The sequence below is a fragment of the Molothrus aeneus genome, chromosome 4 (assembly GCF_037042795.1).
Source record: "Molothrus aeneus isolate 106 chromosome 4, BPBGC_Maene_1.0, whole genome shotgun sequence".
In the NCBI taxonomy this organism is placed as follows: domain Eukaryota; kingdom Metazoa; phylum Chordata; class Aves; order Passeriformes; family Icteridae; genus Molothrus; species Molothrus aeneus.
Genome location: NC_089649.1, coordinates 43834520 through 43978698, shown reverse-complemented (window position 1 = coordinate 43978698; position 144179 = coordinate 43834520). Strand labels below are relative to the sequence as shown.

The window sequence follows — 144179 nt, the reverse complement described above, 5'->3', positions numbered from 1 at the left end:
TCGTCCTTATAGCCTAACATGGCCTTGAACAACATTTGACAAGATGGTAATCCAATATTGAAAGGTTAAGGCTAAGTACTTCAGAATATTAATTTCCACAAGAAAGTTTACATATTTTTAAAACCAAACTATAGCTTTTTTTTCAGCTATTGTTTCTTTCTACAGAGAAAAGTATTATTAAACACTATTTTTTTATTGATTAAAAACCATACATCCCATTTTATAGAATATGTGCCCTCATAGGAATATAATCCTATTTATAAATCCCCTGGAAAGACAGTGACAATTTTAGCCTTCAATATTTGTAATTTTGTCTACAAAATTAAAGCCAGGGAAAACAGAGATATTTGAATGCAGAAATGCCACTTCAATTAGACTATTCTTACATCCTGAGAAGTTTTCAATTATACTAAGGAAATAGTCTTAATTCATTTTACAGAAAAAAAAAAGTCACATTTCAGCCTAAGAACGAAGTAAAAAGAAGAGAAAAGTTGGCTTCTGGTTAATTGTACCCTGACCACGATTTCTAGCTTTATCTCTAAATATATGATTTGAAAATGTTTCTGATTAGACCCGTGGGCAAAAGCATATTTCTTTAATCTCTTGCACAGCCACATGAACGTCATTCTGCATTTTGCAACCTTCAGGTGATACACTTTGTTCTTCTAGGCTAAAAGGCTCAAAAATATCCAGAAAGATGTGAATCAATCTCTGTACCTTGCCCTATAGGAGAAAGTCTTTGTAAGAAAAGCTACATTCACATGCTCAATACAGAGAAGAAACAACATATGCTGACCACTTTGTTTCTTTCATTTATTTTACTATCAAACTGGGTTTTTTATTTGCATACAATCTTCTGGACTAAACATTCACCTTATTTGCTTCTTCAACTTTTATGACCATTCACTTTTCTATCAGAAGCAGCTTACAAGAAAGGAAATACTACTGCAATGCTAATAATTTGGCTAAGCCCTAATGTTTTGCACCCCCTTCATTTGAAGAGAAATACATGTAAATCTGCTGAAGACTTAGAGTTGTCAGTGAAAGAGTTTTGAGGTTAATAAGTTTTTTTGTAACCCTATCAACTTGCAATTTGCCTCCATTTCACATGTTGGCAGGTAAATTTTGTGCAGCTCAACAATTTTGCACTGCCAAGGCTTTAGCTTAAGCTCCTGTACTGTCTAAGTGGTTAACCATCCTTCTTTGATTTCTGTGAGGCCCTGTCAGGTGGAAGTTTTCTTAAATCCTCAAGCATATTTGGGCACCGTTTGGCTTTACAGCAGCTTCACCAGTAAGAATACACATGCATCCTCTTTCTTCACAGAAATACTTGCAGAGTTAAAGGTACAAGTAGAAAAACCTCTAGCTTACCTCTCCTATGTGATGTAACACTTGCCATAAAGAAAATGCTAATTCTTCTTGCAAAAATATAAAAATTGCCTTCACTCACAAACACTCAAGGAAATAGCATCACTTTTATTATTGTAGCAATAACACAAAGAAAGAAGTCTAGCTTTATTTATTTTTCTAAGCTCCTTAGACAGACTACCAGAGAAAGCAACGATTCTGATTTGGAGACTTTTCGGGTCAGGATCTCTTACTCTTTTTTGTGCAATAATTTTGGAAATGCAAGACAGCACTAAAGAGTTTATGTACTAATTCTAGGATTACAGTTTGCAATCTATTGTATTTCTACTGTATTATTGCCAGTGGAAACTTTTTAAACTTCAAAAAGTTGTAGGAGATTTTCTCATTCTCTTTGTTTTCTGGAGGTACTTTTTACACACACTACTATCACATGGATAAATACTTCTGGCTAGCTCTCAGCAGTATATTTCTGCTTATGTGCTTTCATTTTGTTGTGTGAATGTGCTCTTATGTTTTCTCACTTTTCCATTATCATTTTCCAAGTTTTCACAATTCGTTGAATAACAATAAGAAATAACAGATCCCTACAGGACAGAAAAGAGATAGTAGTGTTATCTCCAATTCATGTGTTGATGCTTTTCCACGTTTCTGCCTTTAAAAGATATGGCCACAGTAATCAAACCAGAGGAATTATTTAATTTGCTTTCCTCTCTAAAACTGACCACTAACAGGTGCTTAACAACAATATAAAGGTGTGGATACTTATAGAATAACTTGTGCAGAGAAAATCTCCACACCAGGTTCACAAATATGTATTAAAATCCACCTGGAGGAGTTTCTGGATCACAAATTACAGAATATTTCAGATTTACAGTAACAAACAAACCTTTTTCCAGCACCTCAGAGATTTGCCTTCATTTAAAACAATGGTTCTGTTGCTAAACTCAAATATAAAATACGATTACTGTCTGACACATAATTTGTGATCTGCCAAGATACATGAGTATCTAATTAAGCCAAAATCACCTGTTACTTCAAATTCTACCTTTCATTCTCAATTTCCACCCCACAAATACAAAAGCAGTTATGGATTTTAAATAATTCTACAGTGATAAATGAACAATCCAAGTATTTTTCCTCTCATTCAAAAGAACATGCCTATGAGAAGAATTTAGTGGTTCCTTAGCAACTCTTTAATTATGCAAGATAATATTTATGTAGAAAATTGAGCCATTCTATGGTTGAATTTTCCATGAGACTTGGCTGAGGAGTGTGCTGGTTCTGGCTAGGATGAAGTTCATTTTCTTCACAGTAGTCCATATGGTGCTGTGTTTGTACTGATTATTGCCTACTGCACAGGCTGTGCTCTAATCACCCTGATCTCTATCAGAGTTTGCAGGCTGAGGTTTATGAAACAGAATTTACAATGAAGGCATAATCATGGGAGTAGTTACAAATATACTTCTACAATGATGCAGTGTTCATCATTGAGCAGAATCCAAATAACTGATTCTGACTTCTGATTTAGATGCTGCAGAAAAGGTGATGGAAGGAAATGCTGCTGACCTTGTGAGCCTGAGCTTTAATACATTGGCAAAGAATATTGGCATATGGTCAAAAGTGCTAAAAATTGAAACATTTATGCTGCAATAAAAAGAAAAGCTGCCTTTCTTTTAGCAGCTAATGGTATTTCTATGGATTTTACACTAAAACTTTGTTTTCCCATCCCAGAGAAACATTCATGAACATAAACATACCACAAGCTACAAAGTTAATTGTTTACAATCATAGATGAAATCTAAATCTCTTTCAAACAAATTTATTCTGCATTTTCCCTGTTCCTAAATGTTATGGTAATTTTTACAAATGTTCTCTGCCTAGCTCTGCTCAAAACACTGGTTTGTATGTGTGCTATTTAACTTCCCTTTCGTTTCCTTTGGCTTGCTAATTTGTACATACAATTTTTTTAAACCCTGCCTCACTATTTCTCTGACTACAATCCATGGGAGCTTTTGCAGAAAAAGAAAGTGAAGGTTAATTGGTATGATTCCATTTCCTGGGCAGCTCTTTCATTTCGCCAGGAAATGACTAGGGCTTATACAACAAAAGCCAGGTAAGAACTATTATTCGTTTCAAAAGGAATGTGATTTGTACACCATGAATCAAGTCAAAAGATTTACATTCATTTTCTTTGTTAGTAAAACAATTCATGCTACTCTATTATTCTACCGGTATTCAGATACCATTTTCACACCCTTAAATGACCATCATCTCTCTAATCACTGCAGATTAGGAGCTGTTCTGCAAACTAAGGAAAGGAGCTCCCTGCACTTGCCCAGCTATAGAGGAGGCCAGTCAGGGAGCTTGAGGCCAACAGCGGTGCCAGGAACCCAGGAGGAAGGGGAGCAAGCTCCATCCCTGCCCCCAGCTGCCCTTCCCATTGCTCCAGAGGAGCTGGAGCCGGCTCAAGGGCACAGTGCCAGCGGCTGCTGCCTCCAGGACAAGGAGCTGGGGCCCACCATGGCACCTGGCTGGCTGGGCAGTTCCTGGCCAGACACCCAGACAGGAGGAGCAGGGCAGCTGGAAGTACCCCAGCCATGGGCATTGTCACCTCCAGTGCCCAGCCAGACCCACTCCAGCCACAGGCATGGTCACCTCCAGGGGCCAGCCAGACTCACCCCAGCCATGGGCATTGGTCATCTCCAGTGCCCAGCCAGACCCACCCCAGCCATGGGCATTGGTCACCTCCAGTGCCCAGCCAGACCCACCCCAGCCATGGGCATGGTCACCTCCAGTGCCCAGCCAGACCCACCCCAGCCATGGGCATGGTCACCTCCAGTGCCCAGCCAGAGCCACTCCAGCCATGGGCATTGGTCATCTCCTGTGCCCAGCCAGAGCCACCCCAGCCATGGGCATGGTCACCTCCAGTGCCCAGCCAGACCCACCCCAGCCATGGGCATGGTCACCTCCAGTGCCCAGCCAGAGCCACCCCAGCCATGGGCATTGGTCATCTCCTGTGCCCAGCCAGAGCCACCCCAGCCATGGGCATTGGTCACCTCCAGTGCCCAGCCAGAGCCACCCCAGCCATGGGCATTGGTCACCTCCTGTGCCCAGCCAGACCCACCCCAGCCATGGGCATGGTCACCTCCAGTGCCCAGCCAGACCCACCCCAGCCATGGGCATGGTCACCTCCCGGGGCCAGCCAGAGCCACCCCAGCCAGGCCCTGCTGGGATGTTGGACCACAGGTGGGATCCACCCATCAGGAGCCATGGCTGGGCAGGTCCACCCATCAGGAGCCATGCTGGAGAGAGGGCACTGGCAAAGCACAGAGGTTGATGAGTTTCTTCACTGAATATCTAAGTGCCAGAGGAAATTTTCTGCAAATCACAGGATGCAATCCCCAGAGGAGAAGCAGGATAGCCCAGGCCATGGATACACACACACTGCTTCTAAGTCCTCAGTATGAGGATTACCTCTACACCCAAACCATGGGGGAGTCAGTATAGCACCTGTGTGTCATTCAGCTGCCTAGTGAAGTCAATTTTTACACTTTTCATTTAACATGGATTTATTACTCTGTTAATCATTTTTTCAGATTTTGAACTGTGTTATGATCTCATCACATTTTTCCATGCCTATTACTTAGTTTGGGAATACTTACATTGAAGAGATCTCAGACACATCATTTTATTCAATAGTTGATGAAGGTCAGCAAGTAGCATTAAATCAGGAACATACCATTCAGTTTTAAAAATGGAAAATGTTTAAACTTAGAAAATATTGGTTTTGTCAGAACAATAAAATAGACTTATATGTTTTTTTCTCTTCAATCAAGCATCTGTGTCTATCTCATGACGTAAGTTTCACCCAGTTTCATTTCATCAGAGGCTGAGCAGAATCCTCAAAATCTCTTTTTTGTTTTAGAGAAGAGTTTTGTGGCTGTAGTTAGTATTTTTATTAAAGAAATAGGTAAATAAATATATATATATAAATATAGAGTTTAGTCAATACAAATATATTAATATTCAAGAGAAATTCTAGAATTTGCTGAGATATTTTCCACAAGGTGTTTGTTACTTCATTAAAAAGCATTTAATGAAATATGTCCTCCAGGTATAGCATTTCCACAGTTCATGAACAATATCTAGCTCTTACCACTGATAACTCTATTCAAAAAACAACATACAGTTTTAACTTGCATCCAAATAGTCTCAATGACTTCAAAATCTTTGTATAGGATTTGTATCAAGATGGAATCTGGCCTTATATCTATTAAAAAACTACTAATTTCAGGGCATTTTACTAAATCCTGTCCAGGGTCTTTTTATAATATCACAAAAAATTGTCTATCAAAGCACATTCATGGAATTTATACTTCTCTTGTGAGTATATTGCTGGTTCTTAATTTTTGAAAGTAATACTACAGTACTTTTACTAGTAATTTATTTAATTCCAGTTTACAAATATGTAGCATACCTTGAGATCTGCAAAATTTTTCCTGATGTTTCCAGTTTTCATCATACAATGTCTTGTGAGTAAGAGGAATGAAATACCCTAGCTTTAAAGGGAGAGGAAATGTAATTGACAAGAATGGGAAGAGAATAGGAAAGAGAGAGACATAACTTTAAATGAGCAAGTGACTGTAGCTTTCCCTAAACATAAAACTGTGTCTTTCCTTAATAATTTCCTGTGACTTCTGGGATAAAGGTGGAAATACAGAAATTAACTAAGAGACCTTTTATCTTTTTATCCACACAGTCTCGAATTAGGACTTTTTGCTGTTTTTTTTACATTAACTCTGTAGACATTTTACCTCCTTTCCCTTTGGGTCTGTTCTGTGAATGGTTGACAAAGAAAACAAGTCAGCCAAAGTTTCTATTCTTTTAACTTGAAAAATGGCCCTGTGCAGAACTCTTGAGAGCAGAAAGTAGAGACATCTGTGAAAAGAAAAGGGGTGGATTTTAGACAATTTTATTTTATTAAGAAAAGAGAGGGCAAGTTAAGAGTTAGAAAGACATTCCTCATCAAAGAAAAGCAAGTTCCCTAACTAGATACAGGCAGTTCTACAGCTTAACCATAAAATAGCAGGGAACCAAAGGAGTATTTCCAGGCTCCTAATAGTATTATTGATTCTTGGTGGTTGTTATTTCCTATTTTCTTGGCAGCAGTTTTTGTGATATATAATAAACAAGCAATCAGCTCAAGGGAACTGAAGCTGAGAGTTGCTACATAAAATAGAGTTCTGATAACTCATCAAAATAAAAAGCCAAAACACATGATAACTGGAGCAAAGACCTGTCTGGGTTGGGAATGTATCGAGCACTGAGGGAAGCTAAATTTCAGAACAAGCACACAGATCCACATTCTTCTTCCAGGCTGAATGTTACTTACATGCTGAGGCATGCTTTCATTTCTCCTGGAGCTGTTTCTCCAAATGTCCAGGTCAGGCACAGTTCAGAGTATTCTGCAGCTCCTGTTTAGGAGCATAATTCTGGTTTTATTAATGAAATTCAGAAGGTAGTGTGGTGTATCATCTGAAGTTAAGGTGTGAATACCTTTCACAAAAAAAATAAAAAAATAAAATATACTGCACTGAGTTCTCAAAATTTACAACAGATTTTTTCTAGAAGAAGAGACTTCACAACCGTAGCTCTAACATATAATGAATCCTTTCATTTCCTGTTTCTCAGAATTGTGCCTGAAAACAAAACAAAAAAAAAAATCCATTATGTTCCCCAGTTTTCAATTCCCTTTATAGCACAAAATGCAAATAATATTACTGAAGGAGGGTGTGTAAAAAATATTAATTTAATTAATATATTTTCTTTTTTTATCCAAAAGAAGTAAATTGTTATGTTATTTTAGGAGCATTCACACCAGATATTACAACATATATAGAAGTTCTAGTCAACCAATCTTACTTTGATTTTAGTGGCCATTTATTCTCATAACACAAATATTTATGCTTTCAATGAATTAATTTCAGACCTGAAAAGTAGCACTGGCTTGAATATACTATGATAATGAAAATATCAAGTGGCATATGATAGAAATAAATAATAACAGTTACTAGGTCAAGAAAGCAGTTACATGATGGCTCTGAAAGGTAATGGTGTCTGAACAGATTTGTCATAGTCTAACTAGAACACCAAAACCATTTTTACTTAAGCTGATATAACTTCTGTTTAGAGACAGGGTTTAATATTTTTCCTTAATGGTTTCAGGCTTAATAACCTGTCTTTTTCTTAATGACCTCAGAAAAGCCAGCCAAGAACCAGCAGTTCCACATTACAACATCTCTGGTTTACTTAAAGCCTGAACACTGTGCAGACAGCTTCAGTAATGGCTATCTCAACTGACCCAGCACTAACCCCTGTTTTGACCTCTAGGAATCACCCTTTCTCTAGAGGGCAAGAATTTATTTCATTTATGGGGCTTACTGATTCTTCTGTTTCAGTGGAAAAGTTTTGGGTTGGAAACATTTCTGAGGCTTTCCTGGCTTTTTTACATGCTTGTTTTCTCTGAAGTTTTCATTATGACACTACAAACAAGGCTGATTATCCTTCCCTCAGGAAAAAACTGCAAAAATAATGTACCAATTCAAGTTCTCAAATTTGAAAATTGATTTTTTCAATTGTCAAAAGTAGAAGGGAAAACAACTGCAACATTTGCCATACTTGCCCACAGAGCCCTACTAGTTGACCAGCTCAGGAAATCCTTTATCCTGCCATTTGCGCTGCTGTTTGCAGTATTGGTTGTCACCATACGTTAAAGGCCATGTAAATGTCTTCTTACAAAAGGCAGTAGACTCCTTACTGTTTCAAGAACATGCCCATTCCCTGCAGTGTCTTTTTAATCAAAACAAATTGACAGTCAACCAAGATCAACAATGTTATTAAGGTAAATATAGCATATAAATATATCTTAACAGGTAAAGGTTAAGTATGGTAATAACCAAATTGGTATACCAATAACCTTATTGGTAATAACCAAAAAGTTATTACATCATTTACCCTTACTGTTGCCAAAGACAGTTATAGTCCTAAGTACATTCATGTATCTGACACAATTCCTTTTCCAGAATGATGACACTGCCACTATAGAAGGAGCTTTTATACAATTTCCATTTCTTTACTAATGAATATGTTTAAAGAATGTGACATTAAACAGGGTACATAGAGAATCAAACAAAAATTATTATTTTCAGATTAGAATTTCTTTCTTCTAGATGAATTTTGTCAATAAGGTTGCTGTGTTGAGGGATGGGAAGAAGGTGTCAAATACAAATTGGAATTTATTGTACAGGTATGAGGAAAAAATATGGGAAAATTATTATTGCTTATCCAACTCAGAGTAGAGTCCAATTTTTCCTGTGGCTTTCTCTTTTTCCTTAAACATTAAGTAAATACATGCAATAATGTATTTTATAGTCTCTTACAAAATTTCTTTTATGATGTGTGACATATCCTCTATATCAAGGTTAAGGCATTTTTACATTTAATCACCAGCGTATAATGTTTTTACACCCTATTATTTAGCAGCTCTGAGTGTCTACCTATTCACAGTGAGAGCAATACCAGAGATAATCTCTGATCTTTATGGAATTATTCTGGTTTTATAACTGATAAAACCTGAGGTTTCAGACTCTTGGCTGGGTGTGCTCTCTTTAGTATACTTGAGGAGGCGCCAGGAGGCAGAAATAAGGGTGCTGCACAGGAGGGAAGGTGAGGCAGGGGCTCTAAATCTGCACTTTCTTGCACCAGTTCTGTGCCTGTGCCACAACAGCTGCATTTTAGAGCACCCTTGGACTCTGATGAGTTTCAGCACCAAGCCCAAGTTATGCTTATGCTTCTTTGCTAAGGTACTGCATACTCATCCTTCAAAATAATACTTCGTTTACTCTTAAGCACAGTGGCATTTCCTACTCATGTAGCAAACACTTTCAAATTCTGACAAAGACTGCTCATTCCATTAAACTCCTGCTTCTACTAAGTATTCCTGTGAGCCAGACTATTACCTAACATGTACTTTTGACAATAATTCCTCTATTTCTAAGATAATGCCTTTCAAAAACATGCTGAGTGAGAAAAAGGACAATTAGTTGACCTCTTCCTTACCACAGAAATGAAGAACTAGCCTAATGCCAGATGAAGGGCTTGTTTTTTCTGTAGCAAACCGAGCACATATTCTTGATTTTATTAATAGAAGCTGACATGATAAAACTTTTTTCTTTTGATTTCTCCATAATAATTATTTATTCTAATACAGAAGGTATTTTATACATGAGTACAGCAGGTATAACTTTTAGTTATAAATCAAGTCTGAGATTCACTTTTTCTCCTTTTCTAGTATCAAAGGTATTTAGGGTGCTTTTTTATTGCTTCAAATGGAGTAGACCATCACTAAAGCAACTGTGACTCATGTCCTTCTTGCCCTTACCTTGACTCATTATTCGTGTGATGAAATTCCCCATAGTTCCCACTATGTGGCATCACTTTTATTTTTAGTGCCCCAAACAATATGTGTAATAAACCATTTTGGAAAGAATTTAATAGAAAAACATTTTAGGACAATCAAATCCTTAAACCTGTCTTTTCTTCCTCAAATTTCCACAGAACCTAGGAAATGGGAGACTACAGGAAATTTCAAATTGTCTTTAGGGAGTATGATTTTATGTTCATTTGCTCTCAATTCAGCAGTGACAGCATGGTTTCCTTCTGTCTCCAGGAAATTTTCTTGGAAATTTTATTCCTTTGGTATCTGTGCTTCAGGTCCTGTGTTCAGCTGGGACAAGAGTGTAGACCTAAGCTTATGTTCTGTTTTGTAGGAGGTGTTTGTCTACCACTGCCACATTGCTCTATCAAGCCAACAAGAAATTGGTCCCAGGTTATTAAGGCCCAGTATCCCACTGCAATTCACATCAATACTCATAAAATTCACAGGTAGCATTTGATTACTTTCCTTAAAGAAGAGGACTTTCACCATGACAAGTGATATATCACAAAACATGAAATTATTCAGGTGTCTTCTTACCTCTGCATTCTACAGAAAAAAAAAAATTTAAAAGTAGCTTGCCGAGTAAAACAAATTATTGCTTTAAGAAATACCATCATTTATGTGGCTTAATTTTTTCTAACATTAAAGTTTTGTATTTAATCTCTCTTCTAACAATTCAACAGCCATAGCAGATTAATTGGCCTTACTTAGATAACAATTCTTTTGCTAATAAAACATGTCCTACCATTTGTGATTTGAATAGAAAATCAAAGCCAGTACACATGGTATTTCATCCAGTAAACATGACATTCCAGAATGTGAATGGGAACAATATGGGCAAATTCCTGCTTTGAAGTCAGCAGTAATCTCCAATAGACCTAGGCAGGCCACATTTCACTTGATGAGTTCTACAATCTGTCTCTAAATATGGCTGTAAAATCTGAAAGTAAATAATTGACAAGCCAGGTTAAGATGGAATGACTTGACAAGTGTGAAAAGCATTAGAAATTCGTATATCTGTCTCAATGTTTCCCATGAATTTGTGTTTCATGATTGATAGACATTTAAAATGAATTAAAATAAATGTGAGCTCAACCATTATGAGAAAACAGACAAGTCACATGGAGAGAGTATATCCCACTTCATGGTCTGAAAAAAGTATATTCATTCATATTAAATGGTAGGGAATCCAGTCCTCAGTCAAAATTACTGGATTTTTTTGGTGTTTAATAAGTTAATTCTCAAGAAAACAAGATGTTCAGAGCCTCTCTTATTTTTCATTCTCTTCCTAATCTTCTGCCTCCCTCCTCAACTCTGTCCCTCATTTCCCCTTCCAATGTGACTTTTTTAACAACTTGGAACATTATAGATTACATTTTCTTTTTCTGTAGGAGGTGAATTATTATAGCCTCTCCATCTTCTGCCTGCTTTCATGAAAATTCATAGATCTTTTATACCTCTAACCCGGATTCAAAATTACATGAAATATTAGGGTCTTTCAGTAAATTCAATGGAATTTACTCACAAATGCATACCTATATTAAGTTTGCAATCATTTATGTAGCAATGAAGGCTATCAAACATATTTGAGGATTTTTTTTATTATATCATTTTCTGTGGATATATAAATCTCATTGAAGTAATCAGATTTATAATGAGCCACAAAGTAATAGCAAGGATTTTCATCATGTATTACAAAATGACTGCCAAGAATAATTTGAAGTGATCAACCATGAAAACCACTAGTTGGAAACAACATAAAGTTAAATACATTAAGCCTCTACTTTCAGAATTTACATTATAAAAATATGGATGTTTACTCTGTGTGAGCTGAAAAAGTAAAAATGAAAACTTACTGTATTGGGTCCTATGTATCTCACTGATTCATGATACCCAAATGAGTGTCTGTTTCCCACTTCTCATAGATTTTTTTCTCTGTATTTTCCTTCCTTTACATGTTTTACATGTTTGATGTTTGAGTGTTTATAATCTACCAGCAGAGATTCTTCAGAAAATTAAAAGCTTTGAGGGTTACTAATAAAACTTAAAGCCGGATACGGAGGCCTGTAGCACAGAAATAAACAGAAAAATATCAGTTTCATTTGGGTCAAAACTTTACCTACTGTAGAGGAATTTGCATATTTAAGGATATAAAGAGTGTCTATTGGACTCAAATACACCAAAAAGTTTAAAAGGTGTAAGAACCACAAACTTTCATTATTCTGATAAGCATAAATAAAAAAAATAGATTTCAAACTTCTCTGAATTCTGTCATCTTGGCTGCTTTGGAAGTTTATTTAAAAGTTTAGGACAAAGTGAAATACAAATTCTATAGATCTGGTGTCTATTTAGCTGCTTGCTGGAGTCTTGTTTTAGGGCAAATACACTCCAGGTGCTTCTGTTCTGCTCTCTGTCTCCTCTCTGTTCCCAGAAAGTGACTGAAGTGAGCAGCAGCATTTAAAGTCTTTAACCTTTAGACAGTCCTAAAAGCATTCCACATCCTCCTGCACATCACATAAGCCAATGTGGTGTTACATGCACTGGACCTACAGCCACATCTGATTCCCAACATGAAAACCCTTACTTGGAGGCTTTGATAGACTGTTAGAAATTACAAGAAAAACAATATAAATGCTGCACATAGATTATCAGATCATTATTAGCCCTTTCCACACTAAAAGCTGAAACCTCCTTGATCCTAGACTATAAAAAGCCTTCTGAAGCATTTTGAGTTTCTCTTTGATTCTTGGCCCAAGCTTTAATTTTCTCACAGCGCTGCAGCTCTGGGTTTCATTAGGGATATCATCTCAAATTCCTTTGTGCCTCTACTTGTTTGGAAGTGTTACTTACACCCTCATCTTGGCATGCTTCCCTACTTATATAAAAAGTCAACTGATGACATCAAAATGGTTTAAACCATGCCTTCAAATGAGCATTGTTTGCCTTCCAATGAACATTGTTTATCTTTTGCATCTAATTTGGTCTTATCACTAACCTGTAATATAATAAAAAAGCTAATCAGCTATCTCAAAACAATGGATTTGTTATCATGTTCTTCTCAATTTCTTTATAAATGTTTATATTTTTGCTGCATTTTCAGGTAGTCTCTTTATGGAAGTTTATTTTCACCTTTTCAACATTTTCAACAAAAATGTTAATTTTTATTTATTTTGAATGTGAACTCTTTCAGCACATTTAAACCAGGAAGACTTATGCCTTGTAAATGTGCACCAATCACTCCAAAATACAATCCAGTAGCACCTGTAAATCAATGTGAATACATGAACAGAAAGCCTCACTTGCAAACTATTATTTAGCAATTTCTAATACCCACATGGTAAGCATATAATAACACTACTGTATATTGAGGGGTCAACAGAGGCCAAAACCTAGATATCTTTCCAGGTTCTAGAAAGACTCAGAAGGGGAAGAAAGAAAAATACAAGAACACCAGAGTCAATAGCAACAGCAATGAGATGGAGATTTTTTTCTGATGTTAAATTGGATTTTGAACATGAAATCCTGACAGAACAGAAAAAATTATAATGATCAGAACAATGGGATTAGAAAAAAAGTTCATGGTAATGATAATAATAATGAGATTTCTGTTTGTTTGACATAACAGCATTATGGATGCAGGACATTGTGTCAATGAAATATAGCTCTAGAAACATTTTTTTACTTTATTCTAAAAAAATTTCTAGAATTCTTTGACTGTGAAGTTCCATAAGTCATTAAAATGCACCAGCTGCTATAGACTGAGCATATGTAATGGAAAAAAAGGTTATTTTTATAGTCTACTAGTCTCATAAAACTGTCATTGTTCACTCTTATGTTTTGAGCTGAAGCTACTCTATATCTCTTGTCAGACTTCATTTGTCTTTCTTAGGATGAACTGTTTGGGGAAGCTTTCAGCTGCAACAGCCCAGCCTTTTCTGAGAACAATATTTTGGCTCTTAAAAAAATCTTCCACTGAAAATTTCCATGCTTTTATCATCAAGAGTAGAAATCCAGAAGCTGTCTTGGCAGTGTCCATGATGTGACCTGCACTATTTTCCGTCTCTGAAAAATTCTCTTTATTGTGGCTGAATTATAAGCCTTTCAAAGACTGCTGTTTACACCTGGGCAGTCAAGATTTCCACAATTCCTCCTGCCCTGAGCACACTGGTGCCAAGAGATGCAAGGCTGCAACAGGAACCTCTTTATAATTGCTCCAGCTAATAGCTAAATTCTGTGACACAAAACCCTGGAGCTGAAAGCAAAATGTGCATTTCTCCCATCCTCAGGTACCTCTCAGCTGGCTCCCACACAATGCAAGAGAAGACAACACTGCCTATCTTATAAGCAGAAGAGTAGCAAGTGGGAAGATGCAGCTTGCAAGTCAGCAGAAAAGTGAGGAAGGAGCTGCAGAGTTAGGGAAATATGGGAGCCATAAACAAGGCTCCAGAAAACACAAATATCTGGAGTTCAGAAAAATACCAAAAAGCCAGGATGCTGGGAAAGACACATACAGAGGAGGAACATGAAGAAAACCTAATTTCTTGCATCAAAAAGTATGAATTAAAAGAGAAAATATTTCAGGAAATCAAAGAGTACTAATTAAGTTGAATTCACTCAGGTTTTACACGATGCAGTTAGATACCCAATGAAAAATCCCAATGAGTCATCTAGTATTTGTAATGGGTTGCAAACAAAGTTAGTGAGCACTGCAATTATGTACATATTGCTTTCAAAAACTCAGATATTCTTAGAAGAATCATTCCTCATTTCTCATTTTTGGCACAGAAAAATGGACATGGTAAATATGGCTTTAATCTCTTTGTGCTTCAGTTCCATAGCTGCAAAAATGGGACACTGTTAATACATTTTCAAAGGGAAAATAAAGATAGGGTTAGAAGCAGCCATGAAGCAATTAGCTGATGTGATAAGAGAACCAAAGAAATTCCCAGGAAAAGAAATTAATAATTCTGCAGTCAAGATTTTGGATGATCTAGCATAAATAAGGCCTGAGGCTAAACCACATAGTGAACAAGATAAAAAGAAATGTTGGATAACTATTACTCACTCTGTAAGACAGAGGTCTCCTGGGAGAAAAGCTGTGTGCAACTGTGTAATTAAAGATTATATCATAACCCATATGCACAAGGGGATTAAGTAATAAGGTTGAGCGAGAAATGTTCATTCCTGTCTGTCCTTCTTTCCTGTCCTTCTTTCCTTTTAAAATTTTATATCTACTATTTCAAATGCCATGTTAGAATAAAGAAGCATTTGCAAATTTTTTATAAGGCTAGCAAAGGGAATTTTTTCTAAGTATTGAAATTAACATTAGCACTGTAAGCAAGAACTGTTTAGTTATGCATTTTAAAAGATAAAATAATATTATTTCAAAAAAAGAAAAAAAACTGGTTCAGACCAATCATGTATAGCTGAAGTTGCCTGCTACTGCTTCAATATCACATTGAAATTACGTTACATGTATTTCCCTTCTCCATGATGTTTGATGAAGGAATTGCAAAACACATCAGACCATAAGCCACTGAGAAACCTGCTGCTCACTAGCATACTAGCATTCTTGAAATTCTATCAAATCCTCTTTACCCTCTGTGTTTTCTTACCATTTGCTCTTTGATCTTCTCAGTCCAATGGAATCCAGATAAACTTTCTGAGAATTTTCTTGGCTTTCAAATACTTTGCCACTGTCATCTTTATAATGAATATCAGAATACACACAGGAAAATCTGCAGAAAACTCTTCCAATCCATCTGTGACCCTTGATTACTGTCATTGAAGTTGCTCTTGGACCAAGACAAATACAATATAAATCACAAACTGAAAATCCAAGCACATTTATTTGAATGATATCAAGACAACACCTTGCTCTGCAAAAACTTAATTATTTCCCTACATTCTTCAAAATTCATCAAAATTGGATTCCCTCTGAATATAAAGTTAAACTTCATTCATGTTGAAAATAGGAAAAAAACAGAATATCCATTCCCTAATGAGAATTAGCTTTCTTGTGTCAATAACATGAGTGATGTACTACTACTTATAAACTCTTCATCTCAAAAATAATCACCAAATTATAGAATAGCCTGGGTTGGAAGGACCTTGAAGATCATTTATTTCCAATCCACTGCTGTGGGCAGGGACTCTTTTCACTGGACTCGGTTGTTCAGAGCTCCATCCAACATTGTCTTCCAGGGATTCACAATTTCTCTGGGCAACCTGGTCCAGTGCCTCACCACTCTCACAGTGAAGAAATTTTGCCAATGAGAGTTATCCTTCTTTTTTCTGAGGCATCTATTGATACAGACAACCCAACAGCTGTTTCATGTTGGAGTGCAGTGAAAATGTGAGCCCAGGTTTAGGATACCATCAACTGAACCAGAAATGTCGCTACCCTGTGACACAGAAGGTAGAAACATTTAAGTTCCTTCTCTCAGACTGATTCCTTAGAAAGTGTGAATGGGTGTATTTCTCCTAAGAGATGTTATTCTGGACCAGGTATCATGTGCCTGTGTGCTTCTAACTATTAGTCAGGTTGGATATTTGTTACGTCACAGCAATGTCAAATATATAAAGCCTAAGCTGTGGCCAATTTGACAAAATGGAATAATATTTCTACACCTGAACCAAGTAAAACTTGGCTTAAGTAGGTGATTAAATATGTTACAGATTTGATTTCAATGAACACAAAACAAGTACCTTCTCAGGAGGGCAGAAAATTCATTCTCATCCTTGGCTTTGGGAAAACCAGGTACATTCTTCCTTTAGCAAGCTGGATCAATAACTTCTGCTGGATCAATAAGTTCTTTGAAGGAATTTTAAAACAAATCCTGTTCACTGTTTTCTCTTTATTAAACCTTTAGTTACTACGTAGCTTTACTCTAACTCTTAATTTCTTTCCTTCTTTTAATAAATTAACACCTCTTGTATGATTGGTAGCCATAAATAATACCTCACCTGTAGTGGCTTGATGCTGGCTGGATGCCGGGCACCCACCAAAGCCAATCACTCACTTCCTCAGCTGGACAGGGAAGAGAAAATATGAAGGTTTCATGAGTTCAGATAAGGAGAAGGAAAAGTCAGTTACCAAATACCACCATGGGCAAAAAGGGCTAGAATCAGAGATATTAATTCAATTTAATGCTAACAAAATAAGAGAAGGATAATGAGAATTAAAATAGAACCTTCAAAACACCTTACGCCGACCCCTTCCTCCTTCCCAGGTCCACCTCCTCCCCTAGCAGTGCAGGGAGAAAGGAATGAGGGTTGTGGTCAGTTCCTCACACATTGTTTCTCCTGCTGCTAAGGGAGAGAAGTCCTTCCTCTGCTCCAGCATGGGGTCCATCCATGAACTTCTCCAATGTGAGTCCATCCCATGGGCTACAGTTCTCCCCAAACTGCTGCAGCATGGGTCACCTCTCCATGGAGTGCAGTCCTTCATGGACAGGCTGATCCTGAGTGGGGTCCTCTCTCCTCAGGTCTCCCATGGGGTCACAGCCTCCTCTCAGGCATTGACCCACTCCAGCATGGATCTCTGCTTCCCCATGGACCTCCATGGGCTGCAGGGGCAGCTGCCTCACCATGGTCTCCTCCAGGGGCTGCAGGGGAATCTCAGCTATGGCACCAGGAGCACCTCCTGCCACTCCTTCTCCACTGACCTCAGGGTCTGCAGAGCTGTTCCTCTCACTTATTCTCATCTGCTTCTCTTTAATATTTTCTCTTCAGCACTTGTGATATGAATATATATGACTTGTGAATAAAGTTGTTTTAGAGTTTATGACTGATTTTAGGGTATTGCTGGGAGAAGTGGGAAGGAAGAAGATAGATTCTTAGGGTATGATAACCATACATTTGAATATTTCTTAAAGCCTTCCTAAGTGAAAAGTTTCTCATTCTTTGATATTTGCTTTTTGAAGAAATAATGTTTAAAAATTATTATTGTTGTACCTTATATTTTTCTTCCTATTTGGATAAGCAAAGATTGAATTAGTAATTATCAGACCACTTTAAAACTACACAAGTTTTACTTTCTGCTATTTTTCAATCCAGAATTTCCTATTATTTTCAAATACTGAATTTTCTCCAGTCTTTGAATCCACTGTCTCTTTCTTCTTAGCTGTTTCTCAACTTCAGCAATTCAGAAAGTATTCCTAAATGTTCAGGATCAAAAATAATCCACATATTTTTAGAAGTTTTTTTACCAGATTAACAAGACTAATAAAATAGAAATATTTATGTATGTCAACACAAAAACTGGGTCTATTCTAACAATAAAGAGTACACCCCTTTCAGCACCTGAACTCTATCTTAATTTTTTTTTCTAGTGCACTTTACTGAAAGTTAATGAAGTCGTTCTGTGTCAGTCATGTTCAGACATGAAAGTGATTCAAAACACAACATTTGCAACTTTCAGTTTAGGTTTCACAGGGCAATAAACGAGTTTGCTAATATAGAACAATTGCTCAACTTGCCTGGTTTTCTGAGGAGAGGGATGATTCCCAAATGGACTCCTGTATCAGACATTAAACTGGCAGCTGGTTATCATTACCGAAATGAATAATGAAGTAGCACTGACATCTGGATGGGTTCTAGGCAGGCACTGATGTATCAAGAGGGTTTCTCTGTTTTAAAGACTGATTCTTTCAGTGTCACTGATATGATGAAATGCATCTTCACTGAAGCGGTGAAGTGTTTTATGGAAACACAGAATTACAGTTACTGCTAAAAAGATTTAAGGGAACTGAATCATAAATAAAATTTCCTCTCTCCATGTCCAAGCCAAGTATTGGCATGATGAGATAATGCAGTAGACATCCCAATAAAATGACAGAAAGTCAAGTTTAACCCGTCTAAGTGCTTTGAGCTTATGACACAGCTGATAAAATCTTCCACATACAAAGTAACTTCTGGTGTGATGATTTGTCAAGACTACATAATTGATTTTCAAGAAGCAAATGCATTGCTTTATAGATTGCCAGTAAGATACATGACACAGTTTCCAATTTGGTTCAATGATACAGGGAGGAAATTATAGAATATGACCTCACATAAGAATATTTTCCTGTGTTTTGCACTAACAGTGTAGAAACACGCTGATACCACTAATTTCTTGTCTATTATTGTTAAATGCATCAGTGCATTATCTTTGCATACATTTGAAACAGCATTTGATGAGTAAAAAAAAGGCAAAGCCAATTGTATGAACTAGTTCCCAAAACTTTGCTCTTTATTACTACAAGCATTATTTGGGATTAAGAAGGGGAATGTATCTGGGTGTTTACAAATAGAATAAATGGCAGCACAGTATGACTCTTTTCTTCTTGCTCCTAAAATATATGTGTGTTTCTGTAATACAATTTTATATATCTCTACATATATACATTACATATAGATAGGTGTAATTACTGCTTAACATTTTGAAAGGTTTTGATGGATATCTGAGGTCAAATTTAATCAGCTATCTGGAAATTACTCAGAAAAAGAGGACACCATAATTTTCACAGAGGCAGATTGATATCTTTAGTCCTAGTGTCTGAGAAAAAATGAACCAGTTCCCCACTTTTCATACTGCTGTATCATCCAGGAATACAAGGATTCTGTCCTGAAAAACACTTCCACATCAAGCCAGTGACTGTAGTACAAATTGGAAAGTTTTTGTAGAACTCAGTTTGGGAACAAGGGTTGTACTTTCTTTCTAACAATTTTAATTATCAGACTAGTTCAAGCAATTTCAGGAAATCCCCAAGGGAAAGTAAACATGTCCTACAGTTACTCTAGGTTTCTATTCTGAATGGTCTCCATGCAAAACAAAGTCAGTCATGAACAAAAACTGCATGAGAAATCAGCTATTCAAAATTAGTTTCACACTCTTAAGATGAAGGGACTAAACCTGTTGCTGATTAAGTTTTATAATTATACAGAAGGCTTTATTATACTTTGTTCACCACTTTACAGAAGTTAGAGCAGGGGTAGCTTTTGTATGTCTTAAGAGTTGCTTGGATGGGAAAAGAAATTACTGTGTAGATTCTATTGATATTTAAGGCACTTAAATCTGCATATGAAGACATATAAAAAGTCTTTTGCATATGTAATGGATTTTAAAGTTACATGAGCTTCTTACATCTTTCATTATTTATTCTTTAACATCACACACAGAATTCAATTAGAAATTAATTTTTATCATAAATACAAAATGTTTTTCATTTTGCCAGCATATCTATCAGATTTATAAACTAAGATATACAAAGCAGGAATTAAATGAATGCATTTTTAGACACATTTTTCTGCTTACTTATCAGTAATTGCAGATTTTATTAATTGTCAGCTTGCTGTTCTTTACCTGTTAGTGTTGCTGTTGTATAGGAGATGATATACAATAACATAAAGTTAAAAAACTCCTCCACTTCTTAGATTGAGAGACATAGATGTGCTAGTCTTTTTAAACTTAAGAGCAGTGAGAAATAAATTCTGTTTTATCCTACTCAGCCAAAACAACAAAGCAATGGGGGGTTTTCCTACAGATTTCATGTAAAAGTCCCGAGATGACAAACACAGAAGCCTAGATATCAAACAGGTTGAAAATGCTGATGTTTAACACCTGCACTGTGTGACGGCCAAGAAGTAAGCTAAAGCCTTTGCTAACCAACACACCTGCTTGATAGTTTTTAACCCTTTCATCTTCATTCTCAAATGCCTTGCTTATAATAGGAGAGGATTGTAATAGAATGATGCAACCAAAGAGATTTAAAACACAGTTTTAAAACAGAAGCTACATTCTACCTTCTTGTCAAAATGTATCAAATACTATTTTATTTGTATTGAAGGGCTATCTAGCCTGAAAGGTTTTTTAGTAACACTGGAAAGCATTATTTATGGCTACAGACTTATGGGGAAAAAAATCATACAGGCTGTGTGGAACTGTTTTCTGTGTCTAGCATGTTTGTATTATCACATGGTTAAAACTGACCAGGCACATGCTGCAAAAAGCCATGAGTGGTCTAATCATTCTCCCTGCCTTTCAGAGGCTGCAATGATAAAATTAAAGACCATCCAGCCAAAGCTGAGTCCAGGTAAGGTCCCAGATCTACTGGGTCTGCTTTGGCAGTCCATAAGCACTGAGTGCACATGCTGATGTGCAGAGGGCTTATGCTTAATGTCGCAAATGAATGAACAAGGGCTCATATTGCAGAATTTCTTACATTTAAATGTTCCCCAGTCCTTCAAAAAGAAGAACATTTGACAGTTTTTGTTCTGTTGTAATTAACATTAAAGATGAGGGCCATAATATTAGGCCCTCAGTCACCTTTAAGATAATCCACACAGGATAATTGCCATTGTCAATAAAAGCCGTTCGCCTAACTGAAAAATTGTGCAGCAAGTGCAGCTAATATGTCAGTTTAAGTTGATGCCACTTTCTGCTTCCTTCACTATTCCTTGTAAAAAACATTTCTAGTGTCTTCCATTACTGCTTGGAAAGTTCCAAATGAATTCAAAACCTATCTGGAATAACATGGGATATTGCATATGGGAGGTAGTTCTACTTCTTGCAGCAGTAAGAAGGGTTGAAGTGGAAAGGGTGGACTCAACTAAGTACAACTCTAGCTGTGCAAACTATGCATTTTGCCCACACCTAAATTATACTAAAGAATGATCACATCAAAGAAGCAGCAGCAGGACCCGTGATATTGTTGGAAGCATTGGTAGAAATTCTCCATGTTTAAAAATAGGTGATCCCATGGAACACCAGGAACTCTACTGGGTTTGAATGTGAAGCTTATTTGTATTATTTTTCATCTTTGCCTCTATGTAAAAAAAAATCATCTGCAGAACTACTCAGCAAGAGCTCTTCAACTCTTCTTGATTCAAATGACACTTCAATTAGATGAAGAGCTGGCCATCATTTAAGGTAACATAATTTTCAAGTCAGAACCCCAGAAGGGAATAAATTAAGAAATTAGTACCCTGAGGGTGAATTTTCATCATTTCATATGGGTCAGGAAGCACTTCACAGAAAGTCCTCATACAGAGGGTTTCTCAATAGCAATTTGAGAAAGTCTGACTGTTCCATAAAAGAACATCTGAATGAAGAGCAGAGGACAACAGTCTCTAAACAGGACTTCAGAAGTGTCCAAAGGTAATGAGGAATCTGAGGCTGAGCACTCATGTGGTTGTTATTACATCATCTGGGTTTGTGTATTCTTGTGCTAGGTACTGTAAAACAGCCAACTCCAGCTTCGTGTCTTTTCTCCATAAAATCACAGTCTGCACAATACTGGGCATATGGAACAATATTGGGCATTGAGGAACTAAGTGTCCAGAGTTAAAACCCACTGAAAGGTAACTCCAGAGCATGGACTCTGACACTTCAAGACACAAAGCAGGAATCCTAACTAGAGTCCCCCTCAAAAGAGATGAGTTTACCAGAGCACTAGAATCCATTAGAAAGCAAAACATGGGCAAACATGGAGTTTAAGGAATCTGACAGACTGCTATTAAGATGGAGAATTCACCCCTTCTTTCTTCCTGAGTGTATTTTGTATTTATTTGATAGAAACTCCTGAAATGTTCTCAACATTGATATAGCAAAAGTGTTTTTTATGCTTCAACATCACAGAGGCAAGGACATTCAGCATTTTAATATTTATTACCTCACCAAAGATATTTTGGTAAGCTTCACAAGATTATTCATTTCTCTCTTGCTATAAAAATTATATCCAAAAGTTTGACAATATGTGTGTGGAAACAAAGAAAAGCCAACCCAAAATTTCTTTTGACTTGCCACCTCCTTTAGCCCATCCTTTTAACCTCCATTTGAACTTTGTCAGTAATTAAATTGTAGACTGATGCTTTAAATAGAGCTTAAAAGTGCTGACACTGTTGGAATAAAGGTTTGAACACACTAATAGGTTTTAGTGTCTGAAACTTTTGATAATCTGGCCCTGAGTGTCATGGGTCTCTGAGTGGATTCCATCTGTCCCATAAACTCATGTACTGAAACGTAATGCAGCCTTTTGATCTTCCTTGTGTGAGGATCTTCATGTTCCATAAACTCAACAAGATGCTCTCATTCACTGAAAAGCCAGATCACAGACTTGGTGATTGGTGAGACTATACTACTTGCTAGTGTATGTGCCTTTCTCCCTTTGTCAAATTTCAGCTGCAGGATGACCTCACAAACACTGCTGAAATATCAAGTGCCTTTACTATTATGACATAGTTATGTTAGAATAAAATATCATGCTATATGACCATGTTATGACCTGGTCATGTTAGCAAAATATCAACTGGGACTATAAAATAAATACTAATGGTTGCACTCTGCAGTAAAACAACCATAGTTAATTAACTGACACTTAGAAATGTTATTTATTTGTCTATAATGAAGTGTTTTGATGTCTCCAGGGTTTTTTTTAAACAAACATGGCACCTAACAAGGTTGCTTCCAATTAGCATTGCCATAGTTGAGATTGGAGCAAGAAAAGGATTATTTTTAACTGAGTCCATAATTAGAAATTACAGTGAGGCTGAAAGCCCCCTTGCCCTAAGTGCCCAGCACAGTGCAGAGCAGACTCATGCACAGTCTCTCCATGCTGAGACACTCAGCCCTACACCCAGAGCTGCTTAGACGCCTTCCAAGACACCCAGAATGACCAAACAGGGCTGGATCCCAGCTGGCCTCCAACAGTCCCAGAAAATGAAGCACTATGAGCCCTCAGGGGGATCCCCTTGTCCTGCTTCAGCATCCACACAGCAGTGCTGCTGTGCTTGAATACTTTTATGTAGACAGATGTGGGGCAGGATTTTCCCTCAGTGACTGCTCAAGTGTATTCAAGGACTACACTGCACATCTGCAAACAGAGCCCAGGAGACTCTACCCCTGCATCTTCATCCCAAAAATTCATTCAGGACCTTAGGTGAACTAGCTGGCAAAACCAACTTCTGGCACTGTAAATACTGTGTTTAGAATTCTATATCACCCAGAAAATAAATCTATTATAACATGTGAAAGGAAGTTTGGGGTTAATTAACCCCACTTAATTTGGGGTTTTTATTTCCGATCTTCATAGGAAACCTTATTCATTCTCTTTATTTAGTTCAAAGTTTTATTAAAATGTCATCTATATGATGAGGGTTTTTTCCAGATGCTTGAAGTATAATCAGTTTGTTCTAATTTTTAATATAATTATTAATATTATTAATTATTAACATGAATAACCATTATTATTTTTATATTAATAAATAACTAACTTATAAAGGTACAATTTTCTTATTATTAAAATGCTATTTATAATCAAGTTATATCTTGTTTTATATCTCCAAAAACAGGTGACAAAACCATGAAATGCTTTCATGTAATTTACAGTTATTTCATTAGATGGCAGTGTTACATTCAAAAACAAGTGTTTTATTCTTTTATTCATATTTTTTTATATTCACCGAGAAAAGCAGTTGATCTTACTTTCCATGATAAACTATACCTGTGTATATACACGTTGGAGTGTTCAAGTCTTACATCTGGAAGCGTATCTTAAATGCTAAGTGGTGCTAACTGAATCAAGATATTATTCTACTTGCCAAAAAGTTATAGCTTTAATAAATAAAATATTATTTATCATCATCTTTAACTCCTAGGATCTATTCAAAACCTGTATTCCAGAAATCAGTATAATCTGAGGAATTATGATTTTAAACAATCTTTATGTTTTCTTGATCCTTAGAACAGCTAAAAATCAAGTCAGCTCCAAACAAAAGTTTGAAACTGCTTTAATAAATTCCTATAAAGAGCCTTTACAATGTCAAGAACGGTAAGTTATTTCTCTTGTATCATGGATATCTATGCTGACCCTTTGACACACTAAAATCTGAATCCATAGGACGAAAACTTGCTATCTTACTTTTGAGAAAATCTTTTTTTTAATAGAACTGAAACCATATCTGAGATTTTCATTTCTTTCCTAATTTTTTTATACTCCTTTCCTCCCTTGATATATCTATCAAGGAGGAAGAAGGTATATTAAAATAGGGGGGGAAACAGGAATTTTGTGTTAAGGGACACGAAATCTAAGATAACAACATAATATTTGCTATGACTGATAGTGAACTAAAGCACTTTTTGTTGGGTTTGGTTGGTCGGTTGGTTTTATTTGATGAGTTTTGTTGGTTTTGTTTTGTTTTGTCTGGGAATAAATTCTACCAGCAAAACATACAAACTCAATTTCCACCTATGAAGTCTGTTCAGCATTTCAGTCATTCCATCCATGCAGATCTATACCTTTATACTTTCTGTCAAGAGGCTTTCGGTCTTGCTGGAGGAAAATTATAGTAAAGAACTACACTAGTTCTTCTTCAGCATTTCTTTATCATCAGTTGTTCTGATAGCAGCAGCACTTTAACTGGGAAAAAATAATTCCCAGTTTATTTCTCTCTCTCTTTGCAGCATACATGATGCCAGCATGGTTACTGATGTTCTGTTCCTTTGGATTGTACTTTTCAAGGTTACAGGGCTAATACTGCAGGTGCCTGATAAGAGACAGTGCCCTCCTTAATGCTGTGCTGTCCTTCCATGTACAGAACACTCAGGCAGTGGGCTAAAGTGAACCGCTTTCGTCTCACAATATTCCTTAAGGGATTTCTATTTTTCAAATAATGGCGATGAGACAAGCGTTTTAAGAATCTCTGGTTCTTTAGAATTCCATCTATTCCTCTGGAAAGGCATGTTATCAAAATGCCATGTCCTTTACTGGCATTTACCCTGAAGGCTGGGAAAGCATTTCTGTGAAAAGTGGAGTTCTAAGTAGTACAGAATTACAGCAGATGTGCTACAAAGCCCTACCTCAGGCTACTTGTTATTTTTGCACCCTATCTGAGCTGATTGGTTTTTCCCACCTGTGTGAAATTAACGTTTCCCTTTTTTTTAATTACTAGTGTTGTGCACCAGTACATCATAGATTTAGCCACAAGTTTGTGTCTCTTTTGTGAGACACAAAATATCTCTTTTGTGCCCTCTTGGTCTTTTCTCTATTTAAAATGGCATGATTTTTTGCCCACTACTTTTCTTTTCAAACTTCATTAAAATATAGGATTCTCTTAATTTAATTTTCTGCTTCACTTTATTGGCAAGATACTCAATTCCAGGAAATTAGAAAGCAGCAAATTGACACTATTATTGGCCATTTGAGAGCACTAAGACTCTACATAATGTGATGAGATTATGTAAGTGCACTAAAATAGAAAGAAAGCACACAGGTAAAGGAAGAAAACAGTTATCTTAGTAATTATAGTATAGAATTTTTTTTTTCTGATCTTTTCCTGTTTTATTTCTGATCTACATGGCTAGGAACTCTACTTTTTCTACCATGACATCTTTAACCTGTCTAGCAAAAATAAAACTTTTAAACTGAGGTCTTTAAAAAGCTGAAAGCCAGAACGATGATGATGATGATTAAAGGAAAAAGACATTGCAGATCATGTTTTGTGAATTTGCAATGATGCATCAGAGGTGGCTAAAGTTTCTGGTGAAGCTGAAACTCTTGCTAATGGCTCTGCAGTGTGTCCTTTCATGCCTTCCTAGTGAAATACCTTCTGCCAAAATTTCTCTTCTCATTGGGCGCAATGAGATAATAACTCAGACTTGAAACAGAGTATTCTCACATTTGTGTTTACTAATATATTCATGCTTCAAAATAAAATAATAATTTATTGAAAATTTTGGTTTTAATATTAGAAAAACTTTAATATTCTACAGAGCCATCAAAGGTATTTAGGAAATTTTAAAATGTAAATTGTAGGCATGAAAAGTATAGACATTAATAATTCTGATAATTTGTTTTACCTATGAATGAATGTGCCAGACCAGAAGTGAATAGTCCAAAGTCTTTAGGTTTTTGTATAATCAGACATTGATGACAAAAGAACCCTATTACTATAAAGTTATAGTTTGATCAGCATTCCTTATCAAATAAACTTGTTCCCCATATAGTTTGTAGGGTGTGAGAAAAACACTATTATGTTTGCCAATCACCTTTTTCTATTTAGCTGGCAAATAAAAACAGCACTATGGAAACCAGCACCACAAAGAGGCCTCAGGTGCTGTAGCTCAGAGAATATGGAAAGTGAACATTCTACTGAATGCTCTTCAAAGGAAAAAATTAATCTGCCTTTTAAGGATAGACAGCCAATGAGATCTGTGTCAGATCTCTAAAACCAGACAGTTTCTGATCCTGCTTCCCAGCTCTATGACCAAGGGCTAAACACAAGGACAGCAGTTTTATCTGCGGCTGCCTTTGCCTCCCTCCCTGCACGCACGGCTTTGCTGCCCTCACCCCTCAGCACAGGGCTTGTGCTCAGGCACTCCTCGTGTCCCTGCCCTGCTCCTGCACCTGCCTCAGCTGCACCTCCTTGCACAGGAGCAGCGTTGGTGCTGCAGGTGAAGGTGCCACCCTGGGTGAGGGATTTGGCATGCCTAGGGAGGCAAGGTGATGCCTTGCCTTGGAGTAGGAAGATGTAAAAGCAGGAATGCAGCTGTTCAAAATCCAGAGCTGCCTCTGACAGTAAACACTAAACAATGCAAGCAACAGGAGCATAACCTTCATCAGAAGAGTCCAGGTCTCTCCAATGAAACAGGAGATGCTGCTTGAACAAGGAATTAAGGCTATAGTTTCTTAAAAAGTGTAAAAATGCGTAATTAGGAAGACCTGATTTGCTCACAGAGGTGAATGTGCCTACAAAAGGAAAGAGGAGGTTATGTATACAGACTAAAAATTGATGACTAACTGATCAACATTTGGAGAGGTTCAATTGCTAGGAGAGCATAATTTCTGTGAATAGTGGGGCTATGGGACTGGTAATAGTTCACAATATGTTAACCCCACCCTGTCACTCTTAGTGCTTTAAAACACTGTCTATTTGTCTCTTAGGAAAAGAGAAGTAGAAATGTTAGCCAACTATGATTTGATTAGATGAGTATTCCCATATATTTCCAACAGACTTAAAAGAGATTCATTTCCTGAAAAACTGTATATATCTACTTTCTAATAGCATGAAAAAATAAATCTTATACCTCATAAGTCAGTAGCAAAATACATTAATTTTAACATCATTAAACAGTTATGAATTTTGTATAGAAAAGCAGAACATCAGCTGATTTCCTTCACCACTTTCCAGCCATGTGAAGGAAAACCTGAACAAAAAAAAAAAAGAAGTTCAAATGAGCCCAGTGACCAAAAATACATTTTTCTTGGTTATTTTTATCTTACTATCAGATTTCTTCTGCTGATTTGAATAAGTTACCTAGGAGAAACAATGTATAAAAGTCTGTCTTCAGATCTCTGATAGGAAATCCCCACTACAGCAATAAATATTGTATCTGTGGCAGGCAATTGGCAAGCTACTTTAATGGTGATAGTCCCTGGCTGACAATCACACAAAAGTGAGACCAGAAAGTACATCTTAAATGTTTCAGCACTTGGATTTTCCTAACTACTCCTTTCAAGTTCTTTATGAACAGCTTGTATATAGATCAAAACATGCTAATTTCATCATCACTGGCCAGCTTCATAAAAGAATCATACAAAAACATGTGGGCACACTCACCAACTTTTTAAGAAACCAAAACTTTCATGGAGTTATTGAAGTTTCTTCATGAGATAAAAGCATTTTGCTGGTTTGAAACAATAGTACCTTTTTTTTAATGTGAAAACATATGAGAGTGCTGTGTGTCATTCATCATCTGTCAACTTTTCATTTCAAACACTGTCAAGGGGCTGCCTAAATATGCAAAGGTAGCAAGGGCTACTACCCTGCACAGCCAAGAAAGGTCTGGGGGTGATCCTGAATGCACTAATAGCCAAAGGCAGCAAGGAAAAATATTTAAAATACATACAAAATACCTGGATATGAGAGGCACTTTATTTTTGCTCACTTGAGGCAGTCTGGAAAAGCATTGCTGAGCTGCAAGAGATCTTTCTCAGAGATAGGAAATGCATCCTAAAGGGTGACTTAAAGAAGGTGAGAGCAAATAGAATACATTAAGGCAATCAATGCTAATAACCTAGAATTAAATAACTTGAGCTTTTCAAGGTGTATATGCCATGAAGAAAAACTACATTAATGTCTACATATTCCTTATTGTAATTGTTTGCCCAGCACCATCACAGAATGGAGAACACTTTACATAGTTAAGATTAGCAGATGCATTTCTAGATAAAAGAATTTACCTCCTCATTACATCAGCTGGAGAAGTTAACTGAGGTTATAAGCCATAAACCACAACCACTATGCAAATGTGAGTATCTTGAGCACAATTTTTCATAATAAATCAAATGTAATGTGGTGCTTGCAATGGTACTTGACTACAGCCATGAGAAATGTCTATCAGATGAGAATTTCATAGCATTTGAGACAACTTCATACTGCTCCTTACAGTGTCCAGCATTCACAAGCACAACATTCACCTCAGGAGGCTTTATGATTTTGGAAAAGATACCCATGGCACCATGACCTAAAAGAAAAATTGTGAGTGACTAGGTACTGTGCCACACAGAGTTCAGTGTTTGCGGTTTCTATTTTATTCATAAATATAATAGCATAGAATTAAGAGTGTTTTCTGATCATTTGGTGACTGTCAAGTACTGGATTCTGGATCACGGAGGAAAGTTTAGACAAAGCAAATTTCTCACAGCAAAAATCTACTGTTTGTTTGTACAAAGAGGTATATCATTCTAGCAAGAGTGGGGATTCCTTTGGATTAACTGTAGAGAGATCAATAAGAAAAATTAGAATAAAATAAGAAAAAACACAGATATCCAGATCACTACACTAAATCACAGTGGGTAAGAACTATGGTTGTGAAAGTTTGACTGGAGTGCCAGAAAGACAGCATAGCTTTGTACAACCATGACAAGGAGTTTCCTGAGCAGGAAAAACTACCAGCTGACATTTTAAAAATCAAAATCTGCTCTAAATAAAAGCTGGAATACATTAGATTACAATCATGCACTCATCTTTGTGTTGAAAGTTACCAAAAGTATAGATAATTTTAACAGGCCCATTCTGGAACAGGTTAAAATTCTTGACAAATGATACAGTTATATGTCTTATAAGACTTCAGCATTTGTTTAGTTAGACATTTTGTCACCTGATAGGTGTGAAATTAAAATATAAAGACTTAAATAGGCAGGCCCAAGTTTGAATAGCTAAAGGAAAAGGCAGTACAAAGAGGAGAAGGAAGCTATGAGTTTTCATGCTGTCATTGGCTTATGTTAGTTTTCAGGAAGAGTAGATGGCCAAAGTAGCACTAAATCTCAGAGATGAAGACACAGTCTTTGTCCAGCTAAAAGAAAAAGAGGTTTTTTTTGGAGTTCAAACCTTGACAACCCACCTGATCAGAGAAGTAAGATAATAATTGTGAAGATCATCTCAGAATTTGCAAAAAAGTCTTGAGAATATTCTCCTTTCATCATTTCACCTTCATCATATTTATACCAAGCTTCCATCCATATCTCTACTAAAAAAGGAAATTATATTTTCTGGCTTCAGCAAACTAGAAAACATAAAACCAGCATAAGCAGAACATTGATGACTTGTAGCTAATACTACTTAATTTTTTGTTCCAGAAGCTTCAGCACAATAGGTGTCAACTGGTAAAAACTCCTCAGTGTAAGCATAGTTGCCTATCACCACCTTCTGATACCTCAGCCACCTAGATGAAATCACCCTAAGGCAAACCTACTTGTCTTGAGACCCACGTTCATGTCTATTGCACTTTATACTCACTGGAATTGGATGTGGATGGATGATCTTACAGGAACAATAAACAAACCCACTCATTTCACCCACTCTACCAGCCACTGAGACTGTCATTGTCAGGAACAACAGAAACACTTGAAACTAATTTGAAAAGTTCATAAATATATGCTAGAGATATATTATATATCTATATAGACTATAGATATATCTATATATCTATATAGACTATAGATAAAGATATTTAGAAGTTTACATTTGGGAGTCCAAAGTGACTAATGTGATTTACATGGGCTCTATTTGTAAATCAGATACCACTCCTGACTCAAAGATACCCATGAAAGTAACACATGGTTTGTGATATTTTAAGTGAAATAAAACAATTCAATTTTGCTGTAATTAGACAAAATACATCAACCAGGACATTACCACAGGAAGACTTTTACTAAGCTCACTGTCAAAAGACTGCCTTTCTAACACCTTTACTCCTTTCCCCATAAACTGCCTGTACAAGAGACTTGCTATAATAAGAGAACAACAGCAACAGCATTTTTGGATATGTTCAAAATACAGAGAGCTACTGTCACTAGTGTTTTAATTCAGAATTTTCTCTTTTTCCTGCACTTTCAGAATGATTCTAGTGACTGATCATGTTGCAGATTAAACAGCTATTTTGGCAAGCTGCCAACAAATTTCTGTTTGAAACTTAATCTCTCTCCAACCGGCAATAGAAGTAACTGTTTGACCTCTTCCCTGTTTGGATAATTTTTTTTTTCCTATTTGTGCACAACTTATTGATAAAGATGTCATCATTAAGTATGCCCCACCTGAGCAACTTTTACAACTTTCTGGTTTTCTGCCCTTGAATCTCTGAATGTTAAGAAATCACAATGGATTGTCAAAACTTAGGCAAGACTCTGTATCAAAAACTGAGTTAAAACTAATGCCATAAACCAAGCTTCCCAGATTACCATTTAATGGCATATAACAACTTCAGAATGTTCTCCTTCCCTCTCTAGCAATATATTTATTGCCATGTACTGTGACAAGCACTGACACTAGGTACAGTAACAGTGACAATTCCACCACAACTGCTGAACACACAACTGCAAAGGACATTGTTTTAAGGGAAATGTCTGATAAAGTGTACATTTATGCAATCATCCAGAAAGTGAAGAATTCTACTACCATATTTTTCAACATTCTGGAATGTTTGTTTCTCTTTTCTTCCTCATAAAAGAAAATAGCCTAGAGGAGAATTGATAGAGAAGAACCCCTAGAATCTATGTCTGTCTTACTCTCCTTCCAGTGAAATACTCTCTCCCAAGGTGGTAGTGCATAACAACCTCATGCAGCTGTTGTTATTTTCATGTATTGTTTGAGTCTTCAAATGGATCTACTATTAAAAAAAAGCTACCACATAATTGCAGATATTAGAACGGTAGTGAAGTCCATAGTTTTTCTCACATTTAAGGTGAGTAGAGAAAATGCAGTAAAAATCTTCAAAAGTTCTCCTTACCAATAGCATCTCCATGCAGTATGGAGCAATAGGAGCAAAACTTAAGTATCCTACCACCATGTTTTCAGTATCTGACACAGGCTTGGTCAAGTACATTAAGGCAATAGTAAAGATGCATTTATGGTGTATAAAATTGCCTTACCTCTGTTTAGTTCTTTGCTGCATAGAAAAAGTAGTATGGTAAACCTAATTTGCAATGGTGTAACTAGAGCTGTAGCACAGTGGCACTAATAAGATTACATAAGCAGCAGAAAACAACTAAATTACACCCATTGCTCTTATAGCTGCTGATAAAGGCCTATGTTTAGGTAAACTTCACAAGATACTGAAGCTAGATTAGATGCCTATGAAAAAAAGAGTAAACAAAACACATCAAGAAATGAAGGTAGCTGGAAATGAAAGCTATGATGAAAGTGTACTTGTTAAATGACTCTCACATGTCAGAAAGTAAATTCTGCCCAACCCTGAAGTGCTCCCATGGTGCATGGCCATACCAGGGATTTCAATTTTCAGATAGTGAAGCTGGCTGTCACACCTGAGTATGAAAGATAACATCAATAAGCTTATGATAGCAACCTGAAGATATGGACAGGATCAAACTGCTCCATGCAAAAACAAATGGCTCACACCAATGAAAGGACTGTGTACCTTATAGACTAGCTGCTCCCTTTTTCTGATTATATCAGCCTGTCTATTTAAAAAATACCCATTTCCAGAGGAATTTGCATTTTCCTATATCTGGTAACTATTATGGCTGTAAAATTTCCACAGAAGACTGTTAGGAATTCTATTTTCTGCATTCTGATTAAGTGCACAAAGATTAATAGAAGTCAAACTTTCACTTCAAATATGTTCAGAAGGTTCCTCCTGGGTTTCAGAAAATATTTTGTATAACCAGTGTGTTATTTCTGATGCAACTTGGGAAACAGAGTAGCAAAACCCAAAATATATGGAGAAATATTGAACTGGCATGGAGCACTCCATTTCAAGCCAGCTCTGAGATCAAAGGGCCAAAGTTTACACTTTTAGGAGAATCCATGGGAAGCAGAAAGTGGAGCTGCAACTGCTGCACAAACTGCATTAATTGCCTTGAATGATTCTTCTTCCCTGGGAAAAAAAATAAATGAGGAAAGGCAAAAATAGAGCAGTCAATTACACAGGAATTTATTTCAAGACGTGGCATTTTCTCTGCCTTCAGAGGTTTCCTCTGAACCTTGAACATTGTCACCTCCTTCAGATTACTCCCTTCATATTATCAGAGCCCACATCTTTCAGATTAATATAGTTATTAAAATACAATGAGAGTTAAACTAGATCATTTATTCTACTGGTTAAACAGAACAAACTACTCCCTCTGTGTTGTTGGGCTTTTTGGAGTGGGAGTGAAAATCACACACAAAAAAACCCCCAACCTCTGACAATTAAAGCTGTTCCTTTAATAATATATAAAAATTGCCCTTTTGAGGTGTAACTTTTGTATCCACCATTCTCAAACTAGAAAAACATGAACTGCATCTGAAGATCATGATGGACAGGATGTAACTGAGAGCAAATAAATGCTGCAAGCAAAATGAAATAAGGAACCTCGGTGTATTTCTTCAATGGCAATACATCAGAACTAAAAGAGAGGCTGTGACAGCATTTCAGTGCTCTGGAGGTTTTGTACAGTCATTCATCACCACTGTACCTGCTCCATTATATTTTTTTCAATGTTTATTTGCATATATCTAAAATGGAAATGAGGCAAGAACATATCACTCTTCTTCTTCTTCTTCTTCTTCACTTAGATACTGGATATGTGTTTGGATCCAGAAGTTTCAGATAATTATTTACTATTTGGAGGTATCCTCAGTTACTGTTAGAGTCTGTATCATATCTGTGAAAAAAAGATGCACAATGATAATAACAAGGTTGATTACAGCCCTTGACATCTCCAATGTACTTTTGAAGATCAACGGTAAACTGGTAATCCAAAGAGGGAGAATTCTTCCTGCTATGGTTTAAACACTGAGTGAATTTGTAAGAAATGCCTGGGAATTATATCCTAAGCAGGATATAATAAGCAACAGCAGCAGCAGCTACTTCTTTTTGGCACAATTTATATGGAATAAACTACTTTTTAAGACACAGAGGAAGAATTTTTTCTATTTAAAGCATACGCTTTTGTCTTCAGCATTATCTATTACTAATGGGACTCAATGTCCCCCATAAAATCCTTATTTTATGGTAAACTGGAGTATGTTACAATGTTATTTTACTAAGACGTCTTCAGTGTACTTTAGATCTTCCACCTCCCATTTTTCAGAAAATTTAAATGAAAGCTTTTATCTCAGTAAATTACACATTGCTAGGCACAAAGTGCTGAAACATGCTTTTGGGTGTATCTGCATTTTATTTCTATTTGACAGAAAGTAAAATGATTTTGTCAAAAATCCATCAGTAACCTATGCTCATCTACCTCTCACTATAGAGCAGAAGCAGCTCTGGCACAGCAAAGGTTCTAGCAAGTGTGCTACATACTGAAAAATGCTTTCCATTGATACTTTGATTGTATATAAATTATGCATGTGCAGTACTTGAACCATATACAATTGCATAAAACTGAATGCAAATGAGTTACCTTGAGCAGGAGCCCACTGGGAACATTGGCAGATGAAACATGAGACCACCTCTGGTGCCCTCTCCTGAACTGCCTTCCCTGCAGTTTTCCTGAGCCAGCCTTGTCCATGCAGGTGGCAATCATGTGACAGGTTCAGCAGGTTTAGGTCTAAATCATAAATCTGTCATTACCCTTTGTATTCTTGCAGAGCAGACTTCCCCATCAGTTAATATTCAGATGAGTTTGTGCTTCATATCTGACAGTTCTGAATTAAATTAGTATGATCTGCCTGTTTTATAGCTGTAAGTAGCACAGACACAGCTCATCTTTGTTCTGACAGCTTTCACAGAACATCTTATGCTGAAAATATAGTCTAGATGAGGAATTAGGGTAAGGAAGTTGCCTTCTTAGCTTCTCTGTACTCAGCAGATAAACAGCTCTCACTCAGAAGCTTTTCATACAGCAGTAACTGAAACGTTGCCCTCTGAACTTGTTTCCCCTTAACTATATTGATAGAAACAATAAATAATGAGAATACTACATGAAGATTTTACAGAGAATAGCTAATTGTGTGTGTGTAAAGATAGTAGGAATCCTTTAGCCAAAAACCATCAAGCATGTTGTGATTTGAACCAAGATTTCAAGAGTTAATATTAGTTTTTCTTTCAAGGTAACTGCAATACACACTTCACAATTGTTGCAGGTGTGAAATGTTGTACATCGTGTGCTAAGATATTCGCAGTTTAAAAATAACAGTAAACCAGAGAAAGTGAAGTAACTTTTAATGCCATTTTTAAATGTGCATTTGAATTTAATACAATCTGTAAGGCACTCTCATAAGTAAAAAAAAAATAAACATTCTTTTCCAAATAAGGACAGTTACAAGGCAATGGTATGCACATAAAATATAAAATTATCTGTAACTGATAAACAATGAAACAAATGTTCAGGTTTTGGATGCATTGCAATGTAATGTCATTTCTGTATCAGGACACTATACAGAGTAAAAATTGGCACTGTAAATGACTTCTCATTGGGGTTAGGAACTTGTATTCTCTTCATATCCCAGTAAAAAATAAACTCTTCAATAAATAAATATATAAAATAAATATATGCTATCTGGAGATGTATAAATAGGTCCATCCTGAAGTTCCAGTTTTGACTGCTATGTATTGACATCTAACGTCCATCACTAAAGTGGAGCCTGTAAAACTTCACACACAGTTCCCAGGATTTATCACTATTTTATAGTCCATTTCTTTCTACTTCTTCCAGCATTGTCGCATCATATGATGTAGATGGTTCCTTGCTAATTTACAGACAACAGGTAATCCAGACAGAATTGCCAGGAGTTGGTTATGTTTTAGGAAGTTCCTCTTCCCCCTGGTGACTGGCTACCAAACCATTCAGGAAAACTTGAGGAGTCTGGTCCACACTCATCTTTGAGGCTTTGTCTCCCAAATCCAGTGGTTGGAGAACAGAGGCCTGCCTTTCACCAAGTGGGTTCTTCACATCCAGTATCCTCGACCGCTGCAGGTTCCTCATGCTGGCATTGTCATGAAAGCATGGGCAACAGCTCCAGTTGGTGTATTTGCCAAAGCTGCCTCTTTGCTCAGCTGTATCCTAACACATCTTTGTACAGTTCTGGAACTCTTTCGGGATCCACAGGCCGGGGCAAGAAATGTGTGAATTTCTGATGTCTTTTGGATCTTGCCCCATCTCTGGGAGTACCATCTTTATTAAGTGCTACAAAGTACCTCCGCCCTGAATCCCCATGTTTGTAGACATTGGATGAGTAAGTGTTGTACCAGTTTTCCTCAAATTGTTCCCTGAAGATGCACTCAGAAGTTAGTTTCTCCTACAGAAAGAAAGAGAAAAGAAAAATAATTTAAGCTGCCACTAGATATTTGAAGACATGAAAAAAGATATTATAAAAATAAACAAAATGCTTTAGGCTTTGTGTAGCCCTACTGCTCATTTAAATGTCCACAAACCAAACCCAAGAAGAGTATGTAGACCTGACAATGAGTTTGGAAACTTGGACCTGTACACCTACAATTTTAGATTTAAAAAGTGAATTAGTTAACATTTACTGTAAGAAAATATTACTTATTTATTATTTACTTTAAAATCATCTTGGAATGAATTGTATTATGCAGAGTTCTATCTTGGACTAGCTGCTGTTCTACAAATGAGATTTGGTAGAGGGACTCAAATGCAATGTAACAGAGCAGGGAGTATTTACATATTTCTTTGTGGTGTGCATCACTTCTCACATTTTAAACTGGAATGACCACAACCAAAGGAAGTGGAGAAACAGAATATTTTATGTATGAATATAAGATGTATGAGCTGATATGAAAGTGGTACTTACAGAGCCATAGAGTTCTCCCTTCTCATTCATTCCAAGGTAAAGGCCACTGTCCACGCCTCTAATACTGACCAGTCCCACTGCCACACTGATGAATTCAAGGATACCTGGAAAAAAAAATTGCTTTACTTAATTTTGTAACCATAAAACACACAGCATCCAAAAACTCAGTTGGAAACAAGTAGAAAATGCACATATGATAGTAAATGTGGCCTAGTTTCTCTGAAATTTCAAATACTATGTGAAAATATACACAATGATCTCAGGAAAGCAGTCTGAGAAGCCTCATCTAGGAACATGAATCCTTCACCATTTAAGAAGCTTTTTCAAAACGTTGAATATGAAAGGATTTTATTCAGCGCTGAGACTTAAGCCATTACTACCATGCTGTTGGAGTCTTTAATGATTGTACACTATTTGCTAAACTGCCTACTCAAATATTGGAAGATTGGTTTGAATTACCTGAAAATATACTTTACTACTTCTACAGAGTTATCTTAAAAAAACACATCCATTATTAGGTCATTTGAATGGAAATCAAAGTACAGATCGGAATTTTCTATAACAGAATCTACCCACAGAAAAAGAAAAGTATTTGCCAGACATCTTATCTAGCATATGGGCCCACACCTCTTGACACAACTTGCTGTCTTTAGTGCAGGCTTTTAAAGTACATAAAATATGCTGCTTTTTTTGCTACTGTTTGGACTATAACGTTATTTATATTACATTTGCCCAAAAATGTAATATATATTAATAAAATATTTGAGACATGAGGTACTATTTGAAGCCTGAATTTGGCAAAGGTAAGTCAACATACTTAACCAATTGATATGCACAGATTACAGCACATCCAAAACATGAAAGAAAAGGAATGTGTGAACTGGCTTTTTGGAAGTTGTTAACAACATAAACAAAGCCTCAAAAAGAAGTGCCAGAATCATATCTCAGATACTGCTGTTCAGCAGCAAAACCACAAAATGTTTAAAAAATCCCTGAATCTAAGGTAAGTAGTTTTAAATAGTGCAGCTGATTATGACTTTTTGTCTGTTTACTATTTATGATTCAGGACAATTTTCAGTCTCAGACAGATGGACTATCTGGACTAACCAATAATTTAAAATGTTTTCAATTTTAGTTGAGCTTCAGCAGGTTTCTTAGTTGTATTAAAAACAGCAAAGAAAATAAATCCTTTACAAAGAGTAAGCATTAAAAACTGTATCACACATAAATCGTCCTCGTTTTCCAGTTCACAAAGCACAGAGTCCCATAAAAGGTTTGGAGGCATTTTGTCTTTCTGATATCATTTTCAAAGCCACTCTTTTCCGAAAGCATAATAAGCAGGTGATACAACCCACAAAGAAACCACATCAGACAAACCTGCCAAGAGTAGTGGTAGAATAAAGGTAGTACAATTCTAAAAAGCCCAGTAAATGCTAGCTCTATAGCTAACTTGATTTTCCCTTTAAAGCAAACATTTTTTCATGTTTACACGCTGTAGGAAATCTTCCTTCTGAGAAGAACTGTCTGTTTCACTACTGCTCTTCTACTTCTTAAAACATCCATGTGTTATAAAAGCAATTAAGAGCCATTCCAGCAGACTGTTTTGACTATGGGGAGGATGATAGGAAGCTCTTTAATCACCTTTTTACGACTGCTAAACCAATACATACCAAAACTCACATGTAGTTGACAACAGCAGGTTTGTTCAGATGTCCAGCCTCTACAACTACTATTTAATATTTACTCTCATATCACAGGTTGCCTTCACCTCCTTTGGGTTTACTGACAGAGAAAGCTGGCTGGGAAGGATTTTAAGCACTTAATCAAAGAGGCATTTTAGGCTCTTCTGCTTCAGCTTTATGCCCTCCTGTGAAGCAAAGCAGTCTAATGCAGCCTCAGAACAGCATGCCCAAGTCTGTGACCTATACCGTCTTACAGAGGCCCAAGAAGCTCCGATACCAATAGCGAGTGCAAAAAGGATCGGTCTGACTCCCGACCATTCCCATAAACCTACGGCATATGCCTGTGCTCACAGACCCCCAGCGCAGGCTGAGCAGCGCCTCTCTCCTGACTCTCCTGGGATGCACAGCCCTCCCTCACTACCCTGCTCTGGTGCAGACCCCATGGCCAAACGCCGGAGGGTGAAGCCTTTCTGTTCCGAGGACTCATCCACCTGCCTCGGCATCACCAGCATCACATCTCCCTCCCAAGAGCAGGACTGCTGCCGCCCAGGCACACACAGAGGCGCTCACACACACCCACACCCCGCACACGCATACGGGGCCGCGCCGCAGCCGCCTACCGAAGAGGCTGTGGTCCTGGCGGGTGCCCCGCACGCTGCCGTCGGGCAGGATCTGCAGGTGGAAGCCGGTGCGGCAGTAGAGCTGCCGCCGCCGCAGGATGCCCTGCAAGTGTGCCAGCTCCGCCGCCGCTGCCGCGGCCGGGGCGCGGCGCTCCCCCCGCTCGGCCGGGGCGCGGCGGTCCCCGAGCAGCGCCGGGCGCTCCCCGGCGGGCGGCAGCAAGAAGTGGGCACCCACCGGCTGCCCCAGGCCGTCCAGGCCGCCCAGGAAGCCGCCCACCTCGGCCAGCGGAGCCATGCGGGCGCGGGGCGAGCGGGCTAGGGCGCGGCGGCGGCGGAGAGCGGCTGCCGGCCTCTCCCGGCGGGCATGTGGGGGTGCGCGGCGGAGCCCCAAGCATGGGGAGCCGGCAGGGCCGAGCGGAGCGGACCGGGGCCGAGCCGTGCTGATCCGAGGCGGTGCGAGCCGGGCGGCGGGTGCTGCTCATCAGCCTGGCGCGTGTGTATATATATACGGCGGTCCCCTGACATATGTTAATGAAGCCGCTGCGGGGAGGCCGCGTTTGAAATTGTAAACCGGCTCCCCCTCCGCTCGCACCTTCCTCTGATCTGCGGTGCGGCGGGGAGGGGGCTCCGGGCGCGCCCCCCGCGCGCTGCCGGGCGCGCACACGCGCGGCGGGGGCGGGGGCGCGGGCGCGGCCCCTGCGCGGAGCGGAGCGGAGCGGAGCGAGCAGCGGGGGCCGGGCGGGAGCTGCCGGAGCATTACGTGGACAGGTGCAAGGAGAGGCAGGAGGGAAGAAGGAGAAAGGGCGTTACCTGAGGGTTAGACCTGCCCAGACACACATGAAAGAAAAAACCCGAAGATCTGACAGCTTTACTCCCTGTTTCTAAAACGCTAATAAAATGTACATGCATTACGCTTCCCTTTTATCGCTTCAACTACAAGGAGGGGAATTTCTAAAGAAATTGGCATAGTCAGGGAGGTGCTTTCCCCTCTGCAAATTCTCCCTCGCATTTATCATTAATGTGACACTAAACTGATCTATCGTATTGACAGGAGGTGTTAAAAACATAAAGGGGCAGCCCCATAGTTTGGGATAAATATTTTCAAATCTTTTGCAGAGAAGAAGAAAGATTGTGGCTCACTTCTTTGGGGTTTTTTATTGGGCCCGTAGCCAAGGTCTGTGAGCATCATAAATTAGCAATATTATGTATGAAAGATCCCTGTTGTAGTTCTACAATATTTTGAATCGGTTTGGGATTTTGTTGTCCTGTTCCAGAGGAGCATATGCACTTTTTTCATCCCCAGAGTAGAATGGTTCACACAGGAAAATATATTTTGGTGGAAAACATATTCACCAATGCTAAAACAACACTGCATTAAATCTAAGAGTTTGACTTTTGCAATCTTTCCTGCCTTTTCTGTAAAGTCTAATGAATTTTAGGGCTTAAATGACATGACCTATCTCAGCATCTAAGATATGCAGTTCTTTGCCAATGTTAAAACATGGTTTTAAAGTATAAAATGTAAAGATCTTTCATAGGTAATTCTTTCAAAAGTTCAAGAGAATCGCTTGGTGGTTTAAGGTTTCATTTAAACAAAAAAGTTGCAGAGAATCATGAGAGATTAGTTCTCCCGTCTTGCTTCATGGTCTTTTCAGTCGCAGTCTAAATCTGAGAGATCAAATGGATTTGACTGCTTACCTTTATTTGCTATGGAGAGTACAGGGCTAATTAATTGGCAGGTGCTTTAAAGCAGGTAATGTGACACCTTTTCATCATTGCAGTCCTAAGTACTGCCCCTGTGTGCACCTGAATTGTAAAAAGGCTGCTTTAAAGCAAGTGATTTACTGTGGAGGGATTTAAAACTGAAAAAATTAATGCTAAATACAATGATCAGATAAATCACCTCAGAGGAGAGCACAGGCAGACCTGTTCTGAAGGCAGCTACAGTTGGATGTTATATTATTTTACCTTTCAGATAACAGGAGCCTGTCATGTGGTGGGACCAAAAATCCACCATAATCGAGATTTCAAAGCACATCTGTGTAAACATTATCACATCAGTGTAAAACATCAACCAATGAGCTTTCTCTTTGAAGCAAATCTACTTAATTGTAGTGCTAAATCAAAGAAATAGATCAAAGTTGAATAATCTATATGGCACCTATTTCTCAAATAGCCTGTTCACTGATTACTCAAGTATACCAAAAACGTTTGAAACAAACATCAAGTATTTTTATTGACATGACTGACAGGTCAAGATCAAACTGTTCATCACAGCTGTTGAGTTGCAGGACATGCAGCAGGATGGTACAGTTAAATGGAGGAGGTATCTCGTTCTAAGCCCAAAGATGCTCTCATACAGATACTGTTCCTGGGTCCAAGCAGTACCCTTGACTCCTATAAACAGTAGAGGGGTCTACGGTTCAGATAACATTCACTGTCTCCAGTAGAGAAGGGTTGGGGTTATTTTGAGCAAAAAAAAGTCTTCAGCAATCACACACTGAAAGACCCTTATGGCTAAATCTTTCCTGTTATATAATGGAAACATTTAAAGTAGAGCGGAATACATAACACTGATCTCTTCTGAGTGGAGTCTTTAATGTCTGGGAACTAAACCGGTTATGCTGTTTTATAAAGTACCAGAAAAGAAACAAAAAGATAAGATTTTGTGTGTGCGTGTGTTTGCACTAGCCATGTGACAGGAAAAGATAACGCTAAAGATTTTTTTTTGCACCTTCTGAAACTATACCATGGGAAGTTAAATAATTTTGAAGAGTTTTTTTACAAGAGTACATAATTCACCTTAAAGTATACAGTACAATCTAATCAACTCTACGAATACTTCCTAGAGACGGCACTCTCGGTGTCATTGAACAAATATATATGTGGTCAAGTTTTTATTTCCATAGCAAGTAGTCAGGACTTCTAGAGACAATACAATTACTGTATATTGCCTAAGAATAGCATGTTGTCATAAGCAAAACCTAGTGGCTACCAAAGGAGTGGAGAATGTAATGACTGAAATTTTTCATAGATAGTCTGTACATATATGGAGAGACAGATCGATCTGCATATCTAAAAAACTCCTGTAAGCTATTAAACTTTAGGTCCTACAATTTATTGCACCTTTGTTAATTTTAGAACTCCTTCACAACAGTTCTGTGCCAGCCATAAATTTTTACTGATATAATAAAATATTGGGAAGGGAGGGTTCATGAATACATAAGAAAGCAAACATTTGGTGGAACAAAACCCACAGAGTAGCACCAAGGGGATATGTCCAGCTGGAGATACCTATGTATCATGGCCAGTCTCAGATTCTTCCCTGATTTGGACACAAAAATATGGTTCTCTGCTTTCAGGAAGGTGAGCAGAACATGCACAAGTTACAATGAGTGCCTTTCTAAGCACTGTAAGTCTGAGTGAAAAAGGTGTATTTTTGTGCAGAATTCATTGTGAAGAATAGAACCTTTCCAAGGCTCCAAGTACAAATTAGGGCATAATCTGATGACCTTTAAAATGAAATACATGCAGATTTTAAAAACATTGAAAGCTTTCTCTTCTGAACAGATACAGTAGAAGGTATGTATACATACATGTATATTTATATTTAACTATTTAAGAAACGCAGATGAGGAAAAAGCAACAAGGATTTTTTTTTCCGGTGGGAAGGAAGTTCTTACACCTTCATGCTTTGTTTTATTTCTTTAATTGAAGACAAAAATTCATAGAGCTTTTTAAGATTCATGATCTCACCGTCCATGCTTTTGTGGACACACATGAATAACCCCTATATATGCAGAATGGAACAGAGAAACTATTGCAATGAGCACATATTTACATGGCTACATCCAGTGAGAATACAGTGTTTCCATATATCAATATTCAAATACCTCATTTGACAGCTTTTTTATTAATCCTGTAAGTGAATCATTGGATTAAAACAACATTAATTTATTTAAATGACATGCTTTCTGAATCTCTGCATACGAGATGTTCAGACAGTGCATGTTTTTAGACTTGCTGCACAAATAAATTTTTCTCTTGTTCCTAAGCAAACACTTCACCAGGGGAGTTCTGCCTAAAATTACCTGGGTGTAAGTAGTTGCAGATGTGAATTGAATTTTTGAAGTGAAAGAAATTTTAGCCTAAAGGTGTTATTGAAAAGTCAGTAAAATGTGGGTAATTAATTTCAGGGAAATAGTGTGAACAGGGAGATAACTCATGGTTCATGACTACAGTTTAGGTGACTGATGAGCTCTTGACAGGTTTAGTTTGGGACACCACACTGACCAAAAGTGATTTCTTTTCCAGTCAAACAAAAAAGGTAGACTATTTGAAAAAGCTAATAGTATTGGCGAATGAGGTCTCCTAATGAGGCAGCTAGAACTGATAAGATCCAAGAGCCACATTCTACAAAAGTTTCCAGACTGGATGTTTAGTCATGTACTTGCAAGAAAAGTACTTGTGTTCCAGTCATGCTAAGCATCAGAAATTATTATTGCCTTGACTCATAAATGCTGGTCTCCATATTGGCCTTTAGTCATTGAGTACAGAGATGTAACTCAGACTTGCAGACAAGGATTTTGCTTGGGAGTCATACATATAAAGTAAAAAATAAAGCAGTAGATTATTAAAAAAAAAACAAACTCCAAAAATAGTTTTTGACAGTTGGGAATAATGAGGTCAAGGGAATTACTTGATGAATGAATTGGCTTGCAGTATTCTTAAATTTTGAAAGAAATGCAGTAAATCCATCATTCACCCCAGATACCTGCCTTTCCAGCCATAGCTGTGAGGTAATTCAACCTTGACCATGTTTACAGTTGCATGATCTGACTGACTGTCAGTTGACAAAGATGCCCACACTTACTCCTTGACACATATCATAACCACTCAATGAAACTGAAAATGCATGAGCATGGCTTAAAAGGTATCAAGATATCATTTGTGTATTTTCCAAAATCTTGTTCATAATAATAGAAAAAGTCATTTGAGATTTTGGGGGGGGGGCGTGGGGGGGGGAGAAAAAGGATAAGTGGCTGAAACTTGGGTAAAATGTACTTACGTAAAGAAGAAAAAGATTAAGACTGAACCATTGCAAAAAAGAAAAATGCCATAAGGTGTGCTGTGTCTTGAAATGTTTGTGTGCAGTTTATAAAGTTTCAAGTTAATGTAGATTGTGATGCAGGTTGTACCATGGAAGAATGCCCTAACATGAAATGCCTGACAAGATCAATACCAAGCAGGGACAAAGGACCATGCTCAACTTTCACAACTGGTCTTCAACGAGCTCTTGGTTATGCTAAGGAAGCTACCTGTCGCCAAAAATATTTATCAGAGGAGAGGTTGACATGGCAAGGACACATCGCGGCACGGTGCGGCACGCTGCCCCGGGAGCAAGGCCGTGGAGTAACGCGGCGAGGCTCTGGGCACGATGCGGAGCACACTTGGCCCCGGTGTGCGGGCAGAAGGCAGCGAGGGGCACGCACGGCTCTGCCGCGCTCACGGCAGTTCCCCCGCATCACCCTGGCCGGCACTTGTGCTCAAACTGCGCGGATCCAGCTCCGTGCCGGATCCCCGCGTTGGGTCTGCCCGCCTCGTATCTCCGCTAGCTTGGCCGCGCCCCGCCTCTGGCGCAGCCCGTCCCGCCGCCTGCCGCCGCCTGTCCGGGAGCGCGGAGCAGCGCGGAGCATCGCCCGCGGGCGGCCCGGCAGCGGCGCGGGGCGGGGCGGGGACTGCGGGGCCCGCTCGGTTCCCCACCCCCTTCCCCGCTTCTCGCGAGGCTTCTGCCGGCACCGGGGGCTCGGTGCGCCGGGCGCTGGGGCGGAGCGGGGCTATGGCCGCCCTGCGCTCCCTGCTGCGCTGGCGCCGCCGCCTGGGGCCCGCGCCCGGCGCTACGCCGGCCCGGCGGCTCTGGGGCGGCGGCGGCGGGGCCGGGGCGGCGGGGCCGCGGCGGTGGCGGCGGGAGCTGGGCTGGGCGGCTGCGGGGGCGGCTCTCGCCGGGTTCGCGGGGTACCGGCTGTCCGAGCGGCGGCGGGAGCCATCCCGGGAGCCGGCAGCCGCCGAGCCGGGCGGGGCCCGGGCGCTGCTCCCCATCCCCGTGGCGGCCGCTGCCAAGGAGACGGTGACGGTAGGTGTGTGCGCGCCCCTTCGCGGGGAGCCGGCTCTGCCGGGGCCGCTCTCCGGGAGGGCGCTCCCCGGGCTGTGGCGCAGAGGTGACCCTGCGTGGAGCCAGCCCCGGGCCGGGAGGCGAGGCAGGGCCCCGGCAGGAGCTGTCAGCCATCGGGAGAGCTGACCGGGCTGTCACCGGAGCGCGGCCGCGGGCACTTGGCTGCGCCTCGCAGCGTGAGCCCTGCGATTCGCCTCCGGTGCTGTCCTAGTCGAGCCTTTCTTTAATAGAAAACGCTGGTTTGCAAATGGAACAGCTCCTGGCAGCGCAAACCCTGAGTTTCGATTTGTGCTTAGGACAGTTACCTTTCTAATACAAAATTTCCTGTAGAGTGAAAGGTTGACACTGAACTTCCTAAGAAGTGACAGCGTTGTGACAAATAACGGTTCAGTTCGACCAAGTCAGCGAAAAGACCGGTTGAGTAACCAGGGGTAACGAGAAACAGTTGATGTTCACCTGGAAAATGAAGTTTCCTCTGATAAGGATGAACTCCTGCACCGCAGCCGATGTAATATATGGTAATCGTAGGGTTGGGGTTTTTTTAATTTAAAATGTCAAGAGCTGTGATTAGGCAGTTTGTCAGAGTGGCATCTGCTAACACTGGAAGTCAGTGGTGCAAATGGCCTGCTTTCTCTATACCGAGTTTATTTCATACTGCTTTGAGAACAGGATCTACCTTTTTGCAGTGGAGGTCTTGTGCCTAGGTATGAGTGTTGTTCACCCTTTTGCCCTGCATTGTTAGCTCAAAGGCAGATTCTGTTGGTGGCATCCCCTATGACGGGAAGTTGAATCTGATATTTTTGGTTATTCATGGTGCTGTGTCTGGAGTGTGTTACTGTGGCACAGAGTACTGTTTCAGTTTTTCATAGTGTTTTGATTTGACAAAACTTTACATTGTTTTACTTAGCCAGTCTTAATGGTCAGTTTTCTTTAAAAGGAAGTACTGCTGCTATACCTTTGAAAGTCAGTGAATTTACTGGGACGTATGGTTAGGAATTTTCATACACATCACTATAAAAGCATTGAGGTTGAAAATTAAGATCTAAGTTTGTATTTTGATTAATGTAAAGCTAAAAAATAGTTAGAAAATGTTATACCTATGTATACCTATTCTTTTAAAAAATAGGCATAGATAGGTGTAGGCAGTAACTGTCTTGAAACACCTTGCTCCTGTATGGCAAAGGGCTCTTAATTAGTTTGGTTTTCTATTTGCATAGCAGAAAATTTGAAAGATTAACTTGAAATTATGTCCATTCAGATTGTGTGGACTAAGTCCGGGCTGACATCTGAGAATATTAGTTTTATGTTTCTGGCTTTTATTTTTGAATCATTGGTTGAATTGATTTCCAATTTCATGCCTATGTACTCAGGATTCCTGAAAAAATACCTTTCAATTAAAGCCCTCTAAAAATGAGGATCAAATAGCTGTGAAATTTTTGGCCTGAGGTCGTGGGTTCCTGTGCTTTTTTTATTATTGACTCTTGTTCCACAGAATGGCTTGTGGGGAAAGACCATGGTTTGAAAGCAAATCTAGGCAGGGAACTACCACGAGTAGTTTAACCATGAGCTCTATCTGTTAGCCATTTATAATTGCCCTCTAGACCTGTGATGAGCACCAATTCTCTCACTACAGATTTCTAAAACATCTCCAGAGATGGAAAAATGGATGCAGATATTGTGTTCAAATTGTGTTGAATGGTCTTCATGGTATTCTGCAATGGTATTGTATTGTTACCTCCTTTGTTAGAAGGCTGAATTAGTGTTGCCTGAGGGGCAGTAATGTTTTAATTCCTGATTTTGAGTGCTGAGCTTTCAACTTGAATAGTGTGTAAGAGTTTGAAAAGTCTGATAACTTTGAAAGTAGAAAATTCTGTCAAGAAAAGTCATAAAGGTGTCAGTCTTACTAGGATTAAGGTTGGAGCTCTTGGATCTACTCTCAAGTGTGTTAAGAGCAATCATTGGAGAATTATAACCTGCAGCTTCTGTATAGATGAGTTTAATGGAGCTGTGATGCATGTTTTGCTAGGATATTTTTACAGTTTTATCAGGTACTGACCCACAAAGAATGGTGAGGCTCAAGTATCTTGGAATCCTCTCCAGTTGCTTTTGGTCCTTATTCCTGATACATCTGGCATTGCTGTTTGGGGTTTTCTAGTTTCTAAAATTTCCCTATTCCCAATTTCATTTCCAATCTCAGGCTGTTTTTCTTTCCACCAAAGCAAATCATGCAATAGTTTTTCTTTTTCCTCCCTCCATCCAAGCCACACTCTTCTACTTCATCCTAATATTTTCATTTGCACGTTTCTTCCTTAATCATTCCTCTAGCAGCATGCTCTTCCCAAATGCTATTTACTTAGATAAGCAGGAAGTGGTGTCTCTGCTGTCAGTGTCTTGTTATAGAGATCTACAGCAGCTGGTCGAAGCAATTACACCAAATGTTTCTTACATCACCCCTGGGGTTCAGAATAACCACTAAAAGAGTCCCCAGTACTGATAGTAAAGGGACCAGCCCTTGCAAAACCTGGAATTCTTTCCTTTAAGACAGCTGTAATATATGGATTTGTATAAACTCTCTCGACTGAGAGTCTTAAAATTTTTGTAAATGTTCTGGGGAGAAAATCGATGTCCTGCTATAGATTTTCTGTTAATTATTTTTAAAAAATCCATTCTGAAACATTAATTGATAGTGGATAATTTCATTTTTAAAGGTTAACAGAGTTATAAACTGAAGTCAGTATCACAGTGTGAAGTATTCAGGTACCCAGGGTAGTTACAGCTGTCTCACCTCTAGTGTTGTGGTTAACCTTGGCCAGCAGGCACCACAATGTACCACACAGCCACTCCCTCATCTTCTAGCAGTGGCATGGGAAAGAGACTTGCAAGTGTAAAAGTGAGAAAATTTGTGGGTTGAGATAGAGACAGTTAACAAGCAGAGTAAAGTCCACACAAGCAAAGGAAAATAAGCCATGCAAATAAAGCCAAACAAGGAATTGATTCACTGCTTCCCATGGGCAGGCAGGTGTTCAGCCATCCCCTGGCAAACAGGGCTCCATTACAGGTAATGGGGACCTGGGAAGACAAATGCACTGAATGTGTGTGTCCATTTCCTCTGTCTTCCCCAAAGCTTTTGTTAGCAAGCACAATTATTGTATGGTATGAAATCTCCCTTTGGTAAGTTGGGGTCAGCTGTCCCATCTGTGTCCCCTCCCAGCTTCTTGTGCACCTCCAGATGACTCAGTGGTGGGACAATGTCAGAAGCAGGATGAGCCATGGCACTGTGCCAGCACTGCTCAGCAACAGCTTAAACATCTCTGTGTTATCCACACTTTTGGTCACAAACCCAGAACATAGCACCCTACCAACTGCTGTAAAGGAAGTTAACTATCCCAGCCAAAATCAGTACAATGCCTGGTATTGAACTCTCATATGTCTTTTTTACTTCCTCAGAGGAATTTTTGTAAAAGTGTAATAAGTGAAGTGGCCTTCTTGTTTCATCCAGACAGCTCCAGTGGACAGCAGAATAGTTTTCTGATACTCCCAAACAGTAAAAAACAGGGGTTAATTTAATTTACATATTGACTCTCAAAGAACAACTGTCTTTTCTGCCAGGCCACCTGCTTCCACATAATGTTCATATGGCCTGTGAAAGTATTTTGAGAGTTGTGCTAGTCCCAGTTACTATCCCTACAGCTGACTTTTCAGATTCTGTCACTGAGTTGAAATAGTGCTTGACAGTAGTGACAGAATATTTAAGTGTATAAAGGTATAAGATGTATCTTGATAGTTGGTTGCTTTATCCTACTACTGTTTCTAAGATTTACGACTCAGGAAATTTTAAAAGGGGTTTTAGATTCCAGGACTAATAGTGATGATTATACAGATGTTGATGTGAAACCTTTTTAACCAGTTCAAAAATGAGGCACATCATTTGAAACTAACTGGAAAAAAATGTATTTGAGACTTGTATAGAAACAATGTCAAAAGTGTCAAAACGGTCTGCCTATCTGTGTTCTATAAAATTGCTGAAGTATGAAACCTGATAAGCAACAGATTTGTGAGTTTATGTACAGATAAGTAAGAAAATGCTGTTTGCCAAAAGTCAAGTAAGCTCTGAAATATGTCACCAGCGTGGGGTCTGTGGTGTGGCAGACTATTTGATCAGACAAAGATCATGGGATCAGTGCAGAAGTATGTTTTCCTGACCAAGTATAACACTTGAGGTGTTCTGGTGGAAAGTAAGATTTGTTGCAGAAGCAGCATGAAGCTAAGTTCCCTACAGGATTACCTTTCCCAGATGCTTTCTGAGAATAACTCTGGACCTGAGGGCTTTATATATGATTACTTGGAGTGAAGTCTTGGACACTATAATAAACTGGCAGTTTTAATTCCAGGGGTTTTGCCACAGAACATTTCAGAACTAAAGTAAAATTCTGCACTCAGAGCTCCTAGTTTTGTGTCTGAAGGTTTTGGTGAAGACTGGGAGAGCTCTGCTAGCAGACAGCTCCTTTAAAGTTTAGGAGATGGTTATGAAGAGCAAGAATCTGTTTGAAAGAACTGTTGTTTTGACAGAGTTCCTCATAGGAGTTAATATTTGTCTTCCAGTTCCTTACTTCCAGAAGTTCAGTGTCATTAGCAAAACTTGCTAAAATTGTCTTGGAAATACGAATGATGCATCTTTGTCCTCCTAAGAGCCTTCTATGTAATCATGTTGTCATTATGTGAAGGTAGTGAACTCCAGGCCTCTCTTTAGTTTTTGGGGATATGGTCTGTGAATCACTTCCTTCCGAGATGATTTTGGAATGTAAAGCAGGGCAAGGAGAGGTGGACACAGGCTGTGTACTTCACATTTCTTGAAGGCACATTAATTTCCAGGAGAAGAAAGCTATATAGCTTGGGTGTTTCCAAAGGGGTTTTCCCTAGTAACTCAGCAGTACTGTCAAACGCCCACTTTGTGAAAATAATCAAAGGGTCAAGTGTTTTCGTAGCAGCACATTTCTAAGTGTATCATGTATTTCCATCTCTGTGAAAAGAAGAACAAAACTTTACCTCCAAAAAGTAAGGGAAGCTCCCCTAGGGAGGAGGCTCTCCTGCCTGCTCAAAGAGGATGCTGTTCCAAAAGATGCATAAGCATCACTTTTCCAAAAGCCACTTGCAGCAAATGCTATTTCATAAGTATTGTGCATTTCATGCCATAGGGCAGTTCCCAAATGCATGAAGATGATTTGCTCTTTGGCTGATCCCATCTGAAGTTCCTGATCAGCATAATCTTGAGAAGGATACTGCTTGCCAGCTGTGATGAGAGCCATGCTGAAGGACAAGGAAGGTTTACCTTTTACTTTATTTCTGTGTTCCTCATGATGTTAAAAATGGATAGTGCATGTTTGAGATGGACAGATCCAGCTACTAGTGTGTTTTGGTGTTGCGTGCAGTGAAGCATATGAACATATGGGGCTGGAGGTACATGCTGACTAAGGCTTCTTGAAGCACTGCCATAGGTGAAATGGGTCCCTGTGAAACTAATGCAAGAAGGACTGCTATATCAGTTACTCTGTTACCCCAAGGATTTCCTGTGCCAGAGTTATATCTGAACATGGCCTTTTTGCAGCATTTTAAACACATTCCAGCTTCCTATGCTTGTAAATACTTTAATATAATAAATTCCTTATCTGAGTGAAGCAGGATCAACTAACAGAATTGTTGGCTGTACTACATCTAAGTAGTCTGCTAGAAATACAACTTCAGTAAGCATCAAAACAATTTTGTCTGCTTTGGGATTTTCCCACACTGGGAACCTGACGGTTAACCTTTTGGCCACCCAGCATGAAAACAGAATTGTGCTACTTTTATCTACATGGGAGCATATTAAATAAGCCTGAAGTCAAATATAAACGAAGGAAGTTAGAAACAGCATTGCTTTGAAAACCTTTTTATTTTAATAATTTTCACAGATTCTCATTGATGGAAGACAGATTACTTTGCAAACAAAAAATTCAAAGAAAGCTACTCACTTGAAATAAATTAAACTACTGTAGCAAACATATTTTTGACTGCAAGCAAAATGTATCTTTAGTAGTAAACGTTGGCTTCTTTAGCTAAAATAGACTCTCCTTTATCTCAGTTGGACAAAGCAAGAGAACACTGATTTGACTTGGAATAAAGTTGTGAGATTTTATGTGATCCTCTTGGAGCTTTTTGCCTCACATGCACACACAGAATATATATTTTTAACTATTTGTTCTGTAAAAAATTTTTCATTTTTTGTGGATATTCTCAGAATCTGGTAGTTGGAGGATTACTCTGGGTTTCAGCAATGGATTCTTGCAGATTACTTCTGCAGAGCTTGTAGGCATCAAATCTCTAATTTCCAAAAATCATGTATCTGGTGTTTAAGCTTACCTCTATGAAAAAACTAGATCTTTTGTCACAGAATAAAACTTACTTATTACTGACCTAACGTTACACAAGACTCACACTTGACAACATTTCTTTTGTGTTTTTTAATAAAAAGGAGTAATGAGGTACTGCTTTATCTTCTGCACTTTACTCCCAGTGAATTTGGCCCATATTACTGCCATTTTTTTATATTTTCAGATCATTCAGTGTCATAACTACTGCAAAGTTTTAGCTATTTCAGTGTCACAATGTGCCCTGTGCTAGGCCTTGCATTGTGTTCTGACAATATAAAGTTATTGCATGGGTTTCACTGGAAGGCCATACCAGTTAATTCATGTTTTACCAAATTCTGAAAGGAAATGTTCCTGAGGTAAGACAGCTGGTAAATGAACATGGACATGGGACCAGAAATAGATTAGCCCGTCCTTCAAGGAACTTCAGGGAGTACATGGAGACCTTTGGTGAGAACACCAGATTTTCAGGGCATTTTGACTTGTCTTTACTGATAGACAAAGCACATGAAAGATGAACCCAAAATGGGAATGGGTTTTGAACACTGAATTTGCTTGACAAAAAGTCTAGATTTTCTTTGCTCAAGTTTTTGCTGTGAATAGAAGGAGAAAATTCTGTGAAGTGTCACTATGAAGAGGTTCTGTAAGGAATGCTTTCAAAGTTGATTGACTTAAAAATGTCAGAAACTCATCTAAAGGATTACTGCTTTGTGACACACGTGGTGGTATTATTACAAGTAGAGCTTTAGGTGGCCCTCTTTAAATACAATACTTGCAGAAAATAGATTTAGTAATTATATTAAGTCATTGAAACATGTTAGTGAGAAAGCATTATCATCATATTTTCGTTTTCATAATAAATTTGAAACTTTGGAAGCCTTTCACAGATATTTTAGGCTATTTGTAATATGTTTGTAGCACAGATTGGCAACGACAGCACACCCAATTGAAGAATGATACTCTCCCTTCAGAGAAGTATTCTTCCAAATTACTACTTGGTCTTCAATTTAATTTTTACTTACCTTGTTTCAATAAAAAATGTTTCCCTCTGTTTCCTTTGTCCAAGTATGGTTTGTATATAATTGTTGAATCTTTTAAATCCATTTTAAAAAGGACATTGAAATATCCCTCATGGGAGAATTAGGGATGTGTATATGCAATTCTGTGTTAGGGATCAGCAGGAATATAGGACAAGATAATTTTTTCTCTTCAGCTGATTTAAACACCTAGAACAGGTGCTGTGTTCTCTCTGCAGTCCTTCTGCAAGAGTATGGCACAGGAGGATGGGCTGAAATGTGGAGTAACAAGTTACAAGAGTTTGAGGAAGGAAATACAGAAGGATGAATGCCGTAATTTGTTTCTTTACAACTGTTAAAACCTAATTTTTTTGAGAATAGGGAAAAGATGATACATCATTCATGAGATCTTATAAGCAGTCTTGCCTCTTTTTGTTTACTTGTTGAGTTGTGAAGTTGAAAGGATGGAAAGTTTGTCTACCAGCTAGATTCTTGGTTTTAGCTGTGGAATTTCCCCCCCTATATTTCTAATAAAGGAGGTCAGTGTACATGCACAGGTAAACCTGCACATAAGCATACATAAGCAGCAATGCCTATAATTAAGGTAAAACTGCTATTAGGAGATTTGTGACTTTCTGTGTGATGGAAATGAGCCTGTCTCTTTTTTAAAAGACGGAGAATTGTAACATGAGACAAGATCATAGTAATTAGTAGGCGTGATTGCCAAGAGGATTAGTAAACATGTAGCATAAAAAAAATCTACCTTCATTTGTTTGTCAGAGAGATGTGCTTTTATGAAAGTTTTTGAAAATACTTGCTAATCACAGAGAGATTTAGTCTGGATAAGCTCGTGAAACTTCAAATAGAAATCGGAACTTAGTGAATCTTGTTCACTCCTTCACCAACAGTACCTTCCCTGAGGTATTCAACGCCTACTTTCTGTGTCTTGTTCAAAGAATCATAGAATGGTTTGGAAGGGACCTTAAAGATCCATCTAGTTCCCAACTCCTCTGCCATGGACAGGGACAGTTTCCACTTGACTAGGTTGCTCACAGCCCTGTCCAACCTAGCCTGGAACACTTCCAGGGCATCCACAGCTTCTCTGAGCAACCTGTGCCAAAGTCTGGCCACCATTCTTTTCTTCTCAGTACAGAATATCTTCCTAGGATCTAATCTTACTCAACCCTCTTTCAGTTTAACGCCATTCTCCCTTGTCCCATCTCTACCTGTCCATGTAAAAAGTCCCTCTCCAGCTCTTTTGCAGACCCCCTACAGGTCCTGGTGGGATGCTCTAAGGTCTCCCTGGCTTCTTTCAGGCTGAACAGTTCCAACTCTCTCAGCCTGTCCTCATTGGAGATGTGCCCATTGTATCCATTGCTACAGTAAGATTGCCCAAGATGGGCATAAATGTGAAATAATGAAATAAATCAATCAAGAGCAATTGGTAGTGTCACTAGGATTTTCATACTTGGCTCACTGCATTATCATTTGCAAATGTTGAGGAAAACAGAAGATGCTTCATTGTTATGTGTTGAGATAAATTTCTTAAATGAATGCTTGAATAAGTGCAAAATGAGGTAATACTTTAAAATGCCCTGTTTTTTAATTAGAATATTTGTTACTTCTCAGTAATTACAGCTTTTATACAAGAGAAAATGTTCTGTATGATACATAAATTATTAAGCATAATAGAAGCAATAAAGCTCTGAAAAGAAATTTGGATAAAAAATAATATTATTTCCAAAGAAAGTTTTATTTGTCAGTTTGCTGATTGTGTGCCTGGAGTCTTCTGTAGCCAAATTTTGCTTTTATTTGGGCATTTAGTGTATGGACCAGTGATCCAATACATATTAAGCTTTGGTTACGTTTATTTACATTCCTGTTGGATCAATAGCTGAAATAAGTTGCTTTGATTCTTTCAGATGAAACCACCAAGTTCAAAATAAAGTGGTGTTTTTACTCCTTGGAATAAAATAATGTTTAAGCCCACCATTTTCCTTCACTTGAAGTAGGTGGAGCTTGCTGCTGGAACAGGTGGTGTTTTCTTTTTCCATAATCTGCAAGTTCCTGTGGCCTAGGCTTTGAAACAAATAATTGTTTTCGTGGGGTAGACCCAGGCATCTATCTGACTTAAAAATAACACCACCAATAGAAAAGTTCTCAGTCAGAGCAGTTCCCTTATCCAGTTTGATGCTTGGAAAAGGGAACATAAAGCACCAGAGCAAGGTCATGCAGGTATTGGGCCTTTAGGGTGGTACTCCTATTTGTGGGAGCAGGCAATATTCATCTCAGGTCACCATGATTTTGAGCCAGAGCATGAAATACTGGCATTGCTATATTGTCAGAGGGAAACTGGATTGAAAACCAAGGCAGAAATTAAGGCTTTGCAGACCTGAGTACTGACATGCAGAAATTTTAAGCATGTCTTTAAAATTCCATGTTTGCAGCATGTTATTTTATACTTGTAGTAGCATAGAGTCCTTAAGATAATATTGAAATATGTGTCTGAGAATTTAGCAAATATTTTTCTGAGTGTCTCAAGCGAAATACTAAGCAGTAGTACCTGAGACAGTGAGAATTTCTTGAGAGCCAAGAATCTCAACATGCTCTCTAAATACTGACAGTGATCAAAACTGAAATGATATTTGAGAGTTACATTATCTGGAGATTGCTGTGATTGTGTATGATTGATTGTGACTGATTACAATTTCTTATACATACAATGTGTGTAATATGGAAGCTGTTTCTTTTCTGAGAATTGACTTTGCAGACATATTGCTTTATTACTTGTGTTTACAACCTGACTGTATTCACAAGCATATTTCTAATAGTGATAACATACATTTCAAAAAAAGAGATAGCTTATTAAACTTTGAATACAGGGATAATCAGTTGTGTCACTACAAGTTCTATCAAAACAACTGACTTGTGTATTTCCCACATGAATGCATAGTTTGAATGCCACTGGACTGCTGAAGGATCAGTAAGACCAAAATATTCAAGTGAGGTAGGACAGAAATATTTTGTCTTGCATGTGGGTACATTAGAAAAGAATTCTGCTTCTTTCTGTCATTTTAAAATGACTTTGTAGGTCTGGCATTAGACTGTCTTTTTCTCCCTATATTTAATTATTAATCATTTGAAAATTATAAAAACCATGGAGCCTGGGTTTAGAGCTGCTTCTCAAGCAGGAGTGCAGAATATTTTTAGAGCAGTCTACTGAAAATTAAATTATTGTATTGACCTTTCTCTTAATCTTACTTTCTTTGACAGGTTCGTCTATTGAAACAAAACATTTTCACACATACACCCATGGAGCAATGATTTCAAAAGAACTAGAGACAGAGAAACACAGAAAGAAAAATACACAGTCAGTAGTCTTTTGTCCTTATAGAAGGCTGGTAAAAATGTCCTAGATAAGCTATTAAGTAGTAAGGCTCCCTATAAAACTTTTTTTTTCCAAATAGAAAGTGTTTGACCTCTTCTAGACGCGTTAATTTTTGATGTTTCTCTTCTACACATCTAATTTAATCTCCTAATTACAACTGAGGCCATAAAATTTTGACTGCAGTAGTCTCACCAATCTTTTGTTTTTTAAGGATGTTGTTTGAAAAGCTGAAGAAAAGTGAGCCCAGATTTTCGACTACTCAGTATAAATGTGTCTTTGCTTCTAATTGCTGAAATCTGTAATCTGTTCTTAAAAAGGTTTTGGAGAACCAGTTTGTGTTTCTATATGAGGACAGTTATCTCTAAGTGGACAGCTTCTGCAGACATCTTACAAGTTATGTTTGGGTTTAGATGCCTCTCCGAAAAATAAAGTGCATTTGTTGGTTTTCTTAGTTGTTCAAAGAAACCATAATATTAGTTAAATTCTGTGTTCCTTAGTTAGACAGATGGAGAATTTTAGGAATACTCTATTAAATGACAGGAATAATGAGCAACTTGGGAGATTTCATTGATGAGATGCTGCATTCCTATTTCAACATAATGGGAGAAGTTACCTATATGATTGCTTTTCCTTCTAGGAATCACTTTGGGTTTGGTTTCTTCATCTCTGAAGAAATGTTGATACTTACATTTTCTTCAAGATAATGATTCCACAGAGGAGTTTGCCTCATGGTCTAAAAAGAGTTTTCAGATAGCAGTAGCATATTTTCTATTAAAGGTTTGGCAGTGCCACAGAAAGATGGGAGAATTTAGAACATTTACAGTTTTGTACTACCAAGTTTACATTTAAATCAGCTGGATGGGAAATATACCAGAAACTCCTGACACAGACTCTCGTAATATTTGAACCTAACGCTATATTATACTTTCGTAACTCTGGAATTATAATTATGCTCTTCTCTTCTTCAGTTCCCACAGATATGGTAGCTTTACACTGGATCATATTACGGAGGCCTATTACTATCAACAGCTGCCCTCTATATTAAGAAGCAATATAGAAAAAGTATTACTCTCTTCTCTTCTGGAACTATCAGAAAACTGAAGTAGATTTGGCAGAGTTGTTTGAAGTCTGCCTGCTGAAGTTACAGTGATTTCCTTGAGTTAAAGTTCCCCTTCTTCTATGATTCAGGAGCTGAAATTCTCTTTATTTTAATTTTTTCTTCTGAGGTTGGGTAGTACCACCAATTTCAATACCCAAAGATTGTTGCTAAAGTTGTAGAAGACTGAAAATGATAGCAGTGAAATCCCAATTGTAGTTTCAGCTCTTACCATAGAAAAATACTTGGATATGTTTGACTTTATGAATTATCACTTTTACAGTTACAGTTCCTTTATGGTGAATGTGGCAATTGTAAATAGTAAATAAAAAATTGTAAATCAGAACCTTTTTCATAGACTGAAACTGTGTCCTTCTGTCTTTGAAGGTTACAGACAGCAGATCTGACCTGGAAGATTTACACCTTTATGCAACTCCGCGGGAGCAACGGTTTCGTAGGTTTGCCAGTCTGGAATTTGAAGGACAGCTATACATGACTCCACACGACTTCATCCAGGCTGTTACCAGTGATGAACCCAAACGTAAGCAGGACCTTCATAATGCTAAAACTGCTAGGGAAAATGTCTGTGGTGCATGGTTTTTTCCCATTTGCTTTTGATTCCTACTTCTGTTTCTGGTTGTAGTAAAAAGGTACTGCATCTTCAGAATTTTAATTGTCCAAATGCATACAAACAGTGTCCTGATTGTTTCTAGATTGTAAACATCTGTATGCTAGTTCAACATTCTTGTCTTAAAGGTTGCAAACAGCTCAATAGTCATGAAAGATGGCAAGTTAATTTCTGCCATTTGCATTGACACAGTTTCTTTCTGAGCAGGCCTGTATTGCTGTACAACTCGAGCTTCCTCTTTTGTGGAGTTCCTCTGTAAGCAGGCAACATACACATTTTCTAAAAGGCTAAAGATAAGATATAACTGCATCATATTTAGAAATATGATAAATAACATGCTAAATAACATGCTTTGAGTCAGAGTTATAGTCCCCCAGGGGATCAACTTTCTACACTTAAACATTGCCAGTGTTAGTACCATGGGTTAATTAATGTAAAATTAACTATCAACTTTAGGCCATTTGTTGTAAAATCTTTGCTTTAATTATCAAAGAGTGACTAAATAGTAAGGTGATCCCTTTTTGCTCTAGTTTGATTTCCTGGCCCTCAGGCTTGCAGTTTATTGGTAGCAGCACAGAACTTCTGGAGAATGGGAATATCTTTGCTCAGGTGTGACATGTATAATCACCCACCTTAAGTTTTCTTAAAATTCTGTGCAGATGTTGGATTTTTCCCTTTTGTTCTGTTAACTGTAATGAAACAAGAGGAAAGAATTCAGTCATGGCACATCAGTGATCAAAACTTCTGTAACTTTTGAATAAAGATATAATCTCATTGTAACAGTGAAGACAGAAGATAGAGCTTAGATGGTGAAAACTTGCAAAACTTTGAAACTCTTACCAGAAAGCAATTTTTTTTTGCTTTGCAGTTAAAAGAGAGGAAGCAGATTGCTTATCACACAAGTTAACACAAATACACATCGGCACTTTTTATCTATTTCCTCTGCTCACAACTTCAATTCTTCCCTTTTTTGTTAGTGTGGAGTTGGGTTTCACTGTGTATGGTCATGAAACATTTGTGCTATATATACTGGACACCATTAAAACATTTGGTTTAACTCTGTTTTATGACAGTTTGATTGGCTAGACCACACTATATGTATGGTTTGCTATTAATATTTTTCCATGCTGATGAATTTTCTGCTTTCTCCTCTCACAAAGCAAGTATTTAGATTTTAAAAACAAAACCAAACCAAAAATCATTAAGCTCATAAGGACATTCTGTTTATCTCATAGAAAAGGAGAAGAGATCTGGAGTTGCACAGTCAGGCACCCTTCTGAATTCAGTGTAGCAAATTTGTTTCTATCAAAATCCTTTCCGTTCATCCAGTTCACCTCTGAGACCAAAAGCAAAACTTACCTGGGTGTCTTTTAGGTTTTGTGGTATCAGAGATTACATGGCTGACATAACTATTTTAAAGGATTACAATTAAGTAGAAGTAGATCACTTCATTCTAGTGCAGGTCGTGTTGTCTGGGAAATTGAGACAGAAGGCTGATAAATAGGAAGTAATAGCTGAAATAGATGACCCACAGATTGCCACATCCAGCTTCTCATCTCTGACTATGGTAATTTTAACCTTTGTACTGCAGCATTGCCAAAGTACCATTTGTCTTCTCGGGCAAGTCAATTTTCTGTCTTGCTCTGTTGAAAGTACTACATTTAAGGAAGGAATTTTTCTAATAATACATTCTAAACATTTTATTTTTTACTTTTGGGGTAGTTTTATAAATAACTTGCAAGTTGTATATAATTGGGTCCATTCAGACTGACATACTAGACCATCTATATTTTGCATAATAAAAAAAGAATGTATACCGGGGGTTTTTATGAATGAAGACAAGAAAGGTCTTGAGTTTTGTCAAAAAGCAAAAATACCCTTTGAAGTATAATAATAGAAGCTCTTTATGTCTGCTTTATAGAAAAGCTAATAATATTAGGCCTGAATGATATTTGTGATGGAGTGAATGTGTCTATTGTGATTGATTTACTTTGGAAATCATGTAAACCCTACAAAAGTCAAGAGGGTGTTCACTTCCTTTTTTCATTAAACACTAACTAATATGGTAAGAGTATGTTTTCCTTTATAAAATGTAACTTTTTACTCCAGGCATTTATTACCAAAAAAAAAATAAAATAAAGGATATCAATAACTTTTTTCTGCCTTTATGGTGCAGGCTTTCATTTGGGAACATACATTATTTTTAAGAGTCATTATTGATACATTTTTATAATCTGAATATGTATTTATATATTGAGAAAGCAAATTAAGAGAAGATGAACTATATTTTTCCCCTTTGTGCTAACTATAGTAAATTTAGCTTAATACTGAGCTGTAAGAAAAATCTGTTAGCTCATGTTACGATGTTGCATGATATAACTTCACCATAGTTAGAGTGAGATTTGTCAACAGTCTTGGTATAAATCTTTACCGAGATGTAAAATTAAAATTTCAGTCAATTTCTAACCATGAATTGATGAAAGACCATAGTGGGTAGCTTGTGTATTATTTTGATTATTTAATGATGCATGAAGTTCATTATGAGTAAAGGATTTCTAATTACAAAGCATCTTTTGCTCTACAAAAAGAAGCCTTTACCTACCAATATTTGTTATGGAGTTGACCACATAAAATGCTAATTTCTGGGCCTTTGTGAATTCTAGTATTCACAATGTCTTATCATAATATTGAATCTGTACAAATATTTGTCTTGAGAAGGTGGTGATGAGCCTCAAGTTTTGAATTCTTGAATGGTTGTGGACAACTCTTCTTCAATTACAGCTACCAAGGAACTGAGCCTGACAGAGGCTGGAAAAGGAATATGAGGTAGTAGGAAGGGATGAAGGGTGTCTTAGCACTTGGTGTAGTTTCAAAGGCTTTTTTTCTGTATTTGCTTTAAAAAGTATCAGTGGTCCATGAAGCAAGAATCATAATCCAGGTCTCCTTACAATTTGCATTTTAATACTACTGCTACTAAATAATAATTTCAGAATATTTTTACCAGGGGTTAGCATGAATGCCCTCTGTTTCCTGTTAAATGTTTTAAATCCTTAAAATATATCCATATTTTGGAGGTTGAAGGTCTTTTCCTTCACTGAAGCAGAGCTGGATTAAAAACTACATCTGAATTGGTTCTTTAAAGTTAGGACTTTAGGTATGTATTAAGTTTAAGGGTTTTTTAATCACATAAAGACAATTACACTCATAAAGTAAGGCAAATAATTCTTTGTGTAGAAAACACAAATTATTATAGCCCAATTTTTATGACACGACATTTGAATAATCAAATTCCTGTGCATTCATAACAACTTCTTTTTTTGCAGATGCTAAAAAATGGCGATCACTTTCAAAGCAGGTGAGCAATAATTCCTGTGTGGTCTCATAACCATACATTTTGGTAGTTGAATTTGTTTTGATGTAAATGTAGAGGCACAGAAATCTTTAATTTCTTAATTTTTGTCCCTTCAGCCTCAGCTGAATCCAGAATTTCAAATACTTCAGCTGCGGTCCCTGTTTTGGTGAATTTACAGATTTAATCATCTGTCAGTTTCTCCCTCAGTCTATACCTGACTGCATTTCTTAGTGTCTAGATGTAATAGGTGTATCCAAATCTGCCTGAAATATTTATGCCACTCTCTCCCTTTTGTAGTGTTTAAGGGCCTCTTTTTTTTTTTTTTTTTTTTCATTTGCATAAGTTCAAAAGGCTCCTGTCTGTTTCCCTGTTAAGTAAAGTACATTCATATTCACGGGTGAAGTTTTCTTTAGTTCAGGTCGAGTGTTTTAAAAGAACAGTTGCTTAGATTTTGTTTGAAAACCTTACTGAAATCCAGGGGGACTTATCCTTGGCTTCAGTCAGTATGAGCAGTGGTGAGTTATTTCAGCCACAAATACATGGCATGTCTCTCTCCAACTCAGCAAAAACTTACCATTCATGCAGATGAGTAATTCTTGCAATAATCATGTGTACAAAAATTTATGGAGTGCTTGAGTACTTTCAAAATCATTGTGGTAACTGAAGTTCAATTAACTGGTAGATTTACATGCAGTCCCTTGTCTTTTATATTGATATCCTAGAATTTAATCATTATCTATTAACTACTTAATTAAATGCTGAAATAAATGCTTTTAAATTTCTTAAACCTTATTTTTTAGGAACTGAATCAGATCCTTATGGAGACACCACCGGTTTGGAAAGGATCATCCAAACTTTTCCGTAATCTTAATGAGAAAGGTGATGAAGAAGAATTAATTTTCCTGAACCAAATTACCATTCTATTAACTTTTTTTGATGATGTACTTTAATCTGAGTCCAATTTTCAAAAATAAAGAAATTGCATTCTACATTTTACAACTTGGAAAAGTTCCATGTAATCTCTACAGTGTTTTAATGATGCCAGCTTCCAACTAACCTCTTTAAGTGATTGGGGACTCAGAGTTTGTTTAGCTGATGTTTGAATATTTCAGCTTCAGTTTGTTGCCATGAATGATATCTGGACTATAGACAGACTATTCCAGTAAAGAAACAATATCTCGTTACTTCTTTTCAGTAGGTTCAATAATGTGATTATTTCTAAAGACAGTAGTGCTATCTTATATCACTGGAAAAGCATTTTGTACACAACACAAAGAGACTGTTTCAGAAATGTTATATATTCCTTTAAATTCTGCATATGAGGGCTTTGATAGCTTTTAAAACTCACACTATTGATAAGTGAAGAGCCAAGAGTCACTTCCAGTCTCCTCTCTTGTATTTTTTTCTTTCTTAATAAGCTCTATCACTTCACAACAAAAAACTATAGGGAAATAAAACAATTATGGTTTTACAGACATTTAAAAGCTATTTATAATAAATAATCTACATATTTCCTTGCTTATATTCAGAGTGGCAAAGGTGTGGTGGTGCATTTGAAATATTTTCAAAAGCAGACACAAGTACTTGTTATAAAAGGACACTTTATGGGTGTTTGAAATAAGCACACTAGCAACAGAATTCCAATCAAACATATGCATGTAATTGGTTAATATAACTCAAATGCAGCTCAAATTTATTCAAGGAGTAAGTAGTGTGGACACTACTCTCAAAGGAGGCTCTCTAGTACATGGAGGCACTCTTTTTTCCCTGAGTCCACAGCCAACACTCACAGAGAGGCAGAAATTGGCACATCTTTGCATTGTTTTTCAGTGTACTTCTTTGCTCTAGGCTGCTTTCTATATGGTTGACGTTTGAAATATTAATTGCATAAATATATTAATTGCAGTATACAGCTGACTTTTGAAATATCAATTGCATAAAAATTCAACCTCAGAATCTGTTAGATCAGTACATTATCAGTTAAAAATGTATCTAGATATTGCTTTTTAAGTCTGTAATAGAATGTCTGCAACATGAGTGGTCTTCATTCAACAGTATCTTATTTCCACTGTTTTGCCAGTGGAGTTCTGCAGAAGTTGACGGAATTGATAGGACTCAAGCTGTCAAAATAAGATGGTAAAATTAGTATTAGACTTTAGTACTTGGATATCTTTTCAGCATGTTTTATGAAAAAGTGAGTTCTATTGCCCAGTTTTATAAAAGTATAAGAAAATATGATGGGTCTTATGACTGATAGAGTAAATTGGTTAAAGAAATGGTAATAGAATTCAGGTCTCTGTAGTTATAATGTAGTCTCTAATGTAGTCTTTACTTTTTTGTTCTTAACAATTTTTTTAACATGCACATACAAAGCAATTAGCAAAAGACTATGTCCATTTATTTTGCCATGGATTTATGTAATTCAGCTGAGGCACTCTGATTTATGCCCACCGACCTTAAGTTTTTATTATGTTTTTCCCTTGAGTGCCTTCCTTCTCTTGTTTCTGATCCTAGTGTAAGTTCTTCTTTCCCTTCAATCATCATTTCAGAGCCTCTCTCCCATAACACTCAGAGCAATCAACCAGAACTATCTGTCTGCAGCTACAATATACCAGTACAAACAAAAGGAGAGAAGGCTTTCAGGGCTGTTTCTATCGCTTTCTTCATACCTGTGATGGACTACTTGACAATTGCACATTCTTCCTGTTTTACAGCAAGGAAGGTGCCATCAAAATACAAAAAAAAAATATATTTACATTTATTGACTGGCTATTAAACAATGTTTTCCATCAGTGAATGAGAACCTTTGAGGTATCTGATTTCTTGATAGGTGCTTGTCCAAACAGATTCAAGCAGGCCTTTGAAAACTTAATTCCTGCGGGCTGCTGTATAAAAGCAAGAAGATAAAGCATAGAGCATGTGTTACTGAAATGCCTATATTTAATAATTACTAATCTTCAATAATGTGTAAATTGAGGAAAAGAGTAGGTGGTATTAAAAAATCATAGTAGTTTTCCTAACTAGATCTACTAGCAGTACTAAAATACTGGTTCTGAAGACTTAAGTTTACTCTTGGATCAAAAGATGGGATGTGAAGTATAGTGAAAGTAAAATCCACGTGAATGATAACATTGCCTTTAGTTTTAATTGTACAGGTTTTTCAGTGAAAAAAATCAGATGACTGCTTACCTAGTTTGTCACATTTTCAGTTAAGTCAGATTTTAAAATAAGATATTTAAACATCCAAAGATGTGGCTGTTTTTGGAAAAACTTTTGCACCTGACTTGGACTGAAATCAAGGAGACAGCCAGCAACTTTTGAAAATCCTAGCTGATAGACATCTTTACTCTCAGGCATCTAAATAGTTCTTTTTTCACTCTTTTGAAATAATCTGAGATTGTGGACTGACTTAACACTTCTGGTTTTGGAGGACAAACAAAACCAATTTGCTAGAAACCAGGAACAAGTTCCCCTAGTTCAGCCTCAAAGGTCATTGGAGCTAAGGGCTCTTGGGAGAGCTGCAAGCTGTTCTTTTCTGTTCTTGTTGAACTAAGAGATGCTTCTCTTCATTGCTGCTCTGGACATTCTGCAAGGTTGTCTCTTTACCCGTTACTCCAGAGCTAGAAAGGCACAAGTATGACCTATGGTACAAGACATACTCTTTGGGTATTGACTTCAGCTCTCATTTAAATTTTGCCTTAATCACTTCTGAAGAGAAAAGGAAGTGCCATTCCACAGTGTGGTTCCCTTTTGTAATCTTGCAAAAAGAAAAAAACTATAAGATCAAGTTTTCAGTTAATATAGCACATGCATTTAAAAAGCACTTAATAAAGTCAAGACCTGTATTCAAATGGTGTGATCAGGAGGAAGCATGTTGAGAATCTTCTCAAAGCAAATGTTTTCATACTGTTAAAGAGTATTATCATGAATTACTTGTGGGGTTTTTGGAAAGAAAATTGAATAAATCATTTATATTAGCTTTTAAGAGTTTATCCAGATTTTGTTTAATGAGCCGTGCTCCACTGAATGTCAATTTACTTGCCATGTTTAATATACTCTTCCCCTAAAATACAGACCCAAACCAAAAGCCCCAAGCCATAGGTGAATTTTGTAGACCAATAATTTCTTGACCAAAAATAGTTACATGCAGACAAGTATGAATGTACAAATATGCAGGTGTACAAAAATTCTCCTTATATATAAAGATTTAATGTTTTCAAGGTTATAATATGAAGGCAAGATGAAACTAACATGGCTTTTTTTTTTTTTGTCTTCAGGTGTGATATCTTACACAGAATATTTATTCCTCTTATGTATTTTAACAAGTAAGTATTTTTGGAGATAAAAGATTCCTTACAGATTCAAAGCTCTGAATGTGTTGTGTGTTAAATTACTCTTCCCATCCCTGCATAAAGAAAAACTACACTATGCATCTCTATGTCTCTCTGAACCTCTTTTGCCTTCTGGAAGCTTGTGTTATGCATTATTTAAATGCATTATTATCTAGAATACCTTTTAGTGGCTGTTGATGAAGCTGTGCCATAAGCCCCGGCTAAACCCCAGTTAAGAGCTTAAATTTATTTTCTTGTTTGAAATTCCTACAAAATTTGAGCTAAATTTCCTGAATTAATACAGGGAGAACAGAAAGATACACATTGTTGCTGGTTTGTTTCATCAATTAGTGCATAATAGGCAAAATCAAAGTCAGTGGTAAAATATAAAGTTTTTATTTCAGAAACACTAACAAAATTGAAAAATTATTCTTTTATCTCCCATAAAATTGAAGTAAAATAACCTAAACTAAGCCTGATACGGACTTTTTTAATATTGTAACAGGTGTTTTCTGGGAAGAAGCAAAGAATTTTACTTGTCTTTCACTTGCATGTAATTAAATAATTTCTATTGGATTCATTAGTGGGATTTTTTTGGAGATGAACTGGATTCCTGTTACGAATCAGAGCTGGAACTTGACCCTGAACCCTTAGTATCTTCCATTATGGCATCAATGATTCTTCCATCATTTCTTTGTTATCTGAATTAACTTTTGGCCATAATTCATTCATAGTACAAATCAGTGGGTATCCCCAAAATGTTGCCTAAAGGCTTTACTTACAGTTACCTTCAAAGTCACCATGTTTCAGAAATAAGTTCTAAACTGGTCTCAAATTTCAATGGCTCTAAGCATGTAAACAAGAAAATGTTGAGTGTCTTTCGGCATAAAATTTACTTTGACTAGAAGTTGTTCCTGTACCTTTTTTTCAAAATCTTTTAAAGTGTCTTTTAGAACATTGTGTTTTCATAGAAAATTTATTTTCTACATATTTCTGTTTGTAATATAAAATGGACTCTCTCCATGAACTAACACTCTTTATATTATTCTTGAATATTTCATGTTCTATTTCTACTTTCATGAGCATGCCCTCTGTTTGAATAAAATGGGTTGTACTGTTTTACAGATGTTATGATTTGCATTTAGTATGTACACAAACATCCTGATTTAAATTAGTTGAGGTTCTGGCTTTTATGAAGGGACACCAAATAATTTCTTAGAGTATTATACTTGCTTTCTTTCCAAGAAAATAAATAATTGAATGTTTGGCATTGTTTTGGCAGAGCCACATGCAGGTTTTCGAATTGCTTTCAACATGTTCGATACTGACGGCAATGAAATGGTGGACAAAAAGGAATTCTTAGTGGTATGTATATTTGTAGTTTTTGGTGTAATCTTGAAACTAATGTGATGATGTCAGCAGTCATGAGACTATAATCTACTATTCTTCACTGAATGTAGTTGTTTTTTTGCCTGATTTAGTATAAAGTGTTCTTATAATGTAAACTGAAAGTAGAAGCTCCTTCTTAGAGTTCACAGGAGTCTTGTATATAATTATTTTTGAAGCTTAATTCTAGTTTTTATTCTGGATCTTCTAATTGCTACTGTAAGTCGCAGATAGGCTATTAAAGTAATAGAAATGTTTTAATGGTTAGCAGAGTTATTTAATTGCTCTAATGATCACCTCACTTTGCCATTCATTCTGCTGATAATCACAAGTGACCCGAAAATATTGACTGACCTAATGTGACACCATCATCTGTTTTGGACAAGATCTGTAATGAAAAAAACCATACTGTTTTTTTACATGTATCTAATTTAGCCCCTAAATCCATATGCTGAAGCAATTTGCTAGGGTGGGGTTCAGTGAGTTCTTTTTACAGAGAATATTCCTGCAGGGGAAACTGACTTTGACCTGAATGATTTCCATGTGCTTTGGAACAGATGGCAGGATACCTAGAACTTGGCAGTAGTTTGGTTGCATCCAAGGTTTTGTTACATTGCTAATTTGAATGAAAGTATTTTTCAGATTAGAGCTTTACTCTGTTTATGGCTTGGAAAAAGCAGTTCTGTAAATCCATCTTAATAATTATTTAAGCAGAGTTTATTTTTTCAGGTTAGAAATGTAAACAGATTTTAAAAGCCCAGACTTCAAAAGAAAAATTCACATGTTGGTGAGATTTGAAAATGAAGAATAATTTGGCACTTGAGGGAAAATCTTTGAAAATCCTAAATCATCCACTAGATATTAATTTTTATAATGATAAATCTTCGATATTAAATTAAAAAATAATTAAAATTAAAATTTCAATACTTCATAAGTTTTCAGGTAGTAGGATACACCAAGTTCAGGAGAATGATCTTGCAGTAACAAGAGGGCTATTTTAGATTTATGTTCATTTAATTTATTTTCTGATTTCAAAAGAAATGGGAGGAATAATTAATGCCATTCTAAATAAATGATCATTAAAAAAAAAGGAAATGCAGAAAATTGACCACTTAAAGTTAGGGCTTCTGAGTTTATGATAACTGTGTGGCTTTATGCTAAAAATGTGTACCATAAACCAGAGATCTCTAAATTGTTGGTGTCCATGGGCAGCAGCTGTCTGAGATTACACTGAAGCACTCAGTTATGGTGAACATATGTTTTGACATTTCTTTAGAAATTAAAATTTAAAATTTTATGGTATAGCAAGCTTTCTGAAGACTAAACAAGGCCTTAATTTTCTACTCAACAAGTACAGATGATTAATGCAATACAACATTTATAAGAATTGAATCAGATGTTAGAAAAATATATTTGTGTAAAAGACATACATTTTATCTCCACACATTTTTGTGTAGTTGAGCTTTTGAAATACGGTGAGTACACATGAGAAAAAGCCCAGTGCCTTATTGAAAAAGATGGAACAAAATACCAAGGGTGAAATAGACACATGGAATGTATTTAAGTGTTTGACCCCAATTTATTTAAAATAAAGACACCCTAGTTTCCTGTGTGAGGTTTCTTAATTGATTCAAATAAACTATGATAACCTTAAGAAAATAGAAATATGGAAGAAACTCTCCTTAACATGCTGAACTTAAATTCCAAATATATTTTGGAAGGTGACACCACTTGCAAATTGTGGCATTCTCAACTTTTTTTGTATTCTGTTATTAAATGTACGCATCCTTGTAAGGGCTAATTTTTAATAAGCATCTTCTCCAGCTGGAGGAACAAACCAGCAACCATTGGATTAATTAACAAAAGGAAAAAATAGGGGAAGAAGAAGAAAAAGCAAGCATCTTTCATGATTCAGTGTAACAGGATGTGGTGGAATAGACTGACAAGTTTGTTCTGATATAAAAAAGAGCTTCCATTACAACAGCTAAATGGGAGGAAATTGAAGTAAGAGGCTTTGTCTTTCAGAAACTGATGCTAAAAATGAAATAAAATAAGCATGTAAAGTGGGAAACAAGGGCAATATTTAACTAATATTTCTTTCTAACTATGCCTTTATAGTCCTCTTCACATCCTGCTATTATTTGTTCTCTGTCATGATCCCTGACTAGTTTCTCCTTATTTTTGTTAGCAGACTTGGTGGATGAAAGAAAGAAAGTAGAATTTTTAAACATTAGGTATACTGTCACCTACCCCTTGTAGGGGATTATTGTATTTAACAAATTTGTATAGCTCTTGAGTGCACTTGAGTGCAACTCTGCTTCATTAGATGTCGGTGATCCTTCAAAAATTAAATCGGAACCCTTAAGTCAGAATATGAGATCTGAAGTGAAAAAGAATAGATAGGTAGATAGAATTTTGTATAATGAAAGTATATATGAAAATAGAATTTGATTCAGTGATACTGCAGCTATTATAGAACTGGCCCCAGAACATACATTTGGCATCTTTACTCACCTTGCTTGAATATAATGTATCATATCCCATGTGCCTGAAAGGAGACTGTTCAAAAGTTGGCATATGAACTACTCCAACATTTGCAAAATATTTATCCATCAATTACAAGCAGCTATTGCAAAATTTGTAATAAATGCTGTTCAGTTTTATAAGTAAAGAGACTTTGAAGAGCTTTGTTTAGGGATCACGTGTTATGTGATTCTTGAGGAAACAGTGTGTGTAGTGAAGAGTTGAAAAAGGCCTTATTTTTCTGATAACAGCTGTATTGTTTTTGTAAACTAATTTCATGGTGTTTGTGCTTTCCTCTTTGCTTATGTCATAGGGGTGAGGTCAGGGAACAGAAGGATTGTGTTGCCTTGTTACTGGAGATGTTGGTTTTGCTGCCTTCAGCAGTCATCTCATTATCCTGTTTCAAACAATGTTCCTATGAAAGTACTCCTAGACCCTTTTTGCATTCACTTTTTTTCAGTCACTGGTATCCTATAGCACTCTTTCTGAACAAAAGATCCATTTCCAGAAGTTTAGCAAGGCTTTAATAATGCATGCAACAGAATCCTACTTCTTTTGCCTCTGTGGCAGGGGAAATACATTCAAGGATGCCTTGCTTTTTACTGATCTTTTTTGATTTTTCAATTACTGCCACTCTTCTCTCCTGCTTGATGGCTTGTCACTTCACTTTTCACAAGGGATTTTCTTTCTGTTTCTCTCTGTTCATTTAACTTTTTTCTTTGCATTGTTCTGGGTTGCAAACTTTGTAATACTCTATCCTATCAAGACTCTTTCCTTGTTGGCATAAGTTAAAGTAACTTGTGCCTGTAGGTTTGAAAAAAAATTGAAAAAATTTACCAAGGTCTGTAAATTTATCCCATATTCAAAAATAGGTATTGTGATGCACAAAATGTTCTGGTCTGTATTTGCCTGATAGGAGATTCCAGAACTCAGTAGTCAGTTTTGGAAATTCATAAAATGTTGTTTATAAATGTGTTTGCTAATTAATCACTAAACATTGAATTCTTTCATTTCAATGTTGCCATACCCCTGCAGTAAATCTTGCTGATCCCTTTGCCTTCTCTGAAATAAAGATAGATATCCAGAAATTTAGTTTGGAAAATTTCCTTGCAAAATGTATCACACACACTTTTTGTTTCCCATTCCAATCCCTGTTGAGCTCTGTGTACATGCCTTTGCATTATCTGGTTTTACCAGACTTATGGTAGGTAAAATTGCTCCTTTGAAAGAACTGCCACAATTGTGTCTGTATGCCAAGGTGTTTGGTTCTGAAAATACCATATTCTAGGTTGGGCAAGTTTCTCAGATCAGGGTTTATTCCTTTTCCAGCCCACTTAGAGGATAGCAAATGCTACATGAGACAGTGTGATATTTTCACATGCATTTTTTTTAAAAGCTGAAGGTCCAGTAGTGACCTAGATAGTATCACAGTTAATACTTTCTTCTATTGCTAAACACTGTGAGACCTTTTTCTAATGGTTTGGGAACATTAATTGGTATTAGTGTAAATAAAAATACCTAAATAAAACAGATACTTTCAGAGAAAGATAAGTACAATCCAGTTCTTACTCTGAAGACTTTACAAAAATAAATATGCTTAAGAATCTGTATGTTTGAAATCTTGTATTTGAGGTTTTCTCAGAAGTCATGTTTAAAGCTCTTCATGTTGAGATAGTTGTGAAAGGGGTATTTTACAAGACCTGAAGGTATTCTTTGAACAGACTTGAAAAGAAAGGGTACTTGATAAATTACTCTTGAGTAGTAGTTTGTTGCTGCTGAAGGGGAATGTTTCACCCCCACCAGGTGTTTCTACCCCTCCCTTGTGCCAGCAGGAGTAAGAACTGATCAGGTTGGAAACTAATGTGAAAAAAAGATTGATCCAGCTGACTACATAACCACAGAGACACTAATTAGAACCTGACACGAAAGGATGTGCCTGGAGGTGGTGAAAAGGGTGGAACTTCCCCTTTTTATTTTGGCCAGATTGGCTAAATAGGACATTCTTGGTATTGTGCTCCCAAGTAGAATTGTTACCCTTGCTTTGTGGAAAAAAATATTTCCTTTTTCCCTTTCTGTGTGATGGTTTAAGTCACAGAAGGAACGCAAAGGCATGGGTATGAACAATAAAGCATCATGAAACTCTGATACTTCAGTAAAGAACTGCATTTTAATACTGTTTGTAATGTCCTTATGATGAAGGATATTGTTATGTATGTGAAAACAGGCTGAACACTAAATATGAACAAAATGGTTTGGTTTTTAGCTCCAAGAGATCTTCAGGAAAAAAAATGAGAAGAGAGAAAAAAGAGGAGATGAAGAAAAACGTGCAATGCTGGTAAGTAAAATCAGAAAAGTTGCATCTGGTAGTTTGTTTGGTTTGTTTTTTTGGTTTTTTTTTTTGATGTAGTACAAAATTATGTGTGTATATATTTCACTGGCCACTAAATTCATATTGTTAGAAGAATAGGCATAACTTCACATGTAGAAAAAAAGCAGTATTTAGCCTAAACTGTTGTTACTGGAAAAAAAGAGTAAGTGGTTTATAGGAAGGAAAAATTAGTGCTTAAATACTGTAGTAGATGTTATGACAGTAGAATTGATTCCATTTGGAGTTTAGAAATCTAGGGAAAGGTGAGTAGTAATGAGCCAGTGTTACTGTCTCTAACAGTGAGAGATCTCAGTGGGAAGACCAAGTTACAAACTTACTTTCAGAACTAATTGAAGCTGTCCATGTAGACCTTCTGATCCTGGTGCTTGTTGTCTGCATAGTAGTTTTAAAATAGATTATGAAATGTTTCAACTGAACTTAGATTTTATATTCAAATTTAAATTCTTACTAAATAATTCTGACCAATGCAAAATATATTAATCTGAATAAATTTTTGTGGAATATTGGGTACTCACATAAAGTCAAATTTGCATTTTGTGCAAACAAATCAAAAGGTAAGTCAGAAATAAATGAGTCTGTGGTGGTTTGTCTGAGGGATGGCAGCAATAACAGGTGCTTCTTTTACTGTTGGAAAAGTAAATATCAGGGACAAATCTCTGCCAAGTAGAGAGCATAAAAAAAACCCTGTTCATTTTCAATTTGCATATTTATGGAAAAAATTCCTTATTATAAGAAATATTTTGACATATCAGCAGAGCTTCTCAGTGTCCATTATACATTTGCCAACATCAATGCTCAGTCTTTATTCTTTGTCCCTGAAACGACAGGAAGTATGATTTTCAAAAATTATTACTTTTTAAACCTTCCCTGAGAAAAAAAGGATTTTTTTCTTCCCACCCAGAGAGACCTATCCTGCTCAGCTTATCAAAACTGTAGGTCTGTTGTTCTCAGAGACTATTTATTTTAAACAAAGGAAACTTATACCTAAAGGAAGAGTTTTTGGAGAACATAAAGATGGCAAAATGGCACATAAGCCCTGAGGGTAATCTCTAAAACCTGTACTTCTCTTTTGAAAATTTGAAGACTAAGACTGAAAATAAACCAATTTTTTTCTTCACTGTCATATTGAAAACAAATAAACAAACAAAAATAATGATATATATATAAAGGAAAGGTTTGTTTGTCTTAACCTATTCTGTTGTCTTTTTTCCCCCTTCTTTTGTCTTCATTCTGACATGTGATACTTGACTTGGCCCATTTTTGCTGTATGTCAGCGTCTTCAACTTTATGGATATCATACTCCTACTAACAGTGTATGTACTCTAATTATTTTCAATTGATGCAGTCTTCACCTGTGTGATGAAATGATATGCTATAAGAAAATCTATTGTATTTATCTTTTTCATCAAGTAAATTATTTCTGCTAATCAGTAAAAATGTGAGGAATCTTGATTTGCATAAAAGATTGCTGCATGCATGCTGAACATGCAAGCCTATCAGGAGGAAATGTTGCTGTCTTTTTATATGAAATGGAGGAAACAGTATTTTTAAGGGAAAGTACAAATACATTTCAATAAACTGTAGACATATTTTAATTGATGTGTGAAATTAAGTCATCCTGCATGAGTCATTTGATCCATCTCTTTCTTTCATTTTGCGTAGTGTGAATAATTAGTCAGTTGAATCCTTCACCTCTTTATTGCCCCCCAAAAAGAAACCTGAAGAGATCTTTCCTATTTTTATGCTTCACCTACAGAACAAATACATAAGAACTTTCAGTGCTGAACTAGGAAAGGATTCCCTGTATTACTTAGGTGACAGTAAACTTCTTTACAATAATTTTTGAGGGCTGAAAAAGAGAAGCAGAAAGAGATCTTCTGTGGTTTTTAATGTCTTCATCATGACCTGATTAATTTCTGGATCATGGCAGAAGTAAATCAGTTTTTAAAAAACAGACAGATTTTATGTTTAAATAGAAGAATTTATCTTGTCAGGGCATTATTGTGATATTCCAAGTGAGGGGATCGGGTGCAGGAGAATTAGATGAGTTATGAAATGCCAATTTTAAAATTTGTTTTGTTATATAATTATTCACAGAAATGCACAGACTTATTTCTTGTGAAGTTGGCACCTACAATTGGAGCAATATGCAGGAAGGAAGTCTGTTGAATTAAAATGTGCAGTTGACATGATATGCATACTGCAATGATGTGAGAAAAATGAAGTAGAATATGCAAGGCCTTATGATTCAATAGATTTCAGATCAGGCTTTACTGCAGCAAAACTTGCTGGACAGTGATTGCCATATTCCCATGCTTTCTCTTGTTTCAAACTGAAACCAAACTAGTTAGATATTCTACTTATGTAATTTTCAGATTCAGTAAAAAAATCATCTTCTGGACTGAGGCATGTCCAAGCACTTTATCAAGATAATGCCCAGGTGCATGCCATATTTTTTGCCCTCCTACTATCTGCATGGAGATCTCCATGCAAAGGAGACCCAGGTGTATAGGAAGTCAGTAAATCCCTCATCTCCAAAAACAGATATTTTGGGGTTCTATTTCTTCTGCTGAAACAAGAAGTATAGCAGTCTTTTGTTTTCCTGGATGTCCTGAGGAGTTGAAGATACCCAGGTTCCAAGGAGATGCAACCCTGAATGTCTGGGATAGTCCAACATGCTGCCTCATGCATGAGGCCTTTCTCCTCACTTCATCTGACAAATCAGTTCTATTTTTTTTAAATGTGTTGAGGTCCATAGGCCATAAAAAGCATATGGTGTTGTTTTAAATGAGTTAAATATTTTAGTATTTTCACTTGCATAGGTTCTTTAGTCTTCATTAGTTCTTTCAAGTCATGTTCTGGTGCATACTGCATTTGTGTCTGAGACTGCTTTGGCATGTACTGCATGAGTGCTTTCACTGGCCAAATGCCAACCAGAACATGATAACTGTGATGTGATGCATGTAATGGAAATGAAATGTGCACAGCCAGAAGTACTAATTCAATTGACTAAAGTAACTCCAGTAAGAGAACAAATTCAGTGAATACTTAAAATAGATAATTATAGAATTGTATGCATAAAAGAATGTGGTGTTCATTCTCATGACAAGGTAAGTTTGATCATCAGATGTGGATAGTGTTTTCCTGATAAGTATGTTACAGTTGAACTTACTAGGCTTGTTTTTTGCCTTTCTTTGTTGGTGCAATGATGTCATCATAAATATTAGATTAAATTATTTTATATAACTAATTATATGGTGATATTTTTATTTTACCAATGAAAAAATTAATTTTATAAGTATATGAATTAATATTTTCTGGAAAACCAGAATTGATAGAAAAAAACCTGGCAAAATGCTGTGTTTAAATGGCCACTTTGATATGCACTTTTAGTAAATATTTTCACTTCTGCTTTCTTGAATTTATTTTGTTTGAGAAGATGGAGTCAGTGATACTTTTGGTGCAGCCAAGAACATCAGGGAAATAGCTGTAATAGACCAATGTTCCTTTCATTTACAAAGTGTCGTGTAACTGGTAAAAATGTCACTGTTTAGAAGCAAGAGAACCAAGCCCTAATTTTGAAGATCAGCTAGAAAATATTTTAAAGTTTATAAATGGTTGTTCCATTGGTTTTTGTTTTTCAAACAATTGTGCTTCTTGAAACTGCAGGTTCTTAAAACAGAAGGAGAGGACCTTGTCCCCAGGAGCTATTGGGATACTTTGAGACGTAGCACAAGCCAAGCGCTCTTTTCAGACCTGGCGGAGGTATAAAACAACCTCTCTGGTCTCTGCTCCATAAACAGACTGCTATTTTATTTCTTCTGTTCTGATTGCTTTCTTACATTATGCACCCTGTTTCTTCTTTTCCTTTTAATTACTTTTTTGTTTTAAACTTCAAAGTTCTCAGATCAAATGCATTTGGTTCTCTACAATGTGATAATTGAAGGTTGTCTTTTCCAAGAAAAAGCAAAGTTACCTTTTGAAAGAGTTGGAAGATGAAGTCTTCTTCAGTCCTTCAGAAACATTTTCTAACACTAATAGTCATGGGAGTTCACAGTTAGAGAAGTAATTCAAGAAACCTTTGTCATTTAGGCGTGGTTCAGTAAAATGATAACTTTACTGAGAGTTGTAGGCCTTTAAGCTTTTAATCTTTATGTCTTTAATGTGCTTTTTATGTATATTATCAGAACCAATCTTCACAAAAAGTATAATGCAAAGATTGTTTTAGTTATTGGAGAAAACCAGGAATGTTTTAAGGTAACCAAAACATTGGTCCATCTTTTGTAATATTACACAATCATTATGGAGGTCTAGATATACCACTGAGCTTTCAAATTAATTTCCATAATGCTTTAAATTCTAATAATTCTTGTTTCATGATCTGCTTCTAGATAATAGAGTAAGATATTTTTTTTGTATTTATCATTTCAGGTCAAAAGACTAGATAATTTATGCTTTTCTGTGCCCACACAGTGAGAGTAATGGCTCTGCTGGTAGTGGCATTAAGAACATAGAGCAACTCCCCATTGACTCTGGTCTCAGAGTTCCATGTTTCCTAAGCAGGATCATAATGAGAAAAGAACAAGGAACAAAAACTGACCTCCAGAGTAAAAGAGTCTTTTTCCTTGATTCAGAAGCAATGTGTGCTTCACATTGAAAGTAATTAGTGTTTTGTCCCTTCTGTTCCTCTGCAGAAGCTATTGAATAAGGACTTATTTCTAATTTCCAGGCTTAATTTACTCATAGTTCCTTTATATCAGTCTGCTGTTCATTAATTTTCATAGGGCTTTTTCTTCTTTAGTGTTAATCTTCATACTCATGGTTGTGTTTATAAATGCAGTCATAGCACTCTGTTTAAATTTATTTGAATTTTAATTGTGGGCCAAACAAAATATGGTATTTGTTTTTTCTTTTAAGGTAGAACCTACATTTCCTAGGTATCAAGTAAACCTTTTCTGTATTTCTCTCAGTTTGTGTTCATTTACCCTTCAACAAAACAAAATGTAGTGTTACAGAATTGAGTTTTACAATATTTATAGCAATATCCATAGTAGTAACATATATGTAGTAATCTTGCAATAAAGCAGTAGACCCAGCCTATCTTCCCTTGCTTCTACGCTCATGAGCTTCTGAATTGTTAATCCAGTTATTAATCCTAATTTATTCCACCAAATTTTAAAATCCAGAATATCAGTGCTCTTGTCTAGTCAGATAAGGAGACATAGAGGGCAGAGAAGGCTTCTAAATTCATTGATTATTCAAGAAACTTGGGGCATTGCATTTTCTGAATGAAATGTCATCTTAATGTACAGTTAGCTGGCATGAATTCAGTCCCAAGTATAGATGGACTTAAGTTTGGAAATCTCTACACACATTTAATTTGAAGAGAGAGGGGGTTTTATTATCCGATGCCTCAGACTAATATCTGTAACTATACTGTAACTGAAGCTTAATAGCAGCTATACTTAATAGGGATTTAAATTCTCAGTGAAGTGTATAAAAAGCCTGTGTGCTCACTTGTGAATCATTTTATGAAGAAAAATCATGTTCTGCATTTTCTCCACTGACAAATTCCCACTTCTCACTGTCGTTATCTTTATCTTGCTTGGTTTGGGCCAGCTGGATTTCATCCATATTCTTATCTCTCCCAGGTACTCTTGCATCTGAAAAATATTATAGCTATTTGTAGTGAGAAAGTGGCATAAAGCAAGGTGACACTGGGGTCTGTGTTGTTCCATAGGCTTTTGAGAAGGCTATATGTAAGTCGAAAAGGAGAGTAAATAAGGTTTATTGGAATATGGGAATCAAAGGGCTCTTTGGAGAGTAAAGTTATTTATCACAACTAGTTTTCTCTAGGACAGTGTATAATACTGGTTTTGTTCTTACTAATTTAGCAATTCCACTGTCCTGTTGGAATATTGCAGTTATCACTAAATTCAGTTTTGGGGTTTATTCTTAAATTAGTAAGTGAAATTGGAAACCATTAGTTTTGTTATCACTGTTGGAAGAATCAAGAGTTTTCAGTAAGAAAGCTCTTATTAAATCAAATCACAATATACATACTTAATAATTGGAATATGTTGGTAAAAGTGGAATCAATGCTTATAAGCATTACCTGCTTTTAGTCAACCCTTGTTAATCAAGAAATTGAAACTCATTTTGCAGTATACAAAATAAACAGACTTTATGCACTTCAGGCTAGAAAATAGAAAGAAAAACATATTGCCATTATGCAGCAAGGCAATCAAGTGATTGAAACACTTGTCTTCAGTTTGTCTCTTTACCTGCATTTATATTCCAGTTAGTGTAAAGGTAAAGAGAAATGAGAAGGATTTTATTCTCATTTAAATGACTTATTTAAAAATATATTTGATCAAAATTGAGGCTCGTATTTGTATACATGGAAACAGGTGAGGCAATTTAATTTGCACTGATCTAAAATAAAATTAATTTTATTATGAAAAACAAATAATGGCTTTAAATGATTAAAGCTTCTGGTTGTATCCTTTACCATATAAAAGAAAATTTATTTAATGCTATCAGTGCAGAAGAAGCATGGAAATAGTGTTCAGTTGCCTGCAGTTCTTCAGAGAAGCACATTGGGTTGAGTTTCTGCAATGAGGTTTTTGTTTGGGGTTTTTTCATTTAGTGAGGCCAGCCAAGTGGGAATTGTAAAAAGACTTACAGATTGTAGGTTTTTTTGAACGGTTCTTTAGATATGGGTGAATGCAACCTAAGTCTAAGGTTTTGAAATGTTTTTGCAAGATGAAAGGCTGTAATTTAACATTTGATATCTTTTCAGTGTACTTGAGGGAAATTGTTTGAATGTGCTCAGGGATTTAATTGCTTAAAAGACATAAGAAATCAGGGTATCTGCATTTCAGTATATTGTGTCCTGTAGTGGAGGATAACAATATTAAAAGACAAATAGTGATTACTTTTCTGAATTAGTTTGCTCACTTGAAGAGCAGAGCTGTCTTAATTGAAGGACATGAAATATCTCTACCTCTATATACACTATGTCATCTTATTTCTCCCTGGAGAAGAATATGAGAATAAAGAGGAAGCTCGAGTACACGAAATGCAATCTTGAGCATCCTAAACTGATTATACTAAAGAACAGAAAAGTCTCTCTCATTTCTTTAGATTGGATGTTGAAAGGGATTTGTGTTGTTACTGCCTTGTGTTTTCCCTTGTTGTTGATATATAAATACTCTTAATGAATATTGCACTTTATGTTTTTTACAAATCAGTATGTAAATTTGAAAACAATATAGTGTATTTTAGAGAATGTAAATGTGAAATGCTTTTTCATGGTACATGGTTTATCATGATCTTGAACTATTGCACATTGTTCAAATTTTTTTCCTGGTTTCTTCACTTAGAGTTTCTTTGTTACAAATTTATAGCCTCTTCAGTGAAGAAATAGAGTCAGACTTAAAGGTCTCTTGAATGTGGCTTGCAGTTTTATACATGTAGATCTTTATAGAGCTGTATAAACAGTTTTCTGCACCTATGGTGGATCCCACAGGTTAATAATGTATTGTTATGGTGATAAATTATTACTGTTACATCTCCCAAATATTTGCTAGATTTCTGTACTGTGCCTTGTTTTGTACTGTAACACTAGAGTCAGCAGACAAACTTCCTAATGGGTGGTAGCTTGCCTAGGAAGAGCAGAGACTGCTCTCCTACTCTGTACTTTTCATAAAGTCTTTGAAGGAAAAAGAGCATGGACAGGAGGTAATCCCTAAGCAGGTTCAGTAAGGAGACTAAACACATTACTTTTTAAATTTCCAATGTTGGCAGAAGCATGTTAACACCAGGAGAACAGTGTCATGTTGGGCTACTATGGCTTATTTAAGAGCCTTATATTACTGAATTATTCTTCAGCTCTTCAGTATCAAGAGCTTCTTTTTCAAAGAGGTATAATCAATGCATATATGCAATAGTTAAGGGCAGTGAATATGTAGTAAAAAAAGTGGAATATTACGCAATCACTATACACAGATGACAGTTACTTCTGTTTGGATTTGTGTTTACAACTTTTGCTATTAAAAATGGTCAAAATTAGTTGGCTTTCTCTTCTAAATCTGGTTTTCAAAACCTTAGTTATTTATTAAGGAAAAAGTATTAGTACATATTCAGAGATTCCAGTCCTGCACAGAGACCACAACATGAGGAACAGTCCTAAGAGAAGTAATCCAAATACTGCTTCATTATTTCAAAATATTTCCTAATTCTGGTGTTTTAAATGTGTTTGGGCAATTACATTTAAGATGTAGCTATCTGCAACTTACAGAAAAAAATCATTTAAAATACACCTAAACTGATGTGATTGCGGAACACAATCCCATACTTACTTTTGAAATATGGAATAAGAGTATATTAACTACTGTGTTTTAATTTCTTTCTTTCTTCTTAATACTTTGTATTTTAATTTCTTCGTTTCCTAGTAGAAGGAAAGTGAGATTGTCTACAAAGGAAGTTACATTTTATGGTTTACCTTAAGTGATAAGTTGGTTTTTTTTTCCTCACAAGTTTCTGGTTTTATTTTTCATACCTTTTCCCCCTTCATTGCAGCTTCCATTACATCATTCTGTTAGTTTAACTACTTTCTACTAAATGCAATTAACAGCTACTGCTATTTTGTGTGAAAATTGCATGGCAAAATTAATGTAATGGATTGCAAGATTAAAATCTTTTTAAAGACTATAAACATGAAATACAAACTCTTTTAATAGAAAAGTCTATTATGATGATAGGCACTCTCAGATTATACTTCTATATCTGATCCAATCATGGCCTTTAATTTTTTTTATTCTAATATTTAAGCGTGCTGATGATTATACAAGTTCACTGTCAGATACTACACTGCTTGTACACTTTTTTGGCAAGAAAGGAAAAGCAGAACTGAACTTTGAAGATTTTTATAGGTGAGTCTCAACTTCATTAATTCCTTGTAAAATATATTTGTATAGTTTTTCTAATTAATGTGCACTATATTACTACACACATAGCTTATGCAGGTATGTTTTTATGGTTTGTGTTCCCTTTGTGTGTGTTATATACACAAAGAGCAAAATAAAACAATAAGTGGCCCAATAATAAGAAGTCCTCTTCCAGTGCTGCTGCAAATTTTAGTTACTTTGGGGTGGAAAGGTTATACCCCAGCCCTGTCCTGACACAAACAGTAGAAATATAAAGTATGACAATTTCTTTACATTTTGTTTGTGTTTTAGATTCATGGATAACCTGCAAACTGAGGTTCTAGAGATAGAATTCCTTTCCTACTCTAATGGGATGAACACCATCAGTGAGGAAGACTTTGCCCATATTCTCTTGAGGTATACAAATGTAGAAAATACATCAAGTTACCTGGAAAACATGCGTGGCAGTATTCCTGAAGAAAAGGTAATTGCTCAGCAGTGGACCACAGCATGCAGTCCCAGTGTCATTAACATGAAAACATAGCTTTGTTGGACTGAATTACTTAGCACCAGGATTTTATTTTGATCATAAACTGCATGCCTGGTTTTTCAGATTACTTGCTGAATAAAATGTAGATGAGTAAATAGCATAGAATTATATTCCATAGGATTTAGCTAGTAATATTGCTGAAGTTTAGATAGAACATTAGCAACAGAACAGGTTAAATTGCAAAAACCATAAGACATTAAATATCAATATTTTCTAGCAATGAATTATCAAAAAACCCTCTCTTTCTCTCTTTCCTTCCTTCCTTCCTTCCTTCCTTCCTTCCTTCCTTCCTTCCTTCCTTCCTTCCTTCCTTCCTTCCTTCCTTCCTTCCTTCCTTCCTTCCTTCCTTCCTTCCTTCCTTCCTTCCTTCCTTCCTTCCTTCCTTCCTTCCTTCCTTCCTTCCTTCCTTCCTTCCTTCCTTCCTTCCTTCCTTCCTTCCTTCCTTCCTTCCTTCCTTCCTTCCTTCCTTCCTTCCTTCCTTCCTTCCTTCCTTCCTTCCTTCCTTCCTTCCTCCCTCCCTCCCTCCCTCCCTCCCTCCCTCCCTCCCTCCCTCCCTCCCTCCCTCCCTCCCTCCCTCCCTCCCTCCCTCCCTCCCTTCCTTCCCTTCCTTCCCTTCCTTCCATTGCCTTTGGAGTAGCATTTCCTCAGAAATAACATCACATTTTATCTCATTGTCTTATAGTCTTATCAGTGAATTGCTTGTAATTATTGTTGGGTGTGTGGATTTTTTAAAGACTCAAGAGACAGAAATGATAATATAAACAGTAAAGCTCAGGAGGTAGATAGTCCTTAATTTGTTTAACAACAAATACATTGTCAAAAGTGTATCTTGAGAGAAATGTAGTAGCAACTATGCATCAGTGATAATCTATAGGATAATGTTAAAAGTTGCCCTCCAAACAAGAGATGTTTTGGATATACTTCTTCTGTTTGTGTTTACAGAAGAAGATCAGGTTAATCTGTCCTAGAAATCTAACTCTTTCAATAACTATGTCTTTTAATAGCATTGATAGCAGAGCTTGCAAAGAAAAGTAATAAATCAGTTTGAACAGTTTGTTTAGGTTCTGTTTTTATTTGAGGAATGACATTTTAATTTCAGTCTTCAGACTAAGATGAGTCAACTGACCTGATAGAAGCACACTCCAAAAGTTAACAGTTTTCTGTTCAGATATCTGGATATTCTGATTCTTCCTGTGCTTGTACAGCAGTTGGGGCCACTGAGTGTTAAATATAGCTGGGAAAGCAGGGCTGCGTCTTTTGACCAGATTAGATGTCAGATGACGTGGTAAGATTGGGATCAGAGCTCCTGCTCAGTCACCCTTTCCAAGTTCCTGGTCTAAGCACTGAGGTGCTCAGATCAAACTGCTGTCAAAGGTCTGTGCAGGTTTCAATATTCAGAGCCATGACAGTGCAACAGAACCGCTAAAACTGCATGGTTCCAGATGGAAATCTAAGAAAAAAACCAAAAAAACACTCACTTTGGGTCTTGTGTAAAAACAATAATGTGTCACTTGGGAAACTGAAAAATAATGACAGTTGTAGTTACAGAGAAATACTTTGAATGTCAAAGCTGAAGTTAAGTAACTATACAGATACTTTCTTTTGAACACAAGTAGAAATCTTTGAAGTTCATATCTAAGTCTTCCAATTTATAGCAAGTATTCTACTCTACTTTCCTTGTCTTGGTCTCTGGTGAGACCAACAGTTAAGGAAAACCTCCATGCAGAAAGCTGTGTCACTCAGTTACAAATATGCCTTTATGCTATGATCTGGCACTGGACAGGTGCCATATATTTGGGTATTTGAGGTATGTCATATGCTATACCTCCATTAAGTGCAACAAGACATTGCTGTTTTTCATAACTTTGTATCATTGGGTTGGTAAATGTGCTGTTACTACATCTCTTATGCTGGCCACAGGCTTTTAAGAATAGGACTTTGACTCTTACTGCCATGGAGGTGGTGTTCATATGTTGATCAAATGTTGCCATATTTTTTTGCCAATTGCCATAGCACTATAATTTGAAAATTATAAAATTTGCTCTTCATTTCATGAAAGTGATATGCTGCAATACTAATACTAACCAGAGGATTCCATTCAGAAGAAAAATAAGTCGAGAGTGTAAAGTAATATGCCCATACTCTCACAATGGCAATGTTAACCTTTCATGGTGCTGTACAAAGAAGCCCCTAAAGCAGCATGATGATCTTTTGTCATATTTTAATCATGTTAAAATGTTCAGCTGGCATGCTGCCTGCTCACAGGATGTCTTCCTCCTTTTACTAACTAGATGCCAAGCAGTGATTCATGTAAGCTGGCATCATGAATTACTATGGATATCAACTCCTGAAGAAAGTCTGTGCATTTTTAGCATCATTGGTACATTAATCTGAGTTTTCTTTGCTGTAGTAAAATAAAATCTGTCCATCTAAATTGAAGGTAACTTCCTTTTTTTGTCATGGTTTAATCTCAGCCATTGACCAAGCCCCATGCAGCCATTTGCTCACTCCCCCACCAGCAGGATCAGGGAGAGAATTGGAAGGGTAAAAGCCAGAAAATTGAGGGATGAGAAAGAGCAGTCTATTAGGAAAAGCAAAAGTCATGCACACAAACAAGATTTTTGCAGTAGCCTGACCTCTTACACTTATTTTTTGCATTCAGAATTTTTACAGACAAATTGGTGCACATTAAAGATCTGTGAACCTAAAAACGTGAGCTCAAGACTTGGGTGGATGTTCTCTACAATTACTGTTTTGCCATAGTACCTGAGGCTCCTGGCTGAGAAATTAAGTTTCACTGATCTAGGAATTTCACAAATGAATGGCAGAGTTATCCCGGTCCCATAGAGCTTTCAGTCTAAACACAGTGCAAGAAATAGAACTTGGGCACATAAACTAAAAGTGTCAAATGCAATGAAACAAAAAGACAGTGTTGATAATATTAAATTCAGTTTTTAAGATAAAAATTTATATAAGATGGTAGTTCTACTTGTGTATATGAGGGTTTCCTCCCAGTTGTGAGGGATCTGCTTGTTGAGAAAAGCAATTCATGATGGAGATATGGGCCAAGCTCTCCAAAGAGTTTATAAATCTTAGCCAAGGCTTAGGTAGGATCACTTAAGCAGGGGTTTACATCTCAGGTGTGTGGAGACCTATTAAATTCTTCTATTATAACAATACTGTGCTGCTCTCCACATTTTCCTTGCTGTTTCATAAGGGTTAGCATCCAACCTCTGCCACCTTCTGGCACAAACCTACACTTGCATGTTTCCTGGGTTCCACCATACTATAAAGACTGAGTATGTGTTCGAGCAGAGACATAGATCAATGCTTTAGTTTGAACATAAAGGCTCACAGGTCTTACTATTGCCTTCAAGTATATTTTCAGAGACAAGTACTTAAATAGGATAAAAGAATAAAAGCAAATGGAGAAATAGCCAGGAATTATAGTTAGAGGAGTCCAAGGTTTGACACAGAATGCCATTCCATGTTCAGAATGGCTGAGACCGGGGGGAATAATTTGATATAGGCAATGGTCCTGGCTTAGTTCAAAGTCTCATTTTCAGGTCTCTTTCAGAATTGATTTTGAGATAGGTTATCAGATGTTTTGATCTCTAACTAAGATGAGAAAAGAGCAGAACCAATATTACAAGGAATGAAGATAAACTCTTCTAACAAGAACATTTTCAATGAAGCTTTCTAAGAAGATAGTCTAAAGTCTGGTCAAAATGCAATTGATTTTTTAAAAGCTGGACAAACCCTGCAGTACTTGCAAACCCTCAGATGAAGAAACTTGGGTGTCTAAATCTGGATATATGAAAATTTCACCCTCAAGTACAGGCTTAAGATAGATCATAACGTATATTTATGAATCCATTCAATGTATTTATATGAGCACATACACTCACATGTGTATAATAGTGGCTTTCAGAAGTAAACATACTCCAATGTTCATCTAAACCTAGAATTTTTATTCTCAGTATTGACTATCATATTGTAATAATCCTGGAATTCTTAAAAATTGCCCTCAGCAATAGAACAGTATTTTTGACTATTCTGGTGAGAATTGCTGTCTTGTTGTAGTCACAGAGAGGAAAGATATATTGCATTCCTCAAGAAACTCCAGTTCTCTACTTGATTGACTGTTACTAAAAATCCTTTTTTTTTTAAATGGGTCTGGTATCTGTTGTTAAATGAAGTTGACATATATAATTGCAAGGTTTGTTTATTCAGTTGTTACCACTGATAATTCTTACAGTGCATATTGTTCTCCTGGTTTTTAGGGTATCACATTTGAAGAATTTAGATCATTTTTTCAGTTCTTGAACAATCTAGAAGACTTCACAATTGCAATGCAAATGTATAATTTTGCAAGTCGTTCCATAGGTCAAGGTAAGTATCTGTATTTTTATAAAAATCCATTGATACCCATATAGAACATTGACAAAAATGCAATTTTTTTAAATTTATTTCCTAGTTTGTAGTTTTAATGTTTCCAGTAAAAGGCTAAAAATGCTAGGACTCCAGCTGTGAGAGGAAAAGGCTTGGTCATATCATAAGAGATATCATGTAAAGTTATATAAGTGATGGACAAGCTGAATGCAGAATGGCTGTCCATCAAATCCTACAATACAAGAGTTAAGAGGCACTTGATGACACCAGTGAGAGATCAGATTAAAGTAAACATAAGCATTTCTTTACACAGTGAGCATCTGAAACTTGGCCTTCTGCAAAGGCTGTAGAAGAAAACAGTGTCAAACGGTCCAAAGAGAGATCAGACAGATTTTTAACAAACCAGTAAGTGGGTGTACTTAAAGAACCAGGCATGTATGTACCTACTACAATCCTTAATAAAACAGTTGTGATGCCTGGGGAACACAAGGTGAGCAATATGCAAAGTGGTCAGACTTGTGTGCTCTCCTCAAGCAGCCTCTTCATGGGTCTGACCCCATAACACCAGTGGGGTCCTACCTCATGTGGCCTTACCAAGGGATTCTGTCGTTTTCTCTGTGCTCTATTTCTTGGGTTCTGTTTTGTGTCAAATAAGTAAATGGCATATATGCCACATAGGTTTAATTATAATATGATTTTCTAATTTTGTTATTGCACATAGTACAGTATATGGACTGTTATCTTTTTTGTAAAATAATTGGCACAAATTAAGCAGTGTCATTTTATATCATTTTATACCATTTTACTTGGTTTAGAACTGTGAAATTCAGTCCTAATTTTCACTTTACATATTTTTGAGTATTTAAATGTGAAATCTCGAGTTAAAAGTTTTGTTATATTTCATAATATACTGTTCACAAAGTACCCTTAAATTCACCTTTTTACATGTTTTTCCTGGTGTTCTCCTTATGCAGATGAATTCAAGCGTGCTGTGTATGTAGCCACAGGTGTGAAGCTCTCACCACATTTGGTGAACACAGTGTTCAAGATTTTTGATGTCGACAGAGATGACCAGTTGAGTTATAAAGAATTTATTGGCATTATGAAGGACAGACTCAATCGAGGGTTTAGGGTAAGGATTCTAATTTTTATAATTATCTCAGTGGACTTTGCTACTTACTACTACTTTAGCATCTGTAGCACCTGTAGATTTCAAACTAGCAGTGCATATGTTTAAGGACATACATTTATGACATATATTTTAAGACATACATTTATACATTTATAGAAATACTGAAGCAATCTGTAAGATAAAATCCTTCTTAAATTCTTCTTTGGTTTTTTTTTATTAGAAAGCAATATTTAGAGGACATGATGTACCTTTATAATGTGCAAACCAAATAGGAGATGAGAAATCCTCTGTATACTGTCATTTCTTCTGTATTGTGTGATTAGCAGATTAGCATTAAGAATTTTAACAATGGCAGCAATTATGTCTGTATTGCATGCAGAGAAAAGAGAATTTGTCTCTCTCAAGCTCAAGAAGTTTAATTAAAGGTCTAAAACATTATATAAAATACCAAATGCTCATGATGACAGTTGGAAAGAGTTGGAGCAGAAGGTAGTTTTAATTTTCAAATAAAAATTAGTGAAGTGGTGCTGAACAATGCTGTGTTCTTGTTCAGAGCTGATTTTAATAATTAAACCTTGAATCTAATATTCAATTATAATAAGCTAGAGGGCAGGAAATTATTGCAGTCATTTTTTTCTCCTTATGACAGGTGTTAACATTTTAAACTAAATGTAAAGTGGTGTTCTAACCAACAACCTTACTACTTTATTGCTTAGACATAAATCTTAAACTGTATTATGATTCCTAAAGTCACATTTCAATATGTTCTTTTTGTAATTTTAGTTAAATTTAGTTAGCTTCCTAAATGTAATTTTAGAACTTTCTGTGTTGTTGAGTCTAATAGTTTACTTGTTATTTCTGTAATATTATGATCAAACAAAAAATGTGGATAACAGCCCCTGTATTTGTAACAAACTTATTTCCTTGTTGGTCCTCAATTCCTTTTATTATGGTGTGGTAATGATGATTGTTTCACAATTGTTTCACAATTGTTTCAAGCTGTTCAGCTGTATGTTTTAATTGTTTACTAATTGTAAATGTGCAGTGTATGTTAATTTAACCAGCAAACAGTCTGCTTACTAAGTAATTCTTGTATTTATTACATGTTCCTATTTCACAAAATGCATGACAGAAATCACATATAATTCTAAGACTCTTTATCATCCAGCACTATTCAGTCTTATGTATGTATCTTGCTTTTCCCTGAAGCACTATAAAATATTCCAGTGGACTGTAAAAGAACTACAAAGAATAGCCAGTATTCAGAAGAATAACAGTCTTTCATTAATTATAATTCTAATTTAAGTTAAATATCAGACATCTGCTGATTGGGAGACAACTGTGATTTGGTCCTGTAATTCTGTTAAATACATTCTCTTCACTAATCAGTAATATTCCAAGACAATTACAATAGTAAACTGAATAATTACAATTTCCAGTAAGTTTTCATAAGTGTCACACAAACCAATTTTTTTCCAAGAGTGGATAATAGTAAAAATTCTGCAAAAACTTGCCTTCATAAAAAAAAAATTTCTGCAAAAAATTTGCTTTAATAAACACCCCCCACCCATTGCAGTCTAGGTTTAGAATAAAAAGTAGAAAATGCCAAAGAACCTTTTTCCCAGAACAAATTGGTGGAAAGTGTCATTAATTGCTTCCTATTGTGTTTGTATGGTAAATGTTGCAGAGTATTTAATGTGTCCAAAACAAGTAAAACTTTGCCCTCTTGCTCCTACAATGTGGAGGGCTCAAATGTCATCTTGTGCTAAATCAAAACTAACAAATTACTAACATTTTCTTTATCAATAACTGTGGCTTGAATCTGTATGAAAATTTGGTCATTTTCATTATACAGATAAGAAATCGTAACAGCTTCAGCTTATTCAGTATTTTATAGCAACATAGAAATCTTGGCCATGAGAAATCTGAACCCCTTTATGAAGTATAAATGCCTGATTTTAATTTTAAGTATTTTACAATTAATGTCTGCCAATTAATGTAGTGTCTGAGTATCTCTCTAAAAAAATCCCAAAATAGCAGTTTCAGTTGTGATCCCAAATCACAGGCCTGTGATTTGAAGTACAATTTTACAATTAACATCTTATACTTAGAAATTCTACCTTTTTAAAAGTTGTTTCACTAATTAGGTTTGCCCAGAATCTTGAGGCCATTACAAGATTTGGTACTGGGACCATGTATTTTAGAAAAGGGCATTTTGTGGTTATATAATCGGACTAAAGTGAACCTATTTAAGAGCAAGGAGTCTCACAAGTCTAATGAAAATGCAGTTCTGAAATATCAGTCAATATGCCGCAGGTTTGTCTTATTTAAAAGCTTAAAAACTTCAGGAGGGTCAGGTACTGCCTCTTACAGGAACACGATAAATATTCATTTTAATACATACTTTAGATACGATTTTGGAAAAGTAAATGTCTTCAAGACTTTACCAAATGAAACTTCTCTTTTTCTGCAATTTTGTAGCACAACCTGAAACCTTGTTTTTGTTTTAGCAGTTTGATGCAAACTCATATGTTAAGCTGCCATCAAGTGGTCAGTCAGAGTATTGCCATAAACTTACTAAATGTTCAAACATGAAAAGCTTTTTTTTTGCTTACTGTTTAGTTAAAATAATTATTTCCCTTTCTTTTTCAAATTTAAAAATATATAGGAAGATTCCCTTTCCTTTAAAAATTCCATTTTTAAACTGGAAGTATTGAAAATCAATGACTGAATGATAAACATTTTGCAAAACACATAGTGTACTGTATCTCCTAGCTACTTGTCAATTAAAGCCATTTTTTTGTATTTTCATGATACCGTTTGTCTTATGCTTACCCCTGGCTGCCTTCACGTGTTGTCTGCATCTGCACACTTCTCCATCTTCTGCTCCACAGGGCTACAAACCTATACAGAGGTACACTACTTTCAAATCCTGCGTGAGGAAGGAGCTCTATAGCAGATAAATGACGGTATGTGTTGGCCACCAGTCTGAGTGTGCTGGCATGCCTGCAGGAATGGCTGAATGTTGAACTGTCACTGCTTTGTTTCCTGTTCCAAAACTCAGGAATAGGTTATATGGCTGCAAGCTATGTAGTAGCTCAAGGCATCATGTTGTGTTTTGACTGAAGCAATAGAATTTTATCCTGGAGTTGGTAATGACTGACTCACACTGTCACTGTTCTGTGAGCCAGCTGTGGTTTTGTATTGTGTTTCAAATTAGGAAAAGTATTTTTTCTTAGTTTCTGTTGCTGTTTTTTGTCTGTCCCATTACCTCTTTCTAAGTAATTTCTCTGGTAGCTATAGCTAATAAGTATTTACCAAGGAAGATTATAGAGGCAGATTTTTCTGATTTTTAGTGACTTGATTCTCCTTTGATTTATACTGCTACATTCTTGAAAGCAATCATGTATTTTTGCCTCAATTACTGCTGTACCAGCATTTTGAAAAATCAGCACTGGGTCCACACATAATCACGATGGCCCTTTTCCCATATCCACTACATGAAAGTCCATCTGTTCAGTTCAATTGTGTACTGCAGATTTCAGTGTGGAAACTGGGGTGTGCATACGCTGTAGCCGTGCTGTGAAACTGTTTGTCACACAGGGGATATAGACACTGCACCAGTAGACATTTCTCCTCTTGCATGAAGAGTTTGTTCCTTTGCAATTTAAGGGGTTTTCCTGTTTCCATGTAAAGAATTTGCAGGAGTTGCTCTGAAGGCTGGTGGCCCCCAGATGTTTTTTTTACAGAGAGGAGGAGCAAAGAGATGTACACCATGACAAGCAAGGCCCCATGGCCAGTGTCTGCTCTGAGTGACCCTGTGAGGAGTCCAGCACATCTCCTGCTCCTGAGCCAGGAGGGTTTGACTTCATTCTCCTGCTGGCTTTAATTCTGAGGCACAATGTTAAGCTGAGGCTTTTTGTTAAATACTATACCCCAATACTGAAGCATTGTACTACTATGTGAGGGACAGAAGAGGAAATTTGATGTTAACAGAGCGTCTGGTTTCTCCACATTACTAATGGGAAGTGTAAATGACTAATAAAGTAGTTAAATTTTTTAAAATTTAATATTTCAGTAATCCAAGTCGCTAGTCACATGAGAGGAAGTCATGGCTTTAGTTTAATCTTATGTAACTTTATATCGTTGAAACTTTTGACTTTCAAAGATTCCTTTCTTCTTTTCTCATGTATTTTTAAAAATAGTTATTAGGAGTACTTTGTCTTTTTGTCAAAACCCGTATTGTGGTTTCATATTAAGTATTATTTAAACTGTAACTTATCAAGATGTGGAACAGCTCTTAGAGGAAACTGGCAAAATGCTACATAGTCATGATGCTTCCCTAATAATTTCAGTGAAGGGTTTGTGACCAAGTGGAAGAAAATGCAGTGACACAAAGGAATCCACTATCTAATCAACAAACCTAATAAAATTATTTTGGTGACAGAAAGAGAGACTGTGGTAAAAGCATCAAGTATACATATGTCAACACCTTGTCAGATCTAACTTCAGGCACTAAATTAATTAATTCATATGCTGAGATGATGTAAACTGGGAAAAAAGGTTTAGAAAGGGAGATTCTGTTCATTCTGTATAAAGTCATTCTCAAAAAAAATTTGAATTATAGTACGTCTACACTACCCATTTGGAGAGAGAAGAAATCAGGTTAGCTTTCAGAGCATGGACTTGGCTACAGCCAACCTCACTGAGTTGATGCAGAAGCCTCTAGTTATTTACCCTGCTCTTCTTCCCACCTGGAGCTCCTGGATGTAACAAAAATTCTCATTGTATCCAAGCTTGTTTGAGTAGTAGGTCTGTATCAAATACCTGTTGCCTGTGCACTGAAGAATACAATGTAAGCCTTGTATACATAAAATTCTCTCTTCCCTGCTGACACATTAGTTTGCTACTGCTCTTCACTTGAGCAACTGCTTCTTATCACGAGTCAGAATCACAGAATGGTTAAGGTCAGAAAAGACCCCTGAGATCAAGTCCAGGCTGGTTACAGTGATGTAACCAGCTGTTGGCTGGTGCAAAACATGGCATAACTCAGAATATTTCTTCAGATTTGTTGTAAACTTCTCCTAATGGAAATGGAATCTTTAGCCAAGGCATGTGAAGTGATTTGGAAAGTACTGTGGAGTAGAATAGAGATAGTTCTGTCTTTGCCATACATTGTGGAGTGAAAGGATTTTACAAAATTCTAAAATCATTATTTTCAAATTAATTTATAATTTGAAAAGATAATAAAAATTGAATCATTGGAGATTTGAAAGGAACAATTTCAATAGGTAATTAAATTTCAGTCTGATGTCCAAAGAAGCACATAAATGTACATAAAATACAAAAATCAGCTGCAACTACATCCCACAGTTAGGTGCAGTACAACTACTATTAATTTTACTTTTTTTCCAAATATAAATGTACAGTTCATTGTGCTTTGAAACACTGTGCTTTTCTATGGTAAATGTAGAGCTCTGGTGAAGGAGATTAAGATACTTGGCAGGCTTGCCATAGATTATACCCCACTGTGAATCTGCCCTTTGACAAGCAATAAACAGCACATTATGCTGTACATCACATATCTCTAAAATGCACTAATGCCATTACTCCACAGTGTAAAGAATGTTGTACCCTTATCATAAATAATGCAGATTTCTCCTTGGGGAGCAACTGTACAAGCTGTGTGTGGTCCCTGCAGGGCACACAGCCTGACTGGGCATTGCAGGTACTGCTTTGCATACTCTGCAGGGAGAACTGAAAAAACACCTTTGTGGAGAACTGCCTGACACAGCACAGAGGAGAGCTCTGCTTTGAATGTCCTTTGATAGGATTATCTAGGAAATTTCTAACAAAGCCCTTCAAAGTTAATTTCCAAAAAGGGATGCTAGAAACCAACTTATAAAAGGATTCAAGTCTATCTAAAGTACTGTTTGCTAAATGTGCCCAGTAACTGTAATAGATACTTAGACCATAACTGTGATTTTATTGACTACTGAAGTAATGAAAGTAATTACAACATCACAAATGTAAATCTAGAAGTTAATTTGTATGTACTAGTAATTTTCTGAGAATCTTAAGATTTTTTTTAAATTCAAATAATTGATTTCTAGGTGTTCTGAATATTGTGGGTTTTCAAAATTTCTGATTACAAGCTTTTAGGAGGTAATGCTTAATAGCTGAAAATAGTACCTTGAGACTAAGTGAGGAAGGAAATTTATTTTGAAAAAGATATTAAAAACTGAAGAATGGATTCAGAACCTCATTTCTAGCCATTTCAACTATAAATTGCTTTCTTCTGTAAACACTTTATCCTGTCAAGTGAAATTAAATTTTTCATGTAACTAATCTTTAAAGTTTTTTATTTCTATAGTTTCCTAGTACATTCCTAGTACACAGGAATTTAATACATCTAGTGTATTAAAGGGAGCTTTAAAAAAGCTCCCTTTAAAAACAGCTTTAAAAAATGAAAGAGTCTATTGCTTAGTGTTTGAAGAGACTTTTGCTTACCTCTTCTCTAAAGCAGAGAGGTGAGAAGTGTGTGATTAGGCACACCTTCCTGACTCATCTTACAAAAATAATTGGAAATTGCAGAACTTGGGCTTTTGATCCTAAACCTGACAAGAAGCTTAAAAATATACCTGGATACAGTGGGAGGAGAATGTTCCAGTGAAACATGAAAGCATTGCAGAATGTGTGGACAAGCTGTTCCTTCTGGGGATTTGGTACACTGAGAGTACATACAACAACAGTGCATACATTAGAAATAAGTAGATGAATAGTCAGTGTATTTCAGCATTTCTTTTAATGACTTTCATGAACATTTCTCTGAACTTGTTTCATAAAATAAAAAATAAATGCATATCTTAAAGCACAGGTTAATAAACTGAATATGCTTTTGTTAAATAATGCACTGCAATATGCAAGTTATGGATTTTTTCATTAGACTGACTATAAATACCAGCTAAATTTTGCATTCATGTAAGTATGGTTTCCAATATTTCTTTTAACATCATCATATACTACTGTGGATTAAATTGTGTGCTGAATATCTACAACTTCTTTATAAACTTCAGTGCTTTTTAACTAAACAAGATGAAGGATAAAAATAAATAGATGTAGGCTTCAGTGTCCAATGGTGGATTTTCATGTACTGCAGTGTGGCAATTTCTTTAACATCTTCACTCAGTTCAACCAAAACAAGGTATTGGACAGTCTCACCATGTGTCCTGGTTTTAGCTCAGAGTGAGTTAATTTTCTTCCTAGTGTCTGGTACAGTGCTGTGTTTTAAATACAGGATGAGAATACTATTGATGACACACTGATGTCCTGGTTGCTATGAGCAGTGCTTACACAGAGTCAAGGACTGCTCAGCTCCTCACCCCACCCCACGTGCAAGGAGGCTGGGTGTGCACAAGGAGTTGGGAGGGGACACAGCCAGGACAACTGACCCCAACTGGCCCAGGGGATACTCCACACCATGTGGCATATGCTCAGCATATAAACCAGGAGGAAAGTGGTTTGTTTCCCCAGTTGCTCTAATTTGTATCTCTCCATCTATTTTTTAGACTTACTGTGAAAATAGACTTGTGGAGTTAGGAACAGTGGAAGAAATAATGAGATCTAGTGATAAATACAGAGAGCATAGAGCACAGAGCAGTGAATCTCCCAGGCCAGCCCTTGGCCAGTTCTCCTCTCCATTCAGTGGAAAACTATTCATGTTGCAGAACTAAAATTTAGGATTAAGTTAATCTAATATACAGAAGCTTTCATGTCATCTGCCCATATGGTATTTGGCTTTTAGTGCCTCAGTTTAATGAACATCAATAATTTTCTGTGCTTTTTGTTTGGGGTCATAGGTGAACTTTTCAGTACAGTGTCAATACAAAGAAGCAAGGAACAAAACTAGAGAGGGAGCTGGGCATACCTGAATAAAGAGCAAATATTTTCTTGCATCTTTTAATATAAATAGGCTATTGGTTGAATGCTAATTGTGTGCTGTGAAGTGAGGATGCCTTTTGAATACTTAACCTATGTACAGATTTATAACTCTCATTTTACAGACATAAGTTTGATCTCCCACTATTTTAATATTAAAAAACCTATCTAGTATGTATCAGTCTGAATAAAACTTAAGGTAGAATTAATGAATTTAGTGGATGGTATCTTTTTTCCAATTGTATGTTTTTCACTTTTCACAGGAGACTCCGAAGTATGGTTGGAAGGAATATTACTCTTGTGTGATGACTGTAACCAGTGAGCATCTCAGAGATCTATGGAAGCAATTTCGGAGACGAGATATGCTGAGATAAAGGAAGAAAGCAGGATTATCTGCACTGGCTAAAATTATTTATTCCCATGAATTCTTAACAAAGAACAAACTAACCCAGGTGAATGGCGAATCTTCCAGCTGCAGCAGAAAACACAGAACTTCTTTTCCACTTAGTGTAGTGATCATCAACTCTTAAAACTGCTTTTCAGTATGGATTTTATTTAATTGATGAATTAACTATGCCATGTGAGTGGGCAAAGCCTTCTTTTGTAAGAACGCCTTTTGAATATTATTTTTTATTATTTTGAGATAAATTTGTGATTTAAAAGGAAACAAAAATAAGTCTTACACCTGGGCAGGAAGATGTTTGGCAGTGAAGAGAAACCACCTGCATCAGCTTAGACTGTGAATTCACTTTCAGATGGGCACTATTAAAAGTTTGTGCTAAACTGAAAATGCGACTACATTAAGTAGCATAACAATTACACATGAGTTGAATGGACAAATTAAAGTCTTAGAGGCTGTTATTTTGCAAGGAGTAAAGCTGTTACAGTTATAATGTGAATGATAGGTATTTACCTAGGAAAAGTACTGTATGAACTACAATGTTCAGATTCTCCAAGTCTTATTATTATGTTTATGAATTTATCCTTTAAAAAATAGTACAGATTTTAAGATGTCTTACAAGTAGTGTGTCAAAGACAAGTCAAAATGTTCAAATTCATGTAGCACACACTTTGTAATATTTATTATAAATTTTATTGCCATACACTGGTATGTTTCAGGTAGAGTACAAATTCATGTGTTTATTGTGAATAGTGCACTTTTAATGAAGTGGCACTGAATAGAAGTTATAGTTGTCTAATTTGCTACTCTGGAATGCCGTATCTGAAAACTAGATAAATAGCTTGTGTTTGTGTCAAACCAAAACAAAACAAAACATGAATGCATGCACAGCACAGAACAACACTAAGTAGTATTATTTGAATATTACTTGTTTGCTATTCAGCAGCAGCCTATTTCCTTACTCCCTATTAACATTATTGTTAGGTAGTAGGAATTAAATCCACAGAAACAAAACCAAATATTTTTTACACCCTTCTTGAAGAGATTTACTGGATATTGAATAAATCTGTATCTGTTTAGGAAAAGACTGTGCCATGAAATAATTCCAGCTGAATACGCACACACTTGAACTAATGTCAAAAAATTGTCATCAGAAGCAGAAATATTCGGTAATCAGACAATTAAAACAGAACTAAAATAATGCTTTTAGATATCTTACTACTCCAAATCATGAAATAAAACTTTTTACAGTTTTATTCAGTGCACATGTTGCTCAATTATCATCTTAAATGTCATGTGAATAGATGTATGGTGTCTGTGTAACAGTGCACCTAAGTTTTGAAATGCTTAATTTATAGTAACATATATTTCTGGTAGAAAAACCAAAACAAATGAGAAGGAAGCTTTTTTTAAGAAATTCCGCACTGAGAATTTAAAAAAAAAATAAATTTGCTAAGTATGGCTTTTATCTGAAAAAATAAAACCACAAAACCCAGGCCAGTTTAGAAAACTATCAAAGGATGATACTTCAGTTAATATTTCATGATAAATAAATTCAAAATTTCCACCTTGTGTCCTTAAACTATTGACAGCAAGAAATACATCAAATAAATTGAGATAGAGGTTCTTGAATTGACACAGCAGAACAGAGGTAAGCTGCAGCCCCTGAGTGATCACTTAGGGAATCAGCTGTATTCAACGTATTGTCTCGGTACGCAGAACTGTCTCACTGCTTCTTGTCAGCACATGCAAAACCCATTTTGCTACTTCAGTGGCAAAGGACAAAGAAGAGAGAAGAAAACACTGGGAGTCACTGAAGGGGTTCCCATCCTTCCTTCTCATTCATGACTGTCACTCACAGTGACCTCCCCTTGGAGGAAGCAGCTGTACCATCATCATTTCGCTGCTCCACTGCCCTAGGCAATAGTGCACTTTGCTTTTATGGCTGGCTTGAAGCAATTTTTGCATTTTTCTATAAATTTCTTATCTATAGTTACTTAATATTAAATAGAATGTGAAAGTGTCAGATTAGTTTTTAAGACTATTTTTCTTCATGTTTAATAAAATTATTTAATATAAATATGAATATATACATATAATATTCTTGTTTATTTCAAAATAAATGCACTTGAAACTAATTTTCTTTGCCATGTGTATAATTCAAATTCTTTTGTCATAATCTTTTTTTTTATTTGGTAACATGAATGTGTAAGCACTTTGAATTAGAGCATCTTGCCATGACAAAAAAATAGACTTGTTTTCTTCTTTTAGTCATCTCTTTAGACAGCTTCGCTTTTCAGCCACAGAATTCTGCATAGAAGACCTGAAAATGCAAGGACAGGTGAAAGCAAGGCACAGTAATGGCATATGCCATCTGCTCTAGAGGCACCCCTCGGATAAGCAACAGTCACTGGGCTCAATGAAACCTTATTAAAAATCGGCAAAAATCCTGGCAGCACAGAAGATGTGTATGCTGCAACTAAATTGTGTGAAAAGTTGCATAAATTAAGGCTTTGTTTAAAAGCAGCTCTTGTTGTCCTCTGTAAGTTGAGAAAACTGTAATAATGCAAGTAAATATTCAAAGGGTGCTTAGGAACTGCCCACAGATGCGCAGACCAGCTCGGATAAAATGAGAACTAGCAACCTCAGCTTTGGGTAGCCTTGTGGTACTAACCAACCTTTGCCTGGGCTGTGGTGAACCCCTGGCTCCCGGCAGAATATCCTACAGTGTAGGCTGCTCCCTGATAATCTGCTGGTGTTTAAGATCCCAGTGGCAGCTTCCCTCCTTGCACATTTTAGCAGTAGGTGGATACAGACTCCTTCCACTGTAGATTGTCGCTTTATATGACATAGAACATTATCAGCCTGAAGGGAAAAAAAACCAAAGTATTGAACAGTAACTTCCATCATTTTTTTAGTCACACTGCCTGGTTTCTGTAGTTATTTGATCTCTTCTTTTCCATCTAAATATCAGGATACAAATGCATTGAAGTAAAGGGGGAAAATGATACAGAAATTTTTCACTTTGATGTGACATTGTGTGATACAATGATCATTACCTAATGATGTATCTTGTCCTCTTGTCCCACTGAGAATATAGTCAAGACAGTGTCTAGGAAAAGAACTTGAGACTCATTCTTGCAGAAGGAAAAGAATCAGACCAAAAAATCACTATTCAAAAAATGGATCTGGAACTAATTAATCTGGAACCAAGTTTGAATTCCCCTTAAAAACAAGCCAAAACTCACATGAATATTTTTAATATGTGTGAGGTCTGAATGTTCCCTATAACTGAGAATCCATGAAAGCATTTGGCACCCTGAAGCTGTCAGCAGATACTGCCCTTGGATATATTGCATTTATTTTCTTACATATACAATTTAATACAAGGATGTGCTTTAATCTTGAATGGGTAATGTTAATTTTCACCACTAGTTTGACTTAAAAATTCCTCCCACAGGTGAACATGACAATTAGCTGGTAGTATTCTATGAAAATACTAGTACCCACTTGAAATTTTTTTATTAAAATACATAATTTTGTACATACAAATACTCATAGGAAAAAAGCAATGTATTACCTGTGAGGTTTTTTTAACTCTAATCCTGATTCAGAAGCTATAACCTGGATTCAAAAGAGTATGACCCTGTAAAAATAAACTTTCAGGTATTCTAATCTCTGCAATAAAATACTGAGTCTGAAGCTAGTTACCTAGGCTTTACAAAAAAATGTCCTTGCACTTGGAAACTGTGTGACAAAACCCACTACAGGGAGAAACACTGGAATCCAGAAGTCTCTGCTGTTTCAAGGCAGATTCTTTAAGAGGCTGCTGAACCTTTTACTTTCTCTGTGCTGTGGCCCTTGCAGCATTTTTTGTATCATTTCATGAAGACAGTGGACTACCACAATTGGCTTGCAGTTTGGCAGGTAAAACATTTCCATGGGAAATGGAAAGAAAGAAAATGTGGCTGTTGCTGCATTTTGTGCAGATGTACTCTGAGGATCCCAGCAACAAGAAACATGAACACATGAACATAGGCAGGTATTCCATCCCTGGACAACAGCCAAACCTAGATGTATGACCAAGGCATGGAGTGGCTCAAATATGTCAGGACATTTCAGGGCATAAGCTGTAAAAGTAAGTTTTAAACCACCCTGTTGGGAAGAATTGGGGTGGGGGGGTGGGGGGGGGGAGTGTGGAGAAAAAGGAGGTTATCAGATTGGTAATTTTAAATTTAGATGTCTGCTTTTGGTGTCAACCATTAAATCACATAACTTCTACTCCATAGGGCAGAAAGCACACAAATGGTGCACACAGCATGGGATAAGGTGTCTCACATATTTCTTGAAGGGTTTTTTACTGCAGAGGTTTTGATTTTTGCCTAAGCAGAGACCTGCTTTAGGGCACTGTATAGATCTCCATTGCACAGGAACTAGCACTGACTGGAACTGATTTAGCTTTTTCCCATGTTTTCCACCTTAAGAGACAAAAGGAAAAGCAGGAAGAGAAGGAAAATTCCCAGATGAATGCATCAGGCGAAAAAAATAAAACAATGCAGTGAAAAAATTACCACTGAAAGTGACAGAAGAGTGGGTGGATAATAAGCCCAAATAGGACTTGAAAAAACTTCCCTGAAGGCAGACTCTGACAAATACAGTATTGTATCAATACAGAGGTAGAAATCAAGAAAACTAAAGAAATTGGAAAGTAGCTAAACGTGCCTTTCCGGTGGAGAACAAGGAAAATTGCCACAAAAAATTAAGAAAAAAAAAATCATACAATAACAGTTAGGTTTGGGTATCAAAACAGTTGTGAATAATTAAGTACTAAGCCGGGTTGAGAGGGCGAGCAAGGAGTTGAACACATCTGGGCCAGCCCTTCAATTCAAGTACATTTGACAGCTAGCCTGAGACCAGGGAGGCTCCTTAACTGCTTGTTTTCATGTAGCCAGGAGCTATCAACTATACACAGATGGTCCTGAACTCCAGCTGGGATACAAGATACATTTTCCTGGTAATATCTTATGCCAGAAATGTTGTGGAGATTTCCTGTGTGTGGTAAGTGTGGTCCCACACCCAAACATTCTGGAGAGATGCAAGCAGCACAGTCACTGTCAGGAAGGCCAGGAGCATCCCTGCAGGGCCGCTGGTTCACTCAGTGAGTCTGTGTGCCCGTCAGTCTGTCTGTGTGTATTCCTGCTTCTAGCTGCTGCTCTGTGTATTGCACTTGTGTAGGAGTAAATATGTGTTTTCCTGTCCTACTCTTCCTCCTCCTCCACGGAATACATGGGACCTGGCGGGGGAGGAAGTATTCCATCCTATCAGATTGCTCACAGGGAGGAGCAGAGCCCTCTCTTGACTTGCAAAGGAGTAGTTTTTAATTAGGACTGCATGCTAAGGATGTCAAGATGCCTTCCTCAGAAAGAGGCAGAGTTTTCACTCCCCATTCTGTACCTGAACCCAGCTGGAATCTACCTGTCAGATCAGATGGAAGGAGGGAGTGCCTGCTTCAGTTATGTCATCTGATCAAGGACCTTATCAAGTGGAATGACCAAGGGAGGAAGCCAAACCTAGAGATGTACAATGTACCCAGACAACACTCACAGAGACAACAACAGGGACTGCCCTGGTCAGCCAGAGTACTTGGCAAGGGTATGTGGAGAGGGAGGATGCTTGTTTCAGAATGCACTGAGCACCAAGCTGGACAGCTGGGGATTTGGGACTGTGGAGCAGGTAAGAAGGTCTAGGATCTGGGCAGGGCTATCAGAAAACCAGGGAGGCCATGCCTTGGGGATCTGCAACAATGCATGTGCTTGTGAGGGTGGAGAGGAGGGAGGTGTGTGTGTTTTCACCAGTGACCCTCAGCCTTGTCAGCCACAGGGGAGAAAGGGAAAGGCTGTTGGTATTTGTGTGAGCCCTGGGCAGAGGTGCTGTTGAAGCTGCTGCTGGTTGAGCAGGAAAGCAGCAGCCACTTTCACCAGCCTGGGACAGACAGCAGGTCCCCACACTGGGGGCCAGCAGGGAGGAGGATGCCCAGCCCCAGAGCTATGGGTGGTGGCCCCTTCCTTTAACATCCCTTTGCACAACTGGGTACAGAGAATAGTCAGAAGCAGGAATGTCAGAAATACCCAAATGTATGCCAGGAGAGACACATTTTAAAAAATCTACCAGCAATCATTTGCATATACCTTGCCTGAGGGGAAAGCCTGAGTAGCACCACTTATGACAAGAACATTTTATTTCAATTTGCCAAACACTCAAGCTGCCTCCTCAAACCCCATCTTCCTTCAGCCAAGCTCCTGACAAGAAAATTACCTTCATTTCCTCTCTCTTTTTCTTTCAAACATTTCATACAAGCAGCAATAAACTGTGCCCCAAGTAACCTCTCTCGTTGTAGAGACAAAGCCCAAGTACACTGATTTGGGAAAACTCTCCATTAATACCCAATGGCTTGGACTATCCCAAGACTTACTTCTGCCATAACACAATGCTCCTTTGAATATGCTTGTTCTTGAATTTTTCTGCTGTTACCTAAAATTTCTGCAGGTCATACCACAGAGGGAGGAAGAGGAGGAAAAGCACAGCAGAAAGGATGTCTTGTGACCCAGCTGGAGAGTGATGAGAGCCATGGAAGGAATAGAAAGTAACTATGGATATGAAGAGGAGCTAGAGAGCCCATGTCCATGGGGAAAAGACAGAAGGACAGGAGAAAGGGATTCTTTACAGCTCTCTGACCAAAGGATGCTCCAAGCTAATTCAGAGTATTAGTCAGGGCAAGCTTTTTTGTTCCATCTAAATTAAAGTGAAGTTTGCCTGTTTATTTCACTAATTTTGAACCAGATAACCATGATTTTGGAGCTATGGTAAAGCATACACTGTAGTAATTATTCATGTAATTACTAGCATATGAAATAAGAGAATTCTGATTACTGTGAAAGTGAGCAGTGAGCAGAGGGTGGTAGTGGCCATGGAAAAGGTAGAATGCTGAACTATGCAAGCCCATTTCCATGAGGTGATAATTCTGAACAGAATTTGTATGATATAATTTAAGGCCTTTGTAATACATCATCTTTTTATTCCCACACTCCTGGCAAACTGCCACCTCTCTATATGCATAATATTCTATAATAACTATGACTCCAAAGAATAAATGACTATGTTATAAAGTTTTCTCTGGTGTTTACTGTGTTTCCCTGGCATGTGTTGTTAATAAGCCCTGTGTCACATACAGCATTTTAATGTGGTTTACAGGAGAAATCTTTTCATAGCCCCTAAGACGATGCAAAACCTACTTCATTCTTACATACACAGCATCTAGCTGCAAACTTCTCAAGGTACAGACACGTCTCCCTGGAAACACAGAAGACAACAGATGCATTATCCTTGGTACCTGAGAGAGGTCACTGTCACATATTTCCAAATAAGTGCAAAAAGCCATCAAATGAATTTAATTGCCTTAATTTCTTTTAACTTTTGCAGCCGAGCATGGGGCTTGCCTTCAGGCAGTGGTAATCTTACTCCTTCTGCTTTTAAAATCTATGTTGAATAATCACAGATGTTTTCTTTAAAACATAGTAAAGTAAAATCCCTTAAATGTTCTATTAAAATGCTGGCTTCAGCAATGACTTGGACGATTAATTAAGGTGAATTAAAAAGCTTTTATTGTCTACATCATGTTGGTTTCAGTCTCTTTACTCTTGTTTTGAGAACTATAGCATAAAGGAATATAAAATCTAGCTTTTCAGCACCATTCACTGTATCTTCACCTTTAAATGTATAATACATAATTTGCCATTATGCAGAATCTTTTCTTAAATTATTCTGGTCCAATCTTTTGGTAGCATATTTCGTTCATTCTTCTACTGTAAGAACCATACATTGAGGAAATGGTTTTGCTGAGCCCTTCAGAATGATATACAAGTCTTTTTCCTGAATGGAAAGGATGATTTACTGCCATGGGATATATATATATTATCCCTCTCAATACATTATCCTGTGTTGGTCATTCACTCAGTTCATTGTGGCTAACTGAAATCGCTCAGTTTGATTTTACTGTAAGAGGGGTGCATGATTTTGCATCACATAAAAACACTGGAGCCATATGGTCAACTTCTTTTTTGTGTCTCTTCAACAAACATACTATAGCTACTCCATTTTCTACTCTGGAACCTGCCAGCAACACCTACTATTGGTTCTGTCTTATTTTCTCCAATTTTTTTTCCTCTTTCCCAGCCTTTTTCTCAATCAATGGTAGTTGTATGCCTTCGAGATAGTGATTATTTATCTTCATGAGTAGTCTCCTGCATGAGATATTAGACAAGGTGGGTTTTTTTTTTTTCAAAGTACAAACCCATTTTAATCAACCAGCTACTTCCCACCTACTGCATCGCTGATGGTCTGAGAGATTCTAGCAGATTGCAGAAACACTACAGGCCGTGCTCGACATTACTGATTTTGCAATGATAATTCAGCAACGATTAGGGTGCACACAGCCTAACGCAGGCTGGGTTTGCTGTTATAGTTAAACAAGCGTTTCATTACGATGAGTGCAATGGAAAGCCTTTCGGGGAAGGGTGAGTCAGCACAACCTTCCGCCACCTTCCCCTGCACGAACAGCTGCCAAAAGCCACAAGCCAGCCATGCCTGCCCACAGCGGCCGCCCACCGCCTCCTGCCCGCCAAGGCGCGGCGGCCCGCAACACTTGTTCGCTGCACTCCGAAGCGTTATTTGCGAACGAGGCAGCGCTTTTTTAACCGGGTGTTTTAAAGCCCTCGCCGGGCGCTGCTAAGCGTCGCCATCCCGCTATCAGAGGCGGATGATGAGGGCAGCAGCGTCGAGCCCAGGGCGCCGCCCGCCCCAGCGCCCCAGCACGTGGCGGCCGGAGCCGCGCCCTGCGCCGGGCGGGGCCGCTGCGCCACCGCCCCGAACCTGCCACCCGTGTCCGTGCCCGTGCCCGTGTCCGTGTCCGTGTCCCCGTCCCCGGCCCGGCACAGACACCCGGACCCCGCGGGGACGCCGCGGGCTCTCGGGCGGCTCTGCCCCCGCTGCCCGGCCCTGCCCAGCCCGGGGGGAGCGGCGGGCGGGCGGTGGGAGGAGCGGCCGCGCCGGGAGGGTGGGGCCGGGGCGGGCTCCGGCGGGGAGCGCGGCCGGGGCCCGGGCCCCCGGAGCGAGCGGCGGGATGCGGTGCGGGAAGATGGCGGCGCCGCCGCCGCCGGCAGCCGGGGCGCCGGGCGCTTGGGGCGGCGTGCGGCGGCGCTGCCAGCGGCTGCTCTACTGGGTGCCGGTGCTCTTCATCTCCAGCATCCTCTGCTGGTCCTACTACGCCTATGTCACCCAGCTCTGCCTGCGTGAGTGCCGCCGCGGCGGCGGGGGGCGGGCGGGACGCGGGTGGGCGCCGCCACCCCTGCTGGGGGAGCGCAGCCGGGCGGCACCGACACGGACACGGGCACGGGCACGGGCGGCCGCCTCTGTTGTTTGTCGGCGCCGGGACCACCCCCGGCTGCTGCTGCTACTGGTGTTACTGCTGCCGCCGCCGCCGCCGCCACGCCCGGACCGTGTCCGGGGCTGGGCTGGGCTGGACCGGTTCCCCCGCGCCCCGGCCCCCTGGGCGGGCGAGGGACATCCGCGCTGCCCGATGTGCGCCGCGACCCATCGCGCGCAGTTCCCACTCCCACGCCAGGAGGGAGCCGGGCGCTCGGGGCTCTCCACAGGCGGGAGTTTCCCTCCGTGCAGCGCGCTGAGTGTGGCCGGTCCCAGCCCCGACACGGGAAGCGGGACCGGCCGTGCCGGCGTCTGAGCAGAGTTCGCCGTCCCTTCGGCGCGCACGCATGTACACACACACACAGGTACAGAGCCGTTTGGGGGCGGACGTGGAAGCAGGAATAGGTAGCATGAAATCCGCGAGTCTCCCTGTGCCACCCTTCAGTCGCCTAGAAAATGCCCAGCTGTCACAAGTTCTTGATGCCTTCCTTGTCGTCGGCAGCGTGCCAGTACATTGGGGAGTCATCCCGGCCGCGCACCTTGGCACCTGACCCTGAGCGACAGGCGGGTCCCTGAGCACATACTGTGGGCTGGGTGTGATGTGAGCATTTGTGTCAATTAGAGCAGCCGAGCCAGAAGGGTTTATTAAATGACCGGCTCACCAGCCTCCCTTGGTTTGGAAGGTTTTTTTCTGATTTTGGTTCTGTTACGGTGTATCTTGTAGAAAATCATTGAATCTGATTTTTAGAGGCTAATGTGTGGCATACTGATGTTTCAGTAACAGTGTCGGCATAATGGCACACGGGAATATAAATTAGGTGTACTTAGTTTTCAGCTGTTCATGTTGAAAATCTCATCAGTCTAGTACCTAATTTTTGATTTTATCTTTTTCTAATTGCATATAGAATACTGGTAGGATTTTTGTCCTATGGATGCTTGGCTGAGCAGTTGAGGGATTAAGTAAAAGGTGATTGCCAGGCCTAGCACCTCTGGTTTTTGTATCAAGACTTGCTGTAGTTCCTATATTGGAGGTTAGGCTTTTTGCATTTTTTTTCTTTGCAAACGCTATTCAAATCTGTTCATTTTAAACAACACTCTTCAATAAAGTTACTGTGCCCTCGGGAGAGAACAATGAAGTGTCTACCTCCAGCAGAAGGAAGCAAATTGTTTCCAGGATTCTGGGAATTGACTGAGCAAGCCTGGAAAGGAGAGCTGTAAGCTGACACGAGGAGGGCAAGGATGTTCCAGGGAAGAGCCTCTCTGTAGTTAATGTTCTAATGTATGCAGCCTTGTGGTAGGTGCAGTAGGCTTGTTCTGGGCACTACTGCTTCAGTATACTACTGTATTTTTTATTTTGCATAACTGTACAGTAGAGAAAGAGTGGGTTTTAGCTTACCTGAAAGTAGGTACCTCTTAAAGAGATGACATGCTTGAAACTTGCTTCAGACTATAAACTGTGATTCACTGATTCCTGGAGAACCCCTCAAAGCAAAAGGCCTGCAGTGGGAGGGGGAGGAAGTGAAATCCTGGGGCTCAGCTAAAGCACATTTTACTGAATTCCTCTCAATGGACAAGGGTTGTTTGTTTGTTTGTTTGTTTGTTTGTTTGTCTCCCACCCACCCCCACACGTTCCAGTGGGAGCTGGCTCACCAGGTTTTTAATTCAGCGTAGTAGTCATCCACAATCTCCACTAAGTCCATCTTTTATCTATATCTGGATGTTTTCCCTCATTTTTGGCATATTAAAATAAAATAAGCTCATATTTTGTCTTACTAATGAATATTTAGTGTAAACAACAGAAGGAATAACTAACAACTCCGGGAACGAGAGCCAACGGCAGGAATAGACTGTAAGCATTTCAGTGCTTTGAAGCCAGCCTGTCTATTCAGTGCTGCTTTTATTCCTGCAGCACTGAATGCTAAAGAGGACGTATATAGCTGGGGCTTTTTCTGCAGCTTTCTGTCACTGGGGCTGACAACATACAGGGAACAGTGTTAACTGTTGTGCAATAGGACCTAGCAAGGATGCTGTTGTAATGTAAGTGGTCTCTTTGAGCTTTTAATAATGAGAAAGTGTTTCAAATGTAGTATTTTGAATGGATTTGTGGGGTTATTTGTTAGAGTTTATTTGTTGGGTGTTTTTTTATTTCATCCTGTTGGATTGTCTTTTTTTTTTTAATTCATCCAAGCATTATAGGAGTTGTCTTTTTTTTTAAGAAATCTACTAAGCTGATTCCTTATATACCTAAAGCTGAGTAGTTACAGTATTGAGTAGCATTTTAGAAACAGAAAAATGAATCCACTAGTATTGCCATGTCTAGAGTTCTGTCTCTTTTATTAGTTCTTGTGCCAGTTTAACCTTTAACAAGGAGAAAGATGTTGAGCACTAGCAAACAGTTTTCTGCTGGATGTAGGATGAATACTGGAATTAAATGTGTATATGAGTTGGTCTTAAAGCACTCAACTAAAAATTGCTTACCTCCAGTCCAGTGCAATTCTCTTGATTTTACCAGTATTGTCATCTCACAAGCCCTGTCTAGTAGTAGTACTTCTTTTTTCACCCTGGATAACTTTGTGTTTAAAATTACTGTGTCTTTAAGTGTTCCTTCCCTTATAAAATTGAGTGTGTTTAGGAGAACCTAAGGGATACAGCTTTCTCTAAAAAGGATGGGGTGATACAGGCAGCACACAGTGAGTGCAGTGAACTTTGATAGCTCAAGCTACTGAAATTTCAACCTAGGATACATGGAACAACAGTAACATGAAGTGCAAATGAAATACTTTGCCCCAGCACCTGTATTCATGTGTCTATACTCAGAAAATATACATTGGATTTACTGTTTATGAAAACCTGAAAATAAACATTCAGTGTTTATTAAAATCTTTGCATACTTCACATGCAAAGAAAAAAAAATCTTATATTTCCCTTCTTAGATACATCTCTAATTCAGGTTAGTAAGAGACTTGGAGGAGTTATTGATTCCATGCTTTAGGTAGGGCAGAGCCAGTAGTTATTGCAGTTTCTGACAGCTGTTTGTCAGAAATGTTCTTGACAAAGGTGGATACTGGCATCCTTTTGTTTCATTTTGTTTGCCTACCTGCTCAGGATTTGGAGGTGCATATAACAAGAAAAATGTAAAAAAATTGACAGTGTTGTGACAGATATTTTTAGGAAAAATAACAGCTTAACTGATGAAAGGGTTATCCTGTAGATATCCTGTATCCAATAGAAAATGGATGTTTTTGTTCAGTTTTGATCCATTTTTACATGGCACTAATTTTAATTCACAGGATAATGCTCTTGCTCAGGAAATCCTGTCAGAAAATGGAGCTTGAATATGTAATTTTGAAGAAGGAAAATAGATTTACTGTGGAGCAAATGAGCAATAAGCGTTTTGTGACTATTCCAGTGAAGGGAAAGGGAGGAAATATTGCCACCTGGTGAGTGATTTGCCTGATTTGGAAAAGAATAAATTACTTCAGTATAGCTGAAGAGGGGCTACAACAAGACATTCACAGTACTGTCAGGAATGCTCATAAGTCACATCTTTGTTTTTGGTGTAGAATATGTGACTGGTTTCTGTCCCCAGCTACCTTCGAAATGGAACAGAAAGCATGGAATGACATCCAGCTGCTAAAGATGTTAATGATCATGAAAGTTTTTTGCTGGAGGATCAGATTGATTAGTGCTGAATTGAGGTTTTTGACCCTGTGAACCATCAGTGGGATGGAATTATAACAGGATGTAAAGCTGCTTAATTCATCACAGTTTAGAGGCAGGATTAATACGTGCCCTGTGGGCTTGGCAGAGTGTCATCAGGGCATCAGAAGTGGCAGAAAATAAGGAGATAGAAGCTGATAGGGTGGGGGGGGGGGGGAAAGCTAAAAAAAAAAAAAAAAGAGTTAGACCCAGGATTTGGTCAGCTGGATTTGAGCTCTTTGCTCAGTATGTTCTCCAGATAGATTAAAGGATTTATGGTACTTGCAGCTTATGTCTTGTAACCATTTAGAGCTTAGGGTTTGGCTATAGAAATACAAGTGCATTGTAACATTGCAGTTGGCTGTAGTCAGACACTGGTTAAATACCCTGTCTGCACATTAGCTGCTAAGGTTCAAAAGTACTTTGGTGCAAGAAAGTTTGCATTTTTATTCCATATTTTGGAAATACTACCTTCTTTTTTCCCCCCCTCTTCTGACATCTGTGGTTACTTTGAGAAAAGTTTCAAAACTGGTGGCTGAAGTTAAATTGGCTTCTGAATTATAGTCAGCAGTGCTTCTGTGCATTTCCCAAATTTCATTTGAATGCTTTCTCAGACCTTTGGAGGCAGCTGCCATTCCACAGCTCTGGAACAGAATTGATGTCTATGTTAAGCAGGGCTGATTATCTCTCCATGTAGTGCCCAGTGGGTTTTGTGCCTTGAAATGTAAACCATGGCTTGAAGTTGAAAACATAAGGTTTATGATGAAGATGTAGTTACTGGACAAGATTATGTTTTCAGGTAAAGGTTTAACACTGCTTGATACATAACTTTAAGAGTTGTTCTTGTTAGGGTGCAGTTTTTCTTTGCTGAAAAGTGTCTGGCAATACTGGCAGCACAAGAGTCTACAACTTTGGTAGAGCCGGACACTTTTCATTCAGTCTGTCTTTGTGAATTGGAAGGTAAATGGGAAGTTTGTAAAGAAGAAGGATTAAGTCAGTTCTTAGTCATACCCTATACAAAAGCAATGGTTTTGTGACCTTACCTGCAAAGGTGCCACATAGCAGCTGCTGCTGGACAGGTGCACAGTGGTGCAGTTTGATGGGCACAGGGTTAAAATGAATCTTCTGAAACATTTGCAAATACCATCAAATGCAAATGTATGGGTTATTGATGGCTACCTATGCCAACCTTAAATATCCTGAAAATATTTCCATTACTTTTGTTCTGAAACAAAGCACTGGAGGCACCTTGTCTCTCTGAATCAATGCAAATCACTGCTCTCTCTAGCAGAGAGGTAGGTTTTTATTGCAAGCACTGATATTTTTACTAAAGGACTATTGCAGGCAATGACACTTGTCAAAACTATAAAACACTTTTATGTGTGCACAGAGCTGAGTAAAACTGCATCTATAGATCAGTGTTTTACAGCTTCAAATATGCTATAAAGATAAAACATGTACTTAGTTTTGTGAATCAGATCCAAGATGTTAAACTTCATAAAAGTTTGAGAGACCCAGCTATTTATAGATGTGGCTGCAGAGTCTCATCAGATTTATCTTGTTTTCCCATTCCAAAGATTTAAATATTTTTAAAACGTACATAAAATACAATAGCAAAATTCTGTAGATCCACTTTCATTGCAGCTTTAAAATATTAATTGCTTTATCTCATTTCCCTTTTAAAATTTTTTTCCTTATTTTTAAATCTAGTCATTACATTTACAGTTCAGAAACTTTGGGTTTAGAAGTCAAGCAAAATTTAACATTACAAAACCAATGCACATTTTGATATGAAATTTATCTTTCAAAATCTTTTGGGGTTTGTGCTAGCAATGTGTCTTACCATGTCTCTAGCTATGTGGAGATGGACATCCACCTAGTTTTTACATGGTTGAGTGAGAATTAAGCTTTCTAGAGAAAATAAGTGGAAATCGAAGAAGTGGGAAGTCCACTTGGTCTGACCCAGTGTGCAAGGTGCCTAGTGATGTGATTTCTCTTCCTAGCAAATTAAGTTGGTGATGGAAGCCATCCTGGCCTTTTTCAGATCCTTTTGAAACACAACATTCTGTCATCTTTGCAATTGTTCTCTGCGAGCGCAGGCTGCTTGGTGGCATTGACTGTTGAATGTGCTGCTCCTGTTTCTGGCTGCTTGTGGCTTGGGGCAAGCAGGGAGCAATGTTTGTGGCTCGCTCAGGAAATTGGCATCTCCCTTGGCTGGAGTCCTGTGTCTGTCCCAGCCTGTCCCTAGTTCTGATGAGCACCATCTGGGAGCTGCGTAATGAACCGGAGAGGCTCTAATGATGTGACAGTCTGCTAGCACTGAACTGTAAATGGCATCCTGATGCTCTAGCAGTGCAAGGGTGAGTCTTAATGAAATTGGCCCCTGCAGTATCTCAGGCAAACAAAGCTGTAACTTTTTAATGATTTCCTGAAGACAGGTCATGTTTTTATAATTATTTCCATCTCTGAGTATACAAGAGTATCATTCCATTTTGGTCTCAAAGGGATTTACCCTGTTTTCTCTCAGAAATTGCTTAGCAGTTGGGATTGCCGTGTCCTTTGTGTTTATTTTAGTCATCATAGACATAAATGCTTTTAACCCATATTATTTCTGTGCTGTTTAACTATCAGCAAGTGCATTTGCAGCATTTCAGCTGATATTTATTAATGACAGAATGCACAGTCTGACCTACTTTTCACCACAGTGAGTGTAAACCCTTCAAACAGAAATGAGAAAAGTGCCAGAAATACTGATACAAATGATTCTACTAAAAAATATAAAATTTGGTTTAAATAAACATATCGTGTGCTATTCAGAAGACAGGGAAAATAGCAAATGATTCTTTGATCAAATCCAAAATTAAAGGATTTTTTTCATATTAGAAAATTATTTTCCGTGTTCTTAAATAGTACAATTTTAGTGTGATCTTAGGGTAAACATCTTGTAGTTACTCTCACTGTCTTTGTATCATGGTCATTCAACTGAGAAAGTTTAAAGCTTTAGGAGAAATTTAGGAGAGAGTTTGATTTGTAAGAGCCATTTTTTTCCTGTTGGTTAGTTCTGCCACACTGGTGCAAAACAAAAGGTTCTCCCACTCCCCCCCACCCCTCCAAAAAAAAGCCAGCAACCAAACCAAAAAAACCTCAACCAACCAAAAAAAAAAACAAACCACACCTTCATTTCCTCTCTAGTGCTGTTGTATTGAAGATGCTTGTCCATTACTTTCCTACACTCTGTACCTCCTCCTGGGAGCCTTTGCCAGAGGTGATTTAAAAAGGCATGAGCAGAAGGACTGGTACTTCACTTCATGCAGGTTGTTGGATGTCTTGCATAGTTCCTTTCTGTCACTGTCTGTGGGAATGCTTGTTGGGCGGTGCAGCCAGTCTCCTTGTAAGCACCAGTTGCAATATGTGTGGAGAAAAATGATGGTGAGATTGAAGGTCCTGGCATCTCTTTTCAGCCTGGTTCCTCTCTGCTTTGGTCTCGTACAGTGGTTGCAGCTCAGGAGTGTATGAAATAACTTCTGATTTTTACTCGGTGGTAAAAGAAATTAAAATGACAAGATACATATATTTTTAAAAAAAAAACAAAACCTAAAAACCTGTTCTCACTCTCCTGGGGTCAACTGGACATCTCAGCAGTTGTGTTTTAGCCTTCGTGGTCCTGACTGTCAGGAGCATTTGGGTTCCAGGCTAGATACTGGAAAATCTGAGAAAACAGTCTCCTGTACAGGTGTAGACTCTGAGGAGTGCATTTCCTTCTGGAGGTGGACAGGAATTTTGAAGCTTTGCTGCGTGGTAGAAATGACTAAATTTGTATTTGTCTGTTCTTTACTTATAGGCATTGTGGAAAATTTAGATGTCTCAGACACAATAATAAATATATTTTATCCAAAGATAAGGGGCGGAAAAAAGATTACAGTTGCTTTCACAGCAGTGTTCTGTGGCATTCCCTTGTAAGGAGAGAAAAATACCACAAATTATTGTGAAGGTTGGTTTAATAGATTTTGTTTTGAAACTGGTGATTCTGCAATGTGTGCTTGGCTGTGACTTTTTAATTAGCAGAGAGTAGTTACTGCAAGAAGACTGGCAAAATTTCTGCATGCTTTGCTGACCGTTCCAAGTGGAGAAAGAAAATCAGAATTTGAATAGTGGCTGATTTATCTTAATCTGAGAACTCCATCACTTTTAAATTGCATATCAGCTCTGAAGATATCTTTTGTTTTGTAAACAATCATCTGGTGCGTGGCTGTTTTCTTACAATTTTACAGTTCTTTTGCATTATTGTAGGGGAGCATGTCTGCGTCTCAGAGTCAATGTGTGTTCCTTCAGATTTCTCTAGCAGTTGTCTAGGTGAATATTCAGCTTATCAAATTCTAAAGAGTTCAGAAAACTGAAGGCAGAATATACTGTTTTATAGTGGCTTAGGCAACTTCTGTGGTATCTTTATGATTTTTTTGAGGAGCTTTATAAAGACGATTGCTTACTGCTTTCCCTCAGGTAAGGTAGATGCTTGTTTTGCTAGAGCCATAGTCAAATCTCCATTTTAATAGACCTATTTTATAATTGCAGAATTGTGGAATAATTCATGTTTGAGAGGACCTCAGCTCATCTAGTCCAACCTCCTGATCAAATCAGGGCTAGGTGTGAGGTCACACCAGGTTCTTCTGGTTTTTATTGGCTCGAGTCGTGAAAAACTTCACTGGTGGAGGCTGTGCACCATATCTGGACAGCTTCCTCTTCTGGTGAATGGTTCTTGTGGTGGAAGTGTTTTTCCTTCTATCAGATCTGATCCTTTAATTTCAACTTGCACTCCCTGGCTCTTGTCATCCCACTCTGTGCCAGTATGAAGAGCCCAGCTCCTCAGTGCCTCCTGGGAGGCCCTCCCAAAACCATGTCTTCTCCAGGGCTGACAAGCCTCTCTCTAGAGGATGAGTCCCTGCCAGCTTCATCACTTCCTCCTGAACTTGTCTCTGTAGCGCTGGGGGGCCCAAATCCCAGCAGAGTTGTGGGTTGGTCTGATGAATGCTGCACAGAGGGGGATAAACCCTTCCCTTGGCTGAGCAGCCAGTAGTGCCCTGCTGAGGTACCCATGTGCCTGGTGGCCCTTTCTGCTGCCCACCAGCAGCCCCATGGCTTCTTCCAGGGAGCTGCTCCAGCCCAGCAGCCCCCAGGCTGTGTCATTGCACGGAGTTGCTTCTTCAGAGGTGCAGGACTTTGTCTTTGCCCTCATGAATTTCATAAGGGCCCCGTTGGTTCCTTCCCCCAGCCCGTCGTGGTCCCTCTCAATGGAAGTCCTGCACGTACCAGCTGCTGTCCCCAAGGTGGTGTCATCTGCAGACTTGTGAGTGTTCACTCTCCCAGAGCATTAGTTAAGGTGTTGAGCAGCACTGGGGCCATGTTCCACCCTTGCAATGTGCAGGATGTATTTAAATGCTGGCTTTAACTCAATCACCAAGCCTGTGTTTAATCCATCAGTCAGATGGCACGGTTCTTTGGCTTTTCTGTAGGAGTTGCCTTGTGCCTGCTGCTTGAAGATCAGCCTGGTGCAATCATTTTTATTCGGAAACAGGAGTGGATGAGAGCTCTGTGTATCTACTCTCCTGTTGTAGGCACCAGTGTATCACAGCTTGTAGACTGCTTAACTGGGATGGATAAATGTGTGGTGGAGTGGTTTAGGTGAAAAGAGGTTTTGATCTTGGGAGTTTCTGATCTCTCTGAGATACCTATTGTGGGATAGTTATTTTGAATAATGTGACCAAGAGAGGAAAATGCAATTACTGATATGTGATATCTGTGTGCTCCCTTCTATGCCTGACACACTTGCCCTTTCTCACTCTCTTACTGTCTTGTAATCTGTGGGCAATTTCTTAAAGGAAATGCAACTTTTGTCTACTTTCAGTTTTTATGCTTTGAAGATCTAAGGTATCACCAAATATTGCTGTCAAAAACCAGTTCTAGAATCTGATGCCTCCACTGCAAGAACAGAATATAAAGAGTGAAAGCTGTGCAACCACAGTTAGAAGAAATAACTGCTCTTCAGAGATGGCTTTTCTTGGATTAAACTTTGGCAGCTTCAGATAGGTGGAGGTCCTAGTTATCAGGAAATGAGCCTGGGAAGAGGAGCCAAAAAAACCTTATAAGCAATTGATACTGTGTACTTATTCTCATGATAAATGTACACAGCATAAAAGCTTCATAGTGTGGGACTTTAAACGTGTATTGTTTGATGATTACTCTTCCATCTTTGGCTGAAAAAAAAGTTGAAATATTGAGTTACGTCATTTGCTATTTAAACACAGATTTTTATTATCTCCTTTTTTCTTTTTTTTTTCCAGTGACAATGACAAATATCGGAGAAAAAGGTAAGATTTTATTAGCTGTTTATAGGTGTAATTCATATATCAGAATAGAACAGTAGTTCACTAGTAGAACTGAGAAACAGTCAAACTTAAAAGAATAGATTCGTACTTTTTTTGTTCCTCAGCACCTTTTATTATCTTGCTGTTCCTGAGTATTACCATAGCCATTACAAATAGAGGAGAGAAAAATTAGAATTTTTTTACTCTTCTCACTGGCTTTCTGATATGTCAGCTAAAACAATCCTTACTTTATTATTTTAAAAAATTTATTCATACTATGGAAAGCTCTTGTAAAAGCAGGATTGTAAAAGCTCTTGTAAAAGCAGTGTATTTGTGTAGATACAACATACTTAAATGCAGGGTGATTTTTTTCTGCATTTTCTTTTTAATGTTTTTAAAGAAATAGAATCATTCAGATATGTAGCCTTCTCAGAATATTATAAAACTACCTAGTTAGCAGTCACTACAGTTCCTTCCCTGAGGCTGTAGCATGTTTAGATTGTTTTTTCCAGATGCTATTTTAATACTACAGCACAACATGGAAGTGTAAAGTGTAGGGCTGCAGAGCTTTTGGAGGAAGAGCTTTTTATGTTTGTGTAATTCCAGTAAATTTTATTAAGTCATTGGTAACTCCCTCACATAGAAAACATGTTTGTCAATTAAGAAATTTGCTTGAAAAACTTTTTTTCAGTTTAGGGATCTCATCCCCCATATGAGTGTAGAAGTGTTATCTGCAGGCTTTGAATTTCAGTTTCTTGCTGCTCCGTCCTCTGTGGGAGGGGAAAAAAAATGAGTTGATGGGCATTGCTCACAAAACACATTAGAATTATCAGCAAAATGTGTTGGGGAACATTAAATTTCCTTCTTTTCACTCAAGGCCTTGGTGTGCTTTGGCCAGTCAGAAGAAACTTAGCCTGGCTACACTTCTGCCCTAAGATTTTTCAGGAGTAAAACCTGGGCAAATGGGGCTCAGCTGGTGAAATTGGGTTGCCCCAATTTCCAGGCAACTCTAGCTGTGCTAGCTAGCTGTAAATTGATTGCCTTCAAGCAAGGGATGCACCATTTGGGTTGGGATTTGTTTTGTTTGGTTGAGTTGGGTTTTTTTTTGGTTGCTTGGTTGGTTGATTGGTGGGGTTTTTTTCCAGAAAACGTGTAAAATAGAAAGGTTTGTGCTAGTGAGCAGCAGACAGCTCTTCTTTACCTGGCTCAAGTGAAATGAAGTTCTTGTGTTGGACTCTCAGCAGCCACAGGCCTGGTGGAGCAGCTGGGTAGCCCAGGGTCTCCATCCCAGTGCAGGGAAACTGGTGGGAAGGTAACCTGGGAGGAGTGACCAGTCAGGGGCCAGGCTGCGGAGCTGAGGTTCAAGATCAAACAAGATGAGCTCAAGGCTTGTTCAGATTTCAAAGGGAAAACCTTGGATAATATCTTTAGGTGTTAGGCCCTTTTTTTTTTTAATATATGAATGTCAGTCAGTCACTGGGGAGTTTTTTTCAACAATAAAATGCTTAATGCAGATCAGTAAGTGCATCATGTACAAAACTGAGGTAACTTGTCCTACTTTGCTCTCACTATATGACATGAATGTACTATTGTTTAAAAAAATACTGATTTTGTTTGAGTAAATCTGGGGGTTTTTTTAGAGCTTATAGAAATATTCTGATAAAAGTGGGGACTGTTCCTGTCCAGATGCTTGTGCAATAACTAGATGGTCATTTAGTGTATTGGGCTTTGTGTGGAGTCCAGCTCTATCACTTATTTATGCTGATAAGATTTTTCTTTCAGTTTATAGACAAGGCATATGACTCTTTGCCACTGTCATCCCAAAAGCTTTGTACAGAGTCGCTCCTCAGATTCTATTAGCTTTTGTTTATTATTTTTAACAGCTTAGTGAATAACAGTAAATATTCGAAATGTTCCTGCTATTTTGATACACAAACTTCAACACCAAAAGTACTTATTCAGTGTTAACTTTTAAGGCAAAATGGCAAAAAGTAAGAACATACCAGACAACTGTTCCTGCATTTATATGCACCATCATGCATGTGTTATAAGGAATTCTCTAGACCTGAATAATATGACCAATAAAAAGACTCCATGAGCTGACCATACAGGGGCAGCATTTCAGATCCTGGAGTGAAAGTACACAGGCTTGCCATTATGACACTTTTTGAGGATATGAATTTGTGGAAGAATACTCTTTTCTTGTTGATAGAGTAAATTAATCAGGGGATATGAATTTTTGATTTGCTATTTACTGTAGTGAATTGCTGACTAGGGTGAGAGCTTTTAAGTGGAAATACCTATCAACCTATGGCAGACTCTTTGGAAAAGTTACTGTTACCTTTTGTATTCTAGTAAAAAACTCAGCATGGTAAGTGATTGATGATTGATGGTTGATTGTAATCTATTTAAAAAACATAAGAATAAATGCTGACTGGCTGTGAAGAATATTAAGTAGTGAATGAACACTTGAATTAAAGGACCTGTAGGTTTTAAAAACCACCCAACTGTCCTCCCTCCTAAAATCTAGAAAAACAAATTAACTGGGTATGATTACTGCTCAGGTATCATGTGCATATTTGCCCCAAGACTCCCTCACACTTGTCATTGTCCCCTTACATCCTTTGGGGGGTTGGGGCTTTGGCTGGAGGGAGGCAGAGGGGGGGGTTTGCATGGCTAGCAGTCTCCTACAAGATCTATAATGCCAAAAGGCAGAGATGCATCAGTTAATTAGGGTTTAACAAATGTGTTATGGAGACTGCTTGCTAATTAATGATGGGGCTGGAATAGGCTATTAAGCATTTTCCTCAAACTTCTGTAATCTGTGTAGACTGTATCATGACTTTCCCCACACAGTTTGCATTTGTCTTATGTAAAGTTGCAGTGCAGTATTTTTGTGGCAAAGCTTTTCCAGAGCCTCTGTATTTACATCTGTTAGAGAACTATCTGTGATGCCTACAGGCACTATTTGTAAGTACTACAATATCACTGGTCTGTTTGTATTAATTCTGTTCCCTTCTGATTTTAGTTGTGTGCCTGGTTGCTTACCACATATTTTTCATGCTGTTCGTCTGGTCATATTGGAAAACAATCTTTACGCTACCAATGAATCCTTCAAAAGAAGTAAGATAACTTTTGTTTATGAAATAGCCTAGCCAAATGTCTGATTTTGTAGTGCTTGAACAACTTGGTCTCTGATCTCATGTAGTTTTACACTCTGTAGGAAAACACAAATGACAGTTACAGCTTCTTAATAGGAGTCAGATTGCAATCAGTGTAGTGACCAAGACAAAAAAATTAACAATTTCTCTAATTTTTTAGATAGGTATTTTAAAATGAGATATTTATGGTAGAAGAAAAAATCCTGTCCACTTGAAAAGTATGAGTTATTTGAACTAGCAGCCTGAATCTTTGCCTTGGGAATATCAGACTTTTACATGGGCAAAAATTTATTTCCCTGTGTTTAAGGCTTATATTTCTTGTCGGCATCTGTCTGTTGTCCTCTGAACTAAAACTTCTTCCCCATCTGTTTTGGTATGAAGGTGCTTTTGGATTGTGGTGGGGGTGCACATTAGGTTAGCTGATGGTGGGAAGCCACACCTGGCTAAGCAGGAGGGGAGCTGGTAAAGAACAGCCGCATGAAAAAAGAGATCTGGGAAGGTTCTTCATCAATGGCCCCACTGGAAGTTCTGCTCGTGCAGCTTTTTGTAGCTAGCACAACTTTTTGGCCCCTTCCATTCTTTGTACAGAAGCCCCTGAGTCCCCAGTAGGTGCTGTGTTACACAACCTCTGAGGTCAGGAGGAGCCATGCTGTGCCTGTCCTGTAGCTGGAAATACCCACAAAGCAAACACTTACTTTGGCATGGACTCAACTCTAGCTCAACCTAAAATGAATAGCTTGTGATTTCTATTGTCTGCTGTGTGGAGGTCCCTTTCCAAATAGTTTTCATTTGCTACTAGGATATGTAATTGGGAAAGCAAGTAAATAATTCAGACTAATTGCCAGACTAATCTTCACTGGGGTTCACACTGCACTCTTTACTATAGCCTGGGTGGGTAGGAACAAAATTAGTTAAAAACCTGTTTCATTTGGAAATTATATAGCAAAATGTATGCATGTATATGATGACTGTACTGATAATTAGAAGGGTTTTCAAATCATTGGGCTGATGCCAATGAAAGCATTTTGACAAATCCTGCTGATTATAGTACAATTCCAAATCCATCATACAATGCTACTGGAGAATTTCAAATGGGTTAGGAAAAGCATTGTAGTTGAGTAATAGAAAGCAATGTGTGGTGTTTGAATTTACACAGTGTTGCTGGCAGTAAGTGATATCTTTGTTGTTCCATGTCTTTTTCTTATTCTACTAGAGCAGTATTTTAAAAATTGAATTAGGGTAGTTTGTAATGTTAAGTTACTGATTAGCTTCCATTTTATAGGATAAGTCTGCAAATAGAAAAAGATGTCTTTTCAAGTGAACTGAGCTACCAAATACTCATTTAAGGACTGAAAAACAAGCTTTTGCATTTTGTTTTCATGAATACTGCAGCTGCTGCAAGCCACACAGCTTTCTTTTAAGCTTATTTCAAACTTTTACATGTAAAGTAGGTTTTGATGGATTTTACTGTAGTGTGTGGTGCTCTTTACTTGTGCATACCAGCTTTATACAAGCACTGCATGAAGATGGGAGTGAAAATGGGTACCCTGGCATGAAGGTTTTAGGTGCAGGACTACTCTGAGGAGCAATAAAAAAAAGATGGAACAGCAGCTCTGTTTACGTCAAATAAGCATTTGAAAAAAAGTATTCTAAACTAAGTTTCTGTAGTGAGAAATCTTATGTATCCCAATATAAATCAACTCAAATGTTGGTAAGAGTGTTCTTGCAAGGGGAACAAAAATGGTGGCCTGAGAAACTCAAGTTAAACAGTGAATATCCAGCTTCAGCTGGGAATCTGTGGGCTTTGTCAGGAAGGGTGGAGTGGTGCCTTCTCCATGGAAGTGAGAATAGGCTCCTAACTGCATGTTTCTGTCTGCTCTCTTATTTTTGCATGCATCACTTTTTTTTTAGGAAAGAAAAATCAATATTATTGTAATGACTAGCCTTCCTGTAAACATAAATACTATGCAGAGAGCTTCTGTTTCTGGCACAGGATAGAGACAGCTCTTCCTGCCAAATGTGGACTTCTTTTCAAAGGTGATTTTGTATGCTCCTTCTCTGATAGAGGTGCTAAAGACTTCTGCCTGTTTCTAGAAGCTACAGTGACAAAGCTGGCTACCTTGCCGTGTTGCAGAGGACTTTGGTGTTTAAGAAATTTGTAGTATTTCATGTATACTAAGCATCTCTTTCAGTAATTTTTACCTTTTCAGCACTTTCTAGAGCCATGTTTGTTATTGTTTTGGGCAGTGACAGAAGCTGCCATTTTATTCAGGCAGATATTCAAGATATGATTATTTTACTATACAAGACCCCTCTCTTCCTTCTCTCAGCCAGTCTCGAAACTGAAAACACATCCTAACACCTGCATGAAGAGAACAGCAGTGACAAAGAATAAAAGGGAAAATGCCAGACACCAGGAGAGAAATAAAGCTGTCTTTTCTGCTATTACTAGTAGCGTATTTTCCTTTAGTTAAACACTGACATCCCTACATTATATTCACTAGTTAATATTTGGCATTACAGAAGTAAATTGAGGAATTTCAGAGGAATGATAAGCTCTTGATCTTTCTCTTGAAGAATGTTGCTTAATACTTCTGGAAGTGTTCAGCATTGCCTCTATACCAAATCAGAAGTGTTTTTAATTTTGTCTTCAGCTGCCATAAAATGAATTAGCTGCCGTGGGAACACTGGGTTATTTGCTGTAATACCCTGTACATGTTGCTAATCCATCTTTATATAATGAATATTTATTCCTCTTTACACATCTACAGTTACATATTTAACTTGGAATTTTCTAATATTTCTTTGATTTTAAAAATCATTCCAGTTCCATCTATCATATTCAGACAAGGAGTCCCTAGAGAGGGAGCCTAGAGGTGAATCCCAGCAAGAAGTATTAAGACGAGCAGCCAAGGATCTTCCTATCTATACACGGACAATGTCGGGAGGTAAATAGCTGTTCAGGACACTAACAAAGGCAGGGGTCTTGATGGACTACTTAAACTAATTAACAAAGAATTTTCAAGGGTTTGGATTGAAGGGAAGAGTTTTCCATATTCCATAAAATAACAGAGTGGTTCCAGAACTTTATTCAGTGTATAAAGATTGTTGGGAAGTAAATTGCAGCATACAGTTTCAGATTTTAAAGTGGATTGACAGTGCCTTGCTTTTATTTTCAATTGATATTGACAAATAGCTTGTGCTACTAACAAGCTGCAGAAGAGGATGTAGCATTCATTACTGTGTACATTTCTTTTATTATAGGTTAAAAAATAATAAAAACAGAATCACTGTGTGCATGTCATACTTAGCTAAATAGATCACAGTAAGAAACTGTTACTGTTTTACTTGTTGGTCATTCAGCTGCAAGAACAAAAGATCTTCCAAACTAAAAGTTAATCTACTGAGATGCCCTACTCATATTGTCAGTTTTTGAATGCTGCCTAGCTAAGCAAATCAAAGAGATAATCTCACATAATAAATTAAAGCTGTTAGAATAATAGCTATAAAATAGCTATATTGTTGAAAGGTCTTTGATATTTTTCCAGTCTAGTGAGGGTTTTGTGGGTTTTGTTGGTTGGTTGTTTTGCAGAGTTATAAGGCTTGGGAAAAAAAAAAAAAGATTAGTATGATTAGCAGAGATGGCAAAAACGGAGCTTTTTGGGTTCAGCCTGATAGAATCAGCATTGCAAGAATGCTTTGGTATTTGCAACTGCTTCTGATCATGCTGAAAGGCTTTCCCGGGGGTTCTGCTGGGCTGGCTGATAGTATTCACTTTTGCACAGAATTCAGAGATCAAAATGTGTAAATTTACATTGAAATCTAATCTTGGAACTTTTTTCTTTAGCAATCAGATACTGTGACAGATGCCATCTTGTAAAACCAGATCGCTGCCATCACTGTTCAGTATGCGACAAGTAAGAATATCCCTAAATAAGTGATTTTCTGAATTAATCAATTTTTTTTTTTTTTTTAGCATAGAAGCTTTTATTTTTTATGAGTAGATTTTTCAGGCTTAATATTTTGGCAGATACACTTTTCCCCCCTTAGAGTTTCTTTTTTTAGATTTTTTTTTTTCATTTACTTGTTTCTAAGGAAGTCTGTAGCTTAGTCTGATTCGTTTCATGACTCCCTTGATGCCATAGATTACATGGTCTTACACATTCTTTACATAATGGTTTAAAATTATACATATTAATAAAGAATTTTCCTTAAGAGTGTAACCAAAAATAGCTGATTAAAAAGATGTACTTCTTTTGTTAGAATCTGAATAAGCATCACTACCCATCTCAATCTAATCATGATGTCACTTACATCTTACCTGAGGTAATACACTTAAAATCCTATTTTTTACTGGATAACTTGCAGCTTACTTTTGTTTAAAGAAAGAAACAGCTAAGAATTTTCCCACTTCTAACTAAAGCCATAAAATTAAGTTCTTGTTTGTCTCCTACAAAAGGAAGTTCATATCCATACTCTCCAGAAGTCTGATTGCCTTCTAATTTAATCTTTCTTTTGGCTGTTCTCTCTGACCCTTCTCCAGTTAGTTTGGATGTCTCTGTGTTTCTTCACTCTGGCCCCTGTGCTTTATATTTCTAGTTTTGAGAGAAGACATTTCTTCCAAGGGAGATTTATGCTTAGGTTTAAGGCTGTTCCAAATACTCTTCAGCTACAATAACAATGGTGAGGGGGAGAAGACATTGCTTTGTCCAGGAAAGCAGCAAGGCACTGAAAGAGAAGCAGAGTTGAGGCAGGAAGAGCATCTTGGTTGTGTTGTTTGGAATGGTGGTTGCAGTGTGAGATAAGAACATAGTCATGTGTGCTTCTAGTGAAGAAAAGAGGTGCCTTGTTATCCACAAAATGTGAGTGAAATTTGCAGAGTGCAATTAGTTAACATATTTTGAAAAATACCTTTATTTTGTCCTTACCTTACCAAAATTTGCTCATTTCAATCATATCTGATTTTCTTGCTAACATTTTATTGATGGAGAGTGATTAATTGCAAAAGTGTTTGGGATTTTTCATATAAGGTAATCTCTTAGAAACCCTTTATATTTGCATAGAAAAATGTATTTATTTCTAAAAAAACAGTCCATGTTCTTGGAAATCTATTTAGATGTATCACTACACAGTAATTCAATTAGCCCAGTTTCTAAGGCTCTGACAATAAAACAGTAGTTGAAAATCCTATTCAGATTGAGGACCAAATGCTAAAGTTGGCCAAATCCTATAGATTGCATTTTCTTAAATCATAAGTTCTTCACATGTCAAATGTTTTCTGTTTGGCTTATCTGCCATTTCTGTAGTTCTCTTGTGGGTAAACTGTATTACGTGAATTTAAATAGGTGTATTTATTAAATAGATTACATAACACATAGTAAATATAGATAATTCCTAATCTGTAGGTAAATAATTTAAATCTGCATGTAACTTTGTTTCTGACTTTTTTTTTTCTTTTGATGATGCTTGGAATTCTGCTGGGGCTTTTTAAAGATGCATTTTGAAAATGGATCATCACTGCCCTTGGTGAGTGTACTATTGGTTTTCTTTTCTTATGTTCTGATTTGATAAAATACACTTTTATGGGGCCTGCCATGATGATGATGCTTCAGCATTCCTAGAGTTAGATGTGTGTGTGAGGTTACTGGTCTTGCAGAACTGTTGGAATTGTTTCCTGTGTGTCTTCTTTTCCTAGTTGTGACATACAGAAGGAAGTTCAAATATCATTTTGCTTGGACCTTTGAGTTAGGTACCTTTTTATGTTTTTTAGAAGTGTGGATGAAGTAGACTTCTGATCAGTGAGAGCTTCTTTTAAGAATTGCATCTTTTCTTCATTGAGTTTGAATGTAAATGTGCTTTAGTTGCATTGAAGGCTGAAGTGCTACCCTAGGTTTAAAACTAAAGGGCAAGGCTGTGCCTAGTTCCTTTTACCAAAGCTCCCGGGACTTCCAGCTGGGGTGGGCTTGCTGGAAACACCAGGTTAGCACTTTCAGTTTTATGGGTTCTTTGTTTTCTTTGATTCTTTCTCCCCTCTGCCTCCCTCATTTTGCTGCTGTGTCAGCCCACACAGTGGTTTTGTTCTCCTGTCTTTTCTTAGCAGCCCTTGGAACCAGTGGATAGAAGGATATATAATTAGTTTTATGTCAGTTTGGCAGGTGTATCTCACAGAAATAATTAAAGATAAATGCTTAGTAAGGTCCAAGTTTAGAGGATTGAGTGTTACATGGCAGTTCTTCACCATATAAAATGATCAGAAAAGAAGAATCCCCTGTGTTGGACAAACTGAATGGTAGATGGTTCTAAGCAGTTGTTTTGACACTTTCTTATACCAAATTCTAGGACAGAGGAGGCTCTGTCCTGGGGCAGGAAGGGGTGCTGGGGTCCCCCTGTTTCTCTTGGTCCTGACTGTAGCATCTGCCATAATTTGATTTTAAGCATCTCATCTTATTTTGCATCTACATGGTAGATACAATTGAAAGAAATAGTTAGCAGTGTAGGGTAGAGTTTTTGTGCTGTAGGGATAATCAGCATGTGAAAATTGAGGTTGTTCAGTAATACTAGTGTGCTTCTTTAAAAAACCCACAAACAAAAACGACAGACAAGGCCACAACAAAGCAAACAGGTAAAACCCTTGAATGTGGAACAAATGTCTTAGAACAAAAAAGACAATTTCCTTTTTTCAGCTTTTTAATAGCTACCTTGTTCAAAACTAAGAAAAACAGTAAGCAGTTGCCAGGCTATTCCTGACAAAATACCTGTGAAAAGTCTCAATATGACTATTATTATTCAGTATTATAAACACTTCTTATAAGCTCTGTGGTGTCTTTGGGATTATTTTGTGCTTTTATGTCTTAAGACATTTACATGAAAATGTCCTCCATGTAAATTTCAAAATAAAAATCCATTGTATCAAATAGCAGATTATAAACAGTACTTAGGTTTTGTGTAAAGGGACAGTGAATGTTATTTCACTAGGGCAGAAACTTCTAGAAAAATTCTGTTTTTCTCTCAGTACCATTTGCTTACTATACATGTTTGCACTCTTCTTAATCTAACAACACAAACATACCCAATTTGAGAGAGTATTTACACTGCTCATTGGTTTTAATCTAATGAGCAATAGGTGCAAAAAATAAAAATAAAAATAGAGAAGGTAATTGAAAGATGTGTAATGCTTCTTGATGGAGAGGTGTTCCTTTTGTACTCCAACTAACAGAAATGCATTAGAAAAAGAGCTATTGTGTGTTTTTTCCTAATTTGAGCAGATGGTCACAGTTCCTTGCTCACCCTAAAAAAAAGAACTATGTGGAAGAGAAGAAAGAGTTTTGAAATACTGCAGAGGTGCTGATCAAGCTTTATGGTTTCCTGTAAAGACCCATGTTCAAAGGTTCTTAGGGAAATATATGGCTATCTTGCCAACAAAAGTAAGGGTGCAGTTCAGTATAATGGATGGGCTTTTGCCTCTCTGAACATCATTAGGTTCTGCTTTGCTTTTCATGTTGCCATTTTTTGGTGGGAGCAAGTTGGGTGGGAAGGAAGGGGGAAAGAACTCACATGATGCTTACAGAGAGCAGGAAAAGAGCAATGAGAGCTGTCTCTCTAATTTAATTTTAATATTCTGCCAGGAGAAGGATTTCTGGAGAGAGGATGGGTAAAAATAACCTATTGGAAGGCAGAGGTAATGAGAGGTTGTCATGTCCTAGCCCCAAGTCAGCTGTACTCTGCTCTCTGAGAGGCTTTATTTTGGCTGTCACTGCTGCGCTAATGGAAGCGCTGTGATAAACAGAAACATTCAATGCTAACTGCCCACTAACTACTCTAAAGGTTTAAGTGATGCATTGGGGATTTCTAGTGCTGCTGCTCCTCACTCTATACAGATGCACCTGCAGGTGGGAATCCAATGGCTTGAGGCATCACCAAAAATATTGTTTGTGTATAACACTCTTAGTACTAACAAGGTGCATTTAGGAATACCTTAGGAATAATTCAAAACATCTCTCCTTTATCTTTTGAGTGATCCAAATAGTTAGCATCTCCTGGATTCTGTGATGTTTTTTGCTAGCTGAATTGCATCATCTTCAGTGCCTTGTAAATTATTTCTTTGCCTGGCATTTTCAGTAAACTAGCCCCTCAGACAGGAATGATATATATTCTTTTTTGTACTTGAAAATGGAGCATTTAAAATGATTGCTGTAATCCAAATTGTTATTCTGGACTGTTCTGACTCTTTGAATGTTTCACTGCAATAGCATACCATTACTATACCAGCTGGTTGTTGGCATATTTATTAGTTTCACCCTTTCTCAGAACTGTTGGACTTCAAATCTAACCACTGTTCTTGAGGTTTGAGATTTGATGCTACATGCTCAAACAGTACAATTATGAAACCTTGCTGTTTGCCTTCTCTTCTGTGTTCTGATGAAGAATATTCTTTTCCAGTACGACCTCTGCAGTCTGGGGCCTTGTCAGATTTGAAGGGAGCATAATAATTTATGCAAGTTTATTTTGACACGTGTGCCACATGCCATTCTGCAAAACAACAGTTAGAAAGAAATCTATCTTTGATGCAAGAAATTTAATCTTTGTGGAATAACATTTCACTTGATATTTCTTTTCTCACATCAAACAGTGTCTTAAGTAATAACAGTTCAAAAATAAGTATCCTGAAAGGAAAGTAGGATTATCATAGAAAACTTGAACCTGAATTGCTTGCTGTTTATCATGGAATTGCTTACTTTTACATATACAATGAAAAAGCCCACTTCACTGTGGAGAATTTTATGTTTAGTTTTCAATAAGAATAATGAGGAGCTTACAAATATATCTACTTTTTCTTTAATTAGAACAATCTATTGTGACTGCTTAACTGTAATTAATATGAATGCTTAGCTAGTGCTGCATCTTTAAATGAAAATGCAAAATTTAATATTTAGCCAAGATGTTATGTTTTCTCTAAAGAAAACATAGAACAAACTGACCCAACTTGCTACCCATCCTGAGAATGGGTAACAGTAAGGTACAGTGAAAATTTCTTTCTTATTTTAAGACTTTACCCTTATCTGATTAGCATGTCTTCTGTCATTAGCATCACCATCTCCCTAAAGAAGAGAACAATTGTGGTAACTTGTCCTGCACTTCTGGAAGCTAAAGTTGAGCCTTGCCACACCTTTTTTTTTTTTTTTTTAAAGAATTATTTATCCATGCACAAGTATCTTTATGGATATAGTCTTCACTTAATTGGCTGATCTTTTTGGCAGCCAATTGAATTGACAGTATCAGTTAGGTTTTTTTAAACTCATATGAAGATTATGTCAAGGTTAGTGCAAAGATAATTTTGATTAGCTTCTCAATGCAACCAAATAAAAGAGGAAGCAGTTTACCAATAAACTGCCCATGGGGAGTGCTCCAATATTTTTTCATTTGGTGGGTGTAATATCAATTTATGTTTAATAGAGCTCTAATATTCCTAATACTTAGTATGTTGTCTCTAATGGGAAGCTACTATGGTACTAAAAGCACCCTCATCATCATATTGTATACTAGTTGCTCATTATCATGTATAAAAATCTTTGCAAATGGGAGGCAGGTGATCTTAAAGCCCATAAGTGAAAATGATAAAATGAGATTTATTTTAACATTTAGATGTGTTTCTAATGTCCTATTCCATATCATGTTGCCACTGCTATAGAATGTTTTCTATTCCAGTGTAGCATTTCTCCATTGCTCGCATTTCATGTAAATATAAGTATTTTTAGGAATCTCCTATGAATGCTCTTATGTTTGAGAATCCTTATTAAGAAGTTTTATAGTATGAGAAGTTTTAAGTATCCAGTACGATTAATGAAGGAAGATCTGGATTAAATGAGACTGCTTTTACTCTCACAAAATTCAGTCAACTTTCAGTTCCTGGCTTGTTACTGTCCCTGTTGACATACAGTATGCCTAATGGTATAACATGGGTACTTATCTGCAAACTAAAAACAAAGAAGTTAACTGCAATCACATTTACATCAGATGTGCTGAGAAAAAGTTTCATACCATAAGTGAAAAATTCATTTCAGTAAACTGTTGAAAGCAGTGTTACCTGGTAAAGTTGTTTGGGCACTTTTTTTGTTTGTGGTGGTGGTGTTTTGATTTGGGTTACTGCACTAATTTGCAAATTGAAGGTTAATCCTTTCCAGTAGCTTTAGGCAGTAGAGATAGGAAGTAAAACTTGGTTTACATGCTGGTATAAATGTTTTTGGAGTAAATAAGTTTCATTTAAACTGGATGAAAGCAAAGAAAACTTCGATGACATTTCATTCTTACATGTTTATATGTTTGTTTTTATCAGGGTGAACAACTGTGTAGGATTCTCCAATTACAAATTTTTTCTTCTCTTCTTGGCTTACTCACTACTGTATTGCCTTTTCATTGCTGCAACAGATTTGCAGTATTTTATCAAGTTTTGGACAGTAAGTACTCTGATTTACATGCTGTCTTTAAGTGTGTGGAGTTACTGCAGTGCAAGAAATCTAAGATCCTAAGGGGACCTACAGAAAAGCTAAAGAGAGACATTTTTACAAGGACATGTAATGATAGGACCAGGAGAAATGGCTTTAAGCTGAAAGAGGGCAGATATTGATTAGGTATTACAAAGAAATTCTTTACTGTGAGGGTGGTGAGGCACTGGAGCAGGTTGCCCAGAGGAGTTATTGATTCCTTATTCCTGGAAGTGTTCCAGACCAGCTTGGATGAGGCTTTGAGGAACCTGATCCAGCTGAAGGTGCCCCTGTCCAATGTGGGGCATTGGGAACTAAATGATTGTTAAGATGCCTTCCAAGCCAAGGCATTCTGTGATTCCAAGGAATTGCATTGTAAGCTAGTATCTCCTAATGTCATGTACAAAAGTATCGCCTATATATGCAATTATAGCCTTCATTTTTTCAAATCATTCTTCTCTAAAAGACAATTCAAAGTTCAGATCTGAATTTCAGATTCTTGCTCTCAGTATTTATCATTTCCCAAGAAAGGGCCTGTTCCTTTAACTTAGATGCTGTCACCAACCTAAGTGCATGGCTGTCTGTACACAGAAGGTATATGATGCATTTATTGATATTCTTGTTGTGTAGTGTATTTGTCTGTGTGCTGAATTTGATTTGGCTGAATAGGGGATTATTAATAATCAAATGAAATAGCTATTTCCCCAATTCTAATGGCTTTTTTTTTTTTAATTTTCAGAATGGCCTTCCTGATACTCAAGCCAAGTTCCACATCATGTTTTTATTCTTTGCTGCAGCTATGTTTTCTGTCAGTTTGTCTTCTCTCTTTGGGTATCACTGTTGGCTTGTCAGCAAGAATAAATCTACATTAGGTAAGTAGATTTAATGCTACTGTGTTTGACAGCAAAAAATAAATAATAAATGTATCTTATATGCATGGGTGTAATGGAGGAAGTGGGAAATTCTACACTGGTTCCTTGCATCTTGGTTAGAAGACTCCCAAGTTCTTCTGTTCCATGGAAATTTTGACTCTTTCTCTTGCCCCAAAGGGCCAATTTTATTAGTAAACTTAACATTATTCCTCTCACTGCTTTCCACCCACAGTTTGTTAACAGAAATGGAATAAACTAAAAAAATTTAAATAAAATCAAGATAAATTCCTAATAAATGTTAGATGGACTACTACGTGCTTGCACACGTAATGCTTGAATACACATGTAAAACTTAATAAATAAAGTCCAGAATACTTCAGTGCCTGTTCTCTACTGCATGCTGGACTGTAATAATGCCAATTTGCAATATAGTCCTTAAAATGTCTAAATCTCTAAATGCTTTCCTGCTGATGTAAGCTGATTTAAAGTAGGCTAATGAATTGACCTGGTTTTTCCTGTTTTCGGATTTGTTAATGATGATTTTGGTGATTAATGGAAAACTTTGAAAATAGATATCTGTATCAATGGAAGAAAGCTTGTTTCTTCAAGATTTCCTGTAGGATTTTTGAGTTTCTTCAGTATTCTAACAAATCATTGACTTTTAACAATTTTTTGCTGGTATTAATTTCTACCTAGGTATAAGTAGAGAAAAGTTTTATTAAAGATGTTTATTTGAATGGAAATAAATTAGTGTTCTGTTTATAAAATGGTCTTTTAGTGCGAAAAATTTGTTCAGACGTAATCATAACACATTACACTTCTAATTCAACATTTTGTGTTTTCAAAACAAATGGAATCCCATACTGGTAATATAACATGTTTCCTGCATACCTAAGTTACTCAAAAAGATCTGGGTGTTTCTTCCAATTTTAGTTTAGGAAATTGCTCAATATGTGAAGCCTTAAAAAGGCAGTAATTTGGTAATGAAGCCATGATAGCTTTAAGTGTGACTGTGCTTAAATCCTCCTGGGAGTTCTTTTCCTAGCCTAATATGGGCATCTAAAAGGATGCCCCGATTTTCCCTTCCCCCTTCTTTAAAACCCATTGTAATTAATGCACACTACATGTGGAAGGTCATTTCCAGCAGTTCTTGGCTAAAGTTTGACTGCAGAAGGACAGTCTCAGCATGGTTCTGACATGGTTTGTGGAGCTGTACTGTCAGGACATCAGGACAGAGCTTGCCTGCTATGTATAGCCAATTAAGGGAATTAAATGGCTATCAGTCACTTGGTGAAAAGTGAATGAATTTTCTGCTTCAGGCACTTTGCAACACTTGAAGCTATATTTAGCTCTCTTCTCCAGAAATTTAGGTTGGATGGCCGGGGGGAATAATCTGGGTCTATGAGCAAAGACGTTTCTTTATGCAGTGGTAAAAACACACAGTATTTTCACACCCCAGTGTGTGTGTAAAGCTAGTCTTACTACTAAAATAGGTTAACTTTTTCTCCTTTTTCATTACTTTTTCTGTAAGAATCCCTTTGTTTAGGTTTTTTCTTTCTTGAACACTGTCTGTGGTATATTCACAGACTGAAATATTCATATAAACTTATAATGCCTGCTTAAAAATGGAGTTCCTCACTCTTCCTTGCCTTGATGAGGGAGGAGGGTGAAAGGGACTTCCACCCTTCTCAGCCACTGGAATTGCTCCACACACACAGTGCCTGTGTAGCACTCATTGACTTTGGCTTCCAAGAGTGCTCTCACTCCCTTTCTCAGTCATTTGGGCAGTATTTCCTCTTGGATGAATGGCAGTGCAATTGCCTAAGTACTGCTGGGGAGTAACCTGCAAAGAGGTCTAATTAATCTTTTTCTTTTAAGAGGTCTTCAGAGCTCCCATATTTCGTCACAGAACAGATAAGAATGGCTTTAGCCTGGGCTTCAGCAAAAACCTACGGCAGGTGTTTGGTGATGAGAAGAAATACTGGTTGCTGCCTGTGTTTTCAAGGTATGCTGCTCCTAATGCTTAATTTATTTAAACTGTTAAATGATCAGGATCCAAAGCATTTGGGGAATGGTTAGCTTTTTGAAATAATATATAGTAATAAATAAATAAACTTCTTCAAAGTTGAGAGTTTTTTGTACATGTGACACCAGTTTGAATTTTTCAGTTTAGGGGATGGTTGCTCCTTTCCAACTTGCCTTGTTAATCAGGATCCTGAGCAAGCTTCCACACCTGGTGGACTTAATTCAACATCCAAAAGGTAATCTGCTTTTGTTACCCATTTCATAATATACTTAAAAGTGGTAAGCAAATGAAGACTATCCTTTTAATAAATCCAAGTCATATTTTAACAGTTAAGCTGTAAATCAGGTATTCCTCAGATTTATACTTAAATTTATGGAAATGAGGCGGGGTGAATTTTTCCCCTGATGTGCTTTTTCTCTGCTCAGTGACATCCCAGGACCTGAATTTTTCACACCTGCCTAACAATCAGTATCAGCAGTATTCTTTATGCATACATACATATGGTTATTCACACTGCCTGTGATACAAATCCATTGCCTTGCATGGCTTTTGAGGGATGCCTGCTTTTTCTTGTCTGGTGAAAGCTGCTCCATATAAGGGAATCATCCCTAATGGCACTTGGGCCAAAGCACAGGAAGCTGAATATTAAGTGTTGTTTCTATTGATAATAGAACATGTTTTATTAATTCTTATCATTAATGGACATGACTTCTTTAAAGCGTAAAAAGTATGCATATTCTCCTTTGAATAAATTCATATTGCATCCTTTTTGAAATGTTTGATAAGTACAGTGAATACGAGGCTAAGAAATGATAATGGAATCATACTGACAATCTTTTATTCATAAAAGAATTATATGACATTTCAGCTTGATGTTTTATCTTACCCCAGCATTCTGTAGCTTACGTTAGGAAAGAGATTTTGGAGATGTTCTCTCCACTATTTATCATGGCAGGTTTGTTGTAGTGAAGAAGAATATAGGTAAGATTGCATTTGGGGCTGAAGTACATGTATTAATATAAAATATCTGTCAAATTAAAAATCCCTGTGCTTTTTAGATTGTGCTTGCACTTGTGACAACCACAGTGTAATGTATATAATGATAAAAAAGTAGTGATTCATCAGACAAGAAGCAAGGTGAGGTAAGGAAAATACTGTGTATGACAAACGGTTTGTAATGTGTAGTAAAAAGATGAAAAATTACTGCAATTCACTAATGTTCTTTTTATTGGTGCTACAGTGAGAACCATCTGTTTCCTGCAAAGCCCTTGCGTGATTCCCAGAGACACCTACTTACAGATGCACCATCTTGGCCAGAAACTGCTGCAAAGGCTGACAAGGGCAAAGTTGGTAAGGAGTTGACTTATGCTGCAATGATTTGTGTTGTGTAAACTCTTTTGGAGGATATATTGTAATAATGGCCGCAGTCACATGGTTTGTATTCATGAACCAAAATTTATGAAGCTTTTTTAACAATATAAGCTAGTAGGAAGTTCCATGTGTAAAGCTGCTGTGCCTTTCCCACTTAAACCTGACCAAGGGACATTAGAACACTGTTACCAGTAGGTGCTAATTATTTTTTAATATAGGCCTGATAGCACCTTTGACAACAACTTTCTTATAAAAGAGGTGACACCTATTTGCAGCTAGTGACAGGCTATATAATAGATATGGGGCAGGACTTGACTTGGTAATAGAGTAATGACATTAAAATGATTTAATGATTAAAATAATACATGGTTGTATTATTTGCTGAAATAATGAAATGAAATAAATTTGCTGAAATAATGAAATCTTGAAATGAGACCTTTTCCTGTGGGAATACTATTTTTTGTCTTTTAAGGTATGAGCAATCCTGCATTAACCATGGAAAATGAAACCTAATTTCCCTTAAAAGAAGCATCTGAATACGTAAGGAAAGGTATGTTAATATTCTACGTATTTATTATTTTATTTGATGATTCCTTACCATTTGAAGAATGCACAAAAGAAAATTACTAAAATACTTCCTGTTTTCTTCAATTAATTTTTTACCACATGTAGTAGCACATGAATTCATAGTTTTAAACTAAAACTTTAAACTCCTATTTCTTGATGTGTAATGTTTGCAAATTAGTTTGATCTTAATACTCATTGCTTTTTAGGTAATAGTCCAATAAAATATTATTATTTTTATTATTATTATTCCCTTTATTTAGAAAGATACAGAAAATTGTGAGTATTCAAGCTGTTCAGCCAATATTTGTAATGCTAAGTTTGAAAATTAGGCTGGTTCTTAAGACTGCATGCAAGGATCATAGCTTTGTCTGCTAAAACAGGTAAAAGTCTATCAAATGATGAAGCAAAAAGGATTTAGTCTAATATATAAGCTATTAGTGTCTTGCTCTGAGTCAGGTACTGACTGAACTGCATCCTATTTAATAGTAAAAACACAGCTGATATTTTCTTGCATTAATATCTTGCAACACAGACTTGAGAAGCAGCAGTAAATTCTGTTAGGTACATAACAGGAGCTGACATTTACCCTGGGTTGTGGAGAATGCACACAATCATCACATTCACTCTAGTACTTGAATATAGCTAACTCCACCAAAACTTATGGAATTAAATTATTTTGTATTTAAAACTGTATAAAAAGTTTGACTCCAACCCTAGGAATTTTTGCATACCAAATAATTGATGTGGAGGAGCTGTTCCAGCAAGGTCATTTCTTCCGTGCTGTTGGAAGCACCTTTTCAGTCATCCCGAAAAAGCATCTCAAGTGAAAGTCCTTTATTTATGTGTGGTGTGACTCTTGGACATGCTGTCATGGCAGTGAGGTTGCTCATGGTCCCTCATGGAAGAAATGAAAGGCATGGAAAGTCATCAGGGAACTGCAGTGATTGTTACTAGACCCATTAGGAATGGTGTTGCACTGTCAAGGCAGATTATAAAACTAGTAAGTGTGCAGATAGCAACAGATGGACCCATAGCTTGTACCAAAAAGTTCCCTAAAGTTCAGTTTGGTTCATGAGAGAAATTTCAAAACCTCTTGGCCCTTACATTCTGGTTTTGTGTTCAGTGATGAAGACACAGTTCCAGATATAGGTACATCTGCAAACTTGATGATGATGTGAAGTGTTAGAGGTGTTGAAAATGTGGGTGTCAGATGAACAGAGTTAAAGAGATGAGTGAAGAAAACTCAGACAGTGTCTGCAATTTTCACTGCTCTCTGGATGATATTTTAATAGAATATAAACCCCTCATTTCTAACCCTTTGTTCAAAATGTAAAACATTGCATTTCTGCACTGTTTAATCCATCTGTTCTTTCAACAAAACAACAGCTTCTGGAAAAGACTAAATTGCTCACTTTCAGTTGATTTAATGTCTTACATGTCATCACTAATCAAGAGTAAAATATTGGAGACAGACTTTAAAGAAACAGATTCTTGGATTGTTACAGAAATACCATTAATTGCAACTAGTTTTATCAGGTTGGAGTTCTACTTTCTGAAGTTCTAAGACTTTATTTACTTAAGTAATATCTTTTAAACTTTAATTTTTCTTTGAAGAGTGTGTACATTTTATTGGAATATTGTCATTCAGATTACTCTGAATATCAAACATAGTCTGTGACTGTTCTAAATATGTTAAAAGTGGGTGGATTTTCCCATCAGTTTAGCTTGATAAACATCTTGTGCTCTTTTTAAATTTTCTTCTTTTAGTCCAGTCTGAGAAAGAGTTGTGCTTGCAGTCAGATTCCTTCACTCTGTGGGGTTTGGGGGTTTTGTTTGGTGTTTTTTTTTTTCTTTTTGGAGGTGTCCATTTTGGAACATGGCTTTTTAAAGAGAGACTACTTTCAGAGGAGGTTATGTTCCAAAGAGTAAGTCTAAAGTCACATAAAGGGGCTCCTGGAAGTTGATTTTGCCTCACTTGGATTCATGCACTTTCAGAAGGGTACAGGAACTGGTAATTCTCTGGCATGAGCATAAGCACCAGATTGGTTGTACCTGTACTCTGAGATATTTCTATGTGGCAGTTAAAACTTTCTGGAGAATTAACAAAAAAGATAGATTACTGTCTGCATATATGCCACATACAGTTGCTGGAATAAGAGCCTGTATATAAAAACTTCTTTTATCTACTTCACATTTGACTTCATTACATTATTGTCAATATAGGAAGTATATTTGTTCCTAGGGATTGAATAGAATAGTTTTAATAGAGCTGCTGAAGTCACCACAAAAACCAAGTAATTTCATCTTAGATATGAAAAATACAGCCTGCAGCCCCTGCCAATGTGTTAGAATTAGAATTTCTGTCCCACTGAAGGATCTGTTCAATATCCTGTATCCTATAATCCTTCATATTTCAGCAGAGGACTGATTACCGAAAGTGCCAGATGTAGTTTACACTAATGTAATAGAGAATTATTTTTTAATTATGTTGGTATCTGGAAGTAAAAATAGCTCGTCTCATTTTATAAACTGGTGGCCTGCTTGCTGTGCAGTCAGTACTTATCACTGTCATCCTGAAGTAGATAAATAACATACCTGTGAACAGTCTTACTGGGTTCCTCCTCAGGGTGGGATTTTTATTCTGCTGTTAGTCACTTTCCCCTTCAAGTTGATGAAACTTGTTACAATAACATCATTTTTAAGTATTCTTTGATTCTAATAATGTGTTTTGTGATTAATATTCTGTTCCAGTTTAAGAACAAGCTGTTGTTGGAAGGAAGATGCATTCTTCCAAGTACCAGCCCTGTTGGCCAGCTGCTCCTGTCTGCTCCTCTATGGATGTGCTCAGAAAACAAACTGACAGATGATTAGCTGTCTCCATGTCACTGCTTGAAACACAAAACTAAACATGTTACTTCTGAACCATATAAAGGATGTTTCAACTTAAAATTACTGGGTTTGAATGGTGAAGGATGATTGAGTACTAGAAAGTGGTACAAAAGAAGAGCCTGCGTTTACAATTGTAAAAATTCAATGGCTGGTTTTACTTTGGTATTCAGCACAAGAAAAATGTGACCTTCTTACTATCAGTTCATGTTCTTGGCTTGGTTTTGAAAATTCACCTTTTCATTAAAATTGTTCTAAGTAGTTGACTTTAAAATCAAATTTCTGCACTACTGGCTTTATGAATTGGGAGAACAGCCCGTGTTGATTAGGAATAGTTTAGTGGCTTGGTGGACTGTATTTTCTTTTGAGCCCTTGATAAGCAATTTTTGAAGAAGACCTAAGTGAAGTGTCTGACTGTTTTTGGAACATTTTTTGGAAAACATTATTGTAAAAGCTCTATTTTCCCAAAGATCTGCACTACAGATAGTTGGAAAAGTTGAGAGGGAAAAAAATCCTTTGGTTAATTGAATGGTACAGTGGGCCCCTGCTCAGTGATGCAATGAAAAGCCTGTGTTCAGGGGGGTAATATGGAAATGAAACTGGCCAGCTGGGGATTTTGATGGCAGCTTCACAGAATAGTCCTATGAAATGGGATTTTATTGTCCCATTTGGAGCTCTTACCCCTTTGGGAAGCAAATGTTGGCCCTGAACTTTGATCCAAAAGACTTTTTACCAACCTGTGTTAGTTACTGAGGGCCACTGTCCTTCAAGCTCCTAATTTCCTATTAATCAATATTTGTCTCAGATATTTTTTTCAGTTTTTCTTCAAGACACTGCCTTTCTTACTGCATAACGTGATGAATACCATGTGCAGTCAAGGTGACTTACTGTTATTACTTATGATATTTGCATTTACAGGACAATGGACTTTTGATTGCAATACCAAAAAGCCAAGCTGCTGCACATAGGAAATCCCATTTAATTAAGTTAGGAGCTAGCAGCTTTCTTAGGATCAGAGTTTACTGACTAGAATAAAAGAGGCATTTTTGGCTTTCAAAGTCAAGGAAGTTTCAGCAACACAAATCTAATTGTCTTGTGCCTTTTGTATACACTACATTTATGGTATCAGCGTTTACATTTAAGTGCAAATTTCTATTCTGAAAACAACTTTAGGAGGAACTTAGTTATGCTTTCTAAGGGGCTAGATCAAAAGACAAGTCAAAAAAAGAAAGGTGGAAACCTCAGACTATGCTGAGTTTGGTTGAAACAGGAAAGTACTTCTATTATCAAACCTGAACTACTTAGTGGGTTGGTTCACAGTGTAAAGATGCCAGTCATTTGTTTAGGAAACTGGCAGCAAGACTAAGTGATATAATTCTGAAAGCAAAAGATACTATCATTAACTCTCCTACCAGCAGGTAACTTCAGAATTTGTCTTTCTTGGGTTTGCAACTTAGGTGATAGCTGGTGTAGCAAAATGTGGCTTTTTTTTTCTCTAGTGAGGGAAAATGTATTTATTTTACTTTTTTTTCTTTTAAATCTAAAAATTTTACCAGCCTGAAAACATCTGTTTATTGCCAGAAGTGCCAGAGTGTGGATCCCTTGATGTAGAACACCTTTTTTAAACTAGCATGAAGGTAGCATACAGTTTACATTATGCCTGCAGAGATCTAGTTACCAAAAGATTTTTTGCAGCTCTTTATTCAGTGTTGTTCTGTCAGCTTACCTCATATTCGTGTTTGTTTAAAGGCGAACTTGTCAAGGGATAAGGGGGAGAGGGAAAATATATTTTTTAACACTTCAGGTTCTCTATCTGTAGAGTCTTGTTTTTTATGCAGTTAGTCACAGGGTGGTTTGTCATGGAGCATGCATTTAAAAATACAGAGTAGAAAGTTGAAATTCAGCTTCAGTGTGTCTTGCACCATATTTTTATGTAAAGACAAAAGATTTCCTCCCCAAGCAAAACACATCATGGAAATGGATCTCTCTAATGTTGGTTTCTCTGTGTCCAGGGCTCTGAGATCTCTCAGTAAGGCTGGGGATCCATGTAGAGAAAGGACAGGATAAGGGATCAAGAAATGCCTGGCTTCTCCATGTCTCAGAAGTCACACTTGGAAAGCACAATAGCCCTGAATAATCTGCAGTTTTGTTGCAGCCAGAGGCTGTCCCCCTCACAGAAAACTGATGGAGACATGGGAAACAGACACCGATGAAGGGAGGAGAAAGGGCAAGGATGGTAGCTCAGATGTAAACATTGAGCAGGTCTGAGCCAGGGGGCTGTAGCTACATCTGCTCTCTGGATGTAGCTATGGCATGAGCTGTGTCTCCATGAAGAGCACTGTCAGCAGGCTTTGAGGGTTCCTGGCAGTTCTCACTGTGTAGAGTATGGACAAAATCGAGTCAATCATGCTCCAAAGTATAATTTCTGATGATATGACTGTACTCTTGGCTTTAAACTCTCTAATACTTTCTATAACAAAATGAAAATTCTCTTTTTGACATACTGACCATTGTCAGTGTTACAATGCATGCAGGAGAATTTGTGAAGAAGTCAGGGTAGCAAGGATGCAATGTTGTTTGTCTGCATACACTGATTCTCCTGTCCTTTATATTCTTGCTAGGCACTTTACTACAGCCTTTTGTGTAATGTCTGTATTTTTTTTAAGGAGTGCTTTTTACCTACTGTACAGTTACTAATCTACTTTTTTGCTAAAAAGAAAATAATATCCCTGATATTTGTCTAGAGATATTTGTCTGGTGCGTTTCAAGCTTTAGTGGAAACTAGATGAGTTCTGCAGACTCCTCAGATGGGCCTGAGTCCCAAATGACAGCAAAGTTAAATTTATTTTGTATATATGTAAACAGTCATATGAAGCATAGTTCCCTACATGTATAAAAAATGTCTTTTATTTGTAGACTAGAACAAATCCAAAACATCTGCACCAGAAGTAGTCCACGCATACTCTATATCAGTAGATGTACTGGTGATGGAGTACTCGAAGTCTTCACAGAGAATTATTTTTGTTAAGAAAATGGAACACAATCTATGTGAGCAGTTAAGATACAGCTGCTGTTATGCACTTTAATACTTTAACTTGAGAGAAAAAACAAGTGTCCAGTTTAGGTTACAGACTGAAAGTTCTTTCTTAGACTATGGCTGGGCAGGTAATGACTGAAACACAAAATCACAGAGGGGTAAAGGTTGGAAGGGACCACCACTGGGGTTATCTGGTTCCTGCTCAAGCAGGATCATCCTAGAGCACATTGCACAGTATGAAATACAGGTGGTTCTTGAGTATCTCTTGTGAGGGACACTCCAGAAAGGAAACAAGCTTGTTTCAGTGTGTGGAATGCTGTAGCTGTTTTTCATCAATATTTGGACTGAAACCTAATTTCCCTTAAAAGAAACATCTGAATATGTAAGGAAAGGCATGTTAATATTCTCTGTATTTATTATTTTATTTGATGATTCCTTACCATTTGAAGAATGCACAAAAGAAAATGACTAAAACACTTCCTATCTGTTTTATTTTCTTCAATTGATTTTTTAATTAACTGAGAGCTCTTCCCCTGGTTCAGTTGACAGGTGTGTGGAGAGGTGGGGGGAAATATATTTCTACATAAATTTAGTGTATAACTTTGCCACGTGTTAATGTGTTGCTCACATAAATAAATGCTTCATGTTCAGCATGCCATGGCCGTAGCAGTCATTGACACAGTACTCCCAGTTTTACTGATGGTGGACCTGAACAGCACAACATCATCTCTACCTACTAGGGCTTCACTGGCAACACAGCTGCTGTAAGTGTTCCCCCTCAGCCCTTCACCAGGAGTCTTGGACTTTTGTAGGTGTACTTCCCTTCTCCAAGCGTCACCTCACAACGCACTGACACTGAAAGGGGTTGAGAAGGAGCCAGTTCTTTTATCGTCTTTCATGGGTGAAACACTTTATGCTGGCAGAGCAGAGAGAGCTGCCCTCCTTTTTGAGTAATGTTAATAGTTAAAAAGGTGGAATTTTGTTCCCCAAAAAAGGGCGGCAGGGGAGGTGGGGGTGTCTTAAATCCCCTACCCTTTATAGAAATGAAAAGGTACAAGAAAGATAGCTTCTAAGCAGGATTGTCACCCACAGGGCCACCACAGTGCAGCTTTGCTTCATGAGGGTTCTCCATTCCCTGCCAGGCCAGATTCTTCAAAGCTGCCTGACTTTCCCCTCTTTCCTAACAGTCCTCCTTAGGAAAATGCTGGATCCACTTCCTGTGCAGAGAGGAGTGAGACTGTTGGCTCAGGGACCTCTAAAGCTGCAGGAACAGTTATGTAAAGATGAAAGCAGCTTTCACCTCTACCACTTCAGACATAAAATGCAGTATATGGTCCAAGCTCATCCTGTTTTTAAAACCCTTCCAAAAATAGTGGTATTGAACCATACACAAACATTCCCATCCAAAACAAGATTAAAAAGAAAGAATGTACTGCTATGCAGTGGGGGTGGTGGGATGTCTCTGTTGCTACTTCACTTGCATCTACCACCTGCTTATCAGTGACCTTGTAGTAGGATGGGAAAAGCACCAGCCTTCTGGGATGAAACTTGGAGCAAGTGACATCTGACATAACCTAAGAAAAGCCTTGCCACATTCCCTCGGCAGTTTTTCGATTGTTCCTTCTTTAAATTTTGTATCATCTTTCTTTCTCTCTTCTCCTTCCCTTCCCTAGAAGTCCAGATGGAAAGTGTTAAATGTGAAATGTACAATCACTATTTTGGTAGGGAGAATAATAAAGACCCTAAGTTGACTCTTGATAGGTAATTCCTTCATATCTCTAAGTTGTCACTCATCACTGAAATACAGTAACTCAGTCATTCTAAAATCCTGTATTTGAGGCATTGATCACATCCTTCCTCCTAGATCACTTTAATCTCAAGCAGATGGTCCCAATGGTTTGAGTGCAGGAGTTGGAAGATGTGCCATGAGCCATCTCCCCTCTCTCCCCCTCTGCAAGCTCACAGTTTAACTGATTGGCATAACTGGAACAGACCCAGCACTTCCTGACAGTCATCACTTTATGAAGTCACTTTCCTTTTTTTTTAATCCGAAAATAGAATAATTCTTAGTTCACTTAAGAAAGAGCTCCTGTTATAAAGGCAAAAATAGACAACACACACACTGTTACAGCCTGAACAACAGGAACTGACTTCCAGTTACTTTCTCCATCACATCAAGAGATTTAACTGGCCAGTATTTCAAATAGATACAATAGTAAAAATCAGGAGCTTCATCATAGATACTACAGCTACTCCCCAGAGCATGCAGAGGGACAAGAATGAAGGAAACAGGGAGCTTGCCAAGGTCAGTTATATGATGAGAAGTAAAGAAAGGGTATTGCCAATGCCACCCCAGCTCTGCTTCACTGTCCTACAAAAAATGAAGCACATTTTCTGTAACGCAGCTTAGAAAGTTCATCTGCTCCCAACTTCTACCTGGTACACAGAGAAGGGAAAAGGCTTCCCTTCCCTTTTCTCCAGTTCTCCCTCACATTATCCAACACAGTTAACTGAGGCAAGTGTCTTAGGAGCATGGGAGAGAGCACTCTTGGGCAAGACAACTGTCCAACAGAGGCAGGAACTAGTACCTCATCTCTGCTGGCAGCAGAAGGACAACACCAGCCCCTGCAGAAATCAGATCTTCACAGCTGGCATGAATGTGCAGATTTATTCCCAATCCAAGACTAATAAAATAATGCAGGAGAATCATCCTCATTTCACTACCTGTGTGAGGTGGTGCAAGAGGGAAATAGACATCAAATAAGCAGCCTCATGGATGAGGGAAATAAAATAATCTCCCATGAACCAATCAAGGTGCAGTAAACCAGGTGCACTAAATAAGATATACCAGGAAAATAACTTCGTGGTATGAATAGAAAAGTACACAGAGAGAGATAACTGATTTTACTCTATGTAAAAATTGGGATTTATTCTTTGTGAAATTTTGTTCAAACTCAACAATTAAAAGTAGTTAGACAAATACCCACAATTCTACTGGAAGCTTTTGGCTTTCTTTGCCATCACTGACGTGGTGGTGTAAAATTAAAATTTTGGGAAGTCTGTTTTATTTAAAATTGCACTTAATTATTTTACAGGTTACTAAACTGCAATGAACCCACCCCACCCTAAATCCATTAACATGTGATTATTAAACTTCCAGTGAAGGCCTAAAAACTGCTTCAGTATAATAGGAGTGTTTTCTTTCAGTGCATGTTGGTTTAAGTGAGTTATTAATTAATTCAAGGTTGAAAAACCAATTGGGAGTTTAAAACAGAACTTCTTTGTGTCCAGTTTGTTTTTACATTCCTAATCTCATCTTCCTCCACCAAGGATAAATCTTCCTTATTCCAGACAATGTCACATGTCCTGCTTCCACCTTTCTGTGTTTTGAGCTGAAGCAGAAGCACCTTGTTCATGAATGAAGGCTTCCTGCTACTTTTCCTGGATTTTCAGAGTTAGGGAATGAAGCATTTTTGAGCATGGAGTAACCAGTCAGATAAGGTAGAGAAATTTCTTGGATGTCAAGAGTTTATAGGTCATCAGCAAATTCATGTGGGAAAAAGCCTTAAATACTGTGTCCCAGACCTATTTTCCTCCACTTCAAGGATGGTTCTTGCTTAGTTTCAATGAGCAAAGGAACTAAATGCTTAAAATAAAAATTATATATATTTAAAAAAAAATAGTGGCAGAGAACATAAGGTTCCAGGAACACTCATCTGACTCCAGAAGCCAAAAATACAAGTGGATTAAAAATAGAAAGATCAAATATAACAGGTTTTGATACTGCATTTCTTCTGACAAACCTACTCAACAACAGCGTATTTCAAATGGATTGGGAAAAGCAGAGGCCTAGAAAGAGAATTCTTGTCTCTGAACAAAAAGGTGCATGTCTAGACAGCTGGAACTGTGCTTGCACATTAATTTTTGCAAAAGCAATTAAGGCTGGCCACTTTGGAAATAGATTTCATGCTCTGAAGTTTACATGTAATGGTGCTACACATAAGAAATTACTTTTTTCATAATCTCTACAACTCACAATTTAAATCACTCCTTAATGGAAACTAAATCTAATTTTGCCAAGGAAATGAATGATGCACAGATGTCTCCCTGGCTGCAATCAACTCTCAACAGACAAAGCGATCAGACCAAGCGTTCTCTCACAGAACATAATCTGTTTCATGCTGACCAGTGGCTTTTGAGAAATGCTTTTGTTACTGAAAAAAAAGTCAGGAGTAGAATTCAGTGAAGTCACACACTGGTCTAGTGGAAGGTGTCTCTCTCCATGGCAGGGGGGTTAGAACTAGATTGTCTTTAAGGTTCCTTTCAACCCAAACCATTCCCTGATTCTACAACAGGAAGCAAAGAAAAGCACAGCACAGCTTATGGGATGCTCAGCAGTTACTTCAAAAGCAAATCCCCATCGGCACTAGAACTGTTACTGTAGGCACACATTCAGAAGGCTCTAAAAACTTCCTTTGATCCTCGATTAAAAACCAACTTCAAAACAAAAACCCATTAAAGTCCTTCGAAGAGTCATTCTGCTGAAGTTAACCAGATAGCTGTATCCATATGCTTTAGGCAAAGCTACTACTTTAAAGCACAGGCATCAAACTTCAGGGGCTCTTCATTCCATGTCTATGCAAACCCTGGAGGCCACAGTAAGAATTCATCCTGCTTTCACGATCACAACCTTAACGCCAAAGACAAGTGAAGTTAAAACAAGCCACCATCATCTAATGCATAATGGTAAAAGCACTAATGGGATTAGGATGCCTCAGAAATAAACTGCAATCACCCCTC

General features: G+C 37.5%; 3 protein-coding genes across 7 annotated transcripts; 2 read left to right on the top strand and 1 right to left on the bottom strand.

Moving 5' to 3' along the window:
- Nucleotides 1–35499: 35499 nt before the first annotated feature.
- On the bottom strand, nt 35500–40011 carry FGF20 (fibroblast growth factor 20). The gene is given in 4 exon segments (XM_066549085.1): nt 35500–36592; nt 37109–37212; nt 39411–39881; nt 39884–40011. Coding segments are annotated over 4 exon segments (873 nt in total). The 5' UTR covers nt 39936–40011; the 3' UTR covers nt 35500–36346.
- A 5238-nt stretch (nt 40012–45249) lies between these two features.
- On the top strand, nt 45250–97575 carry MICU3 (mitochondrial calcium uptake family member 3). 4 transcript variants are annotated; one of them, XM_066548395.1, is made up of 15 exons: nt 45250–45543; nt 57874–58027; nt 61438–61469; nt 62267–62345; nt 65744–65791; nt 67080–67162; nt 71970–72041; nt 73370–73408; nt 75765–75860; nt 80931–81031; nt 81338–81509; nt 85859–85967; nt 86942–87099; nt 89994–90068; nt 95301–95414. In XM_066548395.1, exons 1-14 carry the CDS (start codon nt 45250–45252, stop codon nt 90060–90062), a joined length of 1506 nt encoding a protein of 501 aa, XP_066404492.1. In that variant the 3' UTR covers nt 90063–90068; nt 95301–95414. The 4 variants fall into 4 exon arrangements, with proteins under 4 accessions (XP_066404492.1, XP_066404489.1, XP_066404493.1 ...); XM_066548392.1 differs by lacking the exon at nt 89994–90068 and having other exon boundaries at nt 95301–97575; XM_066548396.1 differs by lacking the exon at nt 73370–73408.
- Nucleotides 97576–104624: 7049 nt separating this feature from the next.
- ZDHHC2 (zinc finger DHHC-type palmitoyltransferase 2) lies at nt 104625–140035 on the top strand. Of its 2 annotated transcripts, none has more exons than XM_066548390.1 (13): nt 104625–104784; nt 114955–114981; nt 118007–118101; nt 120967–121087; nt 121987–122056; nt 123633–123665; nt 128473–128593; nt 129360–129492; nt 131371–131497; nt 131661–131753; nt 132759–132868; nt 133362–133439; nt 136208–140035. In XM_066548390.1, exons 1-12 carry the CDS (start codon nt 104631–104633, stop codon nt 133400–133402), a joined length of 1125 nt encoding a protein of 374 aa, XP_066404487.1. In that variant the 5' UTR covers nt 104625–104630; the 3' UTR covers nt 133403–133439; nt 136208–140035. The 2 variants fall into 2 exon arrangements, with proteins under 2 accessions (XP_066404487.1, XP_066404488.1); XM_066548391.1 differs by lacking the exon at nt 104625–104784 and adding an exon at nt 105187–105282.
- The last annotated feature ends 4144 nt before the right edge of the window (nt 140036–144179 follow it).

Coding starts and splice junctions, on each gene's coding strand:
- MICU3 (XM_066548392.1), top strand. CDS start 45,250: ATGGCCGCCCTGCGCTCCCTGCTGCGCTGGCGCCGCCGCCTGGGGCCC. Junction 61,470..62,266: donor GGCGATCACTTTCAAAGCAG/GTGAGCAATAAT, acceptor CTTATTTTTTAG/GAACTGAATCAGATCCTTAT. Junction 62,346..65,743: donor CCGTAATCTTAATGAGAAAG/GTGATGAAGAAG, acceptor TTTTGTCTTCAG/GTGTGATATCTTACACAGAA.
- ZDHHC2 (XM_066548390.1), top strand. CDS start 104,631: ATGGCGGCGCCGCCGCCGCCGGCAGCCGGGGCGCCGGGCGCTTGGGGC. Junction 122,057..123,632: donor CACTGTTCAGTATGCGACAA/GTAAGAATATCC, acceptor GGCTTTTTAAAG/ATGCATTTTGAAAATGGATC. Junction 131,498..131,660: donor TTGCTGCCTGTGTTTTCAAG/GTATGCTGCTCC, acceptor TGAATTTTTCAG/TTTAGGGGATGGTTGCTCCT.